General features: G+C 38.8%; 1 protein-coding gene across 1 annotated transcript; it reads left to right on the top strand.

The window, feature by feature from the left end:
- The first annotated feature begins 81,691 nt into the window (after positions 1 to 81,691).
- On the top strand, positions 81,692 to 134,626 carry ATP10B (ATPase phospholipid transporting 10B (putative)). The gene is made up of 21 exons (XM_068417114.1): positions 81,692 to 82,194; positions 94,517 to 94,721; positions 98,314 to 98,399; positions 101,131 to 101,237; positions 104,830 to 104,961; positions 107,989 to 108,116; positions 109,254 to 109,506; positions 110,421 to 110,656; positions 116,595 to 116,774; positions 117,319 to 117,904; positions 118,433 to 118,539; positions 119,282 to 119,408; positions 120,907 to 121,091; positions 124,403 to 124,715; positions 125,938 to 126,014; positions 126,547 to 126,672; positions 128,022 to 128,222; positions 130,150 to 130,230; positions 130,340 to 130,444; positions 130,895 to 131,082; positions 134,122 to 134,626. Exons 1-21 carry the CDS (start codon positions 81,692 to 81,694, stop codon positions 134,624 to 134,626), a joined length of 4,431 nt encoding a protein of 1,476 aa, XP_068273215.1.
- Positions 134,627 to 144,179: the final 9,553 nt, after the last annotated feature.

Here is a 144,179-nt window from a genome sequence, read left to right as displayed (position 1 = left end):
GCCTGAGATGCTGTAGTCTTTCAGACATGCAGGCCTTGCGGCAAGTTGAAAATGGATTTTTAGTGTAAATTATATTAAAAAGTATTTAAATATAGGAATAAAACTAAAATATGCATTTAATATCATAATGCTCAGTACTTACTAAATGTTAGGATCATTAACAACACTTTATACATTGTGTGTTTAGTAATTACATAACTGCCATGCTGATATTCTCATCTCTCATCCTCATCACTGAGTTACTAAGACAAGACCGTATGTGCAGCTTTTATCTCATTTCTAGAAAATTTGCTAGTGAGGGGTTATTAATTTCTCAAATTGCTGACTGGACAGCAAATTTTGAGGCTTAAATTGTTGACAATGTTTTCCCATTTTTAAAGGTAGTCCAGCTCCCATGAGTTACAGTATAAGAAACTAGTCTGTCAAGTTTAATGGAAGTTTCAAGAGTGAGAAAATAAGTTGAAGTTCTTTGAAGAGGTCATTAATTAGAAATAAGCTTAAAAGGGAAAGAAAAACATCTTGCTATTCTCTGATCAAATGTTATTACACAGATGTGGACATTGTTAGGCTGGTAGAACTGGAGGATTTATTTCCATGTCACAGAGAACTTTATCAGAGGAGGAGAAGGATGTTTAAAGTTTCACTATGCTACATACCATAGATTTTTCTTTTCTTTTTTTCCCCCTGTATGGTCTGTGTGGCATAATCTCTTTCCCCTCTCCTGCATTCCTACTATATCCTGTTTTGTCTGGCTGCTGATTAATTGCCCCTCCCTCCTCTCCACTGGTGTGCTCAACAATTATCAGGCAACTGGTCCAAGGTGACAGAAGTAAACTTTTGCTTGAAAAAGCAGTAGTGGTGAGACAGTTGATGTGGTTAGCAACAGCTGGTCTTGAAAGAGAACCATCATGAAAGATCTGGCCAATGCTTTTGACGATTCCTTCCTTTGTTTTCCCTGTGAGATGGCAAACCCTTTCACTGAGCTCAATAACCTTCAAAGGGGCCACAAAAATAAAAGGTGGGTGCACATTAATGCTGTTAGCCTCGCATTCCTACTCTGCTCCTTCCCACATGCTGAAATATTTTACCCCTGGAGCTAGATAATTTGCTAGGTACTGGAACACAGATCCTCTTGCTGGGCCAGGCAATGGCATGCAAACTCCTTTCCTTTTTACCTAGGACCCACTTGGAGAATCCTTTCAACCCCAGGGTATGAACAATGCTACTTTACAAGTTGGCACGTCTCAGACTGCAAGGTTCAGGTGGACATCTGGTCACGGACAGGTCAGGTATCTCTGCAGGAGTTTATAGCTGGCAGGGACCTCTATGACGGAGAAGGGCCAAAAGCAGCAGGCTGCTTGTGAGGGTTGTGATTCTTTATGGGATTCTCCTTGGACTGTAGATAGGTGGCACAGGACCACAACTGTTGCATGGAGAAAAGACTGTGGCTCTGCACTTCATATGTATGAGGCAGAAGCCTGCAACGGGACTCGTGATATAGTGGCCAGATCGTGAGAAATGAGTAAACTGAAGGTGTTTGTATTATAATGGTTTCACACATGAGTGAGCTGAAAGTGCTTAGTATTAGGATCATATATATCATATTTCTTACCTTGAAGTAATCTCAGCTATGCCAGCCTCCTGCTGTCCAACTCCAGTTCTTGTGCTGGGAAGGGGGAAGAACTATTTTCCTACATGCACCTTTCCTGTGTTGTCTCTCAGTTAACTCATGGCAATAAGAGTTGACCAGCTTATCTTAATGTCAATGTTTTCACAAATTTATTTGTTCAAAGCAAATGGCTTCTCAAGAGTCATTTGAAGAGCCTGACCTGAACACACTGTCCTTCCTCTTAACATTGCAGACTGCTGATGTATAAGCTCATTTATTTCAAATGTCCTGTTCTTGTAATTAAATGTGCAGGAGGTGGGGTCTGTGAGCAGTCTTTGACTAGAAATTCCAGTTGTCCTTGTTTTCTTAATAACAGACCTATTAGCGTTGTTCACGCCCTTAGAAATGGAAAGAGGCACGGCTTCCTCAGGATTTCTTTTCTTTCTAGAAGGCTGCAGGCATGGCAGAGAAGTGTTTTCAGCAGTGTCCTCTTCTCATACCAGAGATGACAGTGTGATGTTTTTTAATTCACTGTTGTGATGCTTTAGGCAAATGTGATGGGTGGAGAGGCAAGAAATCTATTCAGTAGTGTCATCCCCTGTAAAGAAAATCATAGGGAAATGCTTTATTATCACTGCTCACAGTCATTGCTTTCTGGTTTTCAAAATACCAACAATAAGTCAAATGCTTTCAGAAGACCTGTAGGAAACAGCTCTTTCCTCAAATAATTTATAGTCATGGCAGGCTCTCATCCACTGGTGTGTATGTGTATTTTCCATTTTTTTTATTGCCATTTTTCACAGGGAGGAGAGAGAAAAGAAAACCATCAGAATGCTCTCTGTTGTCAAATGAAGAAAAAATAAACAGGAGAGGAGGACTGCAACATGAGTAGGGAGTCATTATTTATTTGATTTGTTGAGGGGAAAGTTCAGGTAATTATCTAGAATGTTGCAAAGCTTTGCCTGTCAGCCTTGATATGTAGTGAGAAGTTGGTAGACATCCAGAGGGAAAATTGCTTTGAGTTCTTGCATTGAATTTTCCAGTGTGCTGTTTCTGTTTGGATGAATGAATGGTGGTTCAATGCGTGCATATATGGTGAGCTGTAACCAAAACTTGCAGTGCTTGGGCAACAAGATGGTACCTCTCCTCTGCACCTGTGCTGATGTGGAGAGCTGGCTGCTGCAATGTTAATAAGGCACCAGTCTGTCTTTTCAGTGATTGCTCTGAAAACAAATTGATTCCTTCCAACATGCCATGACTGAGGGCCCTGGAGGGAAGAGGGGCCCAAGAAAGCTGGTTAGTATTCAAGGATCACCTCCTCCAGTCTCAGGAGCGATGCATCCCGACAAAGAGGAAGGCAGGCAAAAATGCCAGGAGGCCTGCATGGATGAACAAGGAGCTTCTGGATAAACTCAGGCACAAGAAGGAAGCCTACAGAGGGTAGAAGCAAGGGCAGGTAGCCTGGGAGGAACACAGGGAAATTGTCCAAGAAGCCAGGGACCAGGTTAGGAAAGCTAAAGCCCTGATAGAATTAAATCTGGCCAGGGATGTCAAGGACAACAAGAAATGCTTCTATAGGTATGATAGTGATAAAAGGAAGATTAGGGAAAATGTGGGCCCTCTCCAGAAGGAAACGAGAGACCTGGTTACACAAGATATGGAGAATGCTGAGGTACTCAACAACTTTTTTGCCTCAGTCTTCACCGGCAAGAGCTCTAGCCTCACGACCCAAGTCACAGAAGGCAGAAGCAGGGACTGGAAGGATGAAGAACCACCCACTGTAGGAGAAGATCAGGTTCGAGACCATCTAAGGAACCTGAAGGTGCACAAATCCATGGGGCCTGATGAGGTGCGTCCACGGGTCCTGAGGGAACTGGCGGATGAAGTTGCTAAGCCGCTATCCACACTTTTTGAGAAGTCATGGCAGTCTGGTGAAGTTCCCACCGACTGGAAAAGGGGAAACATAACCCCCATCTTCAAGAAAGGGAAAAAGGAAGACCCGGGGAGCTACAGGCCAGTCAGTCTCACCTCGGTGCCTGGCAAGATCATGGAGCAGATCCTCTTGGAAACTATAACGAGGCACACGGAAATCAAGGAGGTGATTGGTGACAGCCAACACGACTTCACCAAGGGCAAATCATGTCTGACAAATTTGGTGGCCTTCTACGACAGGGTTACAGCACTGGTGGATAAGGGAAGAGCAACTGATGTCATCTACCTGGACTTGTGCAAAGCATTTGACACTGTCCTGCACGACATCCTTGTCTCTAAATTGGAGAGACATGGACTTGATGGATGGACCACTCTGTGGATAAAGAATTGTCTGGATGGTCGCACTCAAAGAGTTACGGTCAACGGCTCAATATCCAAGTGGACACCAGTGACGAGTGGCGTTCCTCAGGGGTCGGTATTGGGAGCAGTCCTATTTAACATCTTTGTTGGCAACATGGACAGTGGGATTGAGTGCACCCTCAGCAAGTTTGTCGATGACACCAAGCTGTGCAGTGTGGTCAACATGCTGGAGGGAAGGGATGCATCCAGAGGGACTTTGACAGGCTTGAGATCTGGGCCTGTGCAAACCACATAAAGTTCAACAAGGCCAAGTGCAAGGTCCTGCATGTGGGTCGGGGCAATCCCAAGCACAAATACAGGCTGGGTGGAGAATGGATTGAGAGCAGCCCTGAGGAGAAGGACTTGAGAGTGATGGTTGATGAGAAGCTCAACGTGAGCCAGCAGTGCGTGCTTGCAGCCCAGAAGGCCAACTGTATCCTGGCTGCATCAGAAGATGGCCAGCAGGTCGAGGGAGGTGATTCTGCCCCTCTGCTCTGCTCTCGTGAGACCCCACCTGGAGTACTGCGTTCAGCTCTGGGGCCCCCAACATAAGAAGGACATGGACCTGTTGGAGCGAGTCCAGAGGAGGGCCACGAAGATCATCAGAGGGCTGGAGCACCTCTCCTATGAAGACAGCCTGAGAGAGTTAGGGCTGTTCAGTCTGGAGAAGAGAAGGCTCCGGGGAGACCTCATAGTAGCCTTCCAGTACCTGAAGGGGGCCTACAGGAAAGTGGGAGAGGGGCATTTTATAAGGACAAGTAGTGACAGGACGAGGGGGAATGGTTTTAAACTGGGAAAAGGTAGATTTAGATTAGATATTAGGAAGAAATTCTTTACTGTGAGGGTGGTGAGGCGCTGGAACAGGTTGCCCAGAGAAGTTGTGGATGCCCCCTCCCTGGCAGTGTTTAAGGCCAGGTTGGATGAGGCTTTGAGCAACCTGGTCTAGAGGAAAGGTGTCCCTGCCTGTGGCAGAGGGGTTGGAACTAGATGATCTTTAAGGTCCCTTCCAAACCAAACCATTCTGTGATTCTATGATTCTGTCAGACTTAAATATTGCAGTACAGTCTTCCTGCTGCATATTTTAGAAAAAACAGCTCAGACCTCGTAAATAATCTAATCTTGTCCATTTGTTTACCTCTGCCAGATTTTAATTTCTTTGTTACAGACTTTGAGCTGGGGTGAGTAACACTGCATCTGTTCCAAGGCAGATTTAGGATTGCTGTGTCAAGTACTGTGTTATGTTTCACCAAAATTCAGAATTTCAGCTAATCACCTTTGAATGTTTATTGCAAACAGAGTTCATCCTGTAGCTCCAGGGACAATGGGAATAGACCTTAGGAAGTAGGAGGAATTTTTGTATCTCTTCTGTTTCTGGGGTTTGCACAGTCTGTTATTTACAGCAGAATGAAAAGTGCCTAAGTGATTATGTTTGTGGGGAAAAAAATCCAGAATATCTTGACATAATTTTCAAAACCGGTGAATCCAGTGATGAGCTATTCTTCATAGCAATTTACAGATATCTCCTGGGTGACTCAGATAATCTAGGTAAATTATAAAGTCATTGTAATTTAAGAGTTTAATTCCTAAGAGTATCAGAGAACAGATGTTGTATGCTGGTATGAGTAATTTTCCAGCTATATGTACTTCCATTTAGTGAATTTCAGTGGTGTTTTCATGCAGCCTTTTGATTAAGTTAATGTATTACTCTGGTTTTAGGACCAGTGATAAGATGATTTATGTGCCAGTATTTCCCAGTGCTGCACTGCCAGTGTGTTTGCTCTTGAGACAGATGACTGATGGTTTAAAATGACTGAAAATGTTTCTTCCATTTCTGTGTGACAGTTCATTAACAGATTATACACAGAAACATCCTTAGTTATGTACAAATCAGACTCATCAGCAAACATGTGAAACATGCATTTAATCCCATTTACTTGATGTACACGAATAATCCATAAACATGATTTATTATTCCCACTTGCCTTATCTTGCATGATCAAACTATAATCAATAAGAGCTATTATTCTTTCAAGTAAGAGATTTATAGACCTTGGTCATGGTGTAATAGCCAATATGCACATAAAAATCAGTTTGAAAAGCCTTTACTTTTACATTCAAGTGTCCTTGAGACATAGCTACTGAATTGGAAAACGAACTGGACGATAATAATCCTAAATCAAAGAAATTAGAGGCAAGAAATGGGTGTCACAATCTAGCAATTGACTTCTTTTTCCACCCCCATCATACTGGAAACATGGCTAGTCTGCATTTTTAAAACTATATAACCAAAATATGACTCTTAACACTTCACTTAGGACCTCTTGTCCCATAGTGGTTTAGCTCTTGCTTCGTTAACAGGTCAAGAGCAAAAAGGTAGCTTGAAGACAGTCTGCTCAGAGCAGATCTGCATGTTATATTCATCCTTTGTTGTAGTGATTTGTACATGTTACAATACCAATTTGCAGTTTTCCATCCATGTAATAACTTATAAGTTGTTATGGTTTCTGTGACTTTAAAATTTGTCTCCCCTCAGTTTAAATAATAGTGAAAAAGTTAAACTTGTTAACTTAAAGTTGCCTGACTTCATAGGCAAACACATAATGAAAAAAATCCATTTTTCTTGGGGCTGTTGTTTCAGCCTGTCTGCAGACTCAAGTTAATACTGCCGTATCCATTTACCCTATATTTATTTGTTAACTGTTTTTATCATCTTAGAAGAATCTTCCTTCCGGATTCCCAGCTGATCCCTAACTCTTGATATGTACAGTTGAGGAGAAACGCTGCAATAATAACAGTTAAAAACAGATTCCCACCTTCTCAACTTCCGCTGCAAAAATATTAGCTGTGGTTTATCTTTGGATTAAAGGCTTGAGATATAGGTAAGGGAGGTGGACAAATCTGTAAATTCTCAAAGATAAGAGATGCACAAGCCACCTGGGAGAAGAACAATTCCTATGCTTTTAAGTATATTCTTAGCCCAGCTTTGTGCATTTTAATAAAACAAAGTAAATTAGGGTTCATAAAATGTCCCTGGAGTCTCTGCTTTCCTCAACATTGTGTATGACAGGTATGAAGATATTATGACATATTCTGTTGAAGTTTCATTTTGAGTCCTCAGGTGGGAGGCGAGTACACTGTGGGAAAATAGTTCTAGTGTTTCCTTCTTTTTTGACACTCTGTGGTAGACTGTTGGCAAACTGTTGTTATATTAATACTTCCATTGCAGATAATAAATTAAGTTTAAAACTGTGTCTATACAGCAGCAAATGCATTCTATCTCTGTCTGATGGTAGAGGCATTGCGTTGTGAGAGTATGTGTAGTCAAGGCCATTAAAAAGTCCTAATTTTTGTGGACTTTTATTTGTATGTTATTTTCTAGCATTATATACTTAGAGCTATTTAAAGCTATTATTTGGCTCATCATTATAACCTTAAAATGGAGATTTCCCTCTGAAATGACAAATATGAACTTTTTTGAGGTAAGTTGAAGTTTTCTGCAGATAAGAGGCTTAACTTGCAGCTTGGTGTCTAACCTTCCACTGTTTTCAAGTCTTGAAATTATGTAGCCATGATTAACAGATGATTCTAGGTTATCAACAAATGAACTGTTATATTAAGTTACTAATCAGGCAAATCATATACTTTATTTTCTTTTCAGAATGTTATTATAATTACCCATAATAGCATCTACTGCATGTTTCATCTCATTTGAATTGATGGCCCTTTTTTCCTCTTTACGTATATGAACTAATTTAAATTCTGCTTTTATACTAATTTGTAAATATTTCTTCTTATTTTGCTATCTGTTGCTTCATCAAAATGTGGTTACTAAATCTTTTATTTTTCCGTTGACTTTATATCCTTTCAGATAATGATTATATGTTCCACTACTAGGGACACACTGAACAGAGTTTTAACATATAGGGGGAAAAGAAAGGTTTGAGATCCCTCACTTCTCCTGCTTTCCATCTCCCATTCATGTGAGTACCGTGGGGAGTTGCTGTGGATTGCTCAGACTTCTCTATAGAAATACATCTTTTTAGTTTTACCTCCACTGATGGATGAGATATGAAACACCAATTGGAGTAAAGGATGACATCTAAGATACCATTCCTGAATTTCAGTATCTGAATAGAGACAAATTTGCCCCTTCCAGGATTAGGACACAGGGAATTAATGGTTTGATTGTAGCGCCTTTCCAGACTGGTTAATGTTGAGGCAACACAGCTCTCAAACTGGTGAGCAACCAGTTTACATACCCAAGAGTTACAGTGTGTTTCTACAGTCACTGATAGAACATGCTAAATTCTCACCGCTCTGTCACTGCTTCTGATCTGAAGAGAGACAAACATCTAATTTTCAGGGTTCCATAGGATTTGCTAAAATTCCACCACAACAGACAATTCAGCCAACAGTTCGTTTGGGAGCAGGTCAACAGCTATTTAGTTAAAATCTTTACAATTACCTTCAGGTTTTTATATTCGATGGTAATTTCTAGGTGGAAAAAAAAGTTATATTAAAAAAAAGTACTGATATGTGTTGGATGTGGTGATAAGTTGTGTATCTGTAGCAATTGCTTCCCACCAGATGGGCTGCAAGAAGGTTGGAGTGCTGGCAGCTGACATTTAGGACATACAATCTGAAGAGAACAGGAAGGTAGAAAGCAAGGGGCAAACTGTGAAGTAAAGTGGAAATGGAAAGAAATAGAGCAGTGAAAATAGGAACCTTGTTACTGTTTTCCTGCAATATAATAACTGCAATCCCTAAATCACTTTTCTGTAGCGGGGGATGATTGTTTCACAACAGATGCGTGAGATATAAAGGAAAATATTTTCACTGGAGAGCCAGAGTTGTCCCGCCACAAAGGGCATCGAAGTTTAAGTGTGATAGATTCTTAGATAAGGCACAATGATGTTGCAAAAGCCAGCCAGAGTCCATGTCTGGAGCAACAGCTGTGTTAAACAAACTGCTTTCTGCAAGGGTAATACAAATTTCACATTATTGTTGTTTCATATGCCAGTGACATGGTGTGTGTGTCTTAAGGGGCTTGCTGTCTAGTGTGCAGCTCTAGTTCTTTCTTTGTTTTTATTAATTCTTTTGACAATATATGTTATTACAGATTCTGTCATCTACCATACTAAATCCTTAGGAGCGTGATAAAAAAGGGAATATATTTGTCACTGTGTTTCATGAATACAACTGATTTCTTCAGATTCTCCAGGGAATAAAGCGAGAAAAGATTTCACTTTCAGCATCTGTGTGTTATTGCTGGCATCTGGCAGTCCACGTGCCTATTACTGGTAATAAACAAGATGCAAACATACTGCTTCATTTGTAGACTACTCTCCCTAGTTAGCTGCAAGCTTACTCTTTTACCAGCTGTTGCTGAATTTAATAGTAATGATTTGGCCTAAATGGACTGGTGATTGCTACCTGCCAGAGAAGCAGCTGGAAGAAATACAAATATTTCCTTTTCATTTTAATACATGTTCATCTTTCACTAACATCTTTTCCGGAGTCAAAGATGTGACTGACTCATTACAGGGCTGCATGGTCACAACCGGGGACTTCGTCAGTCCTCAGCTATTGTTTACTGTAGCTGTACCATGTCAAGAGTATTGGACACCATTTGTTCCAATGGTTGCTACTCTCTTCAGGTATACTCACTCATTAACAGCATTTTCATGAGTATTTCTCTACCGTAGCTCAAAACCAGTTGTTTAAAATTAAGTTAATTTTATTTCTCATGATGTTTTCCTCTGTTTCTATTCCATTTCCCCAGGAAGGTGGACTTCTCTATACTTGAGTTAGACAGCAGTCTAGCATCTAGACACGATTAGCAGTTTCACTTAGTCACGGATTTCTGACTGGCTAGCAAAGCAGGCAAATCCAGCCAGGCTCCTTAGATCCTGTCTTCTTACTAAGTCAGTTACTGTTCATTATTTCCACACAAGTCTTGCACCCACTGTATAGTGAGTTTTGCAAGTACTCCATGTTTAAGGAATCTGAAAAATTTCTAATATGTGGGGGACTTGGTTTGTTTATAAAATTAGATATAAAACACAAAAGAATCAGTATAATGGCTCCCAACTCACTCACGTGCACAGGATGGAAAAACTTTACATGTAATCCAACATATTCTGCGTAGTTTGTCCTCAGCAAAGGCTGATGTTTCCGTGGGTTGATCCCTGGGCCCACATGTTTCCCGGAGCAGTCTGTCTTGCAGTGGTGCTCTGCTCTGTCTGCTTTGGTGGGAGTCGGGAACGGTGACACAGGTGGTGATGTCTGCCTGCCTCAAATTTGCAACCCATAGAGGTACTGTGTTAAAAATGTCAGTATGAGACTGGAAAATGATGTATGCTTTGGTGATTCTTCGTGTCATTACACTTTGATTGGAGGTAAATTCATTTGTATTTTGGTCCTATCCTTCAAGTTTAAGGCTCTACTGCTGCTATTGAACGATGTCTCACCACATTTTTTAGGACAGTGGTTTCTAATGTCTGATAAAAATAAATTCAACAGACCAGGTCTTTGTTACTTCTTGCTTTCTTCTTGAATTGTTAGTGCCTTACCTTACATCATGAAGAAAGTGTTTTGTCTTCTACTACCAAGCAAATGTCACATAATAACTGAGCATTCTGAAAAATTCCATCAAACACGACTCCATCACTTGGGAATATATGGATTATAACTCTGCAGGGGGTATATGTATAGCTGAGAGAGGAAGGGGGTTGCAGAGAGAGAGAGAAAGAAGGCAGAGAGGACAGGCGTTTACTCCGTGTAAAAACTGACTTTTTTTCTCCCACGTGAACTTATGTGCGAGATCTCTTGTTATGCATTGATTATTTTCCATAAAGAGACATTGAACCTATGCACAGTTATTCTGCCAGTTGCAAAGTAGCTGTACAAGGACCTCCAGCAAAAGAGGCTTTTATCATATTTGTACATTTTTTTATGATGCATGGGTGATATGTTTTTGTATGATCCTTGTCAATGCCATTTGCACCTCACTATGGGATGTTTTCTTTGGTGCAAAAATATATATATGGCAATTCTCCCTCGTACTGGTGACATTTGTTTCATTTGTTTTATGGAGACTATTGACTGGTGAGATCAGATATGTCAACAGTAAATCTCTATTTTTTTAATCAAAAAAAAAAGTATTAAAATCTTCTCCATTTTCTATGTTACAGTTGCAAGTACGTTTAACACAGGGATGTGCTTGTAAGTGGCACTTTTATAAAAGCAAATGTACAGCTCAGAGCCACTTTAAGAAATAGGAGAAAAGAGACTATGGTGGACATAATGGAGCATATCCAACATTTTCAACTACTCCTGAACATAAGCTAAAAACCTTACTGTGAAACGCATGAGTGTTCTGAGCTTACTATTTTCCATATTAATAGGGAAAAATCCTTTAAAAGATTACAGTTTTTCTTATGATGTCTTACAATATTTCAGTAGTTGTTGCTGTTTATGTTTGTGGTCTGAGAAAGTTTCTGCAATGTAGCTAAATACTGCATCGCTAATGATCTGTTTGTGACGACTGATCTTAGAACTGAGAAGGAAAAGAGAATGATCACAGGAAATTGGCTTTGAGGGCACAGATGAAGGCCAAGGGATGAGCCACGTGACACATGATTATAAACAGTATGTACAGAAGCGACAGGCTTGAAAAACGGCAAGTAAGCAAATCCCTAAATATGTTTACTATGCAGTGGATTCTTTACTGAATCATAATAGTTCCATGTGCAGTTATAGAAAGTAAATAATTATTGGTGCTAACATAAATATGATCTGTTCAAAGCATTGTGTGAAGGAAATATGTATTTTTTCCATTCAAAAATAGTTTTTCAGAAAAAACAAAATTGTACTTATCACAATAGCCCACTGAATATCTGATTGCTTGGAGCCATTAAACCAAGACAGAAAGTCTTCTTTCACCCCAAATTATCAGCTTGATGAAGGAATTACATTTTGTATTTCATTCAGGATTTTAGACTAAAAATTCTTCAGGCTCCATATCTAATAGAGTATAAAAGAACTAAATAAGATGATTTTCTGTTGGAGATATATGAAAGAGGGTGGTAGAACTATAAAATATTGACTTTGTGAAGGATCGCATGAGAACAGTCTTTAGAGAAAGTGGATTTGAATTCTGTCAGTGCTTCATAAGTTGTGGGATTCGGGCAAATGATTCAATTCTTACCTCTGTTTCTATAATAAAGTTAACAGCTACCTATTTCTACTGTGATTTCTTTGCAAAAATGATCTGCTTTATGATGCATAGCACAGTAGGAGTTTTCTATTAGTTAGGGCCTTTAAGTAGGATTTTTAGTAATGATTTGTATGCTCATGTGTTACTGAAGTAAAGTAATAGTGTAGCCTAAAAATTGGAATTTGGAGCTGTATAGGAAGTTGTAAAATGAAACTTACACTTAAAATTTATTGGAGAATTCGGAACAGGGACTCTGAATGGTTTCAGAAGAGTTTGTGACGTTTTATTTTGGCCTCAAACTTTTTTGCAGAGATTTTTCTAATGTCTTTGCACAACATCTGGAGTGCTGCCATTTCCTATTCAGTTCATAACCCACAGCAGGGGCCCCTGGCATGACTAGAACCCTTAACCTAGGTCAGTCCACCTGGAAAGTATGGTGACTGCTTGGCAGCCCACCCTTCCCATGTCCTTGTTTACCACAGTAATGCATATTCATTATTTGGTGTTTACTATAACAGAAGGTGTAGTTTCAACTTTTATTTTTAAACGTATTACAATGAAGGGGATGTTTCAGCCCTAGGCTGGACATCTGTGCTTAATCCTTCATCTCAACCTCAGGGTGGACATCTGCACATTGTTTCTTCATCTTCACCAAAGGCACTTTATCCTTACAGGTGAGATTTAGAACAGAATGCAGATAGAGAACCACCTCCACCTTTTACAGTGAAGTTCTGTCTTCTCATTTTATTAGCCTTATTCCCCATCTGTCCATTTATAACACCTGAGATGTGCCTTCTGCTGGCAGTCTTGATTTGACTTAGTTTTTAGTTTAATATAAAAGTTGCAACAAACCTGTTAATGGCACAGAGACCTCTCATTGATTTGTATTTTCTTTCTTGTTCAGGCTGCTGAATGCAAAGTGAATGGGATTAATCCCTTGGATTTGAGGGGATTCTGCACAGAAATTTACTGGAGGAAAAGAGAGAATTCTTATGCAACAGTTAAATTAAGAATACCTTAGCTTGTAAGATCCATGCCTTTTTTTTTTACTTTTCCTTTGACAAGATTTTCCTTGCTCAGATTATATGGACTGATATATTCTCCTTGTATCCAGTTTCCATTCTTTTTCATCCTAAAGCAATGTGTTCGTGACTGCATCACAAAGTCCAAAACTAGAGTTCCAGTTCAGTTTAGTTCCTGTTCTTTCCTTCTGCCATTTCCCTCTCTCCGATGTATTCATACTGTTTTTCCAAGGATACTCCTAGGGTTTCACGTGTGGGGAAGGAGTTTACATTGTCTCCCAATGTAGGGAAACTGTGTGCTGAAAACACTTTCACAAAGGTTGACCCATTGGCTGTGTTAGATTATTACTTCCATGTCAGTTGACTTCCATGCAAAATAGTAGCAAATATATGGCTAGTTTCTTGCAATGCCATTGAGATATCCAGAGAGAGGAGTGAGTTAAGTGTTTAGTGGTTTGGGGAACAATTTTCAGCATCTTTACATGTTCATTTAGGCTCAGTATTCACAGAGAATCAGGATGCTCTCTGAGACTGTAAAAAAGATGTACAACTGAACAAGAGATGGCAGATGTTCTGGTTACAAATCATAAGAGAGTCCTTACGGAGACTTTAAATAGTCATGAAGGTTGGCTGGATGCAAGCTTATTAAAATCTAACTGCTTCATATAGCAGTGATGCTGGTGGAAGCTGGAGGCACAGATTAAGGGTAGTAGCTGGCCCTTAAGCCAATTCTCAGCTCAAACTCTTCTCTGCAGAACAAATCCCAAGCATGTCATGCCCTTGTTGCATGCATAGGACTTGCATTAATCTCAGTCCCTTTTTTGTTTGGTTGGTTGGTTTGTGGGTTTTTTTTAAGAAAAGTCTCACTCCCTGAACCAGTTAGGAGGCATATTAGTTTGTAACTGTGCTAAATGCTAGAATCTGTAACACCAGGTGTTGAGTTTTGACATCCATGCTAGGGGAAAGGTGCAGGAGACACTAAATCTCTGAAATCTGTGAAGTTACTCCAAGGATAATTTGATGTCACCCAGAGTAAAATCTCTCTCAACATGTTAGAAAGAACTACATGAAGAAACATTCATCTTTTATGTTAGCCTCAGAGGAACTAGCCAGCGTGACTGCAGAAGCAACACTGCAGGAACAGTGTGACTCCTGCTAAGCCAAGTTTTCTTGCTGTTTCTTTTGAAGACATGGCAATAGCCTTCATAGTGCACTGTATACAGCTTAATTTATGGATTCGGAGAAAAGTCTTTGCAAAAGTTCCGCTTCACAGACTTCTGCTTAAGCTGAAAGCTGCAGCTAGCCAAGGGAGGACGTAAGAGTGGATACGGAGGATAAAGACTAGCTAAAAAAAAAAAAAGGGAACAAGCAATTGCTTGTCAGAAAAGCTCTTCTAAATTGGAGAAAAGTATTAAGTAGGGTTCCCAAAGGGGTAGTCCTTGAACATAGATGGTGTCTAATCTATATACATGACTGACAGGGAGAGTGAACTAGTTAGTTGCTGATGAAACTAAATTTGGAACAGCAGGGGCTGTGGAACAAACAATAAGGGACACTTGAAAGGATTCCAGACTGCAGTATGAGCCCTGGTGTATTAAATGAGCTTTAATACAGACAGATGTATACCATGATAGAGCAAACAGGAAAAGTGCTCAAAACAGAAAAAGTTCATTTAAACGATAAAAGAATAAAACTCAAGGGCTGTAACTTCTACAGCCGACACAGAATGATTCAAAGAACAAACAGAAAACATGCCTTTACTTATATTTTTTTCCTATTGAACTGATCGATTCACTTAAGTAGCACCAGATTTTTTCCATATTTACGTACCTGATTACTTGGCCCACAGAGGATTATTCCCAGTCCTTTTTCTGAAATTCTTTCAAAGTATTGGAGAATTGGTTTGTGAGGCAATTCTAACCACAGATTTTCAAAGCAGTAAGAACAATTGGGGCAATTCTGTACTAAAAACTGTCTCATAATCCATTTCTCCATCTGTAGGAGTCCAGTTATATGGAGAAAAGTGACATTTTGGACTATCAGATTCAAAGTAAAAGAACAATTTTTTTTTTTTTCCAGGTACATGTGTTTTTCAGCAAAGTTAATGTTATGTCTGTGCTTTCTGGCATTGTTCTGATATACACCCTCAGTACTCTGGAAAAAGCATGTGTTGTGCTGTTGGTGGTGGGGGTCCCCTTTCTTTAATCTCTCTTCAAACTGCATCTACAGAGGAAGTAAAGTGTCTCTCTGTTACACTAATGCACTGTATCTCCATTTCTCCTGTCTATGGATATAATGTATAAGTATTACCAAATGCTGCTCATCCATTTGCAGACCATGTGTTCAAAAAACTTTAAGGTGGATTACGTAAACAGGCCCATTTGTACCAGAGTTTCTGGAAGTATAGGATATATGAGTCTAGTCTGTCCAGCCTCTACTGCTGTACCAGAGGTAGGTGGATCCTCTTCAAGTGCTGTGACAGTATTTCCCCCCTCTCTGTCCTCAGCCATGCATATGCACGTGATTTACATGTAGCGTCATCCCTTCTTGTCCTGTAGATGCAAGGGTAGTGTTCAGACCGTTCTCAGGGACAATAGAAAACAGTCAGGTGTTGAGGCACTGCGTGTCGTCTGAAAAGCTCTTCCTCATCTCCTCTGGTGAAAATACAACAGGGGAAATATAAGCTTCCTGGTACCTGAATCTGACCAACAGAGCATAATTGGGCTTTGCAACCCTTTGCTACTGAGATGAAAGAATCTGTAAATCCAAAGTCCTTGTCCCTTTTCTTCCAGCTGACTTCTGTGAGTTACATGCCTCCTTTTGCAGTATTTCATTTTACACAACAACCCTTAGGAGCATTGTACAGTCATGTACAAATATAGCCCGTTTTTTTCTGTGGTCCCCTTATAATCTTACATAGAACTGTAGCACTACAGTGCTGCTGGCCAGGTGAGACTCCAAAGAAATCAGTGCAGTGAAGCAAAGCATTTTATTACTGTTGGTAGTGCAGTTATATTTTATTGTCCTGTCTGTCTTGGCTGTCACCTTGGACAGCTTTTCTGGCGCTGGCTGATGTGGGTTAATCACGGTTACTGGGGCAGACACAGGGCTGTGTATAAATTAATGTAGTCAGCTTGGAGAAGGAAAAAAATCAATAGCAACCTCAGATAATTTTATTTTTGGTTTTGAAATGGACTGGCAAGAGGTTTTTGTAATGATTTAAATTGCGTCTTGGAATTGCTTTTAATTATGATTAAGACGACTGCTAAATTTAACAAGATACAATTAAATACCAGTTTATTAAGTTTGGATTTGTTGCTGATTAGCGGTTATGCATGATGTGCATTTTTAATATTCCTTAATCCTGAATTAATGGTTTGGATAATCAATTGGTATTTAATGTATTAATAATTTTTACCTCAAAATGAAAATAAAAGCATGCAGTTCTGAGCTGTGCATTATATCTGCCCCATCTATTATAGACCTGAGCCCTAGCATTGTGCCATTTGCTCTACAATTGTTACAGAGCTGCTTTAAAACTTCAGAAACTCACTGGAGTTTAAAGGCTGCTGTATTTCTTGGACATGCCTGTGTTTCAAAGACGGCAGCAGTCACCCAGAGAAAAGAAAGAGGACTTTGACCTCCGTCCTGCCTTGGGCTCTGTGCTGAACCTAATTCAGCTTAGGCTGATTTCTGGTACCTACATTGCTGCCATTTAATACCAATTTAAAAACATTTGTAGTCAAAACTGCTGTAATTAAGAACGCAGGTAGTGCCTTCAGGAAAGACTATTTTAATTTAGTGACCAGAAGACTTACCGAACGTCTGTTTCATTTTCTGTATTCTTAGAATTTATTTTTTTTTTGAGTGTTTTGGAATGCTATAGCTTGGAGCACACAAGCTTGTTTTCAATAATTAGTGTTTAACATACCGTTTCTTCACAAGCTGTTGTTAGCTGTGTTACTTTCCTGGTGGTTCAGAGCTTTTTTGGAAATGTACTTCGCCTACGCACAGGGTTTTCAGGGAGCATTTGATATGATAAGGCACTGATATCTTAAATTCTGAATACTGGTGCAATTTAACTTTTCAGTATATTCGGTATTCAAATACCTTAATCTGAAGTTCCAGTGCCTATAAAGCTCTTGTTTGGATTAACTGGGTGTTTCAACTGAAAAAAGAATGATATTGTGCCTTGTGTCTGTACCATAATGTGAACAGCAATATGCATTACTATAAAGACATGCATTTGCAGATCTGTATTTGCAGAGCAACACAGATCTCACAAAGCAACACAAAGGTTGTCACATCCACTGAAACATCCTGCATACCTGGCTTTTCAATATCTGCCTCTGCTCTCTTACTCACCATGAAAAGCATCCTATCCCCGCAGTCCCTTTAAGGGAACTATCTCAGTAATCAGAAAAAAACACTTGAGCTTTTCTCACAAGAGTCTGTTGAATGGCTAGACCTTGAACTTAAAGGGCCTCATCAAACTGCTGTGTTACTTGTATGCCCTTTAGGAACTCTGACCTACCACATGCCTTGATGCCTTGAATGTATATACTTCAGGTATTAGCTTTTGGATGCAATGCAGAGCAGGAGCAGAGGGAGCCACTAGAGCCCTCTCCAAGATCTGCTGCAATCATGAACCAAAGTGGCTGTGCCTTGTGGCTCTGGTCATCTTCACAGCATTTTTTCCTTGTTACTTTTAACTTCTCAATATTAAAGTCTACTAGAAACTTATTTTTTATCTATTGAGTAGAACTAAGATATGAAATTATTCAGGCATCCGGATTTAACCCCCTGAGTAATAAAATAGTAAAAACGAGAATGTATATGAAAAGAGAAAAAGCAGCTAACAAATGTTACGCTTTTTTGGTCATCAGAAATAAGATGATCATATTGCATTCATGACTAATTCTGCTTTAAGTAACAAATGGGACTCAATTCAGGTGAAAAATGCCTGAAAGCTTATCTATTTTTTCCCCCTGGCTCTGTCAGTTGGTCTAATAAAACATATGTTACTCCATATAAACATTCACTTACATTCTTAAGTCATTAAAACTACAAGAGTACTGGAACTACAGTTTCATTTGAAGTACTAGATCTTTTAGGGAAGTATATGTCTTAGGAGTGATGTAGCCTTTACCAGTGGAATATCAAAATTTGTTGGGTTTTTTTGGGTTGTGTTTTTGGTTTTTAAAACCTTTCCTTCGTTTTAAAAAAAAAAAAAAAAAAAAAAAAAGGAAAAAACCCAACCTAAGATTTATGCCTTGATTTTTGAATGGAAAGGAACAACTTAAATCTTTGGTCCATGCTCTGTTTTACTTGTTTTTTTCGCTGAACTTTTTTTAAATCAGTGGTACATAATATTATTGACACCTGCTTTGGAGAGAAGCTTAACATGGAGCTTTTTGGCGTATCATAGTTAGAATGAAAAATCCAGGATGACTGATTGTGTTAGAAACTGAGGGACTTGGCTCCCACAGACAAAGCCAAAATGCCATCTGACGTACATCACCCATCAGTGCACGGTGTAGTGCTATCCTTGAACTGCAGTGAAAAGGGGCTAAGAAGAAGCCTTGGAGGCAAAACTCAAACACTTGTTTAAGCAGTAAGGCTATATAGTTGTTTTGTAATGCAATCTCTATTTGGACAAAATCTTTTGCTGTTTCTTGGGCAGACTGCCCAGAGCAGAGGTATCTCTATAAAAGAACAGCAGGTGGTATTTGGGGTATTTCCTTTTTTCTTTCCCTATATATGTCTTTCTTCTGAAGGAACAACATAAATTCAAAACTTATATACTAATACATTTCCTTTGAATCTTCATAAGCTCTTCAATAATTGCCTTTGTCAAACTGTTTATATTTCAAATTTGAAAAATGTTTGGTTTTTTTTTTAAGCTAATCAAGTAACTAAAAATTAGTATATTGGGGAGAGCTTCAGCTCACAGAAGTAAGCTCTGCAATCTTCATTGTAGAGAGATGATCTAAACTAATTCAGGCTTTGGGGCTTCATGGATTTCACTTCAGTTTCAGGGAAACCTGAAAGTGGGAGAATTATTGTAACTCTTAAGAGAGTTATGGAACATATTAAGAAAACTTACATGATGTTTAGATGTGTGTTTCTGATATTGTGACATATACACAATCCTTAAATGTAGAAAAAGTAACTTTCATGCAGGGTGTAGAATTTTTTGTATGTGTTTTTATGTTACGCTTCAGCATTGTGACAAAGCAACATCTTTCTATTTGGATGAAGTAAGACTTTGAGCTTGCTGCCCTGATAGAACTAAAACTTACACCCCCTACAAAGCCCTATCTAGCCAAAAAGGTCAGCATCAAGTCTGGAGAAAGTCTGTGTTAAGTCTGAGGTCCCTTTGCAACAGCTAAAAGTAACTCCTCCTTGAATGCTTTGCCCCCTCTTTGCGCTCTTTTCCCATATTCTACATGAAACAAGGGTACTGGAAAAAGAGGATGGTAACCAGCATCAGCAGGCCTCTACTTTCAGTGAAACCAGGTGCTGCTTCTTGCCACGGAAGCTTATTTAAGTTAATATACCTGAATTATTTTCAAGCTCGTTTAGTTCAAGTGAGCCATGTCTCAATGTTGTATTCTGGTTTCCCAGAGCAATTACATTAGTCGTTCATGAGGAACTGTCATCTGAACTGATATAAATGATGAACTACATTTCTGCCTGCATTTCTAGTTGTAGTTTTGCCCACACTTAATTTTGTGTCCATGTCCATTGCCAGCCCAGGAGCTCAACTATAAAGCACCAGTTAAAGAAACATGGAGATTTTAATGGAGAGGCAGGAAACTGGGGAAGGCAGACTCTGGTATGACCTAAGTAAATGAAACAATGGCAACAAGCGTTGAGACTAGGCCCTCTAGGTCAGAAACCTCGATCTGTTTTTCTTTCTGCCCCTGATATACTATATTTAGGAGCATCCTTTAACATTGTCAGTTCTTTGCTTCTGTCTTCCTTCATCACTTGCTTTGTCTCTTGTAGGACAAGAATTACCCCTTCTGATACAGGGAGTGTGGACTTTACTGAGACCTCAAGGCACTGCTGCACCAGGAATAAATAACAAATAATCAGATGGGACAGAGTTGTGCCTCATAACCACTAACAGAAACATACTTCTTAGCTTTATTTATGTCTTTTAACCAGTATATGGGTACTATTTTAGTCTACAAATCTTATGACTTATTTGCATTTTCAAGGCCAAGTTGCTCTGAACACTTCATCTGCCATTTTTTGAATTGCAAATATAATTTTAAAATAAAATATAAGCTGTCTTTTCTGTTTCCTTCTCTTCCTGTTGTGTTTCTTTTCTGAGTGTAGTTAGGGAAATGAGTCAAAATCTGAACCATCACAGAGTTGTTGGAAGGAAAGATGACAGATGAATTTGGCTGAGACAGGTAGAAAACATCTACAATTGGTTTCAGTATTGCAATTGTATTGCATCTCCTGCTGTGTTTTCCTCTTTTTAACCACAGTGAATAAAGTGTTTCCACCAGATAATTAGATTAACATCCAAGCATTTTTGTCCCTGTGGTTTTGAAAAGGCAGCAGCATAGCATCCCACCAGACAGATTACTATTCTTAGGTTAGAGCACAACAAACCATAAAAGAAGAAAACTGGGAAGTTTGTTGTAAAATTTAAGTACGCTGGTCCTCTTTCTGAAATTGTTTAACCTTGAGCTTATTTTTCTCTGAGAAAACTCTCTCTGATATCAGAATCATGAAAAGGATCATTAATGTCACATAGTCACAAGACTAAGTTTGTTGGTACATTAAATCTTCCTTGCATATGTGGTTTTAGCAAAGCCAGTGAAGGGAAGAATGACTGCAGCTAAAAGAAAATAGCTTTTGGGGTGGTTTTGGTTTGTCTGTTCTTTAAATAATGGCAGTCTCCCTGAATATAATGATGAGCAAAGGCAATTACTGAATTACTAGGAACATTTCTGAAATCTGTTTGCCTATTAGATCGGTGTATGTTTCCCAAAGTAGAGCATGAGAGGTCGCATGTTTAACACTCCCTGTACAGTACCTAATAAAGAGTATTTGACTGTGAGGCAACGTAATCAGACCAGTTGATTTTTATTTATTAAATAGTATTTGTTTGCCTGTTCATTACTGTATGTAAGGATTGCTAATGTAGAGGAACATACATTCAAAATTTTAAGAATCTTTTGAATATTCATGAGGAAATAGGTTTGAATAAAAGGATGCTTTGCAGCAGGGGCAGATGAAACAGCCAGGGAAGAAGGAATGGAACTGATCTCTCTGTACTTTTGTCTGACACTTGCTTTTACTTGAAAGAAAGACAAAGAGAAAACAGTTATGACTGGCAAAATAAAAGAAATTGCCCTATATTTTCACACATTTTCTGTTGTGTATGGACACAGGCTTAAGCCTAAAGTCTTTGTGAAATAGATTTAAAAAGACAGTCTTGGTAAAAATCTAGGCTTTTGCATATTATAAAACTGTATTTTCATCTCTCCTTCAACTTTCTCCTATCATCATTTCCCCTAGGAACAGACCTAAAAACATTTCTTCTTTGCAGTTGTATATGTTAGGTGCAAATACTGCTTTTCCTTACTAAAACAGACCTGGCTGCTCAAGACTGTAGTGAAATTTAAGCTTAAATTCATGATGGCTGGGGGAAGCTTGGTGTCCTCAGATGTCTCAATACCTGTAATACAGAGAAGGGAAGAATTTAGTAAAGGACTGTTAAATTTACATTTCTTTTGTTTCCTACTTTGAAGCACTGAAACTGTATCATACAGTGTTTTTTAAGGGACAATGATGAAGCCTTATGGTTTTACTGAATGTTCTGCTCTTAATCACAATATGTTCTTTTTTTCTTAATCTTCTGCTTAGTGATCATATCCAGGTTATCTATATTTTGTATCTCATGGAAAAGTATTTTGCTGATTTTCCATGATTTTAGATAGATTATTCACTAAGATTCAGATCTTTATTCTTACTTAGCCAGATCAAGAAGTCCTGTTCTCCTTTTTAACTCAAAAAAGGGGTTTCCTCTCTTAGGAGATACCACTTAATCCTTGTTTCAATCACATGACCAAGTAAAATCTAACATTGCCATCTAGTGTCCAAATATTGGATTACATACATTTTTTTTAGTTCTGCGGTATAAGACAGCCTTTCTGAATACCGTTTGTAACTGTGGGGTGCTCAATTGCTAGAAATATTGTGTTTCCAATACTTCCACTTTAGTCTTTTTTTTTCTCAGAGGAATAACTTTATGCCTAACATCATAATAACATTGTGTTTTATAATGATGTTAAGAATCTCAGCTTTTGTACACTTTCAAAAGGATTGTGATCAGTATTGTGAAGAGTCAACTGGGATAGGAAGAGCAGAGAATAAACTCTGCTATCCATGCTCTTCTTCTCACTGTTCTGCTAGAAGCTCTTTGAAGAGTTGACACAAATAAGTGTCTTGCCACACAGTCTGATTCAACTGGGGGAAAAAAAAAAATCACTTGAAGAGGGTGTCCCAGCACTTGTGTGACAGGAATGGTCAAAATTACCTTAACGAAACAAGAAGAAGGGAAAAACATTCAAGAAAATATTTTATTACTGTCTCTGTTTTTTTAGAAATAATGTGTTCAGGACACTGAGAGGAATAAACAGCCTATATACACAACTTCTGTTAGAAGATTGCAGTTTCATTACCCTGATGAAGTAGGTGCATTGAAATGCAAGTCACAGCTTTGCAAGGGAAAACTTGAAAATTGTCTTGCAGCTCCAGCTACCCACAGGCTGGGTTATGAATTCTTTTCTGAATACAAAGAAGCATCATATCTTATTTGGGAAAGTCCATTTCTTAGTAGTGACCCCAGACAACTTGCAGAAGAGCTCGTTGACCGTGGCTCTGAGCATCCTGGGTGGCAGAACAAGCAGGTGAAGTGTGCTGCCATTCCTAATTTAAGTGCTTGTAACATAACTTAAGCATATCTAATGAATGGTAGTCATACCTCTTTAAGAGATGCATTGATTTTAGGACTATTCACTACTTAAATAAAGTGAACTGCTACGCTGAAACCTTCTTTCAGAATTGCAGCCTGATAGCCCCAAGCAGACTGTCAGAGTGCAGGTTTATCTGCTGCTTCATTGCACCCCCATGATTTCTTCTCTTTTACAAATTTCCACCGTTGATTTTTATTTTCTGTCTTTCTTCAAACACGAGTATGAAGAATTCCCTTGTGAGCCAAGGTGCCCTAACCACCTTTTGAAGAGCCCTTTCCTTAGGGTCTATCTTCCCAGCCTGTGCCGAACAGTCAGAAGCCTTGCTCCAGCTGTGTACACCTCCAGCATGGCTTCAGCAGAGCTCAGCGCAATGCGGAGATCAGACCTCAACTGTTAGAGTTTCAGAGGAACTACAGAACATCCAAGTCAAAATCTGTGATATGATCATGGGTAATTGTAGCTATTTTTCCTGAAGCTGAGCTACAAGGAAGCATGTTTTGCCAGTATTTTTGAAAGACTTCTTATTACTGCCATTTTCCCTTCACAGACACTGAACATGAATAGATGTCAAAAAAAACTTTGGGGTTCCCCCTTAATGAAAAGTTTGCCAGGTGGCTTTTGTTTGTGTTTAATACATTCTCAATCTTTGAAACTTTATGCAAAAATTAAAAACTATTTGGCTGGGATATGAGGAAATACATCAGGCAGGGTTGGTTAATACGCCTTTAGGCCTGTGTGTTTCTTCAGTTAAGAGAAACTTCACTTTTCTACAGTTTTGTGAGTGCTTATAAATTGCTCCAATGAATATTTTGTTTTGTTTATATAGTGCTCACCTGGTTTTTGTTTGTAGTTTATACTGCTGCCTAATGAGATCATACAAGACCTAAAAAGATATTCAAATTTGCTAAATTGTATTGCAAGCTTTGCTCACATGCATGGCGAAAGCAATTCTAGTTTGTTTTGGCTGGTTGGTTGGTTTTTGGTTTGGTTTTTTATTTCCCTCTGTGTGTGTGATTTTTTTTTTTTTTTTCCTGTTCAGTGAAAACTAATGAAACTTTTTTTAAGCAAGTATCATTTTGTAGGTTCTCATTGCTACAGTATTTAATATCTAGTTGATAAACGTGTTGTTTAATTGCAATGTGTATATACTGCAGGAATGTAAATTAGTTTTGCAAATCTTCTAACCAAGGAAAATGATGTTTATTTAATATAAAAAGTAAATGTTACATCTAACTGAATTGGAAGCAACTTCTTTCTGCTGATAAGCAATATTTTTTCATTGGCTTCTTTGTGTACATTGATAGTATGCTTGCATTCCTCTGGTCTTTAAGTCACTTCAGATACGTATGTCTTATGATACGGAGAGTTATTCTATTCTTCTCATTTCAACAGCAGGCGTTGGCACTATGAAGGTGAATCTGTTCCTCCAGAAGTAAAGATCTTCTGAACCCATTCTCAATGTCAGGCAGATTGGTAAACCACTATAAGCTATAGGCTTGCGCTGTGAGCTCAGATAAAGTTGATCTGTACATAGAAGTGACTGTCATAGGTTTTTACAGGAGAGAAAGGCCCCTGTAATGCATTGGTTCAGATTTTAGGTGGAAAAAGGGCACATGTAAGATGGGTGAAATCAGACAGTAAGAAGTTTTGTATCAGAGGTCAGAGAAACATAACAGCAAGGGAGTTCATCTGTGGAAATTGGAGAGTTTCCGTAATTTCTCTTGTCTACTCTACATGAGTACAGGGCCTGGCTCAGACCTTACCTCATCCTGCCACAGCTGAAAGGAAGCTTTCCTTCAGGCAAGTATTGCCCACTTTGAGAGTAACTAATTTCCAGGGAGACCAAGGAAACAGCTGACCAGCCACCCATGTGTTCTGCCAGGCTCTTATTAATACAAAATTATTAAAACAGTCCTCCAAAACCAGTGAGATGAGTTTGGTGGTGGTTTTCCCTCCAATATGAATAACCCAGGTGCTATCACAACCCTTGTCAATAAACCAAAAGCAATGCTTTCAGTAGCTCTGCTGGGTAATCTGTACGTAATGTAGCTGGAGCAAGATTAGTTCTTTGTATTTTGGTGCACTCAAAGTCACAATAAATAGCATGTGAATTGCCCTTCACCCCTTGATATAGCTACAGATTCTCATCACAAACAAAACGATATTAGAATTGCAAATCATTATGAATACCATCAAGCAATCAAAACCTAATATAGAAATGTATGCAGAGATAAAAAGCAGATACTATGTTCTCCAGGTTTAATGAAAAATGTCTGTTACTTTTGTAGTTATACTTTCATTTGATCTGTTTCTCAGGCTTTTTTGTGATGAAAAATCTGAGCACAGTGATTCATAAAAAAAGACTATTCTCTGTCCGTTTTCTTTTGTAAATATCTGTTACAAGTGAGAGCCCATCTCTATTTAAAATCTGTTTCTAGAAAAAAAAATATATGCTGGAGTGACTTTTGTACCATTTGTCTTACAGAATTTAGAATTACTTAGTAAACAATTTAGAATGTTTAATTTTCTTTTTGTTTGTAATATTTCCTATGTATTTCAAAAAAAATTTCTACATGACTGAAATTAAGAGAATATTTTTTCTTTTATTCTGAAATGGAAAAAAGCACTCTAGGGCTATTTTAACATAGGTACAGGCATTTAAAATTAATAAGTCTCTAGGAAGCAAATGTTAGCGCTGTTTGAGGAATGAGCAGTTGTTGTGCACCTGCTTATCTGTTAAAAAGAAATCAGTTAAATATTTGTTATTTATTGAGGCTTGTTATTGTATACAACCATGTAAAAATTATTACAGCTTTTTTTAGGAACTGTTTTACCCTTTCTCAGTAGAAAAAATAAATATAGGTTGACACCTTATGTTATTAACACTGAATATCATTCCAGCAAAGTAAAATGTTAGCAATTATCTATTTCTGGACGGGAGAAAAAGGAGAGATCAACCTTTTAACTAAACTCTTAAATATTTTCATCAGTTAATCTCTCCAATTTACGTACTTCTTTATAAGCAATTTTCATTGATTAAGTTCTTAACAATAACTTCCAAACAAGTTTTTCAGACAGTTACACTTGCATCACTCAGTCACAGTATTTATTTAATAACAACTACTGTCCGTTGTCCCTTCACTTACAATGAGGACATTTGCAGCTATAACAGCCTAATTGCAAACATTTTAAAATAGCACACCACAGGCATTATTGGGTTAGTGCTCCTTTTACTACTTAAAAAAATCGTGCTCTCCTTACCCATAAACCACTGTATTTCTGTTCCCAAGGTGGTACAAGTCTTGCCCCGTTTTTTGAATACTTCTGTTTCTCTGTTTAGTAAAAAGCAGGACACTTAGCTAGGCCTCTCACAAACCTTATTGATTTTTATTTGTAGACTTGTGTTAGAAATAACGCTACAGCCTTTCTATAAACATATTCACCCTAATAGCCATAACATGCAACTGTGTTAGTGTAGTTACCACAGCACTATGGCATTGTGAAAGTCTGCAAATTCTCAGCAAGAGTAATTGATCATTTGGGGAATTTCTTTTCTGCTTGGAAATACTGAGGTTGTGGTATTTTGCTTAAATAAATGTAAAGCTAAGCTGCTTTGATTTTCATCTCTTTTCTGTTTGACTGTCCCTTTTTGAGGTCCTTGATACGGTCTCTGTGTGGCTGCCTGCTAAGCATTTTTTTCTGGGGAAGCTTCAACTCTTCCCTTTTGGAGTGCAGAGCTAAACCACTTGTTTTGCTTAATCAGACTGGTTTAGGTGTTCTTTTCTTCAGGACTCTTAAAATATGAGAGTCGTAAGTCAGAAATTAATAGACAGTATGAATGTCATCATATGAGATATTTATATTTAACAATGCTTGATCACTTCAACTTCAAAATGCTCCTGAACTGGTAGACAACAGCTAGTCTGAATCATTTCCATAGGGGGGAAAAGTGTGTTTAGGTGTGTTGAAAATTAACATATGAGAGCATCGGCTTACACTAGTTTTGGTCTTTGGGTTCATGGTAGCGTGTTAGATACTGAGGCCATAGAGGGTGAACCAGTCCTGCCTCTTCAGGGAAGCAAAGGCTGTGACCAAGGAGCTCAGACAGGAGCAAATTCTGGTCAAGACACACACCAGCTTGTGAACTTGGCCAGCTGAGGCAGGAAGTCCTGCTTCCCTCTCACAGCAGCTGAGCCTTGTCAGGGAGATGACACCAAGCAGGCGGAGAGGTGAGGCTTGGATGGGGTATGAAGCTTGTATAGGGAAAGAGAAGGGAAATCTATACAAAGCATTAACTTTAGCAAGATCAAACTGTAAGATAAGAAAATAAATAAAAGACATCAGGGAACAAACTTGGATTAAAATTAATGTATTTCAATTGTGATTCTTTTCCATCTGCTTCAAGTCATAACTTTTTCTTCTTGCTACATCCATCCATAATTGCGTTTCGCCTTCTCAGCCTTTAAGAGCTATTCTTCGGTTGGTTTTCCTCAGGCTAGATCGCACTACAAAACATTGTCATTTATTCTTGTCCAAAGTCTTCTTTCAAGCTTTCCTGCTGCCTAGACCCACTGATATGACTAGTTAAGCACTGTTTGCTAAATGATTGTGTGGGCAACAATCATCCAAATAGCATTTTAAAGGGTATGACTGATTTGAGTAGTTTTCTTGAACAGGAAACAATGACTGAAAGATATTTAATGCACAAATAGCAATGGGAATTAAATATCTGGTTTAGTTACTGTGATCAGTGAAGTCCAAGGTACAATGTTAACAAATTCTACACCAGCTCTATTTCACTGTAACACCGGGCATATAGCTGGGAAATGGTTCATCTGTTTAGATGAAAATGAGCAACTTCCAGAAAGAGGAGTAAAAGTGATCTGTTACTGAGGATATGGACTTGTACTCTAGATTTCTCAAGAGTGTCTTCTTATAATGTTGGAGAAAAAATTTTCTCACTGTAGGTCTGTATTCTTTTCTTATTCTCTTTTCTTTTGTGTATTTCTTCAAGGAGGAACATTTGCACATTTTGATAAGTTACATGTCTTGGAGCAAGAAGGATCTTATTGTTGTAAAGTAGTTTCTTGAGGTCTTACAAAGAAACAACAGGCATTGTAGTGCATCACACGTCACTATGTCACTGAATCTTGCACATGCATGTTCAGTATTAGACTGTGCAAATCTGTAGCAGAAGTGTCATCTAATCTGGCAGATGAGCAAACAAAGTCTTCCAGAAGTGAAGTAGATGGAAAAGTTGTATGATCTGACCAGTACAAATGATGTTCAATTTATTAAACTCAGTCAGTAAGTTAAGATTAAACTTAATCATAACCTGAAAGGAAAATAAAATAAAGGCATTGCTGGCATTGGCAGGCTTTTTTTTTTCTTTACCATAGCTTTTGTCCACTCCAGTCTAGTTAGAACACAGTGATGGTGATGTTGTTTGAGGCCAATGAGTCAGGCTGGTCAAATATCTTTTCTTCCATAATAGCTGGAAGCCACAATAAATCCTGTAGTGGCTAATTATGAAATTATCTGTCTCTAAGGAAAAATACTTCTTAACTGCATGAGCTGGCTTATTCCCTGAAGGATGAACGTTTTATATTCCTCATATAATTACACAAGGGAGCTTAGAAAGTGCTGAAAGAAATTCCTTTTTTAAAATAAGTAGATATAAGAAAATTACAAAATCCATTTTCAGCTGAACTATAGACACAAAATAACTAATGTGAAACACAAGGTACAAAAAAAAAATCTTCTCTTCCAGATTTTTAACTTTTATTTCAAAGAGTGGATGTGGATTGAATATTCTCGCTTTCAGAAATGGTTAATAAGGGCAGATTTCATACTGACTGTCAGGGAGAACTGGGAAAATCGAGACTGGCATTGCACAAGCTCTCTTACCCTAGACCTAGACTTGTTAGGTTTAACCCACTATAGGCTTATACCAGCAAGACAAAAGCCATTTTCAGCTAATCTCAGACATGAGAGCTTGAAAAAAAGTCACAGATTTCTTCTAGCTATAAAAACTCTATTAAGTTTGTAGACAGTAATATAAGTTAATTGAGCATCACTGTCCCACAGAGACCATATAAAAGCATAACCAGAGCTGAGTCAAGACCTTCCGTGGTTTTGAATCTATTAGTTTGCATAGCATGGTCCATGCTCTGAGAATGGGCTGAAGTTGATAGTTAGTCTAATTAATCACCTACTAAAATTGTGCCGTTACAGCACGGGGAGGGGATGTATGCAGAAGGGGCACAAGCCAGTGTTGACTGTGATCCTGAGAGGCTGTTATAAACAGTAAAATAGGATACCCCACTTCACTGGTCAGCACTGGTGAATCCCGGGAGATAGGGAGCACTGTCTTGCCAAAGCAGTGAGCAGCAGATGTAGAAGACAGTAAAACATTCCAGCTGATTTCATGCTTGATGCTGCTTCTGTCATTTTTCTCCACAACCCCTTCTTGTGAGATAACCCTGGGATACAGCAAGGAGTTGTATCAGCAGGGCTGATCACATCACTTTGGGGTGTTTAGCCAGGCCTTGGGCTAGAGCCCAGAGCTGATCTTGTCTCAAAGCTGAGGAAACCTGACTCATGAGCAGTGCTACAGGACATAAGATTCACAAGGTGGTGGCAGGGCAGGTCACCACTGAGAACACCAGAAGAGCTTGATCACTGTCTGCACTTGTCCGTAGGGGTATTTAATCACTTTTGTCTGGCTTTCAGGGGCCTGGTGATTGCCTAGATGTTATTTTAGGAAGGTGATTGAGTGGATCAAAAAAGGTAGAAAGTTTCAACAGGGTAATGGGGGAGTTGTTGGGCCCTGCCACCCCACCTCAAAATATTCTCTTACCATTCTGGTACCACTTGGTATGACCAGACACCAGTAGCAGCATAGGCACATCCATTCAGAACCACCTCACGCAAACGAGAATGACGTATGCCGTTGGAATCAGGATCAGGAAACGGGCTCCTACTTACTACAGCCAGGGTATTTATGATATGAAGGAGGTACGCAGTGTTTAAAGCAGTGGAGTACCTGTAAGAAAATTTGATTTGGAAAAAAAAAACCACCAACACCGGCTTAAATGTCACATATGCAACTTAGAACAGCTTTCACAATATTTAAGTTATAACTATGATGAGAACAATCGAGCTTATAATGAAAAAGATGAAAGCCTCTTCACTAGGTTTCAGCAACGACAGGGCTATCAAAATGTTGCTTTGCTTTGCAAAATGTTAAGTTGGCACAAATAAATTATTTAAGTAATTTCTGAAAGCCAAATGTCTGCAAAGGTATTAAGGTTGCATATAAATTGTGAAACGCAGGGGATGCTGCTGGAGACAGGTACAGGGCAGTGGAGCATAAGAAATGCAAACTGAATTGCATAGCATACAAGCAGCATTAAAGAAAAGTATCTTAGCTTCTAGTCAGTGAACCCAAACATGTTGTACATTATGCAGACTGCTTAGCAATTTGCATAATTATAAACTCCCCTCGAAACAGTAAACATTACTGCAGAATTCAGTAATAGAAGAAGCAGCATTAATATGCATTGCTGATTTGACTTTTTAATTTTTCCAGGGTCTTTAAAAACACACAGGTTTTAGAACAGGCAAAATAGAGACTTTTTCAGTAACAAGTAATCCGTATTGGAAAGAAATGGGGCATAAAAATAGAAACTCTCAGGTTTAATATAAAATAGTTTTCTTGTTAACTTTTGAAGCTGTTTCTGGTTTTATTTTACACTTTAGATATATTCTTTAACTCCTCCAAAGAGTAATCCATTAAACCACAGACTGCCAATATGTGAGGAGGTTCAGAAAAGATTATCTTTATTTCTGCGGATAGCAGACAATATGATTATGTTAGGGTACTCTGCTGGGTGGCTGTGGAGCAGAGCTCAATTAGCAGCAGAATACTAATATTGATAGTACTTCACGGAAGACTGCAGAAGAGCTCTTTCCAGGGAGATTCAGGGAAGAAATATAGAAGTTTAAATATGAAAATGAAAGAATTCTCAAGGAGACAGGAATAAAAAATTAATCCTTTTGTTAACAAAACAAGAACAGAATACTGCATTGGGAACTTTTGTGAGCTTTCTGCCTGGTTCACGTTTTAAAGAAAGCCTGCTTTGGGGAGCAGTTAGGGAGGGAAGTTTCTGCACTGGTGAAAACTGTTGTCCCCTTCATTCTCAGGTAACTTCTGTAATAGCTTCAGGTAGCTTTGACATGTTTTGTGGAAAGAAGGTGGAGATTAAGTGACCCCACTAACGCGAAGGCTGCAGAACAAACGTGGTCCCAACGTTAGGTGCTAAGAAGGGTAACTGGGAGGCAGCCACAGGGAACAGCTTTATGGTGGTGGTGCTCAGAGCAGGGTTTCTCAGAGGTTGCCTACTGATTCTGATTCAAGTACTGAAAGATGAAATAAGGACAAAAATAATGCAAAGATGGACTGCTTAACATTCTAAAAAAAGACTTCAAAAGAATGTGTGGTATGTTAGTAATGCTGGTGTGTCAGCACTCTGCGTTTTCCTTTGCCCTCAGCTATTTCATTGCAGGGCTATTGTGTGAACTTTGAGAAAAGCAGTGATGTGTTTGCATTTACCTCTGTGAGCGTTTTGAGTCATCCTTCACCATTCCCTATTCCAGGGGAATAACCTCCTTAATTTCAATCTTTTAAAAAACTTCTAGAAATTAAATAAAGCAAGCATCAAGTAAACAAACAAGTATCAAGCAAACAAAACAGAAACTAAGCTTCTATGCAAAAGAAATAATTACCCCAGCAGAGAAAACTACCTCTAATTTTTTCTAGCAAGAAAATTGGCATAACAATAAGTAATATGTAATCTTGCTTGCTTTCTGTTCCTAGCAAACAGAAAAGCTGCTAGCTCAGGCAGAGGAGAATCCAGTTAATTTCCTATATCCTCAGGACAATTAGACAAGTTGAAAAATCAGTCTCTGTCAGTCTTGTCCATGGGTACAAGTTGTGTGTGTGGGGAGGGGTTGTGATGGCTAATAGTAGTTTGTTTCAGAAAGATAAGAACATTAATGCCGTATTTTGTCCAACTGTGCAATAATATTGTCATGAAGATAAGATTTCCAAAAGGTCAGTTTTAAATTCTCTTCTAACAAAATTGTGGGAGACTCAAATCTCCTTCTCTTTATTTTTCTTATCTATTTGCAGTCTTCCTATTAGTGTAAGCAGTAATGAGGTTTACCTGCAAGTGATCACTAACTGACTAAATCCACAGTGACATTTTATTTACATGGTAATTTCAGAAGGATTAGGAGGGTGTGGACTAGGAACACGTACCAATATTTGAATTCTGTTGTATTTTTGAGGCTTAATTTGGATTACTAGCTCAGCTACTTGTTCTTCCCATGTTTTGTGGGAAGTATGGAAAAATCCAAATCTTGTATGGATTTAAGCTTCTGAGCCATTGAGCCCTAGGTAATGCAGATAGTGAAGCTGTAGGGCAGGAGCTACCAAATTCCTGAACCTGAAGGTCATTTTCTAAATTAGTTAATGTTGCTAATAGCTATACCCTTTTGTAAGTCTCTCTGTGTCCTCTATGTTTTACAGACCAAGACCTTATACCCCATTGTCCCTATACCCATTGCTGTTCTGAAACAAAGCTAATTTTGGTAGATTGCTGCTATTATATTTTATAATAGAAACCTCTGGGTTCTACTGAAGAGTAAGGTTTTATTTGCTCATTATTAAGCACGCATATTTATGGTTTTGTGCTATTTTCTGCTGAATAACTTTTTCTTCCTATATCAGAGATGCGCCAACATTTAGATAACGCTGTTCTGGGAATTGCCTGTTCCTATTTCCTCAGCTTGTGCCAACCTCAGGTTCAGCAGCCAGTGCTCATTCTCTTGCCCTCCCACACCTCTGATTACAAACATGCTTGAGTTATTCTGCGCTTGGGCAGATTTTTCTCCCATGTGGTATTGTGGGCAGATTTTTCTCCCATGTGGTGTTGCAGGCAGATCCCTCTAAGCAAATGCCCTAATTTGAGGTTATCTAATTCTAAATGGTCTCAGTCACTCTGGGAACATGCTTTTAGTAGTTTCTCCACCAATTACAAAACTGAAAATAATCCAGCATTCATTTTTATTCTCAATTTACAAGGGCTAGCACAGGTAGGTGAAATTTTGCTAGTACTATACACGTGTAAGCAAAGGGTACAACCCTTAAATTTGCAGAATGGCACATGTGCTATGTTTGTTCGTGGGCTGTGCCACTTTTATTCCTGCCTTGATTTCTGTGCAGCATCAACCTGAACAAACCAATCAACACCATGTTCTCTCTCCCATTCTTGTAAGCTTTTTAATTATTTGAGTAGACATCTTGATTGAGTGAGCCCAGTTGTTCGGGGGTGCAGACCTGGGCCTGTCTCTCTGTGCAGGTTGGGCTTGTGCGTATTTATACTGTTCTCAGAAAAATGCTTTGGAAAAGTTGAGAGTCTTCGCTAGGCACTCAGTTTCATTTTGAAATAAATTTTATGTAATGAGTAAACCTAAGGAGATTGTTTTCAGTGGTTTAATAGAGATTATGTGCCTGGATCAAACAATGTAAGTAAGAAACAATTAAAGAAACCTGGGTGTTTTCTTTAGCATTCTCCAGGGTGCTGTAAAAAAGCATATTTTGCTGCCTGCAGTCTGTCTGTTACCAACAGTTACCTTTTACCACAGGTATTCTTTTATTTCCCTGCCCATTGTTTTAGTTGATTCATGAATAAGGAGAACTTAATTTGCCTCAATCTTAGAGCTACTGCATTTTTAAGTAATTGCAACTGATATGAGACTATCAGAGCTTAGCATATTATAATATGTATTAGCTGCTCCAGACAGCTCTTGTAAACAACTTCTTTCAATAATATTTCATTTCTATGCAGCTAGAGGTTTGCCTGAGCATGCAGCATACATATTTTAGCCTATAATAGTTAAAAGTACAATTGAAAAGCAGAAATTCAGGAAGTTAACACTGCGCAGTATATGCAAGTACTAATGTTCCTGTCACACTGAAACAATTTTACAGCCTCTTATTTAAAATTAATTTTTGGATTTGAATCTTGCAGGGAACTTGTAAATGGTCTGTTCTGGATTGGACAGCAAACTGCCAGCACTTCCTTAAGAGGTGTTTGGGGAGCAGGCAAGGATGGATTCTTTCTCCCAAGCCATCCTCCCTATACTCCATCTCTCTGCCTCTCCTTCTCCCGCTGCGCACAGTGAAACTTCATTAGCATCCTTTAGAAGATGATACATTGCTATCCTCAGGACTGGCCTTTCCGTAGTGGGTGTACAGCTTGCTGTTTGTGAAGTAAAATGTGGGTGGATGGGTGCTCTTTGTTACTACTTTTTACTGACTCATCATGTTATTTTTGCCAAAAGGCTGCTCAGGTAGTTCTACTAGGAATTGCTTATAAAACCAGCCAGCACAGAGAGTAGAGACCTAATACACTAATTTTCTACCTTGTCTGGAATTTAATTAGCCAGAGAGAGGTTTGGGGAGCTACGAGGCTTCCTGAGCAGTGTGGCCAGTAGAGTGTGGCCCTCTGTGTATGCATGTGTGTATGCTTTCAGGCCAAACTCGCCTCTGATTGCAGTCTAGTCAGATTTTTTTTTCTGGTTGTAAAGAAGCGAGTTGGCAGGTTTTGCAAATATTAAGGCCAAATAGCCTATTAGGTACGCGCACCTCTCCTCTCTTAATTAGCCTGTTGGCACATTGAGTAAGCTTCTATCAAAGCATCTGAGGACATGAATCACTGCTTTCAAACACCTTTGGGGAACAGCCATAGTACTCACAGCTGGAAATTTGACCTTAAGTAGTTCTTAAAGTACATAAATCATATAGATATAGAAGCTGCAAGTGTTCTTATTGTAGTTTTGCAGGATCACAGGTTTTATTATTTGACTTAGCATTGTTCGTATGTTCTTTGTGCTTACACAGTGTCTTGTCAGAAGCCCTCAATCATTTACAAATATTAATGAATCTGTTCACCTCTTGTAAGGTAGGTGGAGTTATGTTTGTTCTTGGGAAAAATGAATGAAAGGAAAAAAATTTAAAGTGACATCCTATCAAATGTAAGCTTATTCGTGTTGAAAGGTTCAGGTGCTGTACATGCTTCAATACAGCTCGTCTTCAGTGTCTCTTTGAGTAGTATCTTTTCTTCGTTCCTGTGTCAGACCTGCCCAGGACAAAAACCGATACATGATGTTCTTCCCTGCAGTGGTCCATTCTCCTTCATTCTTCCTCTGTGTTACATCTGCTCTTGTTGACTGGCAGCTGGCATGGCCACCATTTTCCCCAGATCTCAGAAAAAACATAGCTGATGTGACACCTATGTTGCTCCCATAAGTGGTGTGATAGCGCTAGGAAATTAAATAAGTTGATGTAGACACAAAAGGTGAGAATACAAGAAAAGCAATGATATTGACTAAGTAGAAAGTGCTGTCAAAGTGAAACCACTTGAGAAAAGAGGCATGTTTTCCCTTTGTCTCTTTGTATTATGATAATCTCAGGATACAGAGGATCTGTAAGAAGAAATTGCATGTTTTGACTATATTTATGAGGAAAAGTAGTATTGTAGCAGTAGTCTAGTCCTGATCTTTTGTCAGTGCTTATTTTCTGCATGTTGTTGAGACCAGCCAAAACAATAACAGGAAAAAAGGTCAGTTTAATAAAGTATTTAAGTAGTCTTTGGTAGTGTAATCTGACCCTGAGGATTATTGGAAGGACTGACTTTACTAGAAGAGCACCCTTTACATCTTGAACTTGATAGGCTATACTGTTTCATGAGTTCTTTAGCGGTTTTGTGTACCTCCAAGACTAAAATACCAAATAGCTAAAGTTCTTGTATGGTGCGGTTTATTTTCTTTGCCATTTTGGTTAGCAGCAAATCATGTGTGTCCTTTCCTGATAATGGGAGAAAAAAAACTATTTTTTGACTCTGTACTGTCTCAAGGGAATGTAAGTCTTGAAGTTGCTCTGGTTTGTGTACAAGAGCTACAAACAAGATGGGTTGAAATAGTGTCTGTGTTGCCCTTGTTGTTGTTTTACTGTTTCCAATGTGGTGAAGCAGTCCATAAGAGGAAAGACAATAGAAATTCTTATGAAGGCAGCTTGTCAGAGGGTGAGAAAAAGTAGTATTCAAGAATTATTCTCTCTAGTGGTTTTTTGGTGTTAATAAGCGAGGTACGCATCTATAGAGAAAGTTGTGGGGTTTAGCACTTCATATGTCTAGGAAAAGTGATAAAAAGTTTCCTGTAAAAATGCTTTAAAACTGTCTCCCTGGAGTTCGACTTTTTTCTTACATTCTGATTCACACTTAGAAGTTCAATAAAATTAGCTCAATGAAATCAGAATCGGTTTTTTTCCAGTTCATACTGTAGTGCTGAGAGAGGGAATATGACTCCCAAGCAAAGATTGATCAATTACTCCTGCTCTAGCACTGATTTGTGGCTTTTCACCTTAAAATCCGTGACAGCCCCAAAATAAACATTTTGCAGTACAAAAGAGAGTAGGGATTTCCTTCTTTGGTAATAGATGGTGCTAAAATGTTCTTTAGATCAGCTCAACTCTTATTGAAACCTTTTCTTTAATTCAGAAGATACCTTGCTCTCCCATTCTGCACTGCAGAACCCAAATCAAACTAATAAACAAAAAGAGAAGCAGAAGAAGGGAGCTCAAAAAGCTGCCCCGGATTACTGCAGTATCACCAGACCTTCACAAACTGATGAAGACTACACAATCTGCCACCAGTTCCCATTTTATTGTGGAGCTACATGCATATCCTTTCTGCCTCTCTGTAACCAAAGCTCTTAGAAGCTGAAGGCACTCTTATTTGACATGAAAAGCAGTTTCGCAATCTAGTCTGTTTGTCCCTAGTGTCTGCCTTTGCTACCTGCGATGCTCTTCAAGGAGTGGACAAGTTTCTGAAGGTCCAGTTCCTGAACAAAGTTGGATTCTCAGTGCTATCCACAGCAACCAAGTAATTTGAACATAACTTAAACACACAGCCTTTTTATCCTGCTGCTGCACACGGTTTTGCAGTTATTCTTGATAGGTGAGTGTGAGTGAGTCTTGTTATAGCAGTTTTAGAAGTTGCTAATCTCAGCTCTGGATCAATGCCATGTAGAGGTATCAGTAGGAAGATTCATAGATGCTGCCCCAAAGCAGTGTCCTGGTCAGAGCCAAGCTGTAAGCCGGTACCCTGAGGAGCTGGAGGTGTGTGTACAGGCATGTGTTTGGTGATGAGGAGTGGTGACCTCTGGCAGAGGAGCCTGTCAGAGAGCTCAGGGACATGACCTGCTGAATTGCTACTGCAAGATTTGCCGGTTGTTTTCAATCAGTCCTGAACTAGGAAATGCGAGCAGAATTATCAAAAGTACCTGTGCCATTTGGGAGTCTATTTCTCTATGAAACCAGTGGCACAGGCTCATAAGGGGATGCTGATATGACTTTGTGGGCAGACTTTGCTCCACCTCCTCAACACAAGTCCCGTCTGAGGCAGAGGCTGCACCGTAGCTGTCTTAGCAGGCACTGAGCCTAGGCCATTATATCTTGTGTCTCGAAGGGGCTCATTAGCTTGGGCTCAGCGCTTTTAACCACAGATACACAGCTTTATGCTTTGGAGTTGATTCATATCTAGTGAGCTCAAAATATGGGTTGAGTGAACTTATGTCTGCAGACAGAATAATAAGTAGACAAACCACAGAGTCACATTGGCATATGTGACAGTGTTCATCTTTGAGACTCTGACGAGTCTGACTTCAGTAAGTAAGAAAGAGAAAGTATACATTTGAGATTATACTCTTGTACATGGAATATTTTGAACTGAAAGTAAGTTATCAAATGAATGGGACAAGTTGCCATAATCCTAGTGGTCTGGTTATTCACTGCTGCTATCGATCCAACCAAAAGTTAATTCTAAAAGTGAGATACTATTTCAGGAGTATTTCTTTGTATCTCCTAGCACTAAGAATACATAACTCACACTAGAGAACTAAAAGAACAGGCTGGTGCTTCTCAGTTTTTTAGCCAGAAAACTGTTCCCAAAATATTGTCTGAGACCATACTAATAAGATCCCAACCAGGAAAGCGTGAAGATTCAAACTTTTCTAGTGTCTTTTTACAACTTTTTAAATCCCTTCTCCAGCAATACTGGAGGCGGTGCAATGCTGCTTGGAAGTGTAACAGTGACATTTCTTTTCTTAGAAAAACATTTTTGTTTTCACTCCAAGTTCATTGTCCTACTTATTTCTGTGGACTTTTAACCACGAGCAATACACTCAAGAATATTTATTTTTTTAAGGAAAAAGAAAGTTAATACTTTCGTTCACTGTTTGACAGTGGGGTTCAGCAGGGGAAAATCAGCTGCAGATTTTGTCGTCTCCAGACTGATGGCTACTGTGAATTCTTACAAAATACAGTTTGCATTTGGCATTTAGTTTCAGTAAATAAAACCAGATATTTTAAATACCTCTGTTGCTCTATGCTCAATTTTCACTTACCAAAACTTTATTCATAAAAAAAAATGATATTATGAAAGAAATATTTCTGGATCAATAACCTATTCTTTTAAGTAAAAATTTTTTTTGCAATGATTGTTTCTAACAAGCTCCTTCTTATAGAGCTGAAATGGTTTTTTTCAGATTGACTTATTTGCTCTTCCTCGGGTTAATAAAAAGCCTGTACTTAGTTTATCTAAATGATAAAAATTGATTGCAAGGGAGAACAATACTTTGCAACAAAAGATATCAGCAATGCTCTTTTCATTACTTACATCTTATGACAGAGACTGAGAAGTGAGAGAGAGAACCTGTACATCCATTTAGATTATTAATTACTCTCCATAAAATAACCTTCACATTTGATGGCTTGTTTCAGCTACAACTGTGAAGCTCCGCAGGTTTTAATCACTGTTTCAATCACTTGGATTAGAACAGTAAGGAAAGTTCCCCTCCTGTGAAAAGTTTTCCATTTCCACTCCTATTGTATGTCTTTGTTACAAGCAAAGAAAGGTTTTTAAAGGCTGAAAGTCCAGTTTATGGAAGATGAGACATAAATTTATTCTCCTTTACAAAAATGGACTTCAATGAGTGGTTTTTTATCTTTTTTGTCACTTTTTCTTATTTAATATGATTCCATTTTTATTTTAGCAGATTTTTTCTACAGCACAGCATGCATTTGGGGCTGATTATCTAAAACTGGACAGAATTAACTTTCAGAATTTCTTAAACCTGCTGCCATATGATATCCATTTTAGTGATGATTTTTCAACCTCAGTTTTCATGGCATAGAGACTTCACAAAGTGGAGCTGGCTGTGAAGACAGACCTCACACTTTAAGTCCAAGTCTCTGGATGGCAATCTGAAAAGTGTGCCTGGCCACTGCCTTGGTTCAGCCATGGGGAGCTTGGGAAAGACAGTGTGGAAAGATTTGGGGGGGTAGTGAAGTGGTGTCTGGTTGCTGAACAGAAGGCAATTCCTGCTGTCTTCTCCATGCCTACCGCTGTACGACCATCGAGAAGGATTAATCTTGAGAGCAGCAGATTTCTGACATGGGGAGATCTCTGGGCCTGGTTATTCAAAAGAAGACAGAGAGGCTTTTGTTTTGGAACTACAATGTATGATCACATCTCAAATGTGTGGGTACATGCTCTTGTTTTCATGTTTCAAGGCCTAGGAGAGAAAAATGATCAAAACACAATTAAAAACAGTGTGAGAGATTGTATGTGTGTGTACCAACATACTTACTGATTTTTCCTTATGGAAGGAAAATTTCCTTATGACTAGGACCTCGGTTCTAAGTGATTGCAGTTTTTACTGGTAATATGCATTTTATTATTATTATTTATCTATATTGCATATTTTCTGGCACGAGTGAGCTATCTGTGGGTTAACCACAGACTTCCATTTATAATAATAATTTTTAATGCATTTCTCTGCAGTCAGGATGGAGTTAGCAGTTTCCCCATGGTCTCCCATGACAGGCTGTGACTGATGAACCCCTTGGCACTACTTCAAGGCTAATGTTATAATCCTAATGATATTTATTCAAAGTGTGATGGTTCAATTGAATATGGCATATCAGTCAACACAATGGAGTAATTGGGCAAATATTAAAATGAAAAGTTTCTCTTCTATTCCTATCCTGACGTTTGGACAATCCTTCATCCACCAGACCCTGTTGTAGTCCTTTGGTAATGTTCTCCCCTGTTTTCCTCATTTTCCATCTTGACCTGAGCATTTCCAGTTTTGCAGCTAGTTTCCCATACCTAACTGGAGCCTTTGTATAATGTATCTCTCAGTTCACAGTAACTGCTCTGCCAGGCTGCTTTATAACTTGGTACTTCGTAAATCACTTTCAAACACCTTGTGCATAAAAACACTATCTGAAAGAAAACTTCATTCACTGTCTTGTTCAAGTAAATTACCACAGCAAGCAACTTCTACCACCACCCTCTGTCACAGTTTTTGTGCTAACTTTTTAAGAATTTCTGTTGTCTTTTTCAGCATAAGTTGATGAAGGATAAGGAGAATAGACAAGCCTGTAAATTGTATGCTATATCGAGAAGTCCTCATTTAAAATATCTGACTGGGTAGAATTTGGAACATTATTATTGAAAGTATTCGGAATGGTACTTTTGAAAAAAATATCAATAATATACAATATTTTTAAGCTATCATAGATAGTTTAAATGTAGGTTAATATATTGCTGTCAGAAAAGAGTAAAATAATGATGCTGACTACTAAAAACACAAAGTTGGGAAGTCCTGAGGCATACTAAAAAATCTATAGTTGACCTAGTCCCTCAAAAACCATTTCACAGTGCTCTTATTTATTTTAATTAATAATTCTGTTTACAGGAAGTGATGATGGATATGGAATTTTAGAAAAATACAAAGTGTGTTTTAACCATCATTTGACAGTAAAGAGATGTTTATCACAGTATGGAACAGAGAGCTCAAGTGTTTGTGAGAAACACTCAGGGCACATCCCTTGGGTAAGAGATAGGAATGAAGTTGTCATGTAGAGGTGAGGAAAGCAATTAAAAGGAAAAGAAACTATTGAAAAGCTGCAAGCAAAGCTTGACTTAACAAAAGGTTACATAGAAAGGAAGTTCAGGACCGCTGTAGGCAGTATGAGTGGTAGAACATATTGTAAAAGGGAAGAAAGACAAAGTTGCAAAGAGGTTCAGATAAGGCTGCAGACTGTCTTACCATCACACATTCTGTTTCCTGTAATGTTTTGCAAGTCCTTTAGTCAGGTACGCAGTACTTCAGTAAAGCATGTAAGTGCTATGAAGTAACGAGGATGAGGTATAACAGATGTATAGTTCTCTGCACAGAGAATGTGGAGCTTTTCCTTTTCCTAGTAACTTCCAAGGCAATATTACCTTGAATGTTATAGCTGGATTACACGACTGCAGATCAATACAAAACAAAATTACTGCTAGTCGACAAGCTTTCTCTTCTGTTTTCCAAACTGAAATTAGGAAAATATATGATCTAGTTTGTCCTTCATGGCTCATTGCCTTGGTTGACTAGTTAGGTAGCATTATGTTTAGTACAGAAAGCTTAATGAGCCATGGTTCTAATTTAAAAGCAAGAAATTAATTTTTTAAAAAGGCTGTTTGCAGAGCACTCTTTAGATTTGCCTGCCTAGACCTTCTGCCAGTCAAATGATGGTGACATATTGTGATACCACTTGTCACTATTTATTTGTTTGTGCAGTAGAAATACAATGCCTAGAATTGTTACCCTTATAAACAAGAATGCAGAAATGCTTGTGTTCATTTTTGGCTGATGTGAAATCTGTCCTTTAGTTGTGTATGTGCATGTGTGTTTTCCAAGGGGGAAAAAAGACAACTTCTCAAATGCTCATTGACCCAATACTTGATGTGTAAATAGGGGACGGAAAGTTCCACTCCAGTGAAAAAAAAAAAAAAAAGAAAATCTGTGCAATTATTATTATTATTTCAATTAACTCCATTCTTGTTTATGGCGGTAAATAGCCAGAATTTATTCCATGCCACCATATTGCCTTTTGATTAATTGCAAAACTTAACGTCATAACTGCATTTTGTATTGAATCTGTCTCATTTTTCTTTTTTTTTTTTTTTTTTTTTTTTTTTGCTGGAGCCAACTTTTAAACAGCCTCCCTGTAACAAAAATGAATAGGCTTTGGTGCTTGTCATTTCATTCACCTGAAAAACACATTTTACAATTTTATAATGATCATAATGATTTCTTGTTAGTTGTGGGGCTGTTTTTTTTCCTGTAATTACATATATTTGCAGGATGTTTTAAAAACACTCAATTCCTATGCTACACTTGAAGACAAACTTCTAAGATGCTAACAGTGTTTCTCCTTGCCAGATGGAATATACAGGGAATTAAAACCAAGATGTTAGTACAGGTAGAAAAGACATGTTTATGTAAGGCGTGTCCTCCCCACTTGGAACACAAGTGTATGAGTCTCAGACTATAACAGAAGTGAGCTTTGAAATAAAGGTAGTTCAATAGTTCTAACTCTAAAATAAATGAAAAATTTCTCAGCCTTTGTGTTGCATTATCTCCTTGTTTTAACTAATCCCTATGGCTAGTTAAAAATGAAAGAAGAAATAGAAATTCCTGATTTGAGACTTGAAAAAGAAGGGGGAAAAGTGGAATACCCAGCCCCCTGCAGGTAATATTGTTTTATGAAGTAGCTCCTCCTCAGCAGTCTCAGAGCTTAACCTACATTAAGTCATGCAAGTGTCTTTGAAAGTTATGTTATAAAGACAGGATCTTAGATTTAGTGTTAACTTTGATATCCACACTGACTCTTGAGACTGTAGTCCTCCCCGATACCTAGGTGCAACTTTCATTTACATGTACATATCATGAAGAAGAGTTTCCTTCTGTAAGATGAAAAAACAGGGATGTTTCTAGAGTTTTAAAGAAATTCCAACTTGTGTATCTGCAAGCTATTATACATTTCAGCGTTCAACACTTGCTCAGAGACCTTAATTTTTCTAAGCTTTTTTACAAAGAAGAAATTACAACTGAAATCTAGAACATTGCCTTAGGGGGGAATGTGACTAGATTTCCTGTATTACGGATGGAGAGGAGAGCTCTTCTAGGTTATTATATTTCTTGGGTTTGCCAGACTGCTCATTACTTGTCTAGAAAATAATTAACAGTGATTGTCCTGTTCTGAGCTAACTGGTGCAGTACTAAAGCAGCCCTTTCTGTGCTATATAGGTGTCACTATTTTAAACACTGGAATTTTCACAAATCTCCATTGATAGGCAATTCTGTAGGACCGATCCATCAGAAGTGGAAGATCCAGACTGATGCAGCTTCCTCTTGTCCCTCTGTCTACGGCAATGGTCATCTTTTTAATTGTGTGCATAGGCTAGGTACTAATTAGTCTTGCATTTTTCATAACGAGAGAGGATAGACAAAGAAACAACTTTTAGCTCCTTTTGGTACTTGAGAAAGTAGTGGCAATCTTTGGATCTAATTTAATGTGTTCATTATGTTTCCACGTACAATTTGATTTATTAGTAATGGAATTGTGTGTTTCACTGGTTTCTGTCAATACTTCTTTTTGTTCCATACTGATAGTGAAGAGCAGCAATATTCTGTATAGAAAATCACAGATCACAGATAGCATCAAGAGCATACTCTTTAAAATTATGTATTTTAATTAGACATTGACATCTGGTATGGACTATGAATGCTTATTTGCACACCTGCAGGATATTTGATATGAAGAAACCCAAAGTACCTGGAGAATTTTTCTGCAGATGGAGTTTAGTGATTTAATTTAATATAGCAATTGTGCTATATGTTTTGAATTTATAAGTATTCTAAAATTTGTATGCCACATAGGTTCTATGTGCTTAAAAGCTGTTCATTACATGAGTAACACTTTCCCCTTCTGTTGATTTTCATAATTGATTGAAAGGTGAACAGATAATCTTGACAATATTAAAATCTTTGAAAGTGGAAAAGGTTTCGTTGAAACTCACTTCAATTTATAATAACATTTAAGACTGACAAAGGACTGAAATGGTTATCCATGAAGAAAATACATTGTACAGCAAACTCATTTTCGCTAAGGTGTACATGAGGAATCTCACATCAAACAGTCAGAGGACAGAGAAGTTCACTCAACATTCATAATTACTATAATGACCTTGTTTGTTCTGGGGTGTAGTTTTATTCACAGATTTTAAATTAAGCAGCATTCTCATGCCTTTGTAAAATAACTGTTTTGTCCTTCCTGCAAGTACTGAATGAGATGACTGCAGAATGTTGAAGTTAAGGATCAGGTTAACAATTTTCCATAGCAATGTTGAAATTTCATGTTCCAGGATGTATGATTCACTCTCATTCTGTACTGCTCTCCCTTATCAGAAAAGCTCTCTCTTGGGAAATGAGGACTAGGAACAAGACCTGTGTTTGTGTCAGTGGCTTCTCCTGTCTTAAGTTACATGTATGTATTCTCATTTTTCTCATTGTTCTGTTGCTTTCAGGTAGAGGAAAGAGCTAAACCAAAAAATGTTAGAGAATTTAATTATGTATGCGGAAGAAGAACAAAAAGTTATTTTATTCCCAGAAATGCTAGGTGCTCTGCTTTTTAAACAATACATCTCTTTGAGGTACGGATTGTCCTTGCAAAGGACAGCCTCCTTTTTGCATCCACTAATCTCAAGGATGCAGCATGAAGTCATTAGTGCCTCCCCTTCAGCTAATCCAGCCACACATGAGGAAGGGATTCATCCGCGTAAGCTGCAGCGAATGCTAGAGCTGTGTCACTTGTACTGCAAGACCCTTTCCCTTCTGGTATGCAAAATCTGATACATTGCTGCTTGGAGGGAGGGAGCCTGAAGCCCTTCTACTTTAGAGCCTTATTTAGGTCCTGATATCTGCTCTGGACTGCGAATATTTTTTTGTTCACCTATAGGCAGCTGATATAGGGACTTGCAGGGCACCAAAGCATGTGTCTGGAGATAGATGTATATACTGTTTTATAACTTTGTATCATCTGGAACATACTATACCTTGTGACTTATAGCTGGTTCCCAGTTCTCCTGCTTTCAGTGTCTCTGTCAGGAAAAACCCATTCTACTCACAGACTCTTATTGTTTGCTTGAAAAAAAAAAACCCTTAGAGCACTGCAGTAGTGTCACGTCATGAGTTTGTCACTCCTGAAATAATTTGGCTAGGCAAATGAGGTGAATCCAAAAATGAAGTTACCATCAGCATATTCAAATGTCTGTGGGTTAGAGAAATAAAAAAGTGGGATTGGAATAGGAGAAAATGCTTTACCTGAACAGCATCACTTCCATGCAAACCACAGAGGAAAGGTTTGGAGGGGCCAGAACACGTTCCTTGCTGAAGAATTAACAACCCACCAGCTATGATCTACTTTTACAGCTGGTCAAAAGCAATGACTCTAAACTCTGCTTCTTAATTGCTCAATTGGCAGCACTATTACTGTAAGATATTGTACAACCTTTCACTATAATAATAGTTAATCACACACATAAATGCTACATCATTAGTGCCTGGTAATAAGGAAATCTTGCCACACTGTTTGACCACCAGACGTGATTGAGTGACATTGCGCTCACTCTGCTAATTTTCTTTGGCTGCAGAAGAATCTAATAGCAGAAAAGAGGGACTACACCAGATGGGTTTTTTTTAAAGGTGGTGGGGTTTTTTGGCCCCTGTGTAATCTCTGATATTCTGCTCAATTTCTGAATAGCAAATTTTCCTTTTTGGTTTCTAGCCTTTTCATGAGGAGGATGAGACACTAAGATTGCTCTGAATGTATTGATTAATGTGTCATGATCAGCATTTTTCTCAGTGGCCTGGAAATCTTGAAGATGACCAAAACAGTTGCGGTAACAGAGTAGGGAAGCTTACTTGGCTAATGTGATGAGAGAGACTTTGCTTTAGTATGTTCTGTAAGTCCACTGTGTTCTGCTGCCTTTGCAGAGCTGCTGTCAAAGGAAATCAGCGTAAGTGAATTTGGTCCATTCTCTTGATCCAAACTATGTTGCTATTATTTCTGTATTTTTACTATTTTTTCCTCTGCTATCTTGAGGTGAGACCTTGTATGTCCTTAAGGATAATAATGAGAAATAAAAGATAAATCTGTTTATTTTCCTAGTAACATAGAAGGTGCTACCATTTGGCAAATAAGTCTCTTAAGTATCTTGCTGAGAAATGTAGTATTTTTAGTGAAAAATATGGAAAGATAATTTATATGAGCTCTGGTTTTGGTTTTGCTGTTTTTTTTCCCAGTTAGTGTAGTTTATAACACCATCAGAAAGAAGTGTTGGCCTTTCTTCTTTGATGATGGGTGCAAACTGTCTCATCCATAGGAAAATACATCCTCCACTATAAGTCTTTTGACTTACCTTGTTAAGTTTCCTGTATCTGCAAGAAGTAGGAGTAACGGGATTAGAAACTTAAGTCTGGTCTCATCATAAGTAGGATGATCCTCCCCACTACCAGCAGAGGCCCTGACAGCTCCCTCCCTAAGGCCTTGCTCTCTTTCACTTTCTTCAATACTGTGTCATTCATTCAGATAATTGGGCAGTTTTAACTAGGTCAGTTAACTCATTCTCTGGATCTGTCTGTCAAGAGCAGAGGTAGATGCAGGAGTACAAACTGAAACATGTCTGATTCTGTTGGCTTTAGCCCTTGATTCATTGTCTGTTCATGCAGAATTGGGCTTCAGTTTCTGTCAAACCAAGCACTGTAAGTCACAGAATCACAGAATGTTAAGGATTGGAAGGGACCTCGAAAGATCATCTAGTCCAATCCCCCTGCCGGAGCAGGATTGCCTAGATCATGTCACACATGACAAGAGAAGTGTTTGAGAATAAATTGTGCAAATTTTGTCCATCTTTCAGTTGTAACTCCTTCTGGGCATATCACGTACTTATTGATTAAATAATTGATTAATGAAGCTGTTTAGCTGTTCTGTGATCTAGAAATGCAGTATGCCTTTGCCAAAGCAAGTAATGTGCTACCCAGAAAAAGGGAAACACTCCGTGATCTCTGGGTATTGCAACATAATACTGTCTACAATAACAGGATATTAATTAAAGATAAATGATGGTGGAATCTTGGACAGCAACTGCTTAGTGGAAAAATTGTCTTTTCATGTTCCAGTTGGCACTGAAGAGATTCAGAGTGATTTGCTGTGCCATGAATGAAACAGCAAACCTGCATTTTGGGTATCTGAGAAGGGCAGAAAGAGAAAGTTTTATCCCAGCAATGCAGACACAGCTAGATTTTCATCTTGTATACAGAGGCTGCTTCTTGCACAAAGCAAGAATGAGCACTGATAATAAAAGAGATAGCAATGCATTCCTTTGACTTGACTCGGAGCTGCTAGGGATCTCAAGTTGACAATTTAACAGCTTAATGATGCAAGTAAGGGTTAAACTAGCTTAAAGCTATAAGAATTAGGAGGTTTATCTGGTTCATGACAAACCTTTTTCCAAAATATTTACATAATTCAGCAGGATATATCATATTAGTGTAGGGGAGGTTTTCCAACATAGAGAGCAGACAAATGTAAAGCATTATTACAGCAGGTTCAAAATCAGCTTGAAAAACAACTTGCTTCACTTCAGAACAACACGCTAGATAAATGTTCAACACAGTAGTGAATGAGAACTGTAATCCAGAAACAAATGCTCATTTTAACAGGAGAGTTGTCATAAACAAAAAATCCCATACTCAGTGGAATAGAGGAAGAGAAAAAAAGTAGAATCTTGTTATAGGTCATGATAAATTCAGAACAGATGCTCAGCAGTCAATGATTAGTTAAATTCTATTATTTTTTATTTTATAGTTTTAAGAGAAGGGTTGCAATAATGTATTTGTTACTTGTCCCTGGTGGCATACTTGGAACAAGAAGTTGTGCCCCAAAGATCTTGCAATCTAGATAGGTAGTCTAAAAAGTATCACAAAGGGTTGCAGGTCACACAATAAGTCTGTGGTAGAATGAAAACTAGAAAAGATCTCCCAAATGCAGCCCAGTGCAGGCATCACAGTTTTATACTGACTTTCCCACTAGTGGCAGCAGGCATCCATAAGAATCAGACACTGTTAACAAAAAAGGGCACATGTCTTCATGATTAGATCACCATCTTGGGAACAGAAAAGATAAAGGAAACATATATTCGTCTCCAGATCTTATAAACTTACTCCTTTTTTTTCATATTTTGTTAATAAAAGTCTTCTAATTAGAAATTCATTGTTTTTCCCTCGCATTGAACTGAAACTATTCCAGGAAAAGAAATGAGCTGGCAGTGGGAACTCAGAGTTAAAAAACAATGTTAAAGTCAATGGTTGTGTGAAGAGTAAGCAAGTCAGCTCTTGCTGATGTTTCGTGTCTTGATCTTTCAGATATCTCCCTTTTTATTGTTGTTGTTTTTTTTGGGGGGGGAGCGTTTGTGGTTTGGGTTGGGTTTTTTTAAGCTTTCTATTCCCAACTATCAGTTCTGCTCAGTAACATTATTAAAGTGTTTCGCATTTCATTTCAAAGACTAGACTTGTACCTTCTGTGTCACTGTACCTGCCCTGAGGGAGTCTGCCTTTCCCAGACTAAATGCACACTTGTAGCTAGTGTCAGCTTCAGCATCACTAGCAGCTTTGATGGTCTCTGGTTTCCTTCAGCTCCTGTAAGGCTGCACTTCTTTCACCCTGAGGATTAGTGGTCCCTCTGAAGGGTCTTGGTTGCTATAAAACAAGCGATCAGCCGGCTGAGCGCCTGGGGACAGTGATTTCTCTGCAGGAGCACTGACCTATGCTGTATGCTAATGTGAGAACGTGCTAAAGCTCTGGCTACCAATAATGAAAAGTTCATTTATATAATTGGCCAACATAATATACTTTGTGTAGCTGTAAACCTGGATTTGACTTGGGATTCGTGATCCTTGTGATATTGAAATTCATCTTGTCTAACTTATTCTTGTGCTACATCTGAGTATTATTGAGGGTGCACCTGTGTCAATATCTGCAAGCTTATGCTTTGGAGAAAAGACACTTAACAGTTAAAATGTTTGACGACTCCTTCTCTGAAAGCTTGTTTTAAAATGCTGGTTAGATGGCAAAAGAAAAGTAGCTTTACTGACCCCAGAAATTTGCCATCTCATCTCCTTCAAGGTCTCCAGCTCTTTGGACAGAGTTTGGCAGATATATGACCTGCACAATGAGTGTTTTTATAGGTCCTGTGCAAAGCTGGGCGCAGCAGTGGGGGTAAAGGTAGTAGGAGGTGGCACAGCCTCCTGTGTTGTTGCTTGCAATGCTGTCAATCCTGTGAGTAAATCCACTCCAGCTTTCTAGCTGGTTCACCCTTTGCATGAGTTATTCTTCTGTGTCACTGAGTGATATTTCAGGAACCAAGTCAAACATGTTAAAAATAGCTATCTCCTATCATTTATTTTTATGAATTTGTGTTATTTTGGGCAGCAATTAGTCTGACTCAGTCACTGGCAATGGAAAAGTAGCTCAGGCCAAGATTTGAACAAGAATGAGCCTATTTGATAAGATGTCAACAAGTGAAGTTTGTAGCCATGTCAGTGACGACATTACAAGTTCTATCGTGTCCTGTGCAAACTGTCATGACCTTTAAACAGGGGCTTCAACAAGATGAATTGCTTATGTCAAATAAAGAGATGAGTCGGAGCTAGACTGGAATAAATGAAAAGTTCAGTACGCTCTTATTTTCTGGAGCACGAAATCGATTCAAGGATTTAATAAATAAATAAAAGATTTCATGGAGATTGTAGCACAGCTTCTTTGGCTAAAGAACTTGACTTTGGGACTTGAAGAGACATAAACACAGAATTTTAAGGGTTCTGTGTACTATGCAGCTTGTCTTTAACAGTGTGAAAATCGTAGATGCCAGAATAGTTGGGTATGTGTTTCTGGACTGATTAAAAAGGTGATTAGTTTATTGTAGAATGGGTAATGCTGTAAATGTTCTAAAGGTAGGGCTTCCCCCATGCATCAGTTGTTGAATTGGAGTAAACATCTTTATACTATAAAAATTTTCTGCTGTTGAAATAATTTCTCAGATGACCCCACCAATCAAGTTTTAAAGTTTTGTTTCATTTGAGTGAAATTCTACATTTAACTCAAAAGTAAAAAGAATATTCATTGTGTTCAAAGATTTCCTCTTCTTTTGCACAGGCAGAAATGCCTGCAGTACGTGCAGGAGTAAGTGATAAACAAATGGCTTCATTCACATGCCTGATCTAAACACAGAAAAACAGTGCACCAGATGGTAAAAGCCTTCTGCTTTGGAGAAAAGCAGCTGCAATTCACCCTTCATGTTCCTGAGGATATTAGGTTGAAGAGATAAAGCCACCTCGAAAGTGAGTGGAACTGGCCCGAGAGAAGGTGCAGTCAGCACACCGAAAGGAATATCAATCAGCTTTTCCTAGAAGTGGAAGTCGACCTCTCTGAATTTTCTCTGAATCATTAAAGTTATCTCGGAACCAAGTATTTACCCAGAGGTGTTCTGTGCAAATACAGCCCATGGGATTAACATCAACTGAAAAGCATTTAGAAGCTGATAGACAAGAGGTGACAAACGTAAGAAGATAAGCAGTTTTTAGCCAGTCCACAGTAACGATTACAGCCACTCATTTGTACCTGTTCGTATCCGTACAGATGATAACAGGTACTTATTATTTGTCTTTGTTAACAGCTAGGCGGCTTTCATCTTTTTCCTGCAGAGTGAACCATTCTTTGCTGACTCCAGCTATACGGTTTAATAACTTCTACTTCACTTGGACACTAGAATGGCATCTGATGTGTTTTCTAAAACATCTTCTTTGCAAGGCTTTTAAAACTTATTTTTATATTTGTTCTTTGATGTAAGAGATGTTTTTTTTCTACCTAGCTTGTAATACATGAAAGGCAAAAAAAATATAGGTACAATAATAATTGCCAATTGAGAACATGTGACAGGAAGTGACATGTTCTTTCCACTAAAAGAACGCAAAGGTTTTCATATGTATTTATACTAATCTCTTAACAAACTGATCTTATACTAAAGATCTTACAGCTAATACATGTGTTATATCAGAAAACAGTCAGATGCTTTTAAGGATCCTCATCAAGTTATCTTCACTTTATGAAAAATAATAAAAAAGAGCTTTTTTTTTCTAAAGGCATTTCATAAAAATGTCCACCTTGATAAATCTCCTGTAGGGAAAGTGTCTATAGCAAAGAAAATACTGACCAACTTCTGTGACAGTCACTCCAGATGACAGACAAAAAGTTGAGAAATAGTTGGCAGTGCCCTGGCTAACACTCCCCACAGTTATTATTCACTTTTGCTGTTTGCTGTATCTATTCTTGTTTTCCTGCTTTATATACAGTGACTTATGGTCACTATATCGCTTGAGGTGTCTTTTTTTTTTCTTCCAAATAGTAAAACTCCACACTTGTCCTTATTTTTGGGCCATCCAAAATAGGCTTGATAGCTTTCAATGTTGTTGCTTTTCACGCCTCATCTGAAGAATGATTTCATGTTCATAGACCTCATTGTGCCTTAATGTTTATTGCTGCTTCTTATGGTACAGGTTTATCTGAAACTGAAATGGTTTATCAACATCTAACTTTAAAAAATCTTTTGTAATTATCAATAACCATTCTTTTCATAACAGTTGTAGAAGTGGCCTTGAAAACAACAGTGCATCAATACCATAATCTGGTGCAATAGTGGAGGTTTTTGTTTGTTTTTTCATTTCCTGAGATTTTTTACGTGAGGTTATCCAGCCAGGGCAGTAACCTGTAAGTCTATATTTGCTTTTTCAGAATACTGTATTTGTACTGATATTTGTCTGCAGTATTTGAGCAGCATAAATAATGTACCTTTTTTTTCCATCCCTGATATTAGCAGAGAGAAAAAAAAAAAGCCAAACTCAAATATTCTTGTTAAAGTTAGGTAGTTCTGGAATTAGCAGGGAATTTGTAACAGCTAGTCACAGGGGCTAAGTGCCTTCTATAGCCCATGGAAAGAGAGAGAGGATCATCCTGCTTCCAAATGGTGTCTACTCTAGTGCCTAGTTAACCTTGTCTATGTTAGGTGCTTGCCCTGGATCTTTTTCACAACTATATTGTAAATCCTTATGTATTTATCTCCCTTAGCCTCTAGTGTTCAAAGTGATTAATTTTCAAATGTTACAAGCTGCAATGCAACTGCTTCACTTACATTCAAAGAATAATTTTTGCCTTTACATTTGGGCCTGTTCCTAGACAATCCCAGGGGGTCCATTGCTCTCTCCTATCTGCATATTGCAAAAAGTGAGAGAAAACCTCTTTTAACTGGTTTCCTTCTGAAGTGCCTAGGCAGATCCTTAGAGGTTGAGGGAAAAGCAAGAATACTTGTAGCGGAGCTGAGGTGATCGGGGAGAACATTGAAGGTAGGGCCAGAGCCCAGACTCTAAAGGTCCCTAAAGGAACCCCTGAGGTGTGTGATTCATTCCAGTGCTGTCCTTGCCCAATTCAGACAATGCATACCGAATCTGTCAGTATGATCCGGAGTGCTTTACTTGTCTTGCCCAAAACAAATTTATAGAAGAAAGAGGACAATTTTTTTGTCTGCTTTAGCACTGCTTCATTTTCCAGTAAATACATTAATTGGGTAACCACTACTGAGAAATGCTGTCCAGTGTGTATTATACATAACAGAAAAGTTCTAACAGCTATTCTGTGCTGAAAGATTTTCTCTCATCAACATGCCATCTCTCCCGAGAAGATCTGATTCCCACTCTTATGTATTCTTTGCCATCTTTAAAACGTTCTTTTAGATCTCCACCAACTCTAGGGAGTGCTTGTAATGGCAGCAGGGTGTGCTCCCGCTTCTCCTTTGAAGTCTTCATTTAGTTACAATCTTTAAAGACATCATGTATTTTCAGTGCTCTGGAAGGTGCTTTTCTTTTCTCAGATCCTCGGCAAGGGAGGGACGGGGTGTGCTGTGTGTCAGTGTCTCAACGTGGCTGAACGGCGTCCTGGGGCTGAAGAGCTGTATGAGTGATTTCTGACTTGCTGCCGAGAGCATTAGGAAGCTGCGTTAAACATTCTGTCTTATTTTGCTTCGCCTCAAGTTCCAGTCCTACTCGTAGGCAGCTCAGCAGAGGCCATAACTCTTCCCGCCTACCTGCCCTCCCTGCCTAGTGCATACTCTAAGCCATCTTGCTCTTTGTAAAAAGCCTCAGGCGAGTGAAATCTCAGATCAGGCTGCCCAGGTTGAGGTAATGCTGACTGCCTAGTTTGCCAAGTTAGTCTGTAATAATTACATTCTTAAACTGGTCCATTTTCATGGTTAATTTGGCTGGCAGAAAATGAAGAAACTATTTTTGCAGCATATATGCACCATATGAATATAATTACTTGGAAGCACTGCAGACTCCAGGATTGAATGTTTTTTTAAAAAAATTTTCTAATGAGCAAGAGCAGGCTGTGCTGTTGCAGTTGCCTGGGTAACTGAGATCAGACCTTTACCTGGCTCATTCTGTTACAAGTGGAGGAATATACACTAATTCTGATATTGGGCCTCTACCCTAAAGTATTTTATGGTGATAGGAAAGGTCAAAAAATATTTTTAAGCCTGACCCTACTGCATGCATCAGAGAAAATGAACAAGCAATTGATCCCCTATAGAGGAGAGCTGTGTATGACTGGAATAGAAAGGAGCTAGTGTCCTTTGCTTCTGCATCTAATTGCAAATTATGTCCCGTGATGACAGGCACGAGTGCAGCATCATGGGTGTCTACACTGAGTCTGACTTGACTTTCAGAAGCAGTTCTGAACCCCAAGCATGAGGATTGCAAAGTTTTTTCCATCCGCACAGTCAAGAGATCTGCAGTGCCCCACTGTGGGAACCCAGTCTTTCGTGGCCCCCAGCCTGCATTGCTGAACAGGACCGACTCTGCAGAGCACTCAGAAATTTCACTTAATGCAGACGATGTCTGTCTGCTTTCACAGTGTTGCTTCCTGCAGGGAACATATCTTTTCTGTGCAATTCAATGAGCTGCTTGAAATTTCTAAATTACTTGTGTCCCAGTAACCTTGGAGACTACATTCCACCTACTGCTACAACAAAATTGTTGGAATCAAAGTTTAGTGGTCTTTGAAGCATGCTGCAAGGCTGATTTATCTGGATGTTTGAAAAAGGGAGGAGATGTGAAGGTGAAAATGGCACAGTACATTGGTACATCCTAGGTGTGGTAAATAGGAAAAGCAATCCGATCCCTAATGTTGAGATGTATTATACTGCATATGGCTTGTACAAATACAGAAGAGAGGTACTAGACCTTCCAGAGGAGGGACTATTGAAAAATCCCATTTTTACCAGGAAGTAGAAAAGATAACAATTTTAAGAAATGTTAATTTAAATTTTACTTTAGCTTGTTCCTAACTTGGCAGTTTTGACTGAAATAAAGGCTAGAATATTATTGACTAAAAACATGCTGTTTTTTCCTGTGGAATAGTCAAAGAAAAAACATTATGCAATAATTATGCCAGAATAGGTTATGCTGCTAGAGCTCTAATGGTAAATCTCTCTGTGTTGACAAGTTCACTGGCTGCCAAATAGACACAGAGACCCTGGAGTGATTGCTGCCTCTTTCTGCTGCAGGATATCTTACAGAGAGTTTTCACAGATGAGGACTGAGAATATGAAGTGGATTTTAAAATACTTAAATACTTAAAAAAATACTTAATATTACTTTAAAATACTTAATATTTTAAACGATGGGAGGGGTGAACAGAGAGCCTGAGATTTTTTGTCTAATTCAATCCACAAGGTTTCAATCTGCTACTTAAGAATAAAATCCCTTTTCTCTAAACAAATCAAGAGAACTGTAACTCTGAAACATCCTTATCTGCAGCCTCTTCAAACTGCTTGATCTGCCATTTAACCTGGCGTTTTTGTTAAGTGCCACTTTCCAGCTATATCTCTAAAACTGTGATTGTGTTTTTCAAGTTATTTCAGTCAGAGAGCTTGAGGACAGTCATACTGGATAACATGAAAAAAAGTTTGGGTTTTTTTCCTAGGAGGATGAAGAGAGTGTCCGTATATGACATAAATCCACTGAGACACAAATCTCATGTCAGAAAACCAATGAGTGTCACTGCTGTCATCTTCCTTTTTACCGAGGTATGTGCAATGGGATTTTTGCTTAAAAGGGTCATTACTGAGCCTTGTGTTAGCACATTTCAAAGTAAAAAAAGGTTCTGTGCAGCAGAGTAGCACAGATTAATACATTGACAGACGCCCAGGAAAATGAAGTGGCAGCAGCTCAGAAGTTTAACCTGCTTGCAGGTTCACTTTCATTGCTCAGAAGCACCTTCTTCCTCTGGTCTTCTGCATCTGGAGAGCTTGAAAACTAAAAGGACTATTAGGGAGCACAGGTTTCATAGAGAAAACATGAAAAGATCAGGAAAGCTGCTTTTGCCATTCTGTATCTTAGTTTCTCACATCTGTTCAGTTTTTTGAACTATTTGGAGAAAACAGAAAGGGATGTATTCTGAATACTCCCTAACAGGTTATCAGTTTTCTGCAATGTGTTACCTAGAAACCTTGCTGAAAACTCAACATCTTTCCTTTAACTTTCTTCTAACCATATTTGAGTGGCTGTCAGGTGAATGATGGTGAGTGATTAAGCTATGACAGATTTCTTCAGAAAATCTTTCTGTCTTGGGAAGGTAGCACATTGTCAGGAACTTGCTTGAGACTCTGTTCTGAACTCTGTTGCAAATCTGCCTAGGAGTTTCTCAGCAAGAGCCACACACTGCCAAGAACACTTGAAAATGTGGCTTCAGTTATAGTTTCCTGATCTCCTGAAATGCCTAGCCGTAAGCTCTGCTGAAACCTGATTCACCACAACCTATACAGCAGCCAGAGACAGGCTTACAGATGCCCTGTGAGCTTCCCATGCAGCTCTGAGGCTGACCTGTAACATCTGGAGCTCATTCCCAGCACAGATTGCCTACCATGCCAAATTTATGACAGAAACTCCTATTCCCTGGCTACTTAAATAAGAGTTCCTGTCTAGTTGTGTTCCCTGCATGACCTAAGGAGGATTTGACCTCTAGGGCTCTAGATTGCAAGTGCTAATGTGGTGCTTTTTCCAGGAGTTTTCTCTTGCAGTGCCACTAGCAATCTTTTGTTCAAGTGTGTTGCTTAGCTACAAGTCCTCCTTTCCATTTGAAAGCCCACATAAAAATATAAAACGTTTAAACTGACTTCTCTGGCAGCGCTGGTTGCTGAAATAATATATTGCTTTGCAATCAGGTGCCTGAAAATGAAAATATCCTGTAATGCTTTGCTTCTTTGCCACTTAGCCTGTTCAAACACTTGTGTCATCCTTTAAATAAAATCTAATAATAAACTGCAGCTGTAATAATTGCTGTAGAAAATCACACAGCATAGTATTCTGTATTTATTATTTGTCTTTTAGTAGCACGGACACTGTTAGTTTTAGTGGACTTGATAGCAGTTCTTCCAAGTAAAAAATGTAACATAACTGCATTATGATTTCTTGCTCTCCTTAACCTAACTCTACCATCACAGGTTTTAAACTTGTGCTCTCTTTAAAAATTGGTTCATTTCCATCAGTGATATGGTGGGCAGTGAGGAGGCAAAGTACAGAATACACTGAGATGGTGGTATTTGTTTTTTTCTTGGCTAGCTGGGGTAGTTGAAGAAGCAGAGGGAAAGATTTCTGTCAGGAAACGACAGGAGTTGTACTGCTGTAGTTTGAATAATTTATCCAGTATGCCTGACTGTAGCTGTGGTTCTTGTTTTCTGACAATCAAGTAACAGCTTAAAAGACCTCAAACTATTTGTTTGGAATTTATTGGGGTGTGGGGTGTTAGCTTCACTTTTAATCCTTATCCTTACTACCAATAGTGTAGGAACAGCTCACCCCCCATAATGCAGCTTAGATACCTTTGCTCTCTATCAGAGCTTTGGCGTCTCTGTTGCAACACGTACTTTGCTCACTGCCAAAGATGGACAGAGTTGGTCTGGCTGGATCTCCTGCAGTCTTCTCTCATCAGGACTAAGGTCACCAATCGTTACTACAGCACCACAGAAATGTGTTACAATAGAAGATGATTCAACCTCAAAGCTTTCATACAGATCATGCTGGTTTTGTCTGGGATAGAGTTAATTTTTTTCATAGTAGCTAGTATGGGCTATGTTTTGGATTTGTTCTGGAAACAGCGTGGATAACTCAGAGATGTTTTAGTTATTGCTGAGCAGTGCTTACACAGAGTCGAGACTTTTTCTCCTTCTCACACAACCTCACCAGCGAGTAGGCTGGAGGTGCACAAGAAGTTGTGAGGGGGCACATCTGGGACAGCTGACCCCAACTGACCAAAGGGATATTGCACACCATATGGCATCATGCTCAGCATATTAAGGTGGGGGAAGAAGAATGAAGGGGGACTTTCGGAGTGATGGCATTGGTCTTCCCAAGTAACCGTTACGTGTGATGGAGCCCTGCTTTCTTGGGGATGACTGAAAACCTGCCTGCTGACAGGAAGTAGTGAATAAATTTCTTATTTTACTTTGCTTGTGCGCGCAGTCTTTGCTTTACCAATTAAACTGTCTTTATCTCAGCCCATGACTTTTCTCACTGTTACCCTTCCAATTCTTTCCCCCATCCCACAGTGGGGGAAGCAAGCGAGTGGCTGTGTGGGGCTTAGTTGTTGGCTGGGATTAAACCATGGCACAGAGCTTTTGCATATCTGCTATGGTTTTAATGAAAAATTCATTGTCTTGATTTTGCTGACCATTTTTTGTCATTTTTGTCAGACCTGAAGTCTACTCCAAGATGATTCAAATCATAACCTGATCTGAGTATACAATTTCAGGTTAGTTGTGTCCATCAACTGAGATTTCAATTAAATTAATAATTAAAAATTTAGCAGTTTACTTCATAAAAGGCTGGATTTAGTTAGAATTTTTTTTTTAGAATCATTTTTGTTAGAAAAGTTCTTTAAGATCATCAAGTCCAGTTAAATATAATGAAAATGTTGTTGTCATAAGAGTTGCATTAAAGACATTGTTGCAGCTAATTTCTGAATGAAAACAAGTATCATACTTTCCTCAATGTTAAATTTTGATTGAGTAAATCCTTGAATCCAACAAAATTGCACTGAATCATTCTGCTATAACTTAACCACTTTGTGTTGGAAATAATGTAGGTGTCCCACTTCTGATGTGGTAGCTAATTGAAGACATTCTGTCAAGGTTGATGTCCCTAAAACATGTATTGCACTGATAATAAAAAATAAGGGCACCCTACCCATAATAGACTAGAGTCATATTGCAATCTGGCTGCAGGAAATTTTGCCCTTTAATCTGCACCGCTCTGGAACATAAATGGATTATACGATGCAGAGAGAAGCATACCTCATTTCTTTTCCTATCCTTTTTTTACTACCTTGTCCAATTTCAAGTGGCTCTAGTAAAAGAGTTAAGTTACTTGAGTAAAAGACTGTAGCTTTCAGGTCATGCCCACCTCTCCCAAATCACCTGTATTTTGCAGTTTATATTGTATGTGACTGGCTTGGATGTTTGAAGCAGGGAGGGCAATATGAAGTTGGTGAGATTTCTAAATATGTTCATCAGTGTCATCTCTGGACAACCATAGTGCTGCAGTAATAGTGGATGGTGCTGGTTTTCCTAGGTTTTCTTGATATTTAGGAAATTGTTGTTTATCCTTTGCTGGATATTTACACCTAAATATAGATACTTAAAGCATTGAGCTGGTAGGCTTATTTCCTTAGACAGTTTACATAATTAGAAGACACAGGCTCCTTGTATTATCTCAGATGGATTCTTTCAAATCAGCCTTTGCAGGACTCTCACCTTTCCTTTTATCTAAAGGAAGGTTAGAATCTGAATACAGGTATTTTGGCTGTATCTCCCTAGAGCTATTACAGTCATGGACAAGAATTCCTATCCCTGTCAGGCCTCTAGTCTGCATGTCTCTGAATTTCTTAAAGAAGTAACTGTGGTGCTTCTGTCCTTGGAGATATGCAGAACTTGAGTGGACAAGGCCCTGAGCAACCTGATGTAACTCTGAAGTTGGCCCTGCTCTTGTGTGGGGAGTTGGGTCTTTAGGAGTCCTGTCTACTCTAAATTATTCTGTGATTCTAAACTCAACAGCTCAGGGCATAACCTCACAAGAGTTTCCTTTTAATCTCTCAGTTTAGAACAGGTTCGTCCCCTGAAGCAGAAAAATGAAGGAGAAACCATAAATCTTATATGTTTATAAATGATTCAACTATTATTTTAATCTTGATAGCAAGAAATGTGCTCCCAGTGTATCGTACGTTTTCCCTTGTGAAACTTTTTTTTTTTTTAGTCCTACTCTTTGTGGTCTAACCATTCCTTGAAATTTAAGGTGCTGAGAAACCAGCAAAAATCACTTACACTCTATCTAGTAAGTCAGTAGGGAAAAGAGTTCAGGAGCTGGGGAGGGGTTTACTTGCTTTACTGTCTGCTATGTTGCTCTCTTCAAAATGATGCTTGAACAAACTGGATGAAAAGAGCATCACAGACCACAGCACTAACTAGGTGAAGTGATCTGGATGGACTCTGAGGGCTTCTTTCCAACCCATGTTGCTAATATGGGTAATACGCTTGTCTCCTCAAATGAGTAGCACAGTGTGGAGAATCCAGTAGTAGCAGGAAAACAGAATGCGAGCGTGTGGCCAGAGGACTGTGGATGGCCTGTTAAGTGTGGAGAACATAGCTTTGAGTGTGTCTTGTTGAAAAGATCCGATTTAGTTGGCACTTGTTTCCAGCTTCAGCAGCATGTCTGGAAACAGAAAGCTGCTGTGAGCCAAAGCACATATATAGACAGATAGGAACAGAGAGGAGAAAGTACCCGTCCACTGGAGCTGTCAGAAATGTGTGAGGTTCACCAGGGGCTATATAAATAACGGAGCTGTCTGGGCGGGAGGTTTGAAAGCAAGCCAGATGGCTGCAGTTGCTTGCAAGAAGGTTGATATGCCAAATAACTTTTTACATCTCTAATGTGTGAAAAAGGTTTTGCCCTTGAGCTCAAAGTAGCAGAGAGTTTGTCACGCTGCCTGATACTCTTCTGGCTTTTTTGTTCCCGGACAGTAGGGTTTGCTATAACCGTCCTGCAAATAGCTCATGAGGTACCTAGTGCTTAATCTGTGATCTGCCTAGCAAACCTGCCACTGCAAATTGTGGGGATGTGGTGTTATTTAGATTGCCAGCAAATGCAGAGTTTAGAGAGTTGTGTGTATCTGGCTGAATTCCAAATGGATAATTACATTCTGCCTACCTAAAATTCCTCTTATGGCTTTTCAAAATCCCTTGCTTAAAGCTGTTATTATAATTTCGTTATTTGCTCTTAATTGGTAACTACCTTCTACTCTACAGACGACTGCATTTCAGTGGCAAGTGAGGTGACCTGGTATGTATTGTGGTGTCCACCTCATAAGTAGTAAATCAATGTAAAAAAATATAGTTTTCGTGCACACCTCATCCCAGCTGCTCTCTCCCCAGTGATATACTTATGCAAAGAGTACTGGTAAAATAGTTGCCTCTAGTTTACCTAGAAATATCAATTTTTCAAAGTTCTGTCATACAATTACTTTCTGTTGTTTTGGCAATAAGTCTTTCTTACCTTTCTCTTGTTTTTTATCTTTTTTTTCACTATATGTGAGGCATCACTGGCCTGTGTCCCCTGTGGTTAAAGTGACCTGAAATTCAGAGATGAGATTATTCCAGAGCTGGAGACCCCCTGCAGAAGCTTTCTCTCTTCCAGAATCTGGCCATAATGTTGAGTCATAACATTAAATCAGACATAAAGTAGTACAGAAGTAGGCAGATCAGTATCAGTACCTTCAGTATTGTAGGGGATTTTGTCAACTCAGTGACTGAGCCATACACATTATGTGTGAATCCCATTTCTAGGGCCATTTGAAAGCTGATGCTCAGAGTGCTTATCACACAAAGCTGTGAAGTGGTTAGTGCCAGGTGTGGGTATTGAAGGCTGAAATTATACATGTTCTCCTATATTTAACTGTAATTAAGCAGACACTTGAGTATCTGTTCATCTGTTTTGTGCTTTTTTAGGCTTGCCACCAATCAGTAAATAAATAATTTTAACTATTCCTCACGTAAGGTATATGCATGGAAGCGATTATAAATGTTAAGCTGTGCAAGGCAGACTTCACGTTATTCTTGTGGAAAATGTGTTTTGATCCCATTTCCAACCTGTCTCCAGCAGCCTCCTCTAAAAAAGAAAGAAAGAATAAAAAAAAAGTCTCAGTTTAGGAGAATATGTTGCTCACTGGCAAAGAAAAGAAAGCAGAACAAAGCCTGTGGACCGCATTGGAGAGTTGCAAACTTGTTCTCAGCTTTTGAAAACACTACCATAATGAGCCTCCCACTTAAAGATCTGTTGTAAAGAATGAATCTGTAATGTTCCTGCTAATAACACCACATTTCAGTAACCTGGATAATACCCTTGTAATGTTTATGCTTTGCAGGCTTTGTGAAAACAAACAAGTAGTTGCCTGAGCAGTGCAACTTGTAAAGCCTGGTTTAGGGTTGGAGTAGGTCTCCGGGCTGTATCAGCCACTGCAGAATATCACGACTGCACTTGCACTGCAGCCCTTCATTTGGGGGAGGCTACCTCGGGTGTCTCTCCATAGTCTGGGTGCTTGTTTTCACAGAAGTTGTTGGGTGTTAATGTCTTTGAATTTGAATTTAGCTAATTCAAAAGTTCTTGTTGGGGAAGGAAAAGGGGAACGATGGACAGACTGATAGAATAACTGTGCATGCTTCCCTTTGCATCCAGGCTAAAAAGAAACATGTCGCCTACAGCGTAAACATGCAAAGCTGAGCAGTAAATCTGATTTTGTTCACTCTTATACTTTTTGTGAGGAGTTCCTCTGCCTCTGGCCCCTTTACAATGCAGTTGAGTTCAAAGGCACAACTGACAGCGACAAATACTGGAACTCCAGGAAAATGCAGTGTCAGAGGAGATGTGAAATCACTGATGCATCTACACTTATTTTTGAAAAGCTACTCTGTTATAACCTGAACTATTTTATGGGTACTTAAGTCATGCACTTGGCTTATGAATTGGTTCAGCTTCAGTTTGAATGTGATATATTCTTTTTTCTATAGACAAACTGCAAAAGACAGTGGCAGTGCTCTCCCTGGGCCCTGACACAGCAGTTTGTGTCAGTCATTTCACATCTGCAAAACACACATACTGATAACCACACACAGTCTCCCATAGGCCTGAGGTCTAACTCTTTCAGCTCTGCAGTTAGGACTATGGTACAGCTGCTAAGGGATTTATTAATTTTTAAATGTGGAGGGTTCAGCTAATTTCCCCTCGTGCTGAAAACAGTTGCAATGAAGCTAGTTCAGCTACAAGCAAAAAACCACTGTTTTGATCTTCCTGTGATTTTTGTAATACTTAGAGTATCTGGTTGTTTTCATGTTGCTAGCCTCAAAACACATTTATGGGACGATAAATATTGTCACCATGCTACAGATAGGCAAAATTATCTGTCAAGAAAGAAACAGTGTACGTTATGCTGTCTATTAAGTTAATATGTATTATTGATATCTGTATTCTCATCCAGTGCTCTAACACTGTTGTCATTGTTATTTTAGGTTTCATTCAGGTTTCAGGTTGTGTTCAGATTTCTTTTCCCACTTGTTTATCCTACTACCCTCCTCAGATCCATTGGAGTTGTATTCGAGCATAGGGAGAAATGTTGGTGCTCAACCTCCCACATTATGTATTTGTTCTCCACGAGTGTATTTCTGCCAGCAGGCAGTCCTGGGAATCAGATCCATGATAATATTTTGGAGAACCTGTAATAACGAGGTTAGTAGAATTGGCCTAAATGGTGCATCTTCCATTTTGACCAGTGGGTGAAGATAAGAAGATTTATTGGATAGAAATACTGCCTTCCTGCCATTAATAACACTGAAGGTTTTGGGCAGTGGTGCACGGTTATTTCTCCATGTGAATTTATGAGGGCGTTTGGGGAGAATCGTTTTTCTTCACCTGGTTCCCTTTTCCTGGGAGTGAATGATGGTTCTGCTGCTGGCTGCAAGGCAAGCAGAGAGAAAACAGTTCATAAATGTAACTGCCTCCAGGAGAGCTCTTCATGTGTGCAGTAAAGTGCTCTAATAGAGGAAGCAGGCAGGCAGGGTGGGCAGGCTGTAAAACAAACACGTTGCTACTTAAAGAGTTGTCTTTGCTCTGTTTATACCTCACTGGCTGCCTGATACAGACTGAGTGGAGATATTTTCAGTAGAGTTATCTGTGAGCTTTTTCTTAGGCTGTTCTTCTGCTCATTTTCAACGTGCCGTTTCAGTCATTCTTCTGTTAACCTCTGCAGTGCTGCATAATGAAAAAAAAAAAAAATCTGGGCTGTGAGCTACTAATAAACTTATAAAACACGTGTATCTAATTGTACTTCTACTCTCATGCACTGTATGAAAGGAAAGATTCTTATTATTTTTTGTTTGTTTCTTAACACTACATAGCTCAGACAGGAAATGAGTTTAGTTTCTGTAGTTCAGGAAGGGCCCCTTCTAGTTCCATTAAGAACACAGGAAAGATTTCTGTAAATTTACATTTGAAACCTAAGTGAGTAGAGAAGTGTCTTTTTTCTATAAAAATCTGGAGGATTTTTCCCTAGGTGCAACAAGATGAATGGAAATACCTGTTTGCATTAAAGCATTCATTTGTTTCTAATAAATGGCACTGGTCTACTTTAAAGCTATTACATGTGTAATTGGGGCAAAATAGTATGTTAATCTTTCTTTAAAAATGGGAGTGGCCTGCAAAGCTAAAATGTGTAAACACTGAAAAAAATATATAGGAAATAGAGCCTTGAATCCACATTCTTTGCCTGCTCTTTGCCTTTAAAGTATTGTGCCTGTTAGAAACATGGTTGTGAATTTGCCAGGCTCTGTGACTTACAAGTTAACCAGCTGATGTGGGTTAACCCAACATACTCTGCACAATTCTACATTTATACAGGCCATTGCTTTGTATCTCTCCCTGTATGGTGAAATCCTGTTGGGATGGAGTGCAAGGCTGGGACAATTGTTCCTGAATTCTTGTCCTTGCTGTGACACTAACAGCCATTTTCCTATTTGCAAAATGGGTGGTTCATTTACATCATCAAATCTTTACAATGGCTACCTAGTTAATGATCGCAAAACAGAGGGCTTTAAAGTAAGAGGTAAACTATTTCTTATCCTGTTCTTACGTTGATCAGAGACAAAATCCATTGGATACGGCATCATTTGATATTTGAACACTCTGCCTGTTTATTGGAGCTGTCCCTAGTTACCAGTTCAATTGTGCACTTTTAGCTCTAATCCAGTAATGGCATCTCAGGCGCTTTGTTTGAACAGAGATAGCCAAAAACACTTCCCAGCTGTGAAGTTTGAGGGGAAAGCAGACTTGACTCTACAGTATGGTTTTTGATAGAAGGAAACCTAGTCAAGGGAGCCAAGATGTATTTAGCTATGTCCAGGGTCTGGGCAACCAAGGAACCATGTCTGCAAAACCCTCTCCGAGGTGTGACAAAGATCGTGCGTAATTAGCTAGGGTTATGCAAACCCCTTGTTATGCCTCACCACTGAAAAATCACTAAAACACATTTCCTTTTGTAATCTTAACATCTGTGCTGCTATTCTTTGGGTAACCATCTATATACAGTACAGCGTGTGACAAATCTCTTGAGCAGAACTGACTCATGTTGCACCACTAATCCCAATAACCATCATCATGCTCTTCGTTTCTTGTCAGTAAAAGGTGGAACTTCCTATACGATAGTCTTGAAATTGTTCTTGTACCTTTCAAATTACTGTAGGAAATCACTGTGAATATATCTATATATGCTTTATACCGATATTTTCTGAAATTAAGGAAAATATGTTTTAGGAGAAACACCTACTTTATTTCTTCATGTCATCAAATCAAGAATTCCATCAAACACAGGCTTATACTCAATACAGGAACAATTTGATAAAAGAATAGGCCAGCGTTAATAAGAAATCAAGCTATGCAATCTCATGCCCCAGACAGCTACAAAACTAGGAACCTTGACACTTCATTTTTAAAAACAGCTCACTTTCTCTCACCAATGGAAATACAGCTCCTCGGTAAAGACTGCACCATTAGCTCTTGTGAACAAGGTGTATATATTGTCTTTCATACTAGTGTTCCCTGAAAAAGGTGCTCAGATATTACAGATTAGTTAGACTATTGTGTTATGGCAAGGTTGACCAACGTGACCTATGGTTTTTGTCCAAGGGGAACTTACTCCTGAAAGTAATTTTTTTTTTGGAATTCACATGATACCGTAACAATGTCTTGAGGTGCTATAACTTCACTATATGCTGATGTAATTAGAAGGGACAGCAGGATCAACACCCAGGACACTCAAGTTAGAGAAAATATTTAAGAAACAGAAGAAGGAACACAATTTAAGGGTTTGAATCTGTGTCTCTGAATTTAGAGGAAAAGAAATTCCATTGTTTTCATCAGGTCAGCTGGGCTTACATAAGTTAACTAATAAACGAGCAAAATTCCAGGAAGTTAGACTGATCACTTCATGGGATCAGAGTATTGCCTGTTCAAAACAAAGCTGTTAAATAATTACAGTTTACGTCATCCACTTCAGGGTTATAGCTAAACCTAGCTCAGTCAATAACCGGAGAAGATGACTGAGTCAAGTACCATGTGTAACAGCAGGTTGTAATCAACTTCAGTGTGAAGATATAAATTACAATCAGGTGCTTTTAAAAATAAAAAAAAAGTCAGCTTGCAATCACTGCAGTAACACACAAGTAGGCTGCTCTAACAAAAACATGATCTTTGGATGCAGTGGTGGTGAAGTTCTTTCACACACTCTGTGGGACCAATTGTAATGCTTCAGATTTTGTTAGGAAGGGTTGACTGCAAATCTCTGTTGTGCCAACGGTATGAGTAAGAAGAGGATGATAAGAACTGTTCTGTTTTTTGACTCAAAACCTGGTTCATCATCTAATGCTCTTTCCGTGGAAACTTGTATGTAAAAAGTCAGCCCAGAAGTGAAGCCATTTATGCATCAGGCTCAAACAGCATTTATGCTTACTAATGCTTTCTGATGTGTTTGATTTTGAATGTCATCTGCTTTGGGTTATAAGGAAATGAATGGAGTACTTTGAATAACTGGTCTTTCAATTTGCACCAGAAATCAGCCACCATCATACTTTAAAGGCAAGGAAAAACATACTTGCCATTTTTGCTGAAACAAGCCTTGTCTACAAAACATCAGAATGACTGTATAATTCATGTTCTTCTTTTTAATTACGTGGTTTCATCAACCTGATTTTGTGCCAGTGTTTATGAGAGTATAAAGTTCTCATGTGCCACAACCAAACAAAGAGCCCTCAGGATGGGTGAACAAAACAGCTTTTCATGTGTTAAAATTTAGGTTCTAAAACAGTTTCTTGGATATTTTAGAAATTAAAACAACAATAGCAGAAAAATATTTTTTGTCATTTAAGGCATTTCTTCAGAATGTTTTCACAGTTTGATACTTATCATTCTGTTTTAAAGGTACGTTTCAGACTTAAGCAATCTCCAGCAGAATTAAAATTTCCTCATTTCTATTCGTTAGGTAGTAATTAACAACACAGGGTTATGATAACATGGTCTCAGATGTTGCAACCAGTAGCAAGTGAAGATCAGGCTTGGAATAAGATTTCTTAAATTCCTTCTGGTTTCACTTGCTGTTCTGATATCACTTGTATCCTGTTCTGCCTCTCAGTTTTTGGAATCAGTTAACTGATTACTCATTATCATGGTGATTTTGCATTCATGTAAATGATTGCGCAAGATGCAAAGAAACAAAAAAGCAAGCCCGTGGAATCTTCAGGATGACAGATGCATATGTTTGCTTTTTATCTTAAGATTTCTTATGAGGTTTCAGACCAGTAACAAAAATTTGCTGAAGCTTACTGTTCATTCGCTTATAAAAGATTTTGTGTTAGACCTTGCTAGAAACATAGAGCTTGAACATAGATTGGGAGAGGAAGTTTGAACTCTGCATCTGTGCTCCTGAGAGATTCTAGCAAGGAAGTATCTGTACCCTGGTGTAAGGAGATGCTCAGTTAGGATAACTGTCTCTGTTAGGCCCAAAATAGTCATGGCATGGAGCATTACAGCTTTATGCTTCTCATCAGCCCATTTTTCTTGGCAAGTCTGTGCCTTGCCTGATTTTATAAAAGAACTGTACTGCTGAATAACAAAGAGGTTCTTCATCAGGTCTGTCCCAGTTCTGCTTAATAGTGCTGACATTTAAATATAATCACTATTTTCTCTACATGCCTGAGTAAATGGAGTAGAATTCATTTTTCTGAAATTTTTCTAGAGCTCACTTTTTTTAATGTACTTTTGAGCCTCTGCTTGTGCTACCTCAATGCAGTACATCTGATATTCTGTAAATACATAGTTCCTGAAGTGACTGGGTTAATTTCTCTTGCTTTGGGTATGTATTTTTCTGCAGGAGTAAGATATGAAGTTTCCCAAGATTTCTTAATAATCACTGTTTCCTTGCAAAAGGTCTGGCTTAAGTCACCTCGCAATACAATAATCTCCCTTTGTCTCTGTGGAACTTTGCCTGAAGGCCGCTGCTCCTTGATTTCTTGCTGTAGAAAGAGACAGAATAGTTTAATTAGTTTTAGGCATCTGCAATAATTTGCAATGTGAGTGCAGCAGCATTTACCCCTGCCCTGTCCTGTCCCACCTTCCAGTGTCACTGCTACTGGAGCTGGCTGCCTAGTTTTCTTTGGGACGAGGTGTCATTTCCTTAGGTTAATGTTACAATACTATGACCTGACAGGAGGAGGAAAGAGAAAGATCGTATAGGAAATGAGATATAGATAGAATAAGGTTTAGAATAAGAATACCTTTTTAGGAAAACTAGCCTTGACTTGGTATATTGTAAATTTTGGTCTTTTAGATTTTATTAACATGAGGTTGGAGAAATGCCTTGTCAATAAGTGAACTTTGGTACTATACTTTTTTGTGGTCTTATAAAATGGTTCCTGTCATATTATCCTACTTTATATATGTAGTTTATTTAAAAGCAAAAATGTGCATCCCGGTTACCTTAGGCTGGGGGAGGATGAGAGAGTATAAGAGGAAAAAATAGATAGGATTGAAGGGAATCTTACTATTGTTTTTTAAAAGGAACTAATGCTTCCGAGGAGCATTTCAGAAGAATGGTGTTATTGTGCACTTTGTGCTCAGATTCTTATGTAGAAATTTATGGTCGTTTTCAAGGCCAAGGAAACCTGTGGCTGAGTGGGAAGAGGAGATCAATTTCCTGCATCTTAACCTAGCTCCATCCTCCACTAGCTGACCTGGTCCTGTCCTTTCGCCTGATGCTCTCAATGACGCGCACTGCTGCCAGGAGTACCTTTCTGGACTGAAGGCATTTTCATGTCATTCTTTCAGAAAGGCCTGAAAAGCATCACTCCTGACCAAACCAGAACAACTTTATCCTGTGTACACACCTGGTTCACCAGCCCAGGTGTTACTGGGCATTTCTACAACAATACTGTGTGATTAGATCATGATTAATCTTTCTCTTGATCTTTGATTGACATGGAGTTGTGCCCTACTGAATTGGCAGTTGTTTTAGCCTCTCTCTTTTTTCTTTCCGTTTCATACAGATAAGTAACTATTCTCTTTGAGGCACTTTAGTTTAACATTCAGATTTGGAGAACTGAAATTAGAGTCAGCACATTCTGACAAAAACATAGTTGCATAAAAGGTTTTTACATATAAAGGATCTTCTGGTCAGTTTCCAATTTATTTTCAATTTTTCTGCTTCCCTTTGGACTTTTTCAGCATTGCTGCGTTCCCATACGAACATCTGCAACATAATTTTGATCATAAGTGCTTTATAATCATACACGCTATAAATATTAGATTGTCTTTTCAAGGCCACTTCACTTTGATTTTGAATATTAAGTGGAACAAACAAAAAAAATTATTATTCAGACAATTGCTCTAATTTTGGTGTCCTCATTTCTGGGCTAAAATGCAACTAAATTCTGCCATTGCCGGAGTTTGAAATGCATGGTCTTCTAATTAAGTAGTGTGCAGGACCACTCAAAGAGCTAGAGATAGAGACAAACATTGAATTGAAACAGATACTAGTCTCTTTTGCAACAGAAAACTCAAAAGACCCCTGAAAAGCCAGATGAGAGTACAATAGAAAATTTCGCTAACCTGTGGCAATGAGAATGCTTCTCGTGTGATATATGTGGCAAAACAAGAGACAGCTGTGCAAACCCCCCCCTCCCCACCCAGATTAGGATACTGGGCTGGATGTGTATATTTCCAGTTTTCGAAGTAAACCTTTTCTGATTAAATGAGTTTCCAGTTCAGTGGGTCTACAGTTTTCCTCACTTTGCCTTACCCTAATGTTGGCTTGTGTCCCTGACGTGGCATACTTGTCTCTTTGTGCTTTCTGTTTCTCCAGGATCTGGGTGGAGATGGCTTAGCAGATGGCTATGCTGATTGAAACCTGGGTTGTGTGTGCTGTGGAAGTTACTTTGCTCAAGCAGAGTTTCTGTAGTCATGCTTAATTTGTGTTTTGGAGGGTTTATTGCAGTCTGTCACTCCGCTACTGGTTTTAGACTGATTGTTTTGGGCCCAACAGGAAAATGAATAACAGGGCACAAAATTCTTTAATACTTTTTAAAATCCTTAAAGATGGATTTTTCCACACCATAGAGAGATGTCAGAATTGTAGAACCCTGGCGATACAGGTTGCTGCTGCTTTCTCTGATTACTAGTGTCTTAAGTGTTTTTATAGATAAACAAGGCAGAGTCCTCAGATGCAGAACTTGCTGTCTACCAAGAAGCAGAGGTGAGCTGGAGATATATGACATGTCAAATGAATGAGTGAGAGGCAGTGTAGCATATGCATCTTTTTATTTCCTTATCTGGGTTTTCTTGCCTGATAACCAGGTTATGGAAAGAATGGAGATGATGTTTTCTAGAGCTCAGGAAGGAGGTAGGTCTGGAATTCAAAACTACACACGTGCCAAGATGCGTAGTTCCAACTGTTTCTTATAATGACCACTCTCACTTCTGCACTGGCCTGAAGCCTGCAGTCTTGTGTTTGAAACTATGTTTACTTGTTTGAAAAGATATATGCATGTAAAACATTTTTAAGATATATAGTGGAATTCACTGCCCATGTCTGGGCACTAGCTTGTAAGAGAAACCTCAAGAACATCTCACTCAAAGTCCTGAAAACCACAGACATGGCTGCCCTTTCAGTCTGATGTCACCAAGTTACACCTTGTCATTTTGGACTTTGTAAAAGCTCTGTGCAAGTATCTTTTCCCAATGTCTCCTCAGATGAAGGTGTGAGTGGAGCAAATGTAATTCCTGTGCTGGAAGCTGGTAAAGATGCAGAAGCTACCTGTGCCTGCACTTATGAAAAGTGCAGTGGACCCAAATGTAATAAGAATAGATCACGGTAGTATTTGGGCATGCTAACTCTTCATTTAAATGAGCATGTAATATGGGAGACCAGAACAAACTCCTTGTTCACAGAATGAAGCTAAACACTGCATCCAGCAGTACTGTTTGCAAGTTGGCAGCTTCTGTCTTGAATAATATCTGATAATCATCCTTGTCTGTATGACCTGTATGTCAGCATATGCTGAGAGCACATCTATTTTGAAACCAGTCTTAATAACACAGCTGCAGCCCTGCAGAAGATTGCGCTGCCTGAACATGTCTCCGCACTTCTCAAGCTAGAGGCAAGTTCTGCATCAGGCACTGAAATCTAATCTGGCCTCAAGAAAGAGCCTTATAATTAACCTATTATTGCAAGATTTTTGGATTTATTCCCCAAGGAAAGAGAATCTAGTCAAGACATGAAAAACGTGTCAATCTAATATAATAATGGAATAGTGAAGCCCTGTGATCTAATGATGCATTAGATTTATGAAAAGCTCTTTTCTGTTTATCCCACACAAACACAAACTTGCACTCAAAAAGATTATATAATTGTTAATCCATAATACATTTCTCTTGTCAGTTAAATGACAACAGTCTGCAATGTCCAGCCTTTTTTGACGAAGCAGTTCTTTGGATCTCTTTTTTTCATTTCTAGCAACTTTCTTTCATACTGAAAGTGTTCTTTCTCTAATATAATATGTTACAGCATAATTTTAAGCTGTGGTCTGTATCCTGCTAATCAAAGTAACTGCCTTCCTCCTTCTTCCCAATCTCCTTTCCCTTTTCCATTAAGTTTATCTACAAAATATTTTCTCTGAACTGATGTGACTGAGGAGGATTTTCTATACAGTATCATCAAAAAATGAAAGAGCTTCCTAGCGAATAATTGTAAAGCAGATAAAGAAGTTTGTCACTGAAATTTCTGTAATACTCAGCTCACTTGGCAATGTTTATCTCTTCAGCCAAACCTTCTCTGTAATGGCTCTTTTGAATAGATGCCACATAGTCCATACAGGGTGTCAAGAAGAAAAATTGCTGCTTCTTTCAATTAGAAGACACAATAAAAGTTTTGTAATAATGGAATTAAGTATTAGAGGTGACTTGTTATTGAATGCTTTCTTGCCTTAGAGGCAATGTAGAAATGAAAATATCGGGTGAAAACTTGGAAGGATGTTTTCTCAGTTGTAGTTCTTGATAGCACACATCTCCGTTTAAGTGCTACCACTGCATTTTCTCACAGTACTGATTTTCAAAAATAGACTCCACCCTGTCTGACATTTTGCCCTGAAGTCAAATTTTTGGAAATAGCCAACCAACTTTTGAAAATGAGGTATAGACCTTGTCTTTCTTTGATAGCTCTGAAAGTTGCTGCTTTGTATTGCTAGTGTCTGAAGTTGTTTTTACAGATGCCTATGAACGGGATATTTTTTTAAATGTGGATTTATCATTTCCTTTAATAAACAGCACGAGACATGATTGTGTAAAAGTTTTTCTGCATATACAGGAGAGGCAGGAATTCCAGCTTCTGAAGTCTGGGACACGGAGATCTGCAGCTGAGCCTGTCGTTTGGCAGGAATGAGGCAACCTCAAAAGAGAAAAAGTTTTTTTCTTATTGCCTTTCAGCTCTTCTCCCAACAAAAAGAATAAATAATTATCCTGTTTCTCTCTAGTTTCACAATGTGTTTACATCCCCTGGATACTTTATGTTGTGGACACAGGCAAGGGCTACCTATGAAAGCTTACCAAATTGTAGTCTAAATCATGAGCATGCTTTGACTTTGCAGCAGATATTTAGGGCAGAAATGTAGCACTAATCTTGAAAACGGTGACAGTTTCATCCAGCGATGAAATGTAGCAAGAAGAAAATAAATGAGGCTTTCAAAACATGAATGGTGGCCTTAGGTTTTATGAGATATAATTACTGGCTGCTTATTGCAATAAGTACATTCCTGTTGTGTTTATCACATATGCAAAATCCTCTTTCTGAGACAGAGAACTCAATAGCATTTCATGAACAGTATCTTTTTCAGAGTACCGTTACAAAACTGTTAGGCAAAATGTGTATCTTTTCCAAGAATAACATGATGCATTCTTTTTAATTAATAGAAGCTGGATATTTTAATCCATGTGCAAATGGCAAAAAAAAATTGTTTAATAGCATTGTCCCTCTGAATTGCCTGATGATAAAAGTTATTAAATTGCACCCCAGACTCTACAGAAAGAGTATGATGTCAGTCCTCCTTTTGTTGCAAAGAAATTCTGAGTTTTCAAGAGCTTCCTGATGACAGTGTGAATGATACCATTTTAATTTACAGCATATTGTTCACTTCACTCTTTCATCAATCATCAGAAATCTTGAAAACTTTCTTGGATATATATTCTTCCATAATTTTATGGGAGAGGTGTAAAGGTTTTCACACTTTGGTTATTGCTTCACATTTTAGAAATCTTGATGCAGGCTTGTGAAATAATGTGACTACTGCATCTAACCTGCTGTGCTAACACCAGTTTACACATTTCTTCTCCTCTCATGTCTTAGAGTAACTGGGTGTCTAGCTGACACATTTCTGTATGGATAAGTTACCTCTGCTATAAATAGATAATAGTTTAATCGCATACATGTTGCTTTCCTTGTTTTTTTCCAAATGTAGAAGTTCAGGAACTGAGATATCTAGACATGTTTTAGTTTTTTACCTGTCTCTTGAGACCACAGTGTCTCCATTGGAAGATCAGAGAAGAGTGACAAAACCTTGGACAGTGGGAAGGATTGCCTTTCCTAAAAGGAAGGATAAGATAGGTAATGATTCATTACAATTTCATATAATGAATATATGTCTGTGGTTGTGGGAACCTTGAGTGGCATCTACACAAGGAGGAAGAGTAGTTGTCATAGGCTAGATTGCCCAGTGTTCTCTAACTGGAAGACCATATGGGAGATGCAGATGGGAAAAATGTGTCTGTGCTGTTGAGAGCTGCCTGCAGGTACATCTGTGAATAATGGAATAGAAAGGAAGAGGGAAAACAGTTTCTTGAAACTGAGGCTTTTTAGGCTATTGAGTAGGACTCCATGGGAATGATAGTAATAGCATTAATGACTGCAACTTCACAAAAGACTGGACGATGAGATACTAAAAGCTTATTCTGTCATGATTATATAGCAATAAAGGGAAACTGGTATGGATATTCTTCTGTATGACTTACCTGAATAATTTCTCCAGGGTCTCTGCCACTTCTTAGGTTTCGTGGTTTTAAGGACATGGCAGGGTTCTTTTTGTCCTCTAGTTTCCAAGTCTGACAAGTGCTGAGCTTAAGCACAGCCATATGCTTTCCTTATGTTTCTCATCATGTTGTGCCTTGAGCAGTTACAGGGTAACTGAGCATAATGCAACTTTCTGCAGCCGTGGCTGGTGTTTCTCTGGTGTTTCTGACCTCATTCTGTGGAAAGTCTCAAAATCCCAGCCAGGAATAAAGCAGATCACTGGAACTTGCAGATTCGTTTTAAAGGCAAGCATTTCTGAAGTGTCTGACAAAAGGGAGCTTAGGCAAAACAGCAACAACTCTTATGTGCCAGCACTAGAATTAGCACTTGTAATATACTGCTGAAGTGGAATAGACGGCAACCCCAGACATGATGGTCTTGGAAATGTCTGCGTCACCTTGATCTTTCCCTTTCAGGATATGTATTGTGGTACTGAAGGTTCACTAGCTAGATGGAAGAAAACCAGTCACTTCAGTAAATATATGTTGAAAAAATCCATGATTCAAGGGTTCTTTCAAACATATCTCTGTGAAAACATAAATAGGTGTGCACAGGTAAAACATTCTAGAATTACAGAAAAGGGATTTTATGAAGCTCTTTTAGAAAGAGTTGGGACGGACACGTTATATGTATTGCCAGAGGAACGCAGTATTTTTAATGGATTTTCTACCATACAGAAAGTAACTGGCACAACACATCAAAGTGCCAGTAAGTTGGAATATTCTTGTAAGCAGTTGGCTGAATTGTAGAAAATTGTCATTTTACAGAAAAACACATCTTTGAGTTCTTTCTTCTTTCTTTCTAGGTCATCTCCTAACATTGATGGCACGTTTAGGCTCCTTTTTATTCTTCCTGATACAAAATAATATTATGTTTGTTTCTGCTATCTTTTCATTGCCAGCACTGAAATTCATACGTCAAGAAAGTCATTAGCTTGCTGCTTTGATTATGCATCCAGCTACATCATTTACCCCCCGTATAACAGTTGCTTAGTTTTGCCTGGTTTGTGTTGCGAATTCTCTCCATCTCTGGTGACTCATTTAATTGCATGGCGGCACCAACTGGCTTTTTTCTTCGTGGGTGTTTATGACCACTGCCTTTCAAAGAAAGCCATGAGGCGAGAGTTCATTTTGAGACTGAATTAAGTCATTCTTTCATTGGTTTATACACTAAGTAAATACTGGAAGATGGGGTGGGGACAGACTCTATCTTGATTGTCAAGCAGACTTGCCTAATTGTGATTTGTGAAGCTGTAGAAAAAGTTTCCCAGGGGAAGCTGTGGAAGACATGCTAGTATTTATGTGTAAAGTTGCCTTAATTAATCCTTTTATTTTTAGTAATATGCCTGAAACTATTTCTTTTTTTCATTTGTAATTTCTAAGGAATTTCAGCGTACCTCAATGTATCTCAGGTACAGAAAGAATTTGATGCTCTGGTAGGTTGTTTGTAACTCATATATGTAGCTCTTTTGTGTGCAACTTATATATATACATATGTGGTTAAAGACACATGTAGTACAGTGTGTATCTGAGCCACCAAAGACCACCACTTTTTCATCCACTATTCAGATCTTAATTTATGATGTAGCTGAAATCAACTGGAGAGCTTACTGCTCAGAAAAAAGTGGCAAAATTGTCCAGCCTTTAGCTAGCAAACATAGAATCATAGAATCATAGAATGGTTTGGGTTGGAAAGGACCTTAAAGATCATCTAGTTCCAACCCCCCTGCCACAGCTGCATCATTTCACTATAGCATTTTCACTGAGCGATCGCTGTGCCTTTTTTGGTAACTAGGTACAAATGAATTGTAGCTTTTCCACTGTAGGGTCTTTCAGCACCACAGATTAAAAATTATAGTGTAAGGAAGTGCTAGCTCTAAGATAGTTTAGGTTGAACATCATTTTTATTTCAATCAAAACACTCATTCATCTGGGCACTGACAGAGTAGTTAAATGGGTTATAGCAGGTCTTGTCTACAGATGAAACTACAAGTTTATTCAGTTCTGCATGAGGCCATTTAGAGCTTTAGGTTGTGTGTGTTAATGTAACACCTTTAAATGATTGATTTTCCTCAGTAAACAAGCATGAAGTGGGCTAAAATCCAGACACAAGGAAGTCTGTTGTAATGTCTGCTATGCTTCCAGTCCGCTCATGTTAGTAGTTTAAATCTGGTATCTTATGGAGAAAAGGTTCCTGAGACCCAAGACTTCTAAAAATGTAGGCTTTCCATCAATTCTCTACCTAGTACTCCATACTGGTTATTGTGTCTGGGTGTCTTTTTTTCATGGCTCATCACGTGCAGTAAAACAGAATAAACTAAATGCTGTTACATCCTGCTAAGAGATAGCTGCTTATTGGTGTCTTGTCCCAAGGCTCTCACTAGTCCTAAACGAAGCTTTGATTTTCCTCTCCTGCCTATCAGTACAATGCTCCCATGGGTGCCCAAGGACCACCCAGGAACACAGCACAAAAGCAGAGTGAAGGAGCATCTGATGCTCAGGTTGAGGTTCAGCACACCTTGATCAAATCTCTGTCCCTCTCACATGCAGACCATCTCTGACTTGTTATATATTGCCTACAGCTTATCTGTGGCATGGGATCCTGAAGACATGCTGCTTTTATTGACACTTAGCAAGCTCTGGACATCAGTCTGGTTAGTTACCTTGCTGCTGACTATCCTCGTGGTACTACATGAACGTGACCTTCAGGGATCAAGCATACCTGATTTTTTTTTTAAGTACATGTGAACCCACTATCACAATGGCAGCTGCTTTACCTTGCAGTGGCTCACCGTTCAACAGGTGAATAAAGTTATTGCAAACACAGTGAAGGCATCCGTAATCACGGGATGAATGCTGGCATTCCAGTCTGGAGCACAGCACAAGTAGTGGCAAGTTCTGTTAAAAACTCCTTTCACTTGCTTGTTGTGACATTTGCCTTCCCCTGCATCGTCCGGGCAATTTGTAGTTTCATTATTCACTATCAGGGTAACATGACATTAAGTCTAGACTCATTAGGTAGTGGGACTCAACTGAGCCAGTATTTCCAAGTTTCTGATAGGCATAAGTTAGCCATTCTCAACATTGTAGAGGATCCCCAAGCACTACTGAGCAACCTGAACTCTGAATTAACGTTTTTGAGCAGTTAGTGAGTAATAGTGCATAGACAATACTTGTTTTCTGATGAGACAAAATTCAAATGTGTTAATGAAATTCTGTACAGTATATTTTTTCTCCTTCCAAGAGCTAATCATGTACATATTTTTAAATATGATTAAGTTTTTTTCCAAACAATATCACGTATAGCATACAGTAAAAGGTAGTTTTTTTGGAAGGGGAAGTTAAAAGCAGAGAGAAACCAAGGACTGACTTGTAATAAAGGTATACACCATTTCGAAGTTTTAATGTATTTGAATTTTCTTTATTTATACTTGTACAAACATGTACAAATATTCTCAATCTGCTTCAAATAAAGCTGTTACTAAATAAAGTTTAAAGCAATTCTTCAGTGAATAAATCTAAATGACCATTGTCCAAGTTCAAATAAATTTTTTTTGTCGGTGTTTTCCCACAGTCTAAGTGAGGTGGGTTCAGTTCAGGTGTTTTGTTCAGTGCAACTTTGTTCAGTGCAACAAGTTGTACAAGGCCAATGCCTTTTTTTAGTTTGCTTTTTCACATTTAGTGCCTCATTGTTGTAAGGCAGTTTCCAGTCCTCAAACTCCTGCTGTTGAATTGAGATTTTACTGTGTTTATATTGAGCATAATAGCATATACACCTGCGCTGCTGGAGCCTGAGCGTCCTGCATGCTGGATCACAATTGCAGTTGCGGATGTGTGAACAATTTAGAAGACAAGTTTTTGATGGTAATAGGATTAGTATTGGGAGATGTAATTCCTTTATCTCTCCAACCAATAAAACATCCATTGTTTTAGTGCTGGTCGTCATTTTTTGTTCAAATTAATTTTCTATGGAGAGTCTGGAAAACTGTTCATGAGAGTAAATGAGATTAAGCTGATGCTGCAGTTCTTTGTTATCTGAGTTGTTAAGATTCAACACCTGAACCAGTCTCTTTGTAAGTAAGTGTGAATAGAAAAAGTATTGTAAGAAAGTCTGATACTTTTGAAGAAAAATGTCTGAATAGATTTGGTGGCAGTTTATGACTGAGGAAAATGATACAGAATTTGTGGTGGAAAAGCTATTGTTCACCTCTGTTAAATTGGGTTTATCTATGTTAGTTTGCTGCTAGAACACAGAAAATAGATCTGGGATTTTTTTCCCTGCAGAGCTAGAAATAGATCTTTCCATATTGAAGATTTTGTTGTATCTTTTATTCTGTGCATTGTCTGTAGAAAGTGCTGAACTCGAAGACTGAACATGTAATGCACTGAACAGTAGTATTGTTTGCTGCTTTATAAACCTCTGCTAGCAAGACATGAAGTGAATTTTCTACCAGAATTGAATTGGTTTTCAGTCCTTGTCATGCATTTATCTTTCAGCCTGACATCCCTGCTGTGAATGGCTTTGTCTGTGGACTCTGCTTTGTACCGCTGGCAGCGACTAGGAGCTAAAAGTCCCTCCCAGACTCTATCAGAATCGACACCACTGCTGTTTTCTGTCAGAGACAAACCAAAACCCAGCTTAAACAAATGGAGAATTGTGTTTCCCAACAACGGGAGACAGCAGAAAGACTGGCAACAAGCTTCTGCTTCTTATTCTGGAAACAGGATACAGACCACAAAATACACATGGTTCACTTTTTTGCCCAAAAATCTTTTTGAGCAGTTTCACAGGTAAAAAAACTCATTTGATGGTACATGAGACTTAAGAACTCTCTCTGAAACAGTGATATTTGAGGATGATGGAGAAGGGCTGCTTCTGTAGTTGCCGCATTACTAAAATTTAGGTGAAGATTCTTTGTAACCAAATGTCACTCGATTCATGTTGAAATGGAGGTTTAAAGCAAGTAAACACTAGGTGTGCTTAAACCAGTGCTGTGGCCAGCTTTCTTTTTTGGATATTGGAACAGTTTTCTATGTAAAAATGTCAAGTTTTTATTTAAAAATCCCTCTGTTTCTGTGTTGAATAGACCTGTAATTTTTAAGAACATGAGAAGATGTTCATTGAATGTGTTGAGATGCCTAGGAAATTCTGTAGATTTCAGAGGCTCATAGATTTTAATGCATTTTTAATGGTGTGTAAGTGACTTTGTCTACCGACTTATAATCAGTATACATGTATATGCATACAGTGTTTTATATCAAAGATGGCAAGTGCTAGGTCAGGTTTCTTTCCAAGTGATGGTTTGAAATTATGTACCCCTCAGCATAAGGAATCGTGTCAATAAGATGCCCAGGGAAATATCCTTATGATAAAGATAAAAGAAAGTTGTATATCCATCTTCAGTTCTGAAATTCTGTATGTTAGATTTACACATTCATAATTTGACCTTCCACATGTGGAATCCTGCATGAGTTCCTGATGGGGACGTTTCCGTAATTCTGAACATGTGGGTTTTTACACCCATTCGTTACATTGGTTTTGTTTTTTTAAGATGTTTTTTGCTTTTGTTTGATTTTGTGCTTATTTTCAAGACTGAGGCAGTGGGGGATCATTAAAGAAGTTTTTGCTCCTGGAGTTAATCAGTTAAGTAACCGATTAATTTATTCAGGGAAAGGAAGAAAAGGGTAGAGGTGTGAAATGATTAATGTTCCTTTGACAAAAAAATGGGGGATATTCATTAAGAAAAGGACATATTCTAATTTCTGACTACTTTTAATTTCTTTTATACCGTTTCAGGCTGGGTAATCTTTATTTCCTCTTTCTGGTGGTTCTGAACTGGTTCCCACAAGTGGAAGTCTTCCATAGAGAGATTACTATGCTGCCTCTGCTTGTGGTGCTGCTTGCCAGTATGATTAAGGATGCTACCGAAGACTATAGAAAATATCGATTTGATAAAACAATAAACTTCTCTAAAACTAGGGTATATGACAAGTAAGTAAACTAAACCAATTATTTTTCCTTGTGTTTGGTGTGGTGGAAACTGCTCATCTGATTTTGCAATAATTCCCTCACTGAGTCTGGAGCACAGTCAGTTTGGAAATCTGTTATATAAGAGTGTTGTTCTGCCTTTAAAAATGCCTTGTTTATCTCACTTAAGTCGTCCTGATATCATTGAACTTTTGTTTCATATCACAGTAGCATGTGCTGATATACCAGTTTTCATTCCAAGTTTCCAAACTAGTTTGCCAACACACACAACATCCTCTCCAGGTAGCAGGAGGATCTGGAGGAAAAATGAAATGTATCCAAGTCTGGAAAGGATTACTGGGGCTGTTTAACAAATTGGAGAGATATCTTTCAGACACTTCATGCTAAAACTATTAAAAAAAAATTAATAATCAACTAAATTCAAGGTGAAGCATAACCAGGAACAGAAAAAAATTTATAGGTCTTCCAGTAAACACAGGTGATCAATACAGCACAGTTTCACTTTGGAGATGGTACAACACCTGCAGTAAGCTGTGATGTTTGCTCAGCGCTGACTCAGAAGGAAGAAATATTTTCATGTGCAATTCTTATTGCAACATTTCGATTTCGTCAGACTTTCTTGTCCAAGTACTAACTTGACTTGAGACTACTTAGCTTGTCACTGCATAATGCATGTGGTAGACAGGCATTTTCATTTAAAGAAAGTTTAAAGGTTTGGGTCTCTTCCTTTTTTCACCTCTCCTTAAGCCTGGGCCATAGAGAAAAAATTACTATGGTTTGTACACATCTCATTAGCTCTTTCGGACATTAACCCTCATCCATGCTACATACTTATGTGTCAGAGGCACAAGGACCAATGGGGAAGAAGAAATGAGAGGCGGGAAGGGGTTACTGGGTGAAAGAGGGACACTTTGGATGTCCAGAACCAGAAGGTCTATCAGAGAAGGATCAGGCTGAGGGGCAATCTAGGTAAAGTGCCCTTCAGTTGCCTATGCCTATCTATCATTCTCACAACTATCAAATCATAGGTTTGCTTGATTTGGGGTGATGGAGGTTGTTTGTTTGTTTAATAATCCGTGTTACAGTCATGAAAACAAATAGTAGATAGCAGAAGTAAAAGAGAGAAATACTGTCTGTACTGAGGCTTATAACAATTTTCTGTTGACTTCCGGGATGCAGAGCTCTGCCCATTACCTTTGAACTTCCTGGCAACTCCCAGGCTTATAAAGTGATTCCAAAACTCATGGAGTGAGCTATGAATGTTGTGTGTATGTTCTTAGCTTTGTTGGTGCTCTGTGTTAAAACAGAGACACTTTCCATGAGCAGATAGTCGATGCCAGCGAAATGCTCTGAACAGGGCCTCCAGGCGTATGGCAACAGGAATAACAAAACATTCAGGACGCTTTTGTCATATGTGAGGTGCAGCCTCCCCCGCAGGCTCTAGGACCCGGTGCAGCTGAGTCAGGATGATACTTGTCCCTTGGCAGGTGGAGGTTGTAGTAGAACGAGAGGCGGCCCTGGGCTTCAGACATCTTGACTCTTCTTTCCACCACTTGGGAGTTTATCCAAATTGTTGAAGTCTTCTAAATTTGTTGGAATTCAGCTTCAGGCTACTTTTTGAGAGGAAAGCAAGATGTCAAGGAAAAGTGTTCCAGGCTGCTTCTCTAGAATGATATGGAAAAAGCATTTTTTCAAGGAAACCTGCTGCCGATGTGGTACTCCAGACACTGAAATTCAAAATGAAGAGCTGGGGAAGAGAGGAAAAGTAAAGAAAAGAAAGAAGAAAAATGAAAATAAACGAGTCATCATCTCCAATTTTCTCCTCGGGAGTAAGAAGTGGAAGGAAAATCCAAACAGATACTATGACTCCAATAAAATTAAGACCACAAAATATACCATCTTGACTTTCCTCCCTAAAAATATCTATGAGCAGTTTCACCGCTTTGCCAATATTTATTTTGTGGTTATTGCATTGCTGAATTTTGTGCCAGTGGTGAATGCTTTCCAACCAGAAGTTTCTGTGATCCCAATTTGTGTTATAATGGCCATTACAGCCATTAAAGATGCTTGGGAGGACTTTCGGCGGTATAAATTAGACAAAGAAATCAATAATATGGGATGCTACATTTACAGCAGGTGAGTTTCATATTTTTTTTTTTTACAAAAAAAAAAAAAAGTTGGCTTGAGATCTTTTGTCAATGGTGAGACTTTTTGTTTAAAAAGATTAATAAATGCCTACTGGAAAATTACAGCGACTAAGTAAAAGAGGGAAAAGTCATAGTGACTGCATAACACCTGGTATTTGTTCTGATACAGGGAAAGATATTTCTTTTTTTGTTTAAACCTCATGTTCCGATTGGGAAGGAAAGTTTGAGTTTTGTGGTATTAGGGTGGCTATCAGCTTCTTAGTGCAGTGAAAACAGGTGCTTAAATAGCTACCGAGCACCTGGATTTCTAAGGAACTTTCAAGAGGGCTTAATTCTATCAATATAAGGTAGCACAGAACAAGATCTGTCATGGGACCTATTTGCATCCTTAGATATCAAGAAATTTTTTAAAAATGTAGCCCTTCGAACTACTTTGAATTGTATACTTTAAACTGTAGACTAGTTGTATCTCTTTTACTAGGTTGTATGTAAAGTAGAACTGTGTAAAAATGCAGTTTAAAAATGGGAGACAGTAATATATGCCTCTGTTCAGTCGTCTCTGAATTAACTACATGTGTCTGTGCTCACTTCTTCAAAATGTTTCATGACCTCATGCTTTTAGGACTGTTCTCTCAACAAAGTAGAAAATTACTTCTCCCTGTTAAAATATCACATCTGGGAGTCAGAGAAGGAAAACTTTCTATCTTCCTGAATGTTTCTTGTCATCCCTCAAATTAATCAAGAGTGTTTTATATAATGTATGCTTTCACATGCAAGAACTTGCAGAACTCTGGCTTTTATCACACATTGCTGTCATTTCTGTTTGTTTCTCTTGCATGTGTTTGTCAGATTTTTATTTTTATATCCTGCTGGTTAAACAGGAAAACCATGGATTTGCTTCTTTGGGGGCTAAACTTATCTCCGCATATAGTTAGAGACTTGTCAGAAACAAAATGGTACTTCTCTCCTTGACAAATTACCTAAAAAAGCAAACATTTTACAAGTTTCTAAGTATTGTTCATTTAAGACGACGTCTCTTTTTTTTTTCTCTTCTTTTTTTTTTTAATCTTTGCAATGTTGCATTAATCCATGAGGCAATGGGTTATTTGTTAACACTTGTTAAAACCAGTATGAAAGAGAACAGGTGGTACGGTAGGTAGTAATGAATGGATCTGCAATCTTATTTATTTCCTCTTTACGTAAATGAACGAAGTTAATTTGTATCTAAAAGTCTCTTACCGTGAGAAGTGAGGAATACAATAAAACTTGTTTTGTGTAAGAGAAAAATGTCCATCATGGAATTACAACATACGTACAGATCCAGATTCAAGTTCTAGCCATGAGTACTTCCTTATGCAGAAACTTGACACAATCTTGTCTTAAAATTGGTTACCCCATCCCATAAAAAAGACTTTGATCTATGAATAAAACTTGTCTGGAATCTTGTCTTTCACCAAAATTTTAAGGCCTAAAAAGGTGATGTAAGGGAAAGGAAAATGAGTAGGGCTTCAGCCTGTAGCATTCATCCTGTCTGGAAAAATTGTGGGTAATTACAATTGCCATCTGATCAGTAGCTACAGCTTATTATGCCATGAATAATTTTAATCAGGCTTCTGTGGTGCTTTGGGAAGCTGATATTTCTTGTTCTTCTTGCTAGCTGCAAAGTCATGGAAGTGCATGATGTCTTTTCATTTTCTTCCTTATGAATCATCTGCTGTAGGTAATTTTTTAACACAGGTGAAAGACTTTTTCAACACACTGCAAGTTTTGTTAATCTTGTGGCAGCAAAGAATTCTTTTTAATAGAGTAATTGATCTTCTATCGTAAGATGAAAAATTACTTCAATTTTAAGAGTTAATCTTGGAGAGTATATTGTCTTTATTTCGTATTTCAATAACAAAAACTCTGGTTCTTGTTCCGAAAGAAATGTGAAGGCAGAACAATCTTATCCAAATGCTGAATGTTCTTCAAAACTTTCTTGAAGACTGGGGGAAATGCAGTAACTTGCCTTCTTTCAGCACAGAGCAAGGGAAATTGAATTTAAACAGTATGCCCTGTAAACACATTCCTTCTAATTTTCGTTTCACATAGATCAGCTGGAATTGGGTAATCTAGTCTGCTAGTCAAATGAAGGAAAAGACACTTCAAGTAGCTTGTTTAAAGAATGTTTAATTGAGAAAATGGGAGACAATTAATAGACATTAAAGTGTCTTGGGGGAGATGCAATAACATAGATCTGATGTTTGATTGTGGAGATTTTAATTTCTGAACCAAAACTTTTGGAATCATAATAATTGTGTACAAACTGTTGTACTGTCAGAACAAATCTCACAACACCAAAAGAAGAGAACAAAAAATTCATTTGCAGATGGTACAGACCTATGTGTAGTTGCTTCCTTTCTTCTGGTATTTTTTAAAATACACATTGTCTGCTTTTAAATTTTCCAAGAAAAGGGGTTTCCATTACTACAAAATGTGATTGTCAAAGCATTTTCTATGATATTATGCTTTGTTATCCCTCTTTAATTGCATTCAAATTCCTTAAGTCACTTGGTTTCATGCAACCCTAGTTAGTTTATTCTTCATCCATAATTTAACTATAATCTTCAATTATGTGTGATTTTTATCACGTTCGTTTTGCTACCCCCAGACCCCTTTTAGTCAAGCTCTGTATATAGATCACCCTTTTCATCTTTCTTGTCAGTCAGCCCCTCCAAACCTACTGTGGTTACTTTTCTCTGAACTCACTCCAGTTTGTCATTAACTTACTAACCACAGGGGCCGGCACTGAATGTCATATACAAACCTGTAAGTGAATGTCATATACAAACCTGTAAGTGAATGTCAACCCAACTGTTGCTAAAAGCTATAATTTAATTTTCTTGAAGTTCTGTAATGTTCAAGGAACTACTTGATATGTAATTAATGTATGGCCTGGATCTGATATACCCCTAGGATTAAGCTATAATGGTCTGTAAATATTACATAGCATTCAGACAGGTTTTTACATCGGTTTCACACTTCTGGAAGATTTAACCTAAATTTTTCTGTGTCTCAATAGACACTCAGATACAAATGCCAAGGATTGTGCACAGTTCAAGATGGCACAGCAACATGCTTGACTGAATGCACGTACATCAGGTAGCAGCAGCCATAAAAACATTAACATTATTTAAGCTATTCACATTGCTTAATTTTAAGCACTGAAACTCGGATATCTGAGACAGTGACTCAGAGAAGCCTAGTTTATATGCTTTGATTCATCCTGTGGAGCTGTTGGATAACTAGATAAGTCATCACGCACCTAAATGAGACAACCTGATTGCTCTTTCAATAGAAAGTTCTTCTGTGATGCTTTCAGGCCCTGTGGTTTTCAAATAGTTCCTAGAAGCATCAGTCTCCTCTTCCGCTGTAGGTCCACTGATGTCTGTGGTACAAAAAAGTCAGGCTGGCCTTTGCTCTGACTTTTTATCTGCTTAGTGTAAGGTTTTAGAACATTTAAAGACTGCTGCCTCAGCACTAACTCTGGGGTAGTCCTAGAGCAGTGATGTGAAAATAAGGAAAAAACAAAGAACTAATCTCTCTGTTGCACAAAGTCAGAACTGCCAACAGCTGAAAAACTGGAAATGGCTTAAGCTAGACTCACTGGTTTGAAAGAGCATTAAAACATTTCAGTCGACTGAAGTTTTGTAATTCAGTGTTGTAATTTATGAGGCAAATGTTAGATTCATTTTTTAAGAAATCTCTATGACAGCAATGGAGATCTGCTTGCCTACAGGTTACTGTATATACAGTATACTTTATATTTTCTTAAAATTTGAGAAACCAGGTAGTGAAGGCAGAGGCTGCTTTTCTGTTTCAACCTCCTTCATATACTCTGATGAGCTGGACCTTCTGAAGGTCTCTCTGAGGAGAGATTGAACCTCCCTGGATGCTCCCCATGTCTGGGAGAGCAGCTGGGGTTGGCCAGAGATGTAATGACCAACAAGGGTCTGTGGCATCTGGAAGATAGCAGCAAAGGGTAGGGAGCATGCTTGAAAACAGCAATTGACCTACCGTCAAATCTCGGAGGTGAAAGAAAAAAGAACTTTTCTTTGGACCCTGTAAACTTCATATGCAGCTCATTCAATCCAGGGTGAACCTGAAAGTTTGTAGAGTAGAAGGCAGATTGAGAGGAAAATACCATCCTGCCAATGGCATGGTAAGCAAAAGGAGATTTGTTGCCAATGCTTTCATTTAAAGTCTTGTTCAGCAGCACTGAGTTTTCACTTGTTAAAGAGCCTTTTCTTTCTGCTTTATTATTTCTATTTTCTAACAAAGCATAACTTTAAAGACTAGGAGCCTACTGGAAAGTTTAGTGGCTTCATTTTATACACCGAAAAAAAGAGACAGTCGTAATCCTGTGGCCCACTTGAAGTCCCATCACATTCTCTCAGGCAAAATTATAATCACTTTTCCTGGGCATAGCAATGTCAAGGCTTCCACACCTCAGTGGTACCTTCTCTGAATAGTGCATGAATTTCATCAGCTGGAGGCTGAAGATCTCCTGAAGATCTCCAGCTCTTGCATGGCTGAAGGTGCATTCCTATGACAGTCACAAAGCATGAACTTTGCTCAATTGAAACATGAATTATTTCTTATAAAAGTAGCAATATGAATAAGTTACAAAGACTACTGGGCTATTATCTGCTATGATATCATCGCAATTTACTATCCATCAGGAAAGATCCAATGTCTCTCCCTTGCTTAATGTCAAACATGATGATATTGCTCTCTCTGTGGGACTATCACTGGCAGCGGGTATCCTCTACTCTGTCGTCTGTATAACTTTTGTATGTACTTCAGGTACTATGGAATTTTTGTACCTGGTTAAAATGAATTAACAGTGGGTTTTACTGAAGGCATGGACAGTGCCTTCTGTTTTTGCAGGCTGAGGCATACTTCAAACTTCCAGTGAGCTGAGAAAATGGCCTAAACCAACAGTACACTCAGGTTTGTTGTGTCACCATGCAACTGCTTGAAACCAGTGGTACTAAAATTGTGAAGAACTAATTAAAATGGGAGTTCATCTTACGGTGAGCATGCTGACTGTATGATGAAGGAATAGGTGACATGCTGAACTGACTAAATGCCAAAAAAAAATGTCAAGTTTTCAACACTCACCTGGTCCAGGCAGCAGCACTTAAAAGTCAAAGGGCAGTAAGCTGGCAGTTCTCATCAGTCAGTGTGTATTGCTACAGTGCTGATCCTTGGTCTTTGTGGAAGAAAATCTGTAAATACATTACCAATGCTACCACCAGCTTGTGTATTGCTTTATCAGAGCTTTCTTCAAGATCTATTACCTGCCAAGGCATTTAAAACTGCTTCATGGAAAAGGTGCAGTGATTTAGCAGATGGCAGCAGAAGCTAATGACTAAAGTAAAAGGGCAAATAAATGAGATCCTATGCTTTTGGCTCAAATACCTGCAGAATCATGACCTCATGGTATTAAGTTCCATCTTAGCTGTCTGAATTTTTAAAACACCATTAAAAAACAGAGAGAAGCAGGTTTCTACCATGTGACCTCAAGAGCTACATGGTCATGTAAGGAGATGACTGTAGCAAAAAAGCTGATCTAGGCTGTGGCTTCCAGAATCTTCATAAGTTAACGGGAGTCCTTAGAAAATAATGCTAATGATTAGCAGTCAGTAAGTAACTGATCTTGGAGTTACCTGTTCATTCCAGCTGGTGCCAGGCAGAATCGTAGCAATAACATTTTGTTTAAGATGGTATTAAAAAACTAAAATTAGCTTACAAAAGTTGAATATAGGCTTCTTTTATCATTGAGAGAATAACTTCCTTGGTAGGATGCTACAGAGAGTTTTAGCACATAAAAAGATAGGATATGTTGCTAGTGTTAAGGAATTTGGAATTCAAAAATGGTGTAATTAAAGATGTATTTTATTAGACTTCAGAAAAATTTCACTCCCATTATCTTTAAAAGATGTTCTTTGCTGTCTTAAAGTATTACTCAAATCCTGAGAGTTTGGGGCTATGGGGAAAGGTTATAGCTGCTTATTAATGAGGGCTTGTAGGACCAACCACTGCTAAATGACATCATTCATTGATGCTGCTGGGCTGATGTCCATGTCACAAAAACAACCTTCCCAGCTACTGTAACAGTAATATGGCAGAAGCCGGTGATGAATTGGCATAGACAATACAGTGCCTTCTCATGCTCAGATAATATCTCTAGCTCAGGAATACTATCAGCCATGTTGTGCTGTACTCTGACCTATGGACAGGTTTCAGAAACAGTTCCTTTCCAGTCTAGTGCTTTCCTCAAGTCCTAAATCTGCTCCTTTATTATCAGTTTTTCAAAGTTTTATGGCAGTGGCTCCTAACCTTGAGATCATGGCCGTAAAATGGTCTTTGAAAATATTTTTTGAGGCTTCACAGAATCACATAATGTTAGGGATTGGAAGGGACCTCGAAAGATCATCTAGTCCAATCCCCCTGCTGGAGCAGGATTACCTAGATCATATCACACAGGAACGAGTCCAGGCGGGTTTTGAATGTCTCCAGAGAAGGAGACACCACAACCTCTCTGGGCAGCCTGTTCCAGTGTTTAGTTACCCTCACCGTAAAGAAGTTTTTCCTCATATTTATGTGGAACCTCCTGTGTTCCAGCTTGCACCCATTGCCCCTTGTCCTGTCAAGGGATGTCACTGAGAAGAGCCTGGCTCCATCCTCATGACACTTGCCCTTTACATGTTTATAAACATTAATGAGGTCACCCCTCAGTCTCCTCCAAGCTAAAGAGACCCAGCTCCCTCAGCCTCTCCTCATAAGGGAGATGTTCCACCCCCTTAATCATCTTTGTGGCTCTGCGCTGGACTCTCTCTAGCAGTTCCCTGTCCTTCTTGAACTGAGGGGCTCAGAACTGGACACAATATTCCAGATGCAGCCTCACCAGGGCAGAGTAGAGGGGGAGGAGAACCTCTCTTGACCTGCTAACCACACCCCTTCTAATACACCCCAGGATGCCATTGGCCTTCTTGGCCACAAGGGCACACTGCTGGCTCATGGTCATCCTGTTGTCCACTAGGACCCCCAGGCCCCTTTCCCCTACGCTGGTCTCCAACAGGTCTGCCCCCAACTTGTACTGGTACATGGGGTTGTTCTTGCCCAGATGCAGGACTCTACACTTGCCCTTGTTATATTTCATTAAATTTCTCCCCGCTCAACTCTCCAGCCTGTCTAGGTCTCTCTGAATGGCTGCGCAGCCTTCCGGTGTGTCAGCCACTCCTCCCAGTTTTGTGTCATCAGCGAACTTGCTGACAGTGCACTCTATTCCCTCATCCAAGTCATTAATGAATATACTGAATAGAACTGGTCCCAGAACCGACCCTTGAGGGACTCCTCTAGACACAGGCCTCCAACTGGACTCTGTCCCATTGACCACCACTCTCTGGCTTCGTTCCTTCAGCCAGTTCACAATCCACCTCACTATCCAATCATCCAGACCACACTTGCTCAGTTTAGCTGCGCGGATGCTGTGGGAGACTGTGTCAAACGCTTTACTGAAATCGAGATAGACCACATCCACAGCTTTACCATCATCTATCCACCGGGTTACGTCCTCATAAAAGGCTATCAAGTTGGTTAAGCATGACTTCCCTTGGTGAAGCCATGTTGACTGCCCCTAATGATCCCCCTATCCTTGATGTGCCTAGAGATAGCACCAAGGACAAGTTGTTCCATTACCTTTCCAGGGATGGAGGTGAGGCTGACCGGTCTATAGTTACCCGGGTCCTCCTTCTTGCCCTTTTTGAAGACTGGAGTGACATTTGCTTTCCTCCAGTCCTCAGGCGCCTTTCCCGTTGCCCACGACTTAGCAAAGATGATGGATAGTGGCCTAGCAATGACTTCCACCAGCTCCCTCAGCACCTGTGGGTACATCCCATCAGGGCCCATGGATTTATGGATGTCCAGATTGCTTAATTGGTCCCTGACCCAGCCCTCATCAACCAAGACAGACTCTCCTCCTCTATCCTGACTTCCTCTGTGGCCTCAGGGGTCCAGGGCTCCTCAGAACAGCCTCCAGCAGTATAGGCAGAGGCAAAGAAGGCATTCAGTAACTCCGCCTTCTTTTTATTCTCTGTCTCCAGGGCCCCCACCTCATTCATCAGTGGGCCTACATTGCCTCTAGTGTTGGTTTTACCTGCAATGTATTTGAAGAAGCCCTTTCTGTTGTCCTTGACCTCTCTTGCAAGGTTTAATTCCAAGGAGGCCTTAGCTTTCCTAGTTGCCTCCCTACGTCCTCTGACAACAGACTTATATTCCTCCCAAGTGGCCAGCCCCTCCTTCCACGATCTGTACACCTTCTTCTTCCACTTGAGTTTGCCCAGCAGTTCCCTGTTTAGCCATGCAGGTCTCCTGGTACCCTTCCTCGACTTCCTACCTGCTGGGATGCTCTGATCTTGAGCTCGGAAGAAGCAGTCCTTGAATGCTAACCAACTATCTTGGGCCCCCTTAACTTCTAGTACCCTGTCCCATGGGATTTCCCCTAGCAGTTGCTTGAAAAGGCCAAAGTTGGCCCTCCTGAAGTCCAGGGTTGTGATTCTGATAGATATTCTGTTCCAGGCTTTTCCATATAAAAGCTGGTGTAAACTTTGATAGCATAAAAATATGTGGGATTTCTATTTGCAAAAATAGACTGGAAAGGGTAAGTAGCTCTGTGTGTGTAGAACTGAGAATGTCAGAACATGAGCTTTTTTTATAAAGTAGGTGGTGCTTGAGGGGGGCCATTTTCAAATATAACATTCTAGCGAATTTACATACGACAAAGTACAAACATTCAGTTTTATCTATTTGTGACTCTTGATTTTTTTTTTTAAAAGTGTTATAACCTAGTGGCAATTTAGAGGGTGAAAGGTAGAGCAAATAGTGTCTTTACTTAAAGCTGCAAAGGGTCCTGAGATGGACCTTGCAGTAATTCAAGGAAATAAGACTCACTGAACTAATTGGTTGATACAATACTTCTAGGTGATAAAGATTTCTGAAGATCTTTCTCTAAGACAGTCTAGGACTCACAGACATGCTGTGGAGTGTGTATGAAAAATTACTTTAATTTCATCTCCTCTGGGGACCAGAACAATAATTTCTATTTGCTCCCATTCACCATCCATTTTGACCCAGGTTTTGTTTGAAATTTATCTTTATTGAACCCAAGAATGTGAAATGAAATTGTTGACACAAAGTCAATAATTTATTCATGTTCTCCCACAATCTCCAGACACAGCAGGATTTTTTTATGATCCTTTCTTTCTTCCCAGAAATGGCTTCATAAAGTCTATTTAGTTCAGGCTTTCTGGTCAGATATGATGAGTCCAATAACAAATTCTGGCAGCCTTCACTTCAACTGTTCAAGGCTAACTACCTCTTTTTGTCTGCACCATCCTCTGGTGGGTATTATCATGCTACCCATTATCCCAGGACAGCAAGGGAACATTTTTCAAGTGTGCTGTTGATAAGTTGACTGGAAAGGGAGAGAAGGTACCGAGAAACTTAGATTATGTCTGTGACATGCTGCAGCCCTGATGCCACGTGCTATAAGAATCAGATTTCCAGCTTTCCACCTATTGAAAACCACCACATCTTGTTTATTTTATTGGTTAAATGCATTTGCCCTTTTTATATGTTCCTTGTCAGACCGTCTTAGACTTACGAAGCTCCTCTGTTTATTTAGCAACCGGAGCCTGTGCTATGAACTTTAATCACTGAACAGAAAATGGGCAGTGTTCCCAGTCACAAGAATTGTTAAAGGAAACTGCTTCATTTGAAAAATCTTGTTAGGCAACTGGGCCAGTGCTGCTGCAGGGTGCACCAGGTTCCCTGTGAAGTGCTTTTCTTCCTTTCATCCGTTGGTAATTCTCTACAAAGTTGTGGAAAACCTTTGTAGCGTAGGAAATTGTTAATCTTGCAGCTCCAGCTGAGTAGTTCTTTCAGGAAAAGAAAATGTGTTTCTTTACCAAATTCAGTGCTCATTTGGAGAGTGGAACAGTCTGTTCACCTGAACGCAGGTTTGGTATTCTAGCAATTCCTGGACTCTCGTCCCTGTGCTAAATAAGGATTTTCCTCTGGTCTGAAAGAGGTCATTCGGCTTTTCTGACTCACCGTCTCCTCCGTAATTAATGAATGGGCAGAACCTGAAGCTTTACGAGTAAGGTGTGTTTCATAGGGAATTATTGAAAAAATACTGCAAGTCTATTTTTTCTGAGGATTATTTTTGCTACCCTGGTTTCTTAAGGGTGACGTGGAAGACAGCCAGCTGGGCAAGGCCCTTCTATAGCATTTTGCGAGCAGAAAAAATCAGACGTGTTCCATAAACTTCAGAATTGTGCAAGAGTAGGTGTACAGAGAGGTAGGATTACCCTAAAGAAGTCATAGCGAACATTATATGCAAGACATACACAGCATCCAAATGTCTAGGATAGCAAGACAAGCCATCTGCTTGCTATAAACTGCTTCTGTACTCTCATTTTTATATTTTAAGCTAACAAATTAAGTAGTTCTACCCAGAAAGCATTTAACATGGGAAGGATTCATAGTTACGTAGTTGTTTTGCTATATTAACATTATTATCTACTTTGTAGAGCCATAAATACTCAACATGCACCTGCTTAAATACTTTTCAAATACAAATTGATCTGGAATTTTTTTTAAAATGTGCAGCAACATCAAATCGACTTACAACAAACCTCTATTTTTCACTGTGGTCTTTTATGTCTGTTGTTGAGCAAAAGAAAAAAGGACATGCAGATAAGTAGAGTCAGACAAAAGAAGAGAGAAGAATGAAAAATTCAGGAATGAAAAATTAATATAAGAAGGAAAAATTATTGCTACTATGCCATTATTGAGTAAGCACTTCACATCTAGCATTAAGGGGATTTAAATAGTTAGGATCTGGGGGTTCTTTTTTCGAACAAAAACTGGATACCACTGGGAAATGCACAGAATTTAACCGTGTGTGTAACCTTTGCAGGAAGCTGTTGTTTCATGTTGCTTTACAGTTAAGGCTATTGGCCAAGTGCAAGGGTTTGCCTGGCAGCGTCAGGCTGGCGCTCCTTTACAGAGGCCAGGAAAGTAGGTTAGCAGGAAGCAGCCTTTGGCCTGACTCTGAAGCAATGCTTGGATATGCGCTTTGAACTGTAGCAAAACACTTTGTATACTATATCACTGCTCCCCTTCTCATGATGCAAACATTTGATTGAAAGACAATATTCTTCAGGCAATAGATGAGGATGATTAAAAACTTAAGCAAAAATGAGACTCTGAGTCATTACAAAAAGCTTTTTACTGTCTGTCTGCTAAAGTATCATGAACATTTCCCTCTTACAGAGCAAGACATAAGAGGATTAAATTATTCATATTAAAAAAATAATTTCTTCTCAAAGACTTAGAGGAACTGGGCCATTGTTGCCTGTGCAGTTTTCCCATTAACTAATTCTAAAGCTCATCGTGCAGTTTTCAGTTTGCTTAAATGATTAAGAGTTGAAGGATCAGTTATTGAAAAGGAAATGTCAAAAAAAAGTTTACTATTTCCTGAACCATTGAGCACCAGTTTGTTGATGAAATAGTAATTTCTTTTCCTTGAACCCCAACGGTCTTTTTCCTTTCTTTTTTTTTTTTTTTTTTTTAATTTAGAAGCTCTTTATTTCTTATCTTAACTTTTCCATTGCACTTGGGCTCTAGTTGCATTTTTTTGCTTAATGTTAAGGGATCATTTTTCTGCTGTTCTACCTCTTGAATTGTTTCTGTGGGCTAAGCTCAAGATTTGTAATTACTTTTTGAGAGTTACAAACTGGAGAGACCTGAAACAAGTGTAGCTGAGATAGCAGTTTGTTTCTTTCAAGAGCTATATGTTGTTGTTGCAAAGAACCTGAGAAATGGTCACATAGTCAAAAACAATGGATTTGTTTTGTAAAATGTCTAAATTTCTTGAATAAGATACTTTAAAACACCTCTGTTAGTCTGAACAACTTTTTATCTTTTGCTGAGGACATTATAGGGCTAATACTGGAATAAAAGAGACTTTTGTTGTAGCTTCTTGTTATTCCACGTAAAGACTTTATTTGAACATGATATATGGTGAAGTGATACTATGTAAGTGTCTGAATCATTCTTTTCTAGCTCTTGTGCTGTGTCTTTCAAAAAAAATTCAGCAATGTGCCACCACCCCCCTGTTTTATTCTTTTGAAGTCCCACCAACCAGGACTCCTGCCTTCCTAATGTCACTATTCGCCCATGACATGTTTTTAATGTAACAGGGAAGAACATGCTTATGTTGAGAAATGCTGGAAGGACGTCCGAGTGGGGGATTTTGTGCAGCTGCAGTGTAACGAGACCATCCCAGCTGATATCCTACTGCTGTACTCCTCTGATCAGAACGGGATCTGTCACTTGGAAACTGCCAACCTCGATGGGGAGACCAACCTTAAACAACGACAGGTCGTGATGGGGTTCTCCAGCCAGGTAAATCTGCTGAAAATGCAGCCCATGAAGTGCAGGGTTCGTCGGGGCCCATTTGCACACCAGTTCCAGACATGAAGTGCACCAGCTCTGACGGGCTGGTTGCGCTGACACAGCTATGAAAGTGCTTTGCTGTTAAAGCCAATGCCCTGTGCAGAAAGCAGCAGTTTGTCCCAAAAGATTTTTGTTATTCAGGCACAGGGATGGCTGTATAAAAACGAAGATTATCTCAGACAGTAGTTGTCTGCAGCAAACTGCATCAATGGATACTTAAGCAACAACACACTGTACCACCATTTGGGACAGCAGTGAGTCTTTCCTATCTATAAGCCATCCGTACACCATAGGTTGTCATGGCACGCAGCGCATCCCACAGCAAAGCCACTGCTACTCAGTGAATTCTTTCTGCATGGGAATTAGAAGACAGCTCACGGCCCCCCTTCCAAAGCGGCTACAGGCTTCCTTATGGATTTTGGTTCTCTGTTGCAGCTGACGTACCATTGCTCGTTTGCTAGGCAGGTAGACATATGGCAGCTCAACTAGGAGCTGCTCTAAGGCACACTAAGTTGTAATGAAATAAAGGAATCTTTTATAGGAGTATAATAAGCAATTGCACTCAAGGTAGATTAAAATGTGAAAAGTTAAATAAAACTGGTATATTTGACATCAGTTTGATTGTTAGCAGAGATTCAGTTTGCTTAAAATCACCATTTTTTTTTCCATAGGCTGTAACATTTCTTTTTTACAAACACTTTACTGGTATATTCTCTGGCTTGTGTTTGATAAACCTGAAGTAAACAAGAAAATATTACTTAGGGAGAACTGTACTTGTTACATTTTTACGTATCTTTTCAAACAGAGCAGGGCCGTTTTTCTAATAACACAGAACAAGTTTAAGGAGTTGTAGCATTTGAAGAGGAATATGTCATTCCATTGGGATCACTCCAGCAGACAGGAAATCCAAAAACCCAGCAGGGAATCCTAGGAATTATGTCCATTTATTTAGCTGTTAGTAGCAGTGCCCTTAGGAAGATGTTTTGGGGTTATTGCTGGCTAGTACACAGCTGCCAGTGAGCAACCAGATTTATTAAAGTACACCATTTCCGTGGCCATTTGTGGTCAGGTGATGTACTCCAGTGTTAATTGCTCTTTGTTCAAATGGAAATCACTTTGCAAGCACAATTACGGGCTTTCTCAGGGTGTGGATGCCATAGGACAAAGCATACCTTTTCTGGTGCTTTCCAATGATGATTAGGGAGAGATTTTTTTCCTGAGAAACACTGAAAATTTTTAATGTGTAGATATTTAGCAAAAAAACAATAAACTGGCTACTTAAATAGAAAAAATAAAAATGCTTCATTTGTGTCACTTAGGTTTTGCTTTTAGAGGAAAATGGAGTGTTCTACTATCATACAAAATGCAAACTTTTGCCTCAGTGATTTATAATATGAGGAGGTCTTTCTTTAAATCAGAAAATCCCCACATGCCGAATTATGCTTCAGACTGCCTATTCATGGTTATTTTCTTTAGACTTTGAGTTGTTATTTAGATAAACTCTAAGCTCAGAAGTCTTTATACTTATGAAGTCTTGTTACATTGGCAGAGTGGAATGTGGTTCTGACTGTGGTGATAGCCAGTGCTCAGGACGGCCAGAGCTTAAATAGTCAACTGTATTACTCTGTTATTGTAACGTATGAGTGTAAACGGTACATGGGCTAAAAAAAACGCAGCGAGCTAAATATCACATGTGCAGGTTTTAGTGTGCCAACTTCTTCCTTGTTCTTTTGAGCTTTGTTTAGTCCTGCGATTTATGTGCAGCATAAAACTTACTCAGATTTAATTGTGTCTATAAAGTGTGACTCTTTACGAGGGAGGAAATACACATGAACTGGGGTTAGTTCTTTGTTTTAGGATAAGTTTAGGATTATTGAATTCACCTACCTGTAAAAGACTGAGACAAAAAGATTACTATTTTGACTTTTTGCCATTTTCTAACTTGAATTTTCAAATGTAAAATTCTTGTCATCAGAAGAAAAAAATTTTGAGAGAAGAATCATCCTTCCCTAGCCCTTCTTAGCTAGAAGTCTGTTAGTTTCCTTTGTTAGTAATGAGCCCTCCAGGTGCCTTTTGCATCTTCCTGTTCTCCTGTTGTACAAATATTTCTAGCACAACCAAATATGTACTGATTTTCCTGTTGAGTTTACTCAGTTGAACAAGATTCAGCGGAGATGAACTATATCTCTTGAAAGTGATTCTAAAAATATTCAGCCATGTGGATCAGAACATATACAAAATGCCCTTATGTTCATCAAGCTTTTATATTTCCTCCAAATTTTTTTTTTTAGAGCATATTCTCTACTTGCTTGTACTTAGATATTACATATATATTTAAAAAAAAAAAAAAAAAAGAAAGAATATAGGTATTGCTCAGGAAGAAAAAAAAAAACAGGAGAGACAAAATAATGTAAAAATTAAAGCACAGTGAAGAACAAATTGAGACTGGCAGTATAAGGAAGTCCTCTTGCAGTCTGGCAAAGTTCCTGTGAATTCCAATGAAGGATTCCTAGGATTCACAGTTTCTGAAGGAGCCTAATCTCTGGAAGTCTCTCTTGCTGTAGAAAAAGGTAGGGGAGGCCCAGCAGCAGACTTGTTTTCCAGCTTTCCTAATGGGAAGAGTTTGTATTAAAGTGAGTTTCAGTTCTTTTGAAGATTTTATTGCACAGCAATAATGATTCTTTTTCATATTTATCACATCCCGTTTTTATTACATTTTCTTAATCTAAAATCAAAGTTTTGTGCATTTTTTCAGTTAAGATAAAAACACCACTTACGGCAGTCTAGTGCCTCTCATGCTGTCTGCTTTCTGGACTGCTTCATGCAGTCCAAAACTCAAACCTCTTTCCTTGAACACAGGGGAAATCAAGCAAAATTTTGCATCTCAGTTCAGCTCTGAGCTCTTTTTGAGGGATCACTCGACCCGAAAAGCTGTCTTGTTCTGTCTTTCCCAGCAGTTTGGACTTATTCTACTGCCTTCCCTCTTTTGGTTTTGTTTGTTTGTTCATTTTGTGGGGTATTATTCTTTTGCTATTAGTTTTGCTTTTAGTCTTATTTGAATCTGATACGTTTATTCAAATGTGTGGGCTCTTATTTCATTATTATACCAACCTGGCCAGTAATGTAACTCTTCTAATCTATTTCAAAATCCTGATAAATCCTGAAATTATTTTCATTTGAGCTTGCTTTTTGTTGAAGGCTGTTCTTGTTTCATAAATAATTTGAACTATTTGTTACATTCACTTTAAATGAACAGATGTTTTCATTAATTGGCATCTGTGATGTCTTGTCCAATATACAGCATTTTCTTCGTTTAATTTAACCAGTTTTTAATCAAAGAGAGGAAAATCTCAGATCTTTACTCAACCCCTCTGAAGCTTTACTTCAGGCTGAATGAGCTCAACTCCCTTTGCCTCTCCTCGTAGGACATGTGCTCCAGCCCCCAACTATCCTGGTGGCCTATATTTAGCTACTCTTAGCGTTCAGCATTTCAAGTGCTCATTGCATTTGACACTCATTCTCAGTGTGTTTTCTCTTGCAGAATACTTTGTTTGAACCAGAATTTTTCCAAAACACCATCATCTGTGAAATGCCTAACAACGATCTTAATAAATTCAAAGGGTACATGTAAGTACTTGTTCTCCATAAGTGCATTTTATATCTGAACTTTAATATTTCTCTTGGAGGAACTGGATGGAGGGAACGGACTTCGCAGAAATTAGTGGATGTCACTAATATCTATTCCTGGATTCAGAAGTCAATATAAAATGTAGACTGGAATCTGTGTTTTGAGGCAAGGCAGAACCAAGACTTGACATTGAATTTGTGGTCGTTTCATACAAACTGTTCTCATAAGGCTTCAGCTCTTTTCAGAATTCGGACATAAGCTCATTTATGTTTGACCTGGGTGTTAGGCTAGGCTAAATCCTTCCCAATGCTTAAAGATATTCAGCTACATGACTCTAGTTTCTTTATATCTATGGCCACAGGGAAAAGGTATCCAGGATTTAACACAAATTAGATTTTCTTCTTACAACTAGAAAAAGCCAACAAGAAAAAAAATCCTACTGAACCAATATGTTAGACTAAAACATATTGCTTTTTTTTTTTAGTGTACTCCTATGTATGTGAAGAAAAAGCCACATCCTCTGTTCCTTATGTTCTTTCTTCATTAAATAATTCTGGCACAGGTATAACAGTGAAATCTATGTTAGCAAATTCAGCAGATTTAAACCCATTCCCTGGCTATAAGGCCAATTTTTATGGCATGGCTCACATCCTAAAATTCTCTTACCCTCCAATACAGGGCTGCTGTTTCCCAAGGCCCTCTTCAGAGTAGTCGTTGATCCATGCTGATTCCCACACCACCCCAGAGAATTGTTTGAAATACCTGCTGCCCCCAACCAAATGCATGCCCCATCTTATGCAAATAATTTAACTGTATGAACATGCCAGCATCCCTACCCATGCCCTAGCTTTGTTAATTTTACTGGTAGCTAAACTAGGAGTTAATGTGTCTGTAAGAATGCAGCGAGAGTGTTGCACCTGGAGTAGCTGCAAATGGCCAGATCCAGTGACATGAGTAAATCAGAGGATTCTCGCCCATTAGCGCTGACCATGCTTAATCTGGTCTTGAGAATTTATGTCCTATAAGAATGATGCCTCTAATAGCAATGTCATTTCCCCTCTACTATGATATCTTAAAATGGAAAAAGAGGTCAAGTTTGTATTGATCGCTGGCTGTGGTTGCTGGCTGTAAGGACCATTGGGTATAATCTAAATTGAAGCAATCCTTCCAATTAGCCTGCTCTAATATGGCACAAGAGCACTGACATTATAGAAATGTAGGTGATATGTCACAAGAAAACACACACAAATACACACCCTTAGGACCGAGGACTGGCTTCAAAATCTTCAAATCTCTCCTGAAAGTCTTTCACAGAAATCTCTTTTGGAAATGCCTATTATCTCACCTGCTTGGTGGAATATGGAATTAGTTACCTTTCTCTCACCGCTTCAGGGATGCATGAAATAATGAGCAGTGAAAATTATTTACTAACATTTAGTGGATTTTCTGTCTTTGGTCTGCTATTGTTTGAGCGATTTTGTAAACACAAATTACTTGGAACAGGTTACATTTTTCTCCAAAAACACTTAATAAATTATTGAAGCTCTATTGCCTTGCTATAAAACAGTAACCATACTTTCTCTGCTAGAAATAATAAGAATTTAGTGACATCCATCTGACATGCCTGACCACAGCAAATTCTGCTCAAGGGGATGCAAGAAGGCTTCTATTAAACGTGTTCACCAAGACTGAATCTAGATTCCCAGAAAAACAGGTTTCTGGCATTATTTTTTATAATTCTACCAGCTGTAGGTTGTTGGTACCTAAACCTTTTCACTTGTCTAGTTTAATGTCACATAATCATGTGCAGCTGCACACAGACATAGGACTGTACTTAGCCCTGAGATAACACCTAACCTTGCCCTCCATTTAAGCGACGCTGCAGTTTACTGGTAAACGCAATGCCAAATATCAAATAGAAAGTAGTAAAAGTTACATATTCTAGAAAAAATTCTGTTCTTATGCTGATATTTACATAAGAAAGCCAAATGGAGTGACTGAAGTGAAAAATCTCAGCTTTGGTAAAGATCTCAGGAGGAGCCTACCAGAGTATATAATAAAAACTGTGAGCAAAAGTAGTTTTATGCTTTCATTTTCAGAGCAACTAACAAATTTCCTGCCTGATGGAGCACCGACCTTATAATTTCAATTAAGTTTTCATCAGTCTGTTCTACTAGCAGAAAGATCTGGTGTGTGACTGGACATCTTCAGCCAGGATGAAATGCCTTCCATCCAGTGTGAGACTGAGGAAGAGCACCTCAGCTCAGAGACTGTTCAGGTGAACTGAGGTTCACAAAGATGAGAAGCCTTTTGGTGGCTGACAGAGAGACAGAGGCTCTTGCAGGGTGCAGATGTCTTCATCTGAACCTCTACCAGCAGGCAAACCCTGCTCAGCTTTCTAAAAGAATTTCATTGGAATGAAGTCACATAATGTATCTTGGCTTCATTTATGAGATGCTGCATCTGCCAGATAAGGTATCGAGTGAAAGTCAAACTTGCTTCATATTGACATCATGATAGACACACCATGCAAGGGGTCTTTAAAATAGATACTTGGACTTCTCTGTAACTTCTTACCGGAGTCTTTATTGAAGCTGAGTGAAATATGAGCAAAATAGAGCCTTCACCATTCCTTGGTTTCAACTTGAAACAGACATACACACAAAATTTTTTTTAATGCTATATTAGAACAGAAAAAGTCATTGCTTGCTTTTATTTTCTTTCTTCTAGGGAGCAGCCAAATCATGAACGGATTGGTTTTAACATTGAAAGCCTCTTGCTTCGTGGATGTACAATCAGAAATACTGAGGCTGCAATAGGAATTGTTATATATGCAGGTAAGATGTACTTTCTATTTAGCTAAACATAGAATTTCACTCTAAATATCCTTAAGTAAATATGTGTAGTCTCATATTGCACCACAATTTGACATTTTGTTCTAAGAACCGGTAGCGCATGGGAAAATTACATAACTTTTTGAAGTAAAGACATTACTCATCCATCTCCAAAGCCCAGACTCCTGTGCTGGGTCTCTGACAAGTGTCAGTATCCTTGTGTATGTCAAATATCTTGCTATCTTGCAAAAATACCCAGACAAAAAATTGCGAAGGTGAATTTAACTCTCAGTTCTGCAGCTCTGATTAGAATACTAATTCCATCTGGCATAAAATCTACATGGCTGCCCTAAGGGGAGGTCACAGTGGCTCCTCAGGGCAGAAACTGATGCAGCTGAAGATCTACCCAGGAAGAAAAAAATCATCACAAAGCCAAGCTGTGCTGGTGACAGCTCACAGGAGGCAGTGAGAACAGCAGCTGGAGGTGACAGAAGAGGCAACAGCAGCACAGGTTTGTGCTGACATAGACATAGTGTGTCCATGCAACCATGAATTTCATGCACTAGAGACATGAACCAAGCAAGACAGTGTCAGTGCCCAGATCAAATGCAGCAGTGCCAGGTTCGGTGGTAGGTCAGCTCATCTTTTTCTCGGCATTTTTTACCTTTGCAGTGTTACTACTACTTTTACTCAGTAAGTGTGATTTATCATTGGCTTTGCCAGTTGTGCCCCCTTCTGGTCCAGAAACAAAGCATCAGCTACCCTTTTTATTTGTAGATTAAATAAAAGTAAATTTAAATACAACAATTAATCCCATTATTCATTATTTTTATCTTTCCAGTAGAGTCAAGTCACCTGTTTTATGTCTAATCAGCAGGAGGGGGTTCGAGGCTGAGCCACCTAAGAGAAAAAGGAAGTCATCATCTTTGCAAGAGTCATTTAATTTAGATTAATCTCCACCATCCAGATTATTTTTCCTGACAACTGGCCACTTTGTTTCACTAGTGCAGAAGTGGACTTTAAATGACTATAGCTTCCGTATGTTTCCAAAGTAGTCTTCACTTTGTGAGTCTTCCATTGCCTATCTCTCTGAACACCACATATAAGGATGTTGCATACCAGACAGAGGAGGAGAGTCAAAGCCAAACCCATCACTCATTTTTTGGAAGTAACTACTATATAAAAATCTCTGTAGGAATCATTCCCTATAGAATTGAAGTAACTTGTCTTCCCTTCTGCTATTAGGATGCTTATTCTTCTTCTCTTTAGTCAAGTCATTTCCCAGTATATTCTTTTGACCACCGGCACAGATCCTAATGTGGATCTCTGTTAATGTTGCTTAAGCCGCTAATAACAAAGGTTGGAATTTTAAAGTCATTTCCAAGATATGGTGTCTTTGATCTGAGTAAGTCTTCAATATCCATCTGACATCTTATTGTAAATGTCAGTATAAAAGTTTATTCTTTTTCTTCTAAAATTAGACGCACTTGAGCCAGTAACAGCTTCATTTCTGAGGTTCTTTGACATTGATTATACTCTGGCTTTTAATCATGCTCTGTGACCTTTTCTGAATGATCAAGAACATTACAAGATGGCACGTCCTTCTTTTTTATAACCCTATTAGTCCTCAAATCTACTTTCTAATGGAAGTCCTTGTGAAGAGCAGAGCCATCACTTAATGTGATTGTTTAGCCTGTGCAGTTCTCATCTGACCCAAATATGGTTATACTTTCAGTGGCTACACAAATGGTTCTACACAAAGCAATAGCGCTAAAGCACAAAAACCTCTTTACAGATCAACAGCCAACGTAGTTTTCTCATTGTGATAGAGACAGCAGCAAGAATTATATGCTTTTCAAATAATAAAGTACTAGAATGAAGTTTTAGATAAGCCCATCAGCATCCACAAATAGACAAGGTACTAGTGGCGTGGTAGGTGAGGTGTTGTGTTGCACAACATATGAAACTGAGAGGATTCGAGGAGAACAAAGTAATTTATTCCTCTTATTTCTGATATTTTGTTTCTTGCAAGGTGATGTCTGTATTACAGATGTGTTCTTTTCCTGTTGGTCAGATGAAGTGGAAGGGAATGATAGAGCTGATATTTGAAAAGAAATCTCTTCCCATTTTCTTCCTGAAATAAATCCATCAACATTTCCTTGAGGGTTTTCTGGGAAGGTTTAGAGATTTTTGTCTTGTTTTGTTTTCAACACAAAACATTCTGTTAAGCCTGACATAAAAGAAAAGTGAGGAACAAGATTCACACAGCTGCTGGAGAAACAGACGTGCAGGCATCAGTACTCTCCTCTTCTGTGTAGCTCAGTGGTTAGAGCATTTGTTCACCGAAGGGAAGACTTGGGTTTTGTTCTCAGTTCTGCCTGTATGGGAGTGAACATACACCTCCTGCTTCACAAGTTGTACCCTGAGTACCTGACTGTGTGGAACCAGTGGGTATGTACGTATACATGTGTTGGAAAGGAAGGAGCATTGGTAGTATAAGCTGGTCTCACCGACATAGCTCCAGGTTGTGTAAATAATTGCATATCCATTGGAACAGGAAGCCAAGAGCCCCAGCTCTTCAGTGAATGTCCTGAACATAAGGCTGGAGAGTAATTCTCTCTCTTGCTCTCTGCCTCAATTAATAAACTTTGATGTAAACCTGGAATGAATCCAGCAGACGTGACTGAATCACTCATAACTTCCAGCTTTTGTTCAAATCACTTCCCTAGAGAAAGCCAAAATGTAGCTTCAAAAACAGTCCCTCTCACACACATCATGCACATACAAATGAAAACTAAATACAAGTCCATAGGGGCTTTATTTTCAGGGAAAAGGACTGTAGAAATATAAAAGATACCATTTAATATAGCAGCAGATGGTATCCAGATATCCCAATTGTGAAGCCACAGTTTAGATAATATTAATAGAATAGAAAAAGCAATTTCTGCTTATTGGCTTCTTACAGCACTCCTTTTTCCGTTACAAATATACCAGCTCAATTCTAATTCAGAAAGTTTTAAGGATTGTGTTTTTTTTTATTTCTTGTCCTACTGTTTTGTTAGCACTTTACAAACACATAGTGAAAAACTAAATAACATTATTGTTTTTCATTGCTGGATCTGACATGTTGGATTTTTAAGTTAATACATGAAATGTGTTTAGTGGTTTTTAAATAGCTGCTGAAAAATATTCAAATGCAGGTTTCAGGAATCTGTATAACACCTAATCAAGTTATTTGTAAAATACAAATATGTAATATTATTGTTCTTTTTCCTCTTATTCTCAAGGAGATGTGGCTATTGAATATTTATAGAAACCTTGTGATCCTACTGAGTCTGCTGTCTTTGGGAAAGTAAAATGTATACAACAGCTGAAAACTGTAATGTGATGAAGGTCTTTTGTAAACTTCTAAATTTAGTCTCTGATATATTCTGCTACACAGTCAAATGAGAAGATGGGCAATAAAATTACTGAATGAAACTAGAGTCGTTAACTCTAGTCATGATCATCCTGCTCTCATTTTGTGGGAGAAATACTTTAAAAAAAACCTACAAAATACTACATAAACATGATGATATCCATTTGTGTTTTGAAGGTCATGAAACTAAGGCCATGTTAAATAACAATGGTCCTCGTTACAAGCGCAGCAAGATAGAGCGACGGCTGAATATGGATATTTTCTTCTGTGTGGGACTCCTATTCATGATGTGTCTTGTTGGAGCTGTAGGTATGAAGTACTGATGAAAATTTTCTTCTGTTTCGTTGCTTTTTTTTCTGAACGGTGGTTAAAATTGATTTTATAGACATGAGTGAGATGAGACCCAGAGCTGAACACTCTTGGGGTCTTTAGGCTCTTTGGTCTTTCCAATAGACAAGTTAAAATGGCAAATCTGAGCAATTCAGATGGAAGAAAACTCAGCCATGGCTATAAATATTTCAGACAAACCCCATCTCCACTGTGGTAAAATATGCGTGAAGCAAGCAAGCGAAAGCTATTGGGTTAACGCATTGTAGGAATCAGTACTTGCCAATCAAGATGTGCTTCCTGGGTGGATGTTTGTTTCTTGTGCATAACAACAAAAGTCAAATGATGTAACTTTACCTTCATTTCAGTAACATCGTCCTCCAATATGTTAAGGAATGATGTTAGCCAGAACTACCCAATTTACAACCCATGAGCTGCACATGACTAATTCATCCAGTTTACAGTCTCCACAGCTACCTTCCTTCTCAAAAGCCCCTTTAGAGCAGGGTGTGAGATCGATTAATTGTTTACGTAGGAATAGCTTGCATTTTTCTGGGGTCCTTGCAGGTGAGCTCACTTGAATATAGTAACTGGGGTTAGCTGACTAGAGTTTACTAGATTGCTAATCTCAAAAACATCATCTTCACTGCATGTAAGCACCTGCTTGCCTTCCAGCTCTGCTTGCAGTCTGTCCCAGGCACGTTGAGATTAATAGGAACTAGGGAAGTAACTGTCCCTGTGTACTCGGCACTGGTGAGGCCACACCTTGAGTACTGTGTCCAGTTCTGGGCCCCTCACTGCAAGAAAGACATTGAGGTGCTGGAGCGAGTCCAGAGGAGGGCAACAAAGCTGGTGAAGGGTCTGGAGGGTATGTCCTATGAGGAGCAGCTGGGTGAACTGGGACTGTTTAGCCTGGAGAAAAGGAGGCTGAGGGGAGACCTTGTTGCTCTCTACAACTACCTGAAAGGAGGTTGCAGCAGGGTGGGGGTCAGCCTCTTCTCCCAAGCAACAGGACTAGAGGACATAGCCTCAAGCTGCACCAGGGGAGGTTCAGGTTAGACATTAGGAAAAATTTCTTCACAGAAATGGTTATTAGGCATTGGAATGGGCTACCCAGGGAGGTGGTGGAGTCACCATCCCTGGAGGTGTTTAAGAAAAGACTGGATGTGGCACTTAGTGCCATGGTCTGGTTGATACAGTGGTGTTAGGTCAAAGGTTGGACTCGATGATCCCAGAGGTCTCTTCCAACCTAGCTGATTCTGTGATTCTGTGATCTCATAATCCTGAGGAAAGGGCCAAATTTTAAGCCCACTGACTTTTGAGTGGGTCACTGCTTTAAAGAGATAACAGAGGCTCTTATGAGCGCTTGGTTGTCAAAGCCCCTTTTCTTTTTAATAGATTTCATCTCGGTGATAACTTGTGTAGTGCTACTGCTCTGAATTAGTTTTGTAGTGACAAAGTCAAATCATGTGGCCCTGTCAAATTTTCCTGAACCTGCCCTGGAGCCATGTGATGTGACATACCAGCCAGTCATCACTGTAATACCATTAGAAGTAAAGGCCATGCAAAAAAGATGAACAATTAAACTGACTTAATTATACTGCTACATGTTGCAGTGGGTTTTTTGGCACAGAAATGAGATTTCAGTTTGACAACTGAGCTCTGTGTGAGGGAGAGAGAGAGAATTTCTTTTCATTATGCCCTGGCTGATGCCATGTAGATATAGAGACTTGTCGTTGTCTGGTGTGTAGGGGCCTTTGAGTAATAAAGTCTTTTGATTTAAGGTTTAAAGTGGTCTCAGATGAAAAAAATCAGCATTTGAAAAATAATTTAGCTGCTCCAGTTTAAAAAAAATATATATATAAAATGTCCATAGCCTAAGTGAAACATGTAAAACAGTAACAAATCTGTTAGCTTTCATCCATTCAAGATGTCCCATAGCTCTACCATGAGTTCTTGCTTTGCAATCTAGTCTGAGTATAGGACTCTAGGAAGAAATATCGCTGGTGGATTGGTTATCAGGATTTCTCTTGCACACAGTGAAAATTTGGGGTAAGAAGTGGCTTGTAGAGCATAATTGTCCTTGCTCAGATGTGATTGTGGTCTCTAGCAGCCAGAAAGTATTGCTGAAATAATTTGAATTCCTTTGGCAGTATTTTAGTAGGCAGATGCTGCAAAACAACTGCTTGCTTAACTGGTGCTAATAGAAGTTTTATCAGAGCTGGATATGTGAAGTGGACTAATAGAGGTATTCGGTGTCTGGAGCAATGACACTCCAGATTTGTTTGTCCTAGCTCTGTGTGAAGTTTCTGATGCTGTAAATCTAGTAATATCCTTGAGCAAAGTTTATTTCAGTAAGGGCAGTATGAAAGGTGGTAAAGTAATTGTGATGGGATGGTGTTAAGTCCTGAAACAGAGGCTTTGTTGTAGTGGTGCTATGATATCTACTGATATTTAAGACATAGGGGAAGAAGCAGTTTTGGGGTGTGAGTTAATTGAAAGGAGTGTAAAAACAAGCTGCCCAAACTGAATTATAGGGGGTTTGTCAACTCTGAGAAAGACAGTTTGAAATCAAGAATAGTCAGGAAGGATAAGAAAGGTTTCAGTTTGTCTGTATAAAGGTTATAAGGTTCCTTTCTGTTAGAAAAAGGAATGAGTCTTCAGCACTTAGGATTTTTAAAGATAGATGGAGTCCTCCAGCAGCAAGATGCAGAATGAGGAAAGATCTGTGCAGAGCTAAGAGCCCTGGGGTACACCTACTGAAGGAGAGGTGAATAAAAATACCTATGACCACTCGCTTCTTACTAGCACGTCAGTTATATGCATGTGCTACAGAGCTCTGCATATACCTTGCATTCTCCAAGAGATTTACAGCATTGCTGAGGGACTGTTGCTTTGGAAATATTCTTTCTTTTTAATTATCATAGCAGTCCATATCTGCAAATGTCAGAAGCTTTGTCAATCACCTTACTGGTGAGTGTATTTCAATGTTGTATATGATTCCCACAGGACATGGTGTTTGGACAGGAAACTTCACAGAGCATCCACCTTATGATGTCCCAGATGACAATGGCAATTTTCTGTCTCCAGTTCTTTCCGGTGTCTACATGTTCTTGACAATGATAATCCTGTTGCAGGTAAAAGACAAAAATCTCTCTGTTACCTCGAAGGAAGAAGCTATTCAAAACTGAGTATAATCACTAAAGAACAATTAATATCAACTAATAGCTGTGCAGTATCTTCTTAATCCTATTTGAAAATATTGCTAGGAGTGTTTCAAATCATCCAAGTGTGAAATAATGTATCTTCTTTTTTTTTTTTTTTCTTTTCTAACTGCAGATTATTCTTTCTTGCTGTTCAAACCCCACAAGGATATAGATAGGAAGGACATTATATCTTTAAATAACTCCAGAATCTATAGCATGATGGATATAGATGTTTACGTCCAAATGTCAGCTTTTTTTTTTTTTCTTCTTATGTCCAGAACTCCAAAATAAGAATGCCACTTAATATCTCAGGAAAATAGTGAAACAAAGATTGTCATTTTTGCCAATGGGGAATAATAACTAGGTATGGTTCAGCTGGTTTAGGATAGAAGCTAAATTAGAAGTAGGGTGCTTGTATATCTGAGTCTGATTAAGCCTAATTGGGAGAAAACTTTTTATATGATGAGGGAAAAAAAAACACATTTACTTTTCAGATTTCTTGATGGAGCTGCTGAGATTTAAGTGGACAGAATTTCTTTAATATGAATGAAATGTGAAGATAACTTTCAGAGCTGCTCAGGTTCCTTAGGGGATTATTTTTCATTACTGAAACAGAATATTTGTGCATCTTAAGAATTCATTATTATTTCAGGGCAGGGAAGCTAGCGGGTGGAAAGTGTTGCATGCAAAGTAATTGCTTGTGAAACTTTTTCACATTAAGAGTTAGTCTGTGCTAGTGCATCCTTCCAGAGTTTCAGGAGTGTAGGAGCAAGCATGCGCTTAAGTCCAGAAAATGTACTTTGTAAGAGCATCCTCTGAAAGACTCGTCTTTGCATTTGGTGTTCTAGGAATTTTGTCATAAATTTGTCACTTATTGTCCCTGTTTATCTACTGCTGTTTTGTACAGGATTTTTTTTCTCCCCTGAACTACTATTATTCAGTCCTACACAATGTCTCTAGGAAGGACTGTTTCTCTGAAAACTGTTAGTATACTTGTGCCAGGACATTGCTAACAGAAAGCAATAAGACTTGTCTCACCCCTCACTGAGAATTTAAACTCTCTTTCAGGTTTTAATCCCCATTTCTCTTTATGTGTCCATTGAGTTTGTCAAGTTGGGCCAAGTCTTCCTAATTCACAATGACATTGACCTGTATGACGAAGCAGCAGATTTGCCCATACAGTGCCGCGCCCTAAATATTACTGAAGATCTTGGACAGATCCAGTATATCTTCTCAGACAAAACTGGGACACTAACAGAAAACAAAATGGTATTCCGACGCTGTACTGTCGATGGAATTGAGTTTTCACATCAGGAAAATGGTGAGAGACAATTGTTTATACTTGCTTTTCTCTCTGAGCAACTAAATGTTATTAATTTAAATATTAATATTTAAACTTACTGAGACCTTGAATGAAATAGGACTTTGTGGTTTGTCTCCATTTTGTGAGGGACTCCTGTTATGGAGATACCAGAAAGTGAAGGTGTTTTAAATGATTCAGAAGTCAGATGGCAAAGGTTTTCCAGTTCCCTCTGCAGGCATCTCAGGCTTTGCCCTGCATTCAACACCCACTTGAAAGCACAAAGAGAACATTTTCTCTTTCATTTCTGAATGAATGCCAGCCAACCTTTTATAAGCTCACAAACTGAGATTAGTTAGTAATTAATCTCAGCAGGTTCAAAAGTAATTACCATAGTCTTCTGTGTAATATGAAAGGTACAGCTACACATTTTCTAGGGTAGACCCTAGCTGCAGTCCGTATCTGAAGTCTCTTGGCAGCTGGTGCTCTGAATCTGGGGGTTTGACGCAGGCCCATTCTTGGTCGCTACTTTCTCTCTCCACATAGTGCGAAGGATTTTATTAAGCTGGCGAGCAGCTGCCAAAAAGATATTTGTGCTCTGTGACTGAAAACATTAACAAATCTGTGAATTATCATATTTCACTCTCCTGTTCCAGTCAACTGCAAAATGCAGCTAAAGAAACCAAGCATTAGCAGAAGTTCATAAAAGTGACTGATCGCTTTGAAAATGCATTTTTGTTTCCTTGCGATAATAAACACTGGAGAGTGGGAGTTGCCAGAAACTGAAGCGGATAGTTAAGTTTTTCTGGTGCTGGCTTTTAAGAAGTTTGGGCTTTGGTTTAGTTTGTTTCAGCTTTTTTAACCAACCAAAGAATTCCTCCTGAGCAATGAAAAAAACAGAATAAGAGGTAAGGTTTCTTTTTCTCTTTTTGCAGCCAGGCGCCTGGAAACCCACAAAGAGTTGGATTTAGATGATGAGGACTTTGTAAAACTTCAGCACTTCACTCTTCCTCCCACAAATACTGAGAGACCAGCCCCTTATAAGCAGAGGACCATGAGACCTTTAAGGAGGTGCCAGAGTGCTAGGGCACATTTTCAGGGGCATACAAGGAACAGGTCACTCGGTCGTCGTGACAGCAACCAGTCTCAAGTGGCGTTCAGCAGTACCATTGTGAGTACGAACAGACTGAGCTAACACATTTTAAGTTCTCCTTTCTGTTGCATTTTGTGATGGGAAGCCAACAGGTGGACAGGAGAAATCCAAGCCATGGTGGAGCTAAGAGAGGGAAGGGGGAGGCAAAGCGTTGGGGTCCTCACTTGGAGTGTGCAGGCTGCAGTCAGCAGAGAGTTAGGTGAGGGTCTGGGAATCCGGGTCCTTCTATCAAAGACTGCAGAAGAGTGGGGGCACACAGGTGACCTTTTGTGATGGTTGCTTGATGAGAGGAGGAGACATGCATTTGGGGTTCCAGGATTGAGGCTGTGGTTCATAACATTAAGAGATACTTTGAACAAAGAGGAATGAGCTTTTTGTACTGTTCTCGTACACTAAAATGCCAGGGAAAATGAGGTGGGGATTTTGGGCTGGGATTGTGCAAGAGGAGCTGGGGATGTGAGTCTGGGGCCTGGCTTTGCAGGAACAGGAGGCACAGGTCCTCCTCAGAGATGATGATTGGGAAGAGGATATGGGTTTGATGTCTGAGTTTGAACATACCTCAGAAAGCCACAAACTACTTCTGCTACCAGTACTGCAACATATCGTCTCTGTTAAACAAAGTTTAACACATGCTGTGCATGCAAAATGCCCAAGCTGCACTCTCCAGAGCAGTTCTGGGAGTTTTTTAGAGTGTCAAAAGATAAATATTGCATTTTTCAAGGGGAAAAAAAAGCAGCACTTCTCACAAAGATAATAGAAATTAAGTTAAAAGGGCTTATCAGAATAAAGTTTTAAACCCTGCAAGATGTTGAACTCTGCAAGATGCTGAAGAGCCTTGTCCTCCTTCAGTAGCTAGGTGGCTTCTGTCTCACCTGGAGTAATGACTTGGAAGTACATGTTATCTTCATTTCAGTTCTAGGAAAATCTTAGACTCTGCTGAATTTTAGATCTGAAACTTCCCAAAATCTAACATAACCTAGTTAAAGTCAGACTGTTTGCTTCTTGAAAGTTTTTTAACAGACATTTCAGAAAGGCTTTTATGGACTCTGGGAGAATGTCGAATGCTTTCAAAATTAGAAGTCCATTTAAAATTAAATGCCTGGAAAACTCTTTCAAATGTTAATTTAAAAAAATTTAATAAATACAGAATTGTCAGAACTTTATTTTCTGCAGTTATTCTTCTTGGCAAAGTTTTTGACTTGCTGACGTTTCTTTTGAAGGACGTAAGTTTAAGCTCATTATAAGATCCTACTTGCCTCGTTCGGTTCCTCTGTCATGTAGTAGATATCAGTCAGTACTCCTCCTGCTCTTGGAATATGGGGGGGTTGTCAGCTATTATCCTAGCATTTTCCAGCCCAGTCCTCATGGGATGTTGAGAACCTCTCCATGGGTTCTTGAGGACCCATGGGTCATGACTTTTGAGAACCTCTTATGGGTCATGACTTTTGAAGTGTGATAAAGGAATTCCTTGCCAGTATATTTCCTCAATTATGTACTTACTGCCAGGTCTCTTCGTTTTCTTCTATAAATAAACTGCCATCTTATTTTTTTTTTCTGCTGTAAAAGCAATATCTGAGGAACTACTATCAAACATCTCCTTTGTAGAGGAAGATTAAGCTGCTGTCATGGAAATAACCAGCCTTAGCTGCAAATAGATGTCACTTTATCTGGATAAATCATTTAACCTCTATGACAAATATGAAGATGATGTAAAAATGGAGACACTTAGGTATTGCCCAGAGGTTGTCCTGTATGTTGGTATCCTTCAAATGTTGCATAGTAGTACCTATCTTCACCAGCCAAGTCAATTCCCTATCAATAAAATGGGGATAATAAGATTTTCTGTGTCTCTATGGTTCCTACCCTTTGGAACTTATATCACCTTGTCTGATGCATTTGTACTTTGCTACAAATCTGAGGCATCTTGAGTACTCCAGTTATATAGACAGTATAGTGGGCCTGAATGTATCTCAGTAGTCAAAGTTTCTTAAGAGTAATACATCTTTGAACAATGTGTAAGTGAAGACACAAAGACTGCTATTTAACTTGATTATTTAAGGCTTGCAGAGCCCCTCTGGGCTCTGCCAAAATAAAAGTACTGAAGCATTCACTGGCAGTCAATAAATGTCAAACACAATCCTCACTATGAAATTGTGAGACTCAACTTCTTCAGATCAACAAAATGCAAGAGAAAAAAAATCTGCTTTACATAATAAACAATGAAAAGTCCAAAGGCAAGTACTTGGCATTGTACAATTTGTTGTTGTTGGCTTTTTTCTTAATGAATGTCAAGTTTCCAAGGGTCGAAGTGCCAGCCACATGAAAACTATTCATGAAAACTGGTAGCCTCAGGTAATAGTAAATTGAAGAACCTTGCACTGCTGAGAAGACACAGTGGGTTTTGGGTAAGGGCTAGCACAGCATCTGCTGTGAGCACCTGCATGTCAGAACTATTGCCAAGAAAAGAATTTTAAAGCAAGAAGGCCCTTAACATAATAGTATCCTACAAAATATAAAGAGTTTAATTGGAAAGTAACTGTGCCAAACAAAAGATAATCATTTATAAATGTCAAATTTATATGTGAACAGTTTTTAAAGGCAAATTATCTATGCGGTGATCACAAAATTTACTTACTCTCAATCAACCTTACATGAATTGGTGAAAAAGCAGGTTGCAGGTGGTATTTTAAGTGCATTTGTACAGTGGTAATTGATTGTGCCTGCAAATCAGCATGTTTGAACTTTGTCTCAGTATTCTGAGCAGTTCTGCAATTAGGCAGCTCTGCAGCTACAGAATGTATTTCAGCCTGCCTGTTTGTGAGTGTTCTCTGCTTGACAAGTTTCGATGTTGTGCTGAAATCCAAGAAGCTCTTATCAATTAACATGTGCATTTCAGTGTGTCTCTGAGCTAGAGATGAGGATGATGGGTTTTTCATGGCGTTTGATAAAGTTAATTAAAATGGAGCCTGCAGATCCCAGAAGAATAACTAAATATCATTTCTTGTCTTTTCTGGAGTAAAAGTAACACAGGTATGATCCAGAGCCTGACTCCTAGGGCTTATCCTCTGGTTTTGCTCCTTCCAACATTTTTGTCTGTAGTCTTCATGGTCCGTGGTATTTTGTGGAGCTTCCTTATGTACAATTTATGCAGTTCATCAGAAATGGTGACTCCTATGTCCAGTTACAGCTTCCAAAAATTCAATGGCAAAGTTTATTCAGTGGGAAGGAGCTTGACCAGGTCTTAGACAATTGAAAAGCAAATTCCTAGCTTATTGTCAGCAATCATATCTCTTGCTACTCTTACTACACATAAATACAGAGAGATAAAGATTTACCTATCAACAGCTACACTTGGAAAATTAGAGACTGAGTTGTGTATTGATCCCTGGGTTACACTGCTTGCCGCTAGCCTCCAACTACACTTTGCACTGCTGATCACCATTCTCATTCAGCCAGTTTTCAGTCCACCTCACTGCCTGCTTATCCAGCCCATACATCAACAGCTTGTCTGTGAGAATCTTACAGGGGACAGTGTCAAAGGCCTTAATGAAGTCCAGGTAGAAAATATCCACTGCTCATGGACATGTCCATATCTAAAGTATCTAATACAATTGGAAAAAGAGCAGTTACCTGTTCTGTCACACCTCCTGTGAAAAAAGAAACGGATTTTCACGCTGCCTGTCTAGCCCTCTGGAGAGACAGCCTTCAGCCCAAATAGAGGATACCATCTAATTTTAGAACCTAGAAGGTGTCATTGGCCACCCTATGGGTTTCTTTGGGTACCTCAACAGGAGACCATGCCAGTATACTTTATTAATTTGCTTCCTTGTGGCTGCTGCAACTTCTCAGAGGGAAAAATAACATAACGTATTATAAAACAACAGAGCTATGGTTGACGGAAAGACTTAACGAAACTTTAGAAGAGTAGGAAAAATATAAAATGATAAGCAAATTTGGAATGAAATAGAGAATTAACCTTTACTCTATCTACCTTTAAGTGTTCTTATGAATGAAGATCGTGAGAGCACATTTCCTTCTACATTTAGTAATTCCAATAAATAGTGCCTTGCTATTAGAAGCATTTCATAGAGATTTCAATTGTCCTATTGTCATGAGGTTTTAGTGCCATCAAGTAGAATAAATGCTATCAAATTAATGAGGAAACCTCAAAAACTGAATGGCACTAGCTATTTTATAATAGCAGCATTTTCACTAACAAAATTGCTAACATTGAAAAGGTGGTAAATTTAACTGATCGTCATCATTAGTGCTGTTTTATTTCATTTTCTTTTTTGTTAGTTTGTTTTTATATCTGTTCAGGCTGGTCAATGAACAGACTTGTTTGTCTGATTCTTTTTTTATCTCCTGAAGTTCTATAAGACTGGAAATTCAAGTCAGCCCTGTTTTCACTGAATGTGAAAAAGAAAATTAAAAAAACTTCTCTGATAAATACAGATTTTTGTATTATTTTGTTTTTAAAACCTGTCTCTGAGGCCACAATTGACCTGACAATTTTCTGATTTTCCAGAGGAAAATTTTGGGTTTAGAATGTTTCTGCTGAAATGGAATATCCGCTAGTGCATTGTCATTTTGGCATGAATGTGTTCTTCATCAGAATTGTCCAATTAAGCTATTTGGGATTGCATAATGTTCAATATCCACAATATTGCACTGCAGCAGACAGTTGTGAAAGGATTTCTAAAGAATGACAGCTTTAACTTTTCAGCCTCTGAGACCTTTAAGAGACCTGAGAAGGTAACTAAAAAAACAAGCTTATCCTCAGTATGTTTGTTTGCCAGAGAAAGGACTGCATCTATACTTAAAACTTTTCCCCATATATGAAACAAAAAATCATGAAAACACTGAGCCAGAGGAACCAGAGCCTTCTGTGGCAGAGAAAGCACAAAACCTTGTTCCATCTTCAGATTTCAATTGAGCTCTGTGCTGCAAAATGAGCAGTAGATTTATTTGCAATTATTAGGATGATTTAAGAACTGCTATTCCCTTTAGCAAGCAGGAGTTACAATGCAACATACTCAGCTCAGCACAACACAGACATATGAAGGTGGTTGGTTGACTTCTGTTGCACATTTAGGGAAGTTAGGAAAAGTGTGCCAGATTGAATGAGGAGAAGGGTAATAGCTGAGATGAACTAGAAAGCAGCTAAATCACTTTGGCAGCTCCTTAAGGAAGGCATCCAAAAGTGTTGGCTCACAGGAAGGTGTCTTTTAAATTTGGAAGCTCTTGTTAAATATGGCCCTGAATTAAATCCAAACCAGACTCTACTAACATGAAATTTCCTTTAAATGTAATACTCCCATAGCCCTACATCAGATTAAATTGTAGGTAAGTGACATTGTTAAGTAGTTTGGCTTGCAAATTTAGGTTTGAATAGAAAGAGTGTGGTAGTAAAATTACAGTAACGTTTCAGGAACAAATGAAGTATGTATGCATTTATTTATTGTAAAAAAACTGAGGAAGAAGAGTTTGAGACAGCTTCTCTTTCTGGGTGAAAAGTAGAATGACTCTGGAAACAAAAAGTGATACTGCTGTAACTAAGCCATAAGCACAATATATTCCCAGCTCCCACATTGAAATCACACAGAAATGGGAGATCCCAAGTCCACTTCCATATGGAATGTCCTTTAATTCTGTAGTCAGCAGTTTCAAAGATGGGGGATACAGTATAGATTATTCTTGATTTCTAGTAGATCTCAAAAGAAATAAAATTCTGAAATCATCTTCTATTCCAAGATGCATTTCCTTTTAATTATCTAGTTATGCAGCTTTTAGAAATGTGTCTTTATTCCCTAGATGTTAAGTACAAAAGGCATTTACCTTACATAATTCTAGGTGTAAATTCAAACAGAGGCAAGAAACAGCTATCAAGTTGATAGTTCTTCCTTGAGGACAAGTGTAAATGGGAATAATCCTCATTAAGTAATTTCTCTTCCAGGAAAAGGATGTGGCTCCTGATAGCAGGCTGCTGAGGCGAGTGAGAGAAGCTGCACTCCAGACTGAAAATCTTTCTCCTTTTATACATATGAAGACTTCCACATCCCTTACTGACTTTTTTCTTGCCCTTGCCATCTGCAATACAGTCCTGGTCTCTACAGCTACTGAGCCAAGACAAAGGGTATTCTAACTTTATGAGGAAAATTTATTATGCTTCCATTTAACAACATAGAGCAGTGTTCAGCGAAACCTGAAATGGTGAAAAATAATTTGTTTGGGAGTTCTCCTCTAGTTCTTTTACCTTTTGTGTAATATCTACTGTTTCCCTGCCTGTGTACATCCCTTCCTAACATGGCTTTTTATGTCTGATGAATAGCTATGGCTACCACAGTATCTGCACTTTTTCTTTTAGATTTTATATTAAATGTACTGTAAGAAGTATGTTGAATATACTGTGTTTTCTCTGATCTCCCAGGTCATTGACAGAACTACGAGGGGCTTGATTCCACCTCTGCTTCAGAGGTAGATACAGATCACCATCAAATTTGGATGCCAACTCACCTATAACTCCTCTGCTGAATTCCCCCACTACAGTTAAATAGAAAAAAAAATGTTGCTTTTCTCATTATCTTCATTTAGATACAGAAAAATATATTGAGGTTTTGAAAAGTATCTTGTAGTTCACTCTTATTTATTTTTAAACATGGGGTTTCTCGTATTTCTAGGTCACAGTCCCACCACCAATAAAGCCTTCAGGAATCACCCTGGAGAAGATTCATCAGATGTTTCAACGGCTAAAATTAGCAAGCCTTAGTCAGTCTTTTTCATCATCTCAGTCTAGTTCAGAGCTAGGTGCTAGCTTCAGTGCAAAGAACACTGAGGAACGTCTTGCTGCGTTGGATTGCTGTGACAATGACGATGACTGCTGTGCCAGCGGTGGAGGCGATGAGCTTCAGGGCAAGGGCAGCACAGATATTGGTAGTGCTTCCCTGGATGAGGTTTTTAAATCCGTGACTAACAGTTCTTTGCCAACAGACTTTTGTTATGAGGCTGAGAGCCCGGATGAGGCAGCGCTTGTCTATGCTGCCCAGGCATACAGTTTTACTTTAGTGTCCCGAACTCCTGAACAGGTGACCGTACGGTTGCCACAAGGTACACTCCTGACTTTTGATATTCTCTACACTTTGGGATTTGACTCAGTAAGGAAAAGGATGTCTGTAGTGGTGAGACACCCTCTAACCAAGGAGATTGTTGTCTACACAAAAGGAGCTGACTCTGTTATAATGGACTTGCTGGAAGACTCTGCCAAAGGTAATTAGCCAATGAGCTATTTCTGTTGTGTCTCCTATAAAGAAGCACAAGAAGTTTGCAGTACTGTTTTCTGCGTGAAATATTATATCTAGGCATTAGAAGTATAAAAAAAGAATAAGCTGTCTCTAGTGCTATCCTTGCAGATCAGAACTGAGTTATTCATTTAACCCGAGTAGTGCTTAGAATATGGAATGTGCTAATTAATATTCACTGACAGCGCTAACCCATGTGGATTGTGTACTCTGCAACAATACTGTCATAAGGGCCTGACCATTGTATTTCAGCTTGTCAGCAAGAGTGTTATAACACTAACAAACAAACAAAAACAACCGAGTAATGTTATCTTAAAGGAAACAAGGATCTTTAGCAAGTTTCATCTTATGCACAGACAACACTTTTGAGCTTTGAAAGGAACTGCTGTTATACTGGAATCCAGTATTCGCTAATGCCCATTCTTTTTCATCTTAGGCCATTAGGTCTGAAATGATCTGTGCTTAAAATATGGAATCTTTTCCTTGTATTTCACAGCTGACATTAATGCAGAGAAGAGAAAGAAAAGAATAAAAGAAAAAACACAGAAACATCTGGACTATTATGCCCGTGATGGCCTACGAACTCTGTGCATAGCTAAGAAGGTAGGAGGGCATTAGACTACTATTGTTTACAGCTTTGCTCTGTACATGTCAGTAGATTTATAAGAAAAATGTAATGGTTATAATTCTTTCTGCTTCAGAGAACAAGACAGATACAGCCCATTTTTTGTCCCTCTATTTGATTGTTTTGCACTCTTTTTTTCCTCTTTTTCCTCAGCATGAGCAGATGATGGATTTTTGGTCAGCTTCAAAACATTCATTTCTGTTTGTCTTAATGGTAACTCTAGATGACCTTCTCTACAGTGATTCCAAGCAAGAATTAAAAAGTCTGCAGAGAAGCCAAACTTTTTCTGTTTTGCTTGGCATTCAGCTTTCAAAAATCTTGTCCTCAGCCTGGGTTAGTACACCTTAGGCTAATACTTTAATACAGAAGTTGTCTGTGTGCAACAAATAGATTCTGTTCTGGCTCTGGAGAAATGTAGAGTAACCTTCAGAAACCGTGTGTTCCAGTTCAGAGACCCAACCAAGGGCTGTGTGATCAAGAGTTTCTCTAGGTCATGTTTTTAAGTCTCAGCTGTAGGCCATTTATACAAACAGGAAGGCAGGTCTATTTTTCTCATTGCTACTAGTTCTTGTAGTCTTCTTTTGGAAAAGTTTTTGTTATTTTAAAGGCGACACAGTACTTTATCAGCCTGGATAGTAGTTAAGTCTCTGTGATCCAGAATGTTGGCATTCTTCTCTTATTTAAATTTAAAATGAGTTCTGTTTAAATCATGTTATGCAGGTCTTGAATGAAGATGACTTTCAAAAATGGGCCAATTTTCGTCGGGAGGCAGAAGCTGCAATTGACAACAGAGATGAGCTGTTAATGGAGACAGCGCAGCATCTGGAGACCAAACTCACCTTGCTGGGTAGCTAAAAATAAGAATCGTCATTGCGTGAAGTATCACTTGCCTCTCCTGTGATATTCTTGGCAATCAGACAGACAACAGCTTATACTAATTTATATCAAAAAATCTTCCTCTGAGGTTTGGAAATCTCAGGACTAGGGGATACAGTCCAATGACAGTGTCTAAACAAGTTCTCGTGCATCTTGAGCAGCATTAACTTTGAAAAAGTATACTGAAACCATCATGTGCTGGGAACAAAGAACATTTACATCAGCTGTTACTGTGGCTCATCTGACAGTGAAGTTCCTATAATTCAGTCATGTGCCTGTGTCCTTAGATAAACCTATAAAAAAATATAAATTAACTTCAGTTTTGAGCACAAATTCCAAGGGAATTTTGGTAATTACACTGTATTATAAAAAACAGTAACTTAAACTGCTGTCCACACATAGGCATTTTTGCTAGTGAATTCCTGCTGTTGTTGCACTGTCATGTTTTCTTTCTGCACTTTGTAAAGCGATATTTCCTGTTAAAGCTTACATTCATTGGCACTTGCGCATCATCCATCACCGTCATATCTAACAACACTGTTCTGTTAAATTATGGAGCACTTCAGTGCTTTCTTTTCTCTTTTGTTTCCAAACATTTTGTTCTGTAAGACTTTGATTTTCAGAGTTGTCTCAGTCTCATCTTTCTGTGAATACAATCTGTGCCCATACTTCATTATCCTGAATTTTTGTGATTGCAAGCTATTAGCATTATGGCTTCTCATAATCTCTGCAGTGATTTAAAAAATTAGAGTAATAACAGTAAATGCCATAAGCAGAACCACGTAAGAGGTAATGTAGATCGTGTCAGAATCTGTTACCTTTGCCAAGTCTTAAGGCTCTGTGTGCTTTCATGCTTTATTTCACAAGAAGTGTTCTTTTAGCTTAAATGAATATCTATCTTTAATGTATCACAGTTACAGCATCTTCAAACTGACCTCTAGTGGAAGAGATAAGGAGTATTGTAACATTCAGATGGTGATTTACCATCAGGAGTGGTGTTGGCATTTGCTTCTAAGTTTGCACATTTTTAAAAAGAATACTTACTGTACTGTTTCTTCTCCTTTTGATGGGTGAAGCATCTAACTTGACAAGAGGGATAGCATTCATTTTAATAGTCAGCATTCATCTTTTCTGGTTGCTTTGATGAGACTTAATGTAGTACTTCAAAAATGCATATGGTGTAATTCCAGGACATTGTCTTTTTGGATTCTTGAGAAGAAATGAAATGCATTGTTCTAGGAACGAGTAAAATGAAGAGCCAGAATTTGATTGCTGACACATTCAGAGCTTAATCCAAATGCAGATCTTGTGCCTGTGTGTTTATGTGCTGGACACTACCTTGGCTCAGCTCTTGATAAGTTCAGGATCACGAGTACAAGTCAAAGACCTTTTCTTAAAAAAAAAAATAGCAACATGATTTCCAAATGAAAAAAAAAACTAGTTCACTACTTCTTTTTCTGCTTGCCCAGGAGCAACAGGGATTGAAGATCGGCTGCAAGATGGAGTGCCTGACACTATTGCGGCTCTTCGAGAAGCTGGGATACAAATCTGGGTGTTGACAGGAGACAAACAGGAAACAGCAGTTAACATCGCATATTCCTGCAAACTCCTGAAGCAAAGAGACACAGTCTTCACCATTAACACTGAGATTAAGGTGAGCATAGAGAGATGCAGAGAATTTGCTATCTTCCCCTTTCTTTGTGTCTTGCAGATTGGTACTGTTTTGCTTTCGGCTGCGTTCAACACGAGAACACAGCCAACCAAAAAGCCACATAGAAGCATTAGGCTAGAAATTCTTTAGAGACCGCATGTAACAGGATGAAATGGAATGCGAGACAGTTATGTAGAGTTTTATTCATTTAAAGTACAATGATTTTTCCAAATGAAAATATTCTTTTAAAAAAAATTACCTGAATAGTGAGCTTTAGAAAGAAAGTAATATGCAATTTAAGTACCTGATTTCTTAATAATAATGACATCTGTCCTTTCACCTTGCAATGGAAATTTCAGTTACAATGATATTTTAATTCCAGGTGATATCTGTGGGAAGACATTTGGAAAGTACTGTATGAGTCAGTGTGGAAAGTATACAGGTGTAGATTTAATTCATTTCAGAACTTGCTAGTCACATGTTCCCTGATAGGATTAGGCTTAATCAGAAATTTATTAGTGAACAACTTAATCCAGTATCTGTTTGTGTAAGCAGCATTTCACTTTCTTGGAAATCCAGATATAGTTCTTGTGGGCCAGTTAAAAACACAGTCACTTCTTGACATTCCATGGTGGTGCACACAGTTACTGATGTGCACAGATATTCCCTGAATTTTCATGGGCAATAAGAAGATCAGGCAGTAGGCAAAGCAAACATACTCCAAAATGAGGATAATCACTTCAAGGGCGTGTCTGTCAGCTCCTGTGACTCACTAAAATACAGCGAACAATCTGTGGTGCAATCTACGGCTATTCCTGAAACAGTCTGAACAGAAGAGAGAAAATAGAGTCCTAACTTTCAAAGAGGATAAATGCCATTAAGGATGGTGAAAGTAAAAGGCTTTAGAAAAGCAACCTTGGCTTTTGCAGATTGTGAAGCAACATAAGCAGGGTACCAGGAAAACGCTGCCTTGCTTTTGGAAAGCAGGATGGCCACTGCCATGCACAGCCCAGCATCTCACCCCTCCAAGTACCCTGCTGGGACAGATGGCTTTTGAGATGGGTTTAGGGAGAGCGAGTTCAGGCATTGTGGCTAAACCAGACCAGTTTGCTTAGGAGAATTCAGCCCTGACCATATCTAAAGCCCAAAAACAGGATCCAAAATGCCAACTGTACTGCCCTCTGTTTTGTTGCTAGTGACCTCTTACTTCCCACGTAGCCTTGGATGCCCCTGAGGTGCCCCAGGCAGCAGCCGCTGCCCTTTTCCCTGTGTGCTGCTCTGTCGTTTTTGTGCAGTGTACACTTGTGGCCCACACTCAGCAGTAACAGAAGTTACCGTGAGATAAGCCCTTCCGTGGGTAGACAGAAGGCTGAGGAGGGAAGGCAGGGTTTCTCTCTGCAACTAGGCAAGTCACTTGACTCAATTGCCTGAGTATTTCTCCCCACAGAAGGGGGGTTACCGGTACAAGCTTGCCTTTCCCTATAAAGCTATTGTGAGGATTAATTAGTTATAGTTAAAATACTGACTGTTTTTCTTGTGATAGGCAATTGTACAGAGCAGTTAGATGGCCTACTTTCTAACTGCTTTTGTCTGCAGTTAGTAGCTCTCCAAACAAGAATAAAATCCTATGCAAATGTCTCTCTCTTTTAATGTCACGGAAATAGGGAAACATGCAAAGATGATATGGAATTTGGCACGGAATACATTCCTTGCTTCAATGTGTAATTTCATTTGATACGCATATCTGCTTTAACGGAAGGCAGAATGAATAAATTTAGGATGGAAATTAGAAGATGGTTTCTGTCAGAGAAGTGATGCTGCAGGCGGGACCACTCTGGCTCCAGGAAACACAGGAGCGTGCACTTACCCATAGCACCCTGTATGGCCCTCGATCCAGGCTCAGACGCAAGCTGTGCACACACGGGCACTTGTGTCAATATGTGTGGTTCAGTGGGCACTGGAGTTGCTCCACAATAAGATTTAGCTCCTCCCTTTCAAAATGAAGCCGAGGATGCCGGTTCTGAAATGTCTCTCAATGGCAGCAGCAGGGGAAAACAACACATACAAAGTGCTTCTGCTTTCACAACAACCCATCAATTTTGCTAGTTAACCCTTGAACTGGCTTCAGTGGGAAGAGACTATCTTCTCACCCCTGAACCCAGCAGCTTATTCAAACACTGGAAATTAAATATCTTCCAGGAAGAAGCAACACAAGTAGGTAGTTTGGGGGATTTATTTAAAGAGGCAAGCCAAGACAAACCAGGAATTTCCGCTACAATCTTTGGTTGGTTCACAGAAAGATGATGCTGATTCGGTATTTTTTAGAAGTTTTCAGTGTGCAGACTACATGCAGCTTTTTATTAGATGTCAGAGGTACATCTGATTCCAGAACCTCCCACTTAAGTGTAATTTAAATCTTGCAAACATCCTACACACATACCTTATGCAACATAAAATGAAAATAACATTTAAGAACTGAATCATCACTCAATAAAGCTGACAGAAAAGGTAAAAAAGGGAGTGATTAGCTCCTCAGGTATTCAGTGCCGTGCCACAGAAGGAGGACTTTTAGTACTAACAGGCAGCAAAATAACTTTTCGATCATTCTGGGTTTTCTCTGATAGTGGTGTGCCGATTTACATCCATATGGGAGAGGCAAAAGTCTGTTTGTGTTTGATACTAAGTCAGTTCCGGTTGTTTGCATCTGAAAGGGGACTTCAGTCCAAAATGAGGCAAATTTGCTAAGGGGGAAAGACTTAGTTGGTGTTTGAGACACAGTGCTGGGCAATATGAAGCTTTATTTCTGCCCCTAACTGAGACACACACCTGATTTGTGACCTAGAAAAGACCAAACTGTCAAAGTTACTAGGTAGTTTTGAAAATCTAAACCCTCTTGTTTCTGTACTGCAGTTTATTTCTGAGGGAAGCAAATGCTGCAATATATCACATCATTTATATCAGAACCAGATTTTTAAAATCTCCTTTAGAAAAAAAATATTTTCTTTTAATTTCTGTACTCTCAGTACTGCAAATACAGATATGTCCTCTTGATGTGAAGATTACTTTTTTTCTTTCAGAATAATTTCTTACTACAATTAACTAGTTGATAAGATGCGCAGTGAAGGATATGATGATGTCATTAAAATAATCTCCAATCTGATGAATCAGTGCATTTCTCAGTCAGTTTTCACTAATATTTATCTGATAGGCATAAACCCACTGGCATGGTTATACAAACATACACTTTGTAAGGTGCTGTGCTGTAAAGGAAGATGGAGAGGATTACTTCTAGAACCACTTCTGTTTTCTCACAGGAAACTTGTGAATCTCTCTTGAATTTAACCTTGGAAGAGGTGAGGAAGAATTATGAGGTTGAAAAACCACGGAGAAAATTTTTTGGCATTATCCCAACATCTTTCTCAGCCTCTGAGGCCCTCAGTCCCGAGTTTGGACTGGTGATTGATGGACGGACACTGAACGTCGTCTTCCAGGGGGGCCTGGAGGAGAAGTTCCTGGCGCTGACAAAGCACTGCCGCTCAGTGCTGTGCTGCCGTTCCACCCCTATTCAGAAGAGCATGGTGGTCAAGCTCGTCCGGAGGCAGCTTAAAGTGATGACCCTGTCGATAGGTACCTCCATCCTGAATCTCACAGGAGAAAGGGGGAAGCAGGTTCTTTCTTTATGAGTTATGGAAATGTGTGGAATATATTGTATGAGCTATTTCTTGTGCCTCAGATAGATACAGTGGGAAAATAGCATTGAATAGTCTTTCCTAATTAATAACCATACAAAAGTCCTCCTTCAGCTTTCAGTGAGCAAATCTGGCCCCTATTTAAAGTGTGCTGGGAGATTCTGAATTTAAAGTTGAAGGCACTTTAAATTCAGAATCTCCCAGCAGTCCCTTTTATGCACACCATACAAACACACGTACACATTCCCTCCAGAATGCCCTCGCTTTGGGTTTGGAAAGCGGTTGATAGTAGTTACTGTTTTGTCTTTTCATAAAGCCCTTTTCCTGTCAGATTTTCCCAACCGGTGAAAACAGTGTTATCCCCAGAGTGGTATTAAGCACTGTGTCATTTGCTTTTTACCTCCATATAATGTAAAATGCTTTGTGTTTCCTGCTCCACTTTTGGTAAGTCAAGCCACTAAAATTCTTGCAGAATTGATTTTTATGACTTTAAAACCAAAAAATACACCTCTGTGGACCAAAAAAAAAGGAAGAATCTGATATATTCTAAAATACCTTGCTTTGCCTTAGAGTTCAAAATATAACCTTTCAGCCTTCTGCTTCATTTATTTTGCTTTACCAGCTAACTTAATTCACAATCTCCACGTTGCAGCCAACAACCATGGCTGTTCTTTCCAAGGAAATTTGATTGTGTATTTAATGTATTGCTGCAAGTTAAAATCAGCAGAATACCTCCTGAAATTGGCTTGTTACATTGCCAGCTGAAATTAAATTTATCATATAATTTGGAGAATTCAGTGAAGTAGGGTGCTGCAAAGCATGTTGCTGAGCATATGGAGTTCACCAAGCAGAAACATACAAAACAATGCAGATGTAGATGGTGTCAGAGTGTCCACGCCACCACCCAGCCAGTCCCAGTGTTGGACTTAGCCCTGGTGGATCCAGGTCTTCTGGGAAGGGGGATGTTCCAACCAAGATCAGAGCCTAGAGGTCATGGTTGCTTGATGCTGAGTATCAGTTACTATATTTAAGGTGCATGGTAGTACAGAATAGCCTTTGACAGCATAGCTGGGTCTTTTTTTTCTTGTTCTGAAACAGGCATTTTGTATTAAGGACCCTTTCTTGCACCTTTATTGTTCCCTTCTGTCTTTCCATCCTAGGTGATGGTGCAAATGATGTAAGTATGATTCAAGCAGCTGATGTCGGAATTGGAATATCTGGCCAAGAAGGCATGCAGGTATCCCTTCAATTTATTTTCTTTCCTCTTTTGTGGCATGGTCTCTTGCTGCTTAATAAGTTTCATAGCAGCCCTATACTCTTGAGTGTCATCTTAAAGATGCAAATTGGCATTGTTAATGTCATAAATTAATACGCAGTTCGTAATTCTGAGTCCAGCCAAAGAAGAGTGTCTTGAGCCAAGAATTAGCATGCAGGGACAAACGTGTTTTTGCTCGTGACTGGAAAATTAGCAGGTGCCTGTCCAGTGTTAGGTTAGCATCTGGTTTCTGAATTACCTCTGCTATAGCATTTCCAGGTTTTGTTGATTCTCTTTCAGTGTTTTCTGCCCCAAATTCTTTCCCATATATCCAACTTCCTCATTCTCCTAAGATGGAGAGTTCTACAAAAATAGAAATTTCCAACTGTTTTATCAAGGGTTTGTTTTTTTTTCCTACATTAGTAGGAAATCATTTCAATGTCCATGTTCAAATTTCATCATATTGGGTGAAAAAAGATATATTGTAAATTAACATGTATTCTTTTTACCAAAGGCTGTGATGGCTAGTGACTTTGCAATATCCCGATTTAAGCATCTCAAAAAACTGCTTCTTGTCCACGGACATTGGTGTTACGCTCGCCTGGCAAAGATGGTGATTTACTTTTTCTACAAAAATGTGGTAAGATTATTAAAATTCTGGAAGTTTTCTTCCTAGCAAGGGTTAAGTCCAGGGCTGGGGGTTTTGTTTTGGTTTTGGTTTTTGTGGGTTATACTCTCTTACTTTTTATGAACCTACAGTTCCTGTTTCTTCACTTTGCAAGTTTACGGTATGCTACCTCCTTCTCAGTAATGTGCTGCATAAAGCATTGAGGAAAATACAGGTTCTAAATATATTTTGAAATAGTATTATTCCAGAAGGAAAAAAGACTCAAGGCTTAGTAACTTTTATATGGTAGTTCAAGAAACTTTATTAATAATGTCCATGAGCCTCAAAATAAAATTTACATAAGGAAGAGCAGATTATGAGTGCTAGAATATAGAAAATTACTCTGCACTAAGAATTGGTTGCCTGTGAAACCTCTGAATTTCTACATTTAATTTGTTAGGAACCACTTGTATGTAATGATGCAGTCATATCTGTCATTTTTATTAAAAATTTAATGTATATGGAAATGAGCTGTGCATTGAACAATAGTGTAGTCAAAAACCCTGATTGTAGTACAGTTTCTACAAGACTGTGCAAACAGGTCCATTTGACATGAAATACACTCTGAGCATGAAAGACTCTTTACTTAGAATTCAAAGTATCTGTACTATTTTTTTAAATAATTTTGAATAAGGATTACTTCTTATGTTAAATTGGTAGTGGAAATTGAAACTTTTTTTTTTTATTGGGCATCCTTTTAGAGTTCAAAGGATATTTATTTGCAATGCGAAATAGCTCTCCAGTCTGGGATGCTGCTGTTCTATTATCTCCCCAGTACCATTAGGGAGCAGGAGGCCTTTGATTCTGCATGGCCAACCAGTTTGTAGAACTATTTGAAAATCTAGTGCTCAGAGCTGTGAAGAGTTTACTTAATTATTCTCTGATATTTTCTTAAAGAAAAGTAATGGCTTTTAAAAAGCTGTACCACAGTGGATTGATGTGAAGTAGTCCCTTAAGATATACTGCTTTATGGAATAAATCGCAGAGCTGTCTACTGATGGTACCTTTAACGAAAATAATGTATTCTTGGGAGACTCTGTTAATAACTAATGTACTATGTAAACCTCGTAGGTGGAATATGAGAGACATAGACCATCTATGTATTGCAAACTAAAGGGTCCAGATCAACTGTAATAGTAGGGAACAGTGTGGGGAAGGAAGAGAATGTAAAGGAGAGGCCACAAGAAAGGTGCATCTTCATGACTCCTACAACCCAAAGAGAAATTAAATCACATCAGCATGAAAGATGTGTCTTTTGTGCATGTGAGGAGCCACAGTTCAGCTTGTAACAGGACCGTATGTTTGTATCTACTTCTCCACAGAGCTATGTCAGCCTGCTCTTCTGGTACCAGTTCTTCTGTGGGTTCTCAGGCAGCACAATGATAGATTACTGGCAGATGATTTTTTTCAATCTCTTCTTCACCTCAATGCCCCCTCTTCTCTTTGGACTCCTGGATAGAGATGTTTCTGCAGAAACACTTCTAGGGTTGCCTGAGTTGTACAAGAATGGGCAAAATTCAGAGGTATGTCTTGACTGCTGAAATAACTGCTTGATAAGCCAAAGGACCACAGGTTTTTTGGTTTTGTGAGGAGGGAGGGAGGAAAGAGAAGAGTTTCAGACTTACTTGGAACAAAATGATCCATTTATGGTTTCTGGTTTACTGATGTCCACTAAAAGAAGTTATAATTGTAGCTGTTGGAAGAACTGGTAAGGAACATATGATTGAAGTTGCTTCCTAGAAGTGAGGCTGGTTGTTTGGTCATAGATGGAAGATGTAAATGGGAAGGTTTATTCTGCCATCAAATACATGGAGCAATCCCATTTGGTACCAGCATGCTGCACTGTAATAAGTAAAGTGGTGTGCTAGTGAATCAGCTCTGTTTGGTGTTTCTGATCTGAAGAAGAGACGGTGGAGCAAATATGTGTGTGTGTATGTACACGCGTACACACTATACATACAGAAAATTTCTTGGTGAAGGCATAGGGAGAAATAAATAGAATAGGATGAGTAATGTAACGAATGAGGGTGAAATAGCTTAGCCGATCCCTGGTTAAACTTGGCTCAGATTTGGTGCTTTGAACAGTCTCAACCTACTGAAAAAGAAAAGCTTGTTAAAAAGATTACAGCAAAAAGCGATGAGAAAACTCACACCCTTACATCAATAAACAACTCACTTTGAGCAACCTGGTCTAGTGCAAAGGTGTCCCTGCCCGTGGCAGGGGGTTGGAACTAGATGATCTTTAAGGTCCCTTCCAACCTAAACCATTCTGTGATTCTGTGATCTTTGTTCTACTCTCAGGTTCAGAAATACACTTGTTAATACATAAAGGATTTTGTCACAGTTTGGTGTCTAGGCTGTTCCAGGCAGGAACTGTTCCATTTATTTACTTCTTTTACTCTGTATAGTCAGTATTGGTAACCCTCAGAAAATATGCATTAAATGTTATATTTTTACTTCAGTTTTTCCTGTCAGGTTTAGAGAATCAGAACCAGTCTGATCTGGTTGTGAGAAGCGCACATATATAGACATATATAGCTGGTTTTACATATACATACAGTACAGTAGCACCTATTCCCAAATTGCCTTAACATTTTTAAAAGGAAATTATGAAAATGTTAATAAGCAAAACTTGATGCGGCCTTAGTTTTAAATCACAAAATTGCAGGGTACTTAGGAATTCTTCTCTCTCTCTTCCTTATTCTTCTAATACCTACTTTCGTTATCCTGGACTGTGATTTTTAGCACTGATGAACACTGGTAGGTCACATCGTGTTTAGCGATGTTTTGAAAAACCTAGGCAAGGGAGTGCCGAATTTGAGGATTCTCTGTAGGACTTTCTATCTGTTTTCTTAGGAGCTCTTGGACCTCACATATATATGAAATATATGTTCTTTACCATTTTGAAGAGGTCATTGTTGTTGCTTTGGCATCCTGTCTGCATTAAAACAACAGGAGCCCAGCCTTCTATCACTCCAGTAATGCGTCCCACTCCACGGGAGCTGTGGCCCCACGGGTTGCTAGATAGGTTTAAATATGACAAGTAGTCAAATTAAAATGGCACAAAATAGATGTTTCGATGGAAGGAACCTCAACAGAAAGGATTTTTTACCGATTCTATAGCTCTAGGAAAAGCTTTTTTTTTGAAAAAGAATTTGAGGAATAGAGTCCTTTGGGGAGGGATGGGCCATATATGACATTCAGCTTTTAAGACCCCTAGTTGATTGGCTTATCTTCTTAAGGTCTGTCTTTAGTTAACACAGAGAAAAGGCCTGCTCAGTGATAAGCCTTTGGTCTAATTCAGCTGCTCAGGAGGCATTTACTCGTGAAGGAGACCAGTTAGCTATAATCAATAGTCTGAATGGAAGAAAAACAGACAGGAATTATGTCTGCAGGACAGACTAGAGATGTTGCCCCATCATGATGACTGTTATCTATAAACTCCTGCAGATATACAAGCTGTCAACTTTTATTATTACAATGTTGGATGCCTTCTATCAGAGCCTCATTTGCTTCTTTGTCCCTTATTTGGTAAGTACCTGGGTCATTAATATTCTCATTCTCCTATCCTCCTTAAAAAATAGAAAAAATCACTTTGGAATAGTCAGGGTTCATCACAGTCTATCTGCCTGTTTTCTAGACGTACAAGGACTCTGACATAGACGTGTTTTCCTTTGGAAACCCCATCAATACCATCTCCCTCCTGACCATTCTCTTGCACCAGGCTCTAGAAATGAAGACGTGGGTATGTGTTTGGCCTGTCCTATTCACATGACTATTTTTCTTTTCTGAACATAGCATACTGTGTAGACATTGCCTTTCAGAGTCATTTAGCTGAATTCTGGGTCACAAAAAGTAAGTAACAGATGCACTGAGATTTCACAATGTGCCAGAATTGATTAGCCTCAGGATAATACCTTCATGTGCACAGCAACAGAATTTGCTTCTACTGTGCCTTTGGACAGGACAGTACACAATTTGTACATCGTTATATGAGGACATGTTTCTTAAAGAACTGTACTCACTGTCACTGTTGTTTTTTAAGTTAATTTCCAGGTATTTCTCCTACTGCACTTTTCAGTAGCATGGACCTAATGGATAAGTTCTTTCTAATCCTTCTTTGTATCCTCCTGTCTTACACCCAGAGTCAGAATCTCACAAGCATCGCTGTCATTTCATGCAATTCTCCTTACAGACCCTGTTCCACTTGGTAACGATGATTGGCAGCGTGGTGTTTTACCTCGTCTTCTCTCTGATCTACAACGCTGTCTGCGTGGTCTGCAACCCTCCCACCAACCCCTACTGGGTTATGGAGAAACAGCTTTCAGACCCCACCTTCTACTTACTGTGTCTTATTACCCCGGTCATTGCACTCTTGCCAAGGTTTGAACGATGCACTGTTTTCCTCTCAATTTTGATTTGTGGATTTGTAGGCATTTAAGTGAAATAACAATAATGATGTATATAGACATCAGATATGTCAGGCACATGTGTTGCACAGGGATAGGTGATCAGTGTGAAAGTCATGCCTGAGTTCAACTTTCCAGTTCATGAACCATTAGTTTATTCAGTTATATAACCCTAGATAAGTCACTGTCTATTTATATATCTGCTGCTTTTGTTTTCCCATCAGGAAAACCTTTCTTTCTGGCGTGCTTCAAAGTTTACCACTACAAATCTGCTACATAAAGGTTCACTATTATAAATGCAATGTTTCTGAGCTGATCAAGACTAGAAACCAAGTCTTTGAAACAATCCTATATGCTTTGAGAGTTACAAAATGTATTCTGTTTCTTTAGTACATTACAGTGCATTACTAAGCCAAATTTAAGAACATGTGTCTATATCAAATAATTTCCTGCATCTAGAATCCTAGCTTTACCCTGTGCAACAGATCAGGTATGTTAAAGATAGCTTTAACTGAGGCTGAGTACTATTTGGAGAGGGATAATTATTTTGATATGTTGCTGAGAAAAACCGATTTGAAACACATAAAGATTCTGTTCCCATATATGTATGTGTTAACCTTACTACTTTTGATCCTTAATACCTTAATCATTCTTTAAGCATATATGCTTTGTCTGACTTGCACCACTTACTTAAAATTTTTATTTCTGCTTGGACAATGAAAAAAATTGGTTGGTTTGACTATCTTGCTGGTCTCTTCATCCTAGCTGTCATGAAGTAGTGCTGCACACTGGTATTTCAAGAATCAGGAAAACATATTTAGTATCTGATTTTGTAAGTGCTTTAAGGCACTAGAATCTAAGCCCTAACTTTGTTTAAAAAGGAACCTTTAAGACTAGATAATATTTGTCTTCAAATTATTATTTACCCGTTTGAGTTGAGATGCTCTTGTGATTTCATGTTACATTATATAACTTCAGGTCAGGATAAACACACAGTTCAGTGAGGTCTCATGTCTTCTAGGCAAGGTATCCTTTTCCAATCTGTTTTGCTCCTCTGTGAATTTTGTTTTCCTATCAGCCCTATTCACAGTGTCATTTTTAAACCTGAGTTTTCTACTGAGAGCTACATCAAACACGTGGTTAGACAACTCGTATCTCCATCTTGGGAATTCAGCAAGGTTAAGATTGTTGCTGCCTTGCAGGATACTGAGCTTAAAGATTTGTATCTTGAGATCTTCAAAGTTGGAGAACTGCTGTTCCTTCATGTAGGTACCCCAGATTATTTTCTGCAGAGTCCTCAGTTCACAGAATATCCAGCTCCCTGTTTCTGCTATGACTTAGCTGTGTCAGCATATCACAGCAGTGGTGAAACCACCCTTTGCTAAAATGCACTTAATTTTAAGTTTCAGTTGGTTCATCTCACCACACTGCCTGCTCCTTATTTCCTTCAGAAACCAGTTGGAACCTTGAGGTTCTGGTTTCTTTCTAAGAGGTTTTGTTAAAATCCTTGCTCTCCTTGATTCTTCCTTTTGCTACTGCCTTCTGTGCTAGCTGACATTTCTGAGACACTGCAGGCACTCTGCAGGGGCTTGCCTGTGCCCTGCCTGCATGCATGCTCTTCCTGCAGCACTGTCTGGCAGTACTTTGCAGTGCATCTTCTGTGCCTCTCCATCTCAAAATTGCCTCTGAGCTTTGTTTTGAGACGCAAACTGCACAGCATTAGGTACTAAAACCCTCAAGTCCGAGAAGAAAGGGATCTGAATTTCATGTTCATTCATTGGCAAGGGAAGGCTCTGTGTCTCTTGGAGGATTTCAACATGCCAGCCAGATATGTTCCTCCAGCTGTGGAAGGCAGACTGCGATCTTCCAGGAAGCCCTGCAGAGGCCCCATAGGTAACTGAGTCTTGCACCCTGCAGGGCTGTGGAAAGGGCAGGAGCAAGTGAAAGCAGTTCATGGGATGGAAGACACAGTTCTCCTTCCCTTCTCTGTCCTCCCATCTGGTCCACCTGCAACTTGCACAGAAGACAGAGAGGACAACTTGAGGGCAATGACAGAGGACAATAAGATCCACAACAGATCTCTGCAGGTGGACCTGGGCTCTCTGGAGTTATGCTGTTAGCTGCCCAACCATAACCAGCAACTGCACAGTTCCCAGACCTGAGGTTGGGGTTGATCAGTCTGAGCACAGGCACATCAAATGTGTGATTACCCACTCCTATTTGTGCAGACAGGCCTGAGAAATCCACCACCTTAAAAGCCATTTCTGTACTTAGTCTAGCTTGTTAGGCTTTTTAATCTTGTTATACTTATTTATGCATATATTTAGCAGCTGGATGTGAAGACGGCAGCTTTATTAATGTAATTTCAAAGAGTCCCCATGTTTGTTTGAAAATGTGTATTGAGGCCATGCACAGGAAGGTCAAATCCTATTAGAAAGACGCTTTGAAAGAGACTTTGGTTTTCAGGCAAAACTGACGTGACACGGAGAGAGGATGTGTGCTCTCTCACTGCACATAATATATAGTTTATATAGGTTCTCTGTTCTGCAAAGGGCAAGTTGGACACTTTTATTTTTACTGCTACCTGAACAAATCCACAAGCTGAGTTTTTTGAATGTCTGGTTTTATGTTATCTACCAAATCAAGGTCCCTTCTTTAGCCTATTTTAGCAGGCTATATGTAAATTATATTATAAATATAATCTCAGTCCCCTCAAATACTGCATCTCTTGGTGACCTTCTGTCTACCTTTCTTGCACTGCTCAGCAATTAAATATTTCTATTATCATTTATTTCATATTTATACACATGTAGTTGACTCTATACAGGTCAAGATAAGCGTATAGTTACATGTTGCATTACGATTCAGGAATCAACTTTCATGTAGCAGGTATTAGGTGTCTACCAGATGCCTGTAGAGCAATGCAAAATTAGCAACTGGATTTGTGTTATGTGATGCAGATTATGGAAGGAACCCACTGGTAAGACAATCCATTCTCCTCCTCTTTCATCAGGTTCTTTATTTTTGTTCTACGGGGAACCTTTGGAGCATCTCTGATTCTTAAAGCACAGCAACTAGATAAGCTTCCTAGAGGGCAACAGGATCTTGAAATCCAGAAATTGAAATCAAGAAAGCAAACTACTTCTGGTGCACCTGTATTATCACCTGCATCTAATGATGACCTTGAGCAAAACATCAGCCACTTATGTGTCTCACCATTTTTACATCCGGCGGCAGCAGCTGTGTCTCATGGGGACACAGAAGGTCAGGGACTTTCTGCCTCTGAAATGAACCCTCTCAGGAAACAGACACCTGAAGAAGGCTACTATTTCTTCAATAGGTGGGCAGAGGAAGAATCTGCTGCTACAGACTCTTCAGCAGGACCTTTCACTGGCCATTACCCCCTTGTACCTAGCAGGGTAACAACTGGACAGGACAGTGGCAAACTTACTAAAGATAATGCTCACAATTTTAACCATGGAAGCCACCGGCGATCTGTGAGTGCAGTGACACTCTGAAGAAACATTCAGAAATGGGATCCACAGCCCATGTGGAGAAAGGATACCATAGGGAAAATAAAAAGTCTATTTATACTTAACCATGATGCTCCCTACAAAAGGAGAGAGAGGCGTGTGGAGTTCCAAATCTGTTGGAGTAGTGCAATAATATCTCTAATATGTAACTTTTCCTAAGTTCATATATAGTTTGGGTTTGTCATCACATGACTTCTTGATCTTCCTGGTTTTGTCTCATTAGAGGAATGTTACATGAGCATCACACTGTTGCTGAGAAATGTACAATTTATTTCTTTCATCAAGGAATATTTTTATTTTACAGTAATAAGGAAAAATTGTACTAGTGATGTTTCAATGTTATTATGCTATTAAGGTAAGAGAAAGAGAATCCATTTTATATTAAGGCATGTCTTAGAGCAACACATCCCACTCTAGCTTTTACTATCAAAGTCTTAAAAGGACACTAGTAACTTAAAAATTACAGTGCTGCCGGAAAAAATGTTACCTCCTGGTACTAAAGGTATTTGCAGAATAACAGCATCGGAAAGAGACTAGAGAAGGTTTTGGTTTTTAATATATGGACTTCATACACATAACAATATCAGACCTATAGTCTGTTTTCCCTGAACAGTAAGTTCAGTGTTTTTACGCAGGCAGTGATTTGACCTGATACTGTTAAGAAAGGGACAAATGAGTTTATGAAGTAGAAGAATGCAACTACTGAACTACAAGAACTGACAGGGTAACTCAGGGATAAGCGGACTCTACTTCTTTGTACCTACAGAAGTACACAGATATAACAAGTCAAATTCAAGGATTTACATTCTACAATTCTAAAGTTGTCCCTGCTTTTTCATCTAGAAATTCGGTTTCTTCCTTACATTCCCTATATTATTATATAGTGTTGCTGCATTCAATCAAGTATAAATCATGCTTCTCCCCACAGTCGGTTACATTTAGTAGTTGATGGAGATCTCAATAATGGAGATTTTGATAAGCAATATATGAAGGTCACTGATCACATTGCAATAAGTACATGGAGTAGAATGACCAAAATATGCATAATACATTCATCTTTTTCAGTATCTCAGGGCAACAAGATGCAGAAAAAAAAAAAACCATAAAATGTCACCATCATCACTACCTATTGCAATGCAATGAAAGGCGACTTTGGTGTTTCTTATAGAAATGTTGACTAGTAAGACCATTTCCCAAGTTTTTCTTCACAATGTGGAGTGAAATCTTAACTATGTTTTGAATTCAAGCCATCTGTACTTTTGTGAATCTACCACTGGTTCTGATTTAAGTAGGGTTTTAGACTTTTTTATACATGTTATATTAATTTAGCTATTTGCTACCTATCACAATGTGTGAAGTCTGTTTAATAACGTATTTAGCAAATACTAATTTAACTTCTGTGTGTTATAATACTTACTGTAACTAGAGTCTTCAAGATGTTACTTTAAAGCAACTCAGGCAAAATTGAGTAGCATATCTGCCACTGGGATTTCTGGTAGCCGGAGCAGGAGCAAACATGGAACTGTAATTGTTAAACTATTAATTGTCAGCTGTAAAACAATTCAGAAAGAGATTTTTTGCATGATGTACACAATGAAGGGAATTAGGCATTGCTGAGATTATTGTTAATGGAGTGTGAGATTGCTCAAATGTTTGCTCACTAGCTGGGAATGGACCTTGGACGACAAGAGTTAAGATCAAGTCTTAACAATTCACAGACATGTTTTTACATTAAATGGTCCATTTCCTTTGAACTTAAAGAAGATGCTAATTTCTTATACATTTTATTACAAAATGTGAAGTGTTTTTATAGCAATAAATGTAACGTGGTCATGACTCGGTGTGTTGTTGAGAGGAAAAAAAAAACAGAGGCAGAGGAGAGGTTTTCCTATTGTCATCCATGAGTAGCAAACTCCTGTTTTCAGAGGCCACTCCTCTATCTAGTAGACCACGTTATAGGAATGCTTATCATACAAACTAGGTAACAAATTTATCTGAATGTGCAAGGGGACTGAGCATATATGGAAAAGGGCCAGACAGGTTATGTTTAAGCAAATCTGGAAGACCTGTAGAGGTTCCTGATTTCGAAGCCAAGAATTAATTCCATGTTTTCTCATCACAGGTTCTGCAAAAACATTCTACCACTCATTTTGCCCTGACAGCTGAGCTTAGGTTCAGAAATGGTGTATAATTAAGTGAGGGTCCTCTTAAGAAGGGAAATGAAGGAAGAATTACTTATGATCACCAGCAAAATAGCCCCTAAAAGCTCTACAGTGAAGGAGTCCCTGCTATGTCAGGGGATGAAAGAAGTGGAAGATAGTTCCTCTCTAAGTAGCTTCTAGGCTGTAACAAAAAATAGTTTCTTCGATTAAAAGAAAGAAGGAATCCAAATTTGCGTGGCTGCCTTAAAATAATTCTACAGCTAGATGTACAATCTGTTACTTCTGTTGTGTGGCAGATGATAACAAAACAGTCCAATAGATTCATTTACCTGGAGAGTTTGCAACATAGAGGAAAAGCATCCTTGATCCTTCAGGAGAGACAAAGCTGAAACAATCAGAAACAAAAGGCAGCATCAGGCAAGACCTGGCCTCTGCATCCCAGCTGGCTCTGCAGCTTTATAAAGCTCTCCCCTGATACCCCTCCTCCTGGGTGACAATGCTATCATCCCTTCTCCAAAGCAGATGCTGCCATAGTTCAGGACCTATATTCCCTGCTAAATAGTGTAATCTTCTCCGTGCTCCTCGGTAAGCAGTGATCATGAACTATCTCATGTTAAAAAGATGGTGAACAGGCACTCCCCTTTGATCATGAAGTAAGTTAGCTGAGACTATCAGTCCCTTTGGGAAGTAGGATCTAGAGATTTTTTTTCCAATGAAAGCACACCTATAGTAAGAAAGCAAGCCCTCTAATTAATGTCTTTGCAAGAGGGAAAATGTATTTACTAAATGGGTTATTTAGACCTATCTGGATTTCCGAGATAGCTTATTTTTATTTCAATACATATTTAATAATACTGTCAAGATATATGTTCCATTAGTTCTAATGTGAATGCTTCACAACAGAACAGGTGTCCCACTTCTTGATGTATCCTCTGGTGATATTCAACATATCATAGACTTGGACTATAAAACACTAAAATTAATAGTTTTTTGTGAAATTACTACATACTTTTATTTTGGTCTATGATATTATTATAATAATGACACTGCATACGCAACAGGGCTTTGAGATCTACAGAGCTATACCTACGTGACTAACTGAAGGTGGTATCTCATATAGAGGGGAACAGGAGCTGACTTACCAGGTCTATCAGCTGAGTAATAGGTGCAGTCCCAGGCTGCTTGCAATGGCCAGTGAAGAGCCATCTGTCGTGTTCTCAACAGAGACAGTTGTTTAGTGGTTTTTTAATACAAGATGCAGGAAATGCACACACATGTCTGCACTTTGTGTCTGTCTTAGCCCAGCAAGTTGGAGGTGCAGTCTTTGACAGTTATAGCTGATATCTGCTTAGTATCAGCAAAAATTGTTCAGTCTAAAATCCAGAATTATTCAGGGAGGAATCCAGTTTGTTTTCTTATATATCTCAGAAATATCAAAACAGCTTTTAAACTGTGTAGATAGGTGTGCATTGTGCTCCAGCACAGAAACCACTTTTCCCAAGGATGTGTTGCATATATTTTGCCACTTTGTTGGCTGATGTTGCAATGTTTAATTCATTTGTTTGATTGCAGTTTGAGGTGGTGTGCAAGTACAGAGCTGTTTCCTTTAGGGGTAAGGTGACTGCAGGCAGGATGTGGCATGATTAGGTACTTGTGAGCAGCACTTGTGAGTAAAAATATAAATGCAGAGACAAGAGACTCTTGAAGATAATGATCACAGAGGGTGGGATTTAGAGATCTGGCCAAATAACACTGAAGACCTATAAAGTACTTTTGACATTGCTGGTGATTGGGAACTTGATGCAATTATCAGTACATGAGAGAACTATGAACAGAACTTGCTGTCTGACTCTTTAATATAACACCTGGTTATTCTCAGCTACATAAACAAGACAGAGATTGAATAGAGTTTGAATCATTATTTTTCCAGAAATATCAGAGGTAGCCGTATGTTGTCTGAAGACATTGAAGGCGATGGTTATTTATCCACCATTCCCAGTGCAGCTACTGAAGTACACTCCCACCTCCAGGTATACTTTGCAGCTTTCTTTCCATGTTAGTGCCCAAAGAACTTGTGTGGTTATTGTGTTCTTCAACAGATGAGCAGAGCTCCATAAATGGTCATCACTATAACTAAAAGATCAAGTTTTGGCTACATGGAAACTGAGATTTGACCTTGATTTCACAGAAACCAAGTCATTAGCTGCTGCTTTGTTGTTGCCATCAGTTCAACCCTACAAAGCTGAGTCAAGGTCTTTATGGGACTGGGGCAGGGGAGGAGCAATTTAACACACTCAAATATTATACTGGGTACTGTTGAAAGGCATTTAAAGACTAATGCAACCATCAGGCACAGTCAACATGGGTTCACAAGGGGAAAGTCCTGTTTAACTAATTTGATATATTTCTATAAAAAGGTCACCTGTCTAGTGGATAAAGGGAAAGCAGTGGATGTAGTTTTTTCTGGGTTTTAGTAAGGCTTTTGATACTGTCCCTCACAGCACCCTTCTGGACAAGTTGTCCAACTGTGGGATGAGTGGGTTCACAGTGCACTGAGTGAAGAACTGTCTGAAGACCAGAGCTCAAAGTATTGTAGTGAATGGGGCTACATCTGGCTGGTGACCAGTCACCAGTGCTGTTCCTCAGGCTTCAATTCTAAGGCCAGTTCTGTTCAATATATTTATCAATGATCTACATGCAGGAGTTGAATGCACTGTTAGCAGTTTGCTGATGATACCAAACTGGGAGGTGCTTTTGACTCTCTTGAGGGACAAGATGCCTTGCAGAGGGATCTAGATAGATTGGAGCATTGGGCAATGATTAACGGGATGAAATTTAACAAGTCCAAATGCCAGATTCTGCACCTGGGACGGAGTAACACCAGGCACAAGAATAAACTGGGAGAAGGGTGGCTTGAGAGCAGCCCTGCAGAACGGGATCTGGGGATGCTGGCTGACAGCAGGCTCAACAGGAGTCAGCAGTGTGCCCTGGCAGACAAGAGGGCAAACCACATCCTGGGGTGCATCAAACATGGCATTACCAGCAGTCAAAAGAAGTGATTATCCCACTGTATTCAGTGTTGGTGCTGTGTGCAATTCTGGGCCCCACAACTTAGGAAGGATGTGAAGGTCCTTGAATACATCCAGAGGAGGGCAATAAAGCTGGTTACAGGGCTGGAAGGAATGTCATGTGAGGAGCAGCAAAGGACTTTGGGTTTGTCTGGTTTGGAGAGAAGGAGGCTGAGGGGTGACCTCATTGCTCTCTACAGCTTCCTGAGGAGGGGACGTGGAGAGGGAGGTGCTGAGCTCTTCTCCCTGGGATCCAGTGATAGAACACATGGGAATGGTTCAAAGCTGCACCGGGGGAGGTTTAGACTAGACATGAGGAAGCATTTCTTTACCAAGCCTGTCAGTGTTTAAGAAGCATTTGGACAATGCCCTTAATAACATGCTTTAACTTTTGGTCAGCCCTGAATTGGTCAGGCAGTTGGACTAGGTGATCACTATAGGTTGTTCCAACTGAAATATTCTATCCTGTCGTATCCTATCCTATCCTATCCTATCCTACATCATTGCTGCCAGCCCTGGGGGCTATTTCTCTGCCATAGGTTATTGCCCTCATCACGAGGGTGGCACAACAGCCACAATCTCTTCAACTGCTTCAGATAACCCTGACAAGAAGCTTGTCAGAGCTCTCAGTTACACTTTCAGTTGTTCAGATCTTGTTCTCCATTTTGCCTGCAGTCCCTGTAAGAGCTTGAAGCCAACCAGAAAGCAGAGCTGGGCTCTAAAGTTTAATCCATTCCTTTAATAGCTGCTATGCTTATAGTATCATGGACTGTTCCAGTGGGTCAGCAAATACTTTGGTCTTCCTGGGCATCATTCTTTGCATGAGATGGTGGGCGTCTAAAGAACCTCAAATGCAAATAATGTACTATTCTCAAACACTAAAAAATATTTAAAATCAGTAGCCAATACATTGGAAGAGGAGTCCAAACACAGCTGGGGCTTTCCTTTTGTATGCTGGTATTCCTCCTTATTGTGCTAACATCATTCTATTAAACCTCAAACAGATCAGTTAAGGAACTCTTGTACATTTATTGGTTTTATTCAGAAAAGCACAAATGTAAATCAGTAGGCTGCAGGCAGGTCAATAGAGCTTATTTAAAATCAGCTGGATTCAACTGAAATTTTATTAGAGCCCATCTTGTTTTGTTAATACTTTAATTCTAAGGACTTCTGCCAGGAAGAGCAAACATCTATATATGCTCGATCTGAATGGTTCCTCTCAGAATGTTTAGGCAGCTTGTGGCCAGTAATGTCATGGTCTAAATCAAGATTTGAAGAAGAGAGCAGATTTTTCATTCTGTTACTGGGTACATGGGATAGTGAGGGAGATGTACTAGTAAGTACGAAGATCAGGAGTGCACCGTGATGATAAAGGAGGAACACGAACATGTCCAAGACCTTCTGGAGATTTCCAGACAAAATTCTTAAACTACTTTCAAGCGTTGTTCAGAGCTTGAAGTGTCTATCTAATGTGTTTTATGAGTAAAACAAGCAAAGTATGCATCCATGTATGTTCTTGGTTAAGTGTGGAGGACTGTGAAGAATGGCCCCACACTTGTAGCAGGCTAAAATTATTTGGCTTTTAATCTTGTTTTGAGAGGAGATAATGCTTTAAAGGTCTAAATACGATTTCTCAAAAAATTTGAACTTATATAAATTATGGGAATCTGTTCTTAAGATCCTTTGCTCCTTCTCATAATCTTCAATTTCACAGTAAGGAGGGAATATAGCCCACGGACATCCAAGAGCCAGAACTGTGCTTGCAGCTGTTAGTTCCCAGATAAAACAAACAAAAAACAAAAACAAACAAACAAAAAAAAAAAAAACACAACCAAAAAAGCTAAAATTTACAGCCCAAAGGAATCTAACTCTCCAGCACCTTTTAATAAAGGAGTCTAAGCACATGCCAAATAAATATTTTAAATTCTAATACTGATTTGGAAGGCAACTTATTTAAAGGAATATTCTGGTACCACGTGTGCATTTGACTTGCATTCATTTAAAATTTAAACTGGTTTGCATTTTCTTGAAATTACTCTATGTCACTGGTTATTTGTGATATGTCATAGTTTCACAGAAATGTAGGACAGTAGTGCATGTCAAGAGAGAATCTGATCTCTTTGCAGTAAGGAGTTACAGACAATCCACATCAGCTATTTGTCTACCCAAGTCTTTATTAACAAAAAAAACAATCAACAAACTGCGAGAAATGAGATTAGTGCTACAGGGGAGCTTGCTTGAAGAGAACCTCCCTACTGGACTTTTGAAGATTCATCCACCATCCATCATCAAAACAAAGCTTTTGTTTATTTCTGCTGCATAGAAATATATCACAGTAATGGTAGGGATCCAGAGCAAGCTCATATGGTATGATAAATGACAAGACTTCCATGGTGTTCAAAGCATTATCAGAATCCATTTCATACCTCATCTGTTATTATAAGCATAAAATGTGTAAATGTTCTCTGCTGCTGTAAATGTCAGCATGCTGGGGGCAAATGCTTTGATTTTCTATCAGCAAATAATGTTAAATTATATAGTGTTTAATCATGCTTAGTGAGAGTGATGGACTTTAAAGAATTAATTTCTTTCAAATCACTCCATCTTCAGTTCTCCTGGAAATGGTCATCATCATTTATAAAAATCCTGAGAATAACTACCCCAGCCTGGAGGCTTCATGATGGTTCAAGGCTGATGATAGAGCACTAAAATACAAAACCATTTAGACATCAAATTTATTTTAGTTGTGGTAATCAGGTATTTGAGCATAGAATTTGGTAGTTAACTTTGAAAACTAGAACCCTCATATAAAATAATTCTGGCATCTTTTAGGACAGTGAAGATACTTGCATTTATAGAAGAGTCTACATTACCTGGTATGACACAATCACAAAACTGTTAATTTCTAAATAAAGTAGTTGCATTTGCCAGGCCAGATTGTAAGTGGTTGTAAGGTAGGAGGGCTCTGTTGGAGTAACTGGAGATCTGTGGCTTTATGTGTGTGGAGAATCTCACCTACACTCTCCACCTGCTCTTTCTGAAGGGAAAGGTGCAGGTAAAGGTATGGATGCAATACATGGAGGACACTTACGGGGAGTAAGGGAATATAAACCTTCAAATCCCAAAGACACAGTGAAAGGTAGTACTGCTAGTATCTTAGCAACCAGAGAAACTAAAAGACAAGCTGTACAGGGAAATCAGCTATAGCCCATCTTTAAGAGCTTTCTCTGGTTTATATTTATTATGTGTTTCTGAAACCGGATTTTTAATCACAGCATTTGAAAATGCAGAATTTTTTGTTGGAGACCATCATTTTTGGTTTCTGCTGAAGGGAGCTACATTTTTATATTTGGATCAGTAATCACTAATTTATTACAGCAATTTCGTTAGCACTTGCTAGACTTGAAGGACACGTTGGAAGAGACTGTATTCTCTTGTGAAAAGAGGGGTGGATGCTGTGCTAGAGGGAGCACCCCTCACTCCTCTGGGGTCAATGGCAAAGCCTCTGCTACATTCGGTGGCACAGAGGTAGCTCCTGCATGTACTAAGCAGCAGGAAAGTTTTTGATATTTCCACATTTTTTCTAATTAAATTGGCTTCATCACTTTCGCTACAGTCTAGATTTTCTGGATTTCTCTATCACCCCGAGTATACAGAAATCAATATTTCTGTATAAATACCAACCAAAATAGAAATAGAGATTTCAAAACAGTCATGTGGCTTATGGCAAAACCTTTATCATGATGCAGAATTGATGAGAGATCAGTCAATTTTAAAAAATCAGCTTTCTATATAATGTTTTTGGTATAAAAATGCAGAAATCTTGAAGCAAGTCAGAATTTGCAGAGTTAGTAAAATACGAGGATGATAGATGCATATAAATGTCAGTATATTAAAGCTTCATATCCACTTTGCTGCTCTTTTATTGTAGAAGTTTCAGCACCTATTGCTTGCTGTTATTTCTATCATCATTAACCTTCGTGATAATGACCACAAACATCAAAAGTTTGAAAACTATCTCGTTGAAAGTATGTCCTTAGATATGCTCTGTTTGTAACATAATAATGTTTTATTCTTGCATTGGAAAGTTACAGTCACCTAAAAAAAACCCCAGGAAATAGGTTAAAGTGCAAATTAGTTGTGTTTGATAAAAAGCAGATAGTCAAAGTCAATTGTTTACAGGCAACCCCCTGGTTTGCAATTTATTTAGCTACCCTGTTCAGTGATTAATGAAAATCCTTTTAAAGATTGATAAGGGATAGGAAATTATTCAGAATCCCCTAAAAGCTCACATTCAAGAAATATTTG

Source organism: Nyctibius grandis, chromosome 22 (assembly GCF_013368605.1).
Source record: "Nyctibius grandis isolate bNycGra1 chromosome 22, bNycGra1.pri, whole genome shotgun sequence".
Classification (NCBI taxonomy): Eukaryota; Metazoa; Chordata; class Aves; order Nyctibiiformes; family Nyctibiidae; genus Nyctibius; species Nyctibius grandis.
The sequence above is the reverse complement of the archived record's forward strand: the minus strand, read 5'-3'. Positions and strand labels throughout refer to the sequence as shown.

What these genes read in the sequence shown, in the direction of transcription:
- ATP10B (XM_068417114.1), top strand. Translation starts at nt 81,692, where the DNA reads ATGTCAAGGAAAAGTGTTCCAGGCTGCTTCTCTAGAATGATATGGAAA. An exon ending in GTTTTCACATCAGGAAAATG is followed by an intron (nt 109,507 to 110,420) that starts GTGAGAGACAAT and finishes CTCTTTTTGCAG; the next exon opens with CCAGGCGCCTGGAAACCCAC. An exon ending in GACCAAACTCACCTTGCTGG is followed by an intron (nt 119,409 to 120,906) that starts GTAGCTAAAAAT and finishes CTGCTTGCCCAG; the next exon opens with GAGCAACAGGGATTGAAGAT.